Here is a 144,179-nt window from a genome sequence, read left to right as displayed (position 1 = left end):
CAACTCAAATATGTTTTCTTCATCCTCTCCCACGACCTTTGAGTGTCCACTGGAGACTCTCTCTGATTATGACTGCCTGCCCCTGTCCCTTTCTCATGTTCCTCTGACCTTCTACAGCTATTTCTTCTCTTGTCTTCTTTACCGGTTCCTTTTCCTCAACCCACCTTCCAAAATCTGTGTTCTCATCCCGTTCCCCCAATCTCCTCCTTTTTCTGTTTTTTTTTCTCTTAGCCATCCCTCACAAAATTTCAATGCTTTCAAAATTATTTCTCTGTAGTCCACCAGCAAGTTGACATCTATTACCTTATTTCTTCATCCTCACTTCTGGCAACCTATTTACTTAATCTGCTTTGAGACCATAAGAAAATCTCAAAGGCCAGATTCACAAAGTTGAACTTCTCAGATTCCTAGTTAAAATAACTTCTCCTTTTACAGTCCGTCTTTCCTCTAGTGGCTTGACCGTTTTCCCCACTCATGCACACTTGAAACTTCAGGGTTTCATTTTTTTAGTTCACACACCTTGCCTCCTGCCTATAGTCAGTTGGGAGGCCCTGTGGATTCTCCCACCACAATACTTCACACCCATCCCATATACTCCATTTCACTCTACTGCCACCATCCCCTGCCTGTTACACTGTGTCCATAGGTTTTGTCAACATTGGCATAAATATCTCACTTTTATTCAAATATTCTTTATAACATCTTTTCAAATCTCTTCTTAATTCTGTTTTTTTCCTTTGGAACATACAACTTAAACACATTAATCTTTTCTTAATTTCCAAGATCTCACAAAAGTGGATATAAAACTTTTAAATGGAACCATGATTGTTACCTCCTGGGGAAATATTTAATTGTGAAAATATTGAAGTAGTTTAGGGTTAAAGATAGCTTCACAGTATGAGAACTTTTATCAGACTGCATCTAACTTGAAAGCACTATCCCCTACATTCATTCATTTAGTCAGTCAATTGTTTATTCAGCAAATATTGAGTACTTCCTATGTTCCAGGCACTGTTTTAGGCGATGGGTACATAGTAATGAATAAAACAGACAACTAATAATGCTTATATGCTAGGAATAGTCGGGGAGTAGACAAAAAAATAAATAAGATAGGAGTTACCTACAATACCCTGTGTGCCACCACAGTACAACATAGATAGCAGAGTGCTGGGGCTCAAAATGACCTAGAGAAAAACAAGTCTGTCAGTAGCAGAAGGTATCAGATAGGCTGCACATTGAAAGAGAGCAAAACTTCTTTTATTTCAGCACTACACAATTTAGCACAGTAGAACGTGAGTTAAAGGAAGAGCTGGAGCTGTAGCAACAGCCAGGCTTGAAGTGCAAGCTTCGTGCAATTACAGAATGAAAGACTAGCAGTTCCCAGCTGTTGATATAAGTCTTGATATAGCATTAAAAATTACCAACTAGGACAAGGCCACATTTTACTGGACCAACTTGTTCTTTTTTACTTTGATCACACCTGTTTAATAATTCCCCCAATTTCTTAGTAAGTGTATTAGTTAGAGTTCTCCAGAGAAACAGAACCAATAGAATGTGTGTGTGTGTGTAAAGAGAGAAAGAGAGAGACTGACTGATTATGAGGAATCGGCGCACACAGTTATGGAGGCTGATAAGTCCCGAGATCTGCAGTTGGCAAAGCTGGAGACCCAGGGGAGCTGATGGTGTAGTGCCAGTTCAAGTATGAAGGCCTGACAACCAGGAAAGCCAATGATGTAGTTCCAGCCCAAAGACTGGAAAGAAACCAATGTCATAGCTCAAGGCAGTCAGACAGAAGGAGTTCCCCCTTATTTTCAGGAAGGTTAGCCTTTTGGTTCTATTCAACCTCTTCAACTGACTGCATGAGACCCACCCACATTAGGGAGGGAAATCTACTTTAATCAGTATGTCAATTCAAATGTTAATCTCACCTAAAAACACCCTCGCAGAAACATCCTGAATAACATTTGACTAAATTTCTGGATACCTCATGATGCAGTCAATTTGACACATAAAATTAACCATCACTGAGGAATGAGTGAACTATACCATATATATATTAATTACCTTTAATTAGTGTATAGAGTGTTTATATTATCTATGTAACCTATTACTAAACCTTGATATATACTATTAACAGTCAAAATGAAATACTTACTATTCTTTATTCATATTTTCCTCATCCTATTCTTTTTTACTATAATGTAACACTTCCTCACCATTTTACACATTCAAAATCCCTCCTACTCTTAGGGCGCAATTCAAATGTTATTTCACCCATGAAGTTTTTCCTACCCAAAATAGTCTATTTTATACAGGGCAATCGCTCTGTACTTTGCACATGCAGCACTGTCTCTTTGAATCAACCTCCTAATTTTGGATTTTCCAAGGTTCAATCACTGAGCACCTCCTCCTCTTTATACGCACTCATTTCTTTGGAAAGCCTGTCCAACCTCGTGACTTTTTTTTTTTTTTTTTGAGGAAGATTAGCCCTGAGCTAACATCTGCCACCAATCCTCCTCTTTTTGTTGAGGAAGACTGACCCTGAGCTAACATCTGTGTCCATCTTCCTCTACTTTATATGCAGGACACCTACCACAGCATGGCTTGCCAAGCAGTGCCATGTCCACACCTTGGATCCAAACCGGCAAACCCCAGGCCACCAAAGCAGAACGTGCACACTTAACCACTGCACCACCAGGCCAGCCCCCCAACCTTGTACTTTTAAATGCCACTTATTTGACAAGGACTCATAAATTGACTTATCCGACTGAGTCTTCTCTTCAGTGTTCCAGACCTATGTAACCAACTGCTGGAAAGTTTAACAGACTTTTCAAACGTGCCATGCCCAAAACTGAACTGATCATCCACCCAAAATTACTCTTTTCTATCCCAGCAGTAAGAACGCCATCCTTGCCGTTGCTCAGGCCAATAACTTGAAATAGTCTTTTTTCCCCCCCAGAAATTTTATTGAGATCATAATGGTCTATAACATTATGTAATTTGGGGTGTACATTATTATTCATCAATTTCTGAATAGATTTCATTGCTATCACCACCAGTAGTCTAATTTTTATCCATCACCATACATATACACCCCTTTACCCCTTTCACCGAATCTCCGAGCCCCTTCCCCTCTGGTAACTACTAATGTGTTCTCTTTATCCAAGTATTTGTTATCGTCCACATACGAGTGAAATCATGCAGTATTTGTCTTTCTCTGTCTAGCTTATTTCATTAACATCATATCCTCAGGGTCCATCCATGTTGTTGCAAATGGGACAATTTTGTCTTTTTTTATGGCTGAGTGCTATTCCATTGTATATGTATGCACATTTTCTTTATCTATTCATCCATAGAAGGGCACGTGCATTGATCCACATCTTGGCTATTGTGAATAATGCTGCAATGAACATAGGGGTGCCGAAATCTATTTGGATCATTGATTTCAAGTCCTTTGGCTAAATACCCAGTAGTAGGATGGCTGGATCATATGGCATTTCTATTTTGAATTTTTTGAGAAATCTCCTTACTGTTTTCCATAGTGGCTGCACCAGTTTGTATTCCTACCAGCAGTGTATGAAGCTTCCCTTTTCTCCACATCCTCTCCAATATTTGCTGGTTTTTGTCTTGGTAATTATAGCCATTCTAACTGGTATAAGGTGATATCTCATTGTAGTTTTGATTTGCATTTCCCTAATAAATAGTGATGTTGAACATCGTTTCACACGTCTTTTGGCCATCTGTATATCCTTCTTTGGAAAAATATCTGCCCATTTTCTGATCATGTTGTTTGCTTTTTGGTAGTTAAGTTGTATGAATTCTTTACGTATTTTTGAGAGCAACCCCTTATTGTATAAATGATTTGCAAATATTTTCTCCCAGTTGGTGGGTTGTCTTTTCATTTTGTTCATGATTGCCTTTGCTTTGCAGAAGCTTTTTAGTCTGATGCAGTCCCATTTGTTAACATTTTCTTTTGTTTCTCTTGCCTGAGTAGACACGGTACTTGAAAAGATGCAGGGACGGGCCGGTGGCATAGTGATTAAGTTCACGCACTCCACTTTGGCAGCCTGGGTTCACAGTTTGGTCCCGGGGGCAGACCTAGCACTGCTTGTCAAGCTATGCTGTGATGGCATCCCACATAAAATAGAGGAAGATTGGCACAGATGTTAGCTCAGTGACAATTTTCCTCAAGCAAAAAGAGAAAGATTGGCAGCAGATGTTAGCTCTGGGCCAATCTTCCTCCCACACACACACAAAAAGAAAAAATGCTGCTAAGACCAATGTCAAATAGTGTACTGCTTATATTTTCTTCTAAGAGTTTTATGGTTTAAGGTCTTACATTGAAGTCTTCAATCCATTTTGAGTTAATTTTTGTGTATGGTGAAAGATAATGGTCTACTTTCATTCTTCTGCATGTGACTGTCCAGTTTTCCCAACACTGTTTATTTAAGAGACTTTGCTTTCTCCATTGTATGTTCTTGGCTCCTTTGTCAAAGATTAACTGTCCATAGATGTATGGTTTTATTTCTGGGCTTTCAATTCTGTTCCATTGATTTCTGTGTCTGTTTTTGTGCCAGTGCCGTGCTGTTTTGGTTGCTATAGCTTTGCAGTATGTTTTGAAGTCAGGGATTGTGATGCCTCCAGCTTCGTTCTTTTTTATCAGGGTTGCTTTGGCTATTTGGGGTCTTTTGTCATTCCATATAAGTTTTAGGATTCTTTGTTCTATTTCTATGAAGAATGTCATTGGGATTCTGATCGAGATCATATTGAATCTGTAGATTCCTTTAGGTAGTATGGACATTTTAACTATGTTTATTCTTTCAACACTGAGCATGGAATATCTTTCCGTTTCTTCATGTCTTCTTCAATTTCCTTCAATAATGTCTTAAGTTTTCAGTGTGTAATCCTTCACTTCTTTGGTTAAGTTTCTTCCTAGATATTTTAGTCTCTTTGCTGTGAGTCTAAATGTGGTTGTATCCTTGATTTCTCTTTCTGCTAGTTCATTGTCAGTGTATAGAAATGCAACTGATTTTTTAAAATGGATTTTGTACCCTGCAGTTTTCATGTGGTTGTTCATTATTTCTAATAGTTTTCTGATGGATTCTTTAGGATTTTCCTTATATAGAATCACATCATCTGCAAACAGCAAGAATTTCACTGCTTCTTTTCCCATTTAGATTCCTTTTATTTCTTTTTCTTGCCTGATTGCTCTGGCCAAAACCTCCAGTACTATGTTGAATAGGAGTGATGAGAGAGGGCACCCTTGTCTTGTTCCTGTTCTCTGAGGGATGGATTTCAGTATTTCGCCATTAAGTATGATGTTGGCTGTGGGTTTGTCACATACTGCCTTTATTTTGTTGAGGCACTTTACTTCTATACCCATTTTATTTAGAGTTTTTATCATGAATGAGTGTTGGATCTTGTGAAATGCTTTCTCTGCATCCATTGAGATGATCATGTGATTATTAGTCCTCATTTTATTAATGTGGTCTATCACATTGATTGATTTGCAGATGTTGAACCATCCATGCATCCCTGGAATAAATCCCACTTGATTATGGGCTACGATCCCTTTAACGTATTGCTGTACTCAGTTTGCCAATATTTTATTGAGAATTTTTGCATCTATCTTCATCAGCAATATTGGCATGTAATTTTCCTTCTTTGTCTTGTCCTTGTTTGTTTTTGGGATCAGGGTGATGTTCACCTCACAGAATGAGTTAGGAAGCATTCCATCGTCTTCAATATTTTGAAATAGTTTGAGAAGGATAGATATTAAATCATCTTTGAATGTTTGGTAGACTTCTCCTTTGATTTCTTCATTGATCCAACAGTTGTTCAGTAACATGTTGTTTATAGTCTCCACATATTTTTGACTTTTCCAGTTCTTTTCTTGTAGCTGAGTTCTGGTTTCACAGCATTGTGGTCAGAAAAGATGGTTGAGATGATTTCAGTCTTAAATCTATTGTTTTGCTTGCCTTGTTTCCCAAGATATGGTCTATCTTTGAAAATGATCCATGTGCACTTGAGAAGAATGTGTATTCTGCTGTTTTTGGATGGAATTCTCTCTCTATGTCTATTAAGTCCATCTCATCAAATGTTTCATTTAAATCTACTATTTCCTTGTTGACTTTTTGTGTAGATGATCTGTCCATTGATGTAAGTAGGGTGTTGAGGTCCCCTACTGTTATTGTGTCAATGTTAACTTCTCCCTTTAGATCTGTTAATAACTGTTTTATGTACTTTGGTACCCCTGTGTTAGGTGCATATATATTATTAAGTGTTTTGTCTCCTTGGTGGAATGTCCCTTTTATCATTATATACTGCCTTGCTTTGTCTCTCATTGTCTTTTTTTTATCTTGAAGTCTACTTTGTCTGATATAAGCATAGCAACACTTACTTACTTTTGTTGGCCATTAGCTTGGAGTATTGTCTTCCGTCCATTCACTCTGAGCCTATGTTTGTCTTTAGAGCTGAGATGTGTTTCCTGAATACAGCATATTTTTAGGTCTTATTTTTTAATCCATTTATCTACTCTGTGTCTTTTGATTGTAAAATTCAATCCATTTACATTTAGAGTGATTATTGATATATGAGGGCTTAATACTGGCATTTTATTTCTTGTTTTCTTGTTGTTCTATGTTTCCACTGTTTCTCTTCCTTTGTATTTCTAACTGCCATTTCATTTGGGTGGTTTTCTGAGGAGGTTTTCTCAGTCTTCTCTCTTTTTGTGAATTTTGGCCCTGGTCTGATTTTTTGTTTAGTAGTTACTATGAGGTTTATATAAAAGATCTTGTAAATAAAATCGTCCATTTTCTCATAGCCTCTTATATCCATTAAGCTAAGGAGGTTCCATCCCTTTTCTCTTCCCCTCCTGAGTTATTGCTGTTACAAATTATTCTGTTTTTAATGTTGTGAGTTTGTGACTGAATTAAAGTGTTTATAGTTACTTTTGATGCTTTCTTTCCCTTTATCTTTTAAGTTATAATTGAGTATTTGCCGCCCTGTTCTGACAGAGAGCTGCAGTTTTCTGATTTTTTCTGTTAATTTATTGCCTTGCTCAAAGCTTTGTAGACCTTTGCCTTTTTATGTCCAGTGTGAGGGATTCTTCAATCATTTATTGTATAGGAAGTCTAGTAACAAAGATCTCCCTCAGCTTTTGTTTATCTGGGAAACCTTTTATTTCTCCATCATATTTGAAGAAAAGTTTTGCTGGATAGAGTATTCTTCGCTGAAAGTTTTTGTCCTTTAGTATTTTGAATATATCATTCTATTATCCCCCAGCCTTTAGGGTTTCTGCCAAGAAGTCCACTGAAGCCTGTTAGAGTTTTCTTTGCAGGTTATTTTCTCCTTCTTGCTGCCCTTAATAGTTTTTGTTTGTTGTTGGCTTTTGCCAGTTTTACTATTATATGCCTTGGAGAAGGTCTTTTAGCATTGATGTAATTAGGAATTTTATTAGCTTTGAGTAATTGTCAGTCTGATTCCTTCCCCAGGTTTGGGAAGTGCCCAGCTATTATTTCTTTGAACAAGCTCTCTGCTCCTTTCTCACTCTCTTCTCCTTCTGGAACATCTGTAATCCTTCTGTGGCTTTTCCTAATTGAGTCAGATATTTCTCAAAGAATTCCACCATTTTAAAAAAATCTTAGTTCTACCTCCTCCTCCACCTGTAGAATGTCTATATTTTTATCCTCTAAATCACTAATTCTTTCCTCCATAACGTTAGCTCTATTTCTTAAGGATTCTAGATTATTTTTTATTTCATTAATTGTGTTTTTCATATCCAGAATTTCTGCTTGATTTTTTTGGGGGGAGGGGGGTTGAGGAAGATTCACCCTGAACAAACATCCATTGCCAATCCTCCTTCTTTTTCTTTCTGCTTGAGGAAGATTAGCCCTGACCAAACATCAGTGCTGATCTCACTCTACTTTATATGTGGCAAGCCTCCACAGCATGGCTGATGAGTAGAGTAGGTCCACATCCAGGATCTGAACCCATGAACCCATGCTGCCAAAGCAGAGCACATGGAACTTTAACCACTTCGTCACAGGGCAGCTCCCTACTTGATTTGTTTATAGTTTCAATCCCTTCGGTGAACAGATTCATTTTATTCGTGAGCTCATTTTACTGTTTTTCTGTGTTCTCTTGTACATCATTGAGTTTCTCTATGACAGCTATTTTGAATTCTTTGTCATTTTGGTAGTTACTTTCTGTGCCTTCAGGCTTGGGTTCTGGAGAATTGTCATTTTCCTTCTGGTCTGATTTGCTGTTGCAGTTTCTCACAGAGATTGATGAACTAATCTTTTGTCAGGGCATTTCTGATAGTATTAGGTCACAGATTCCACTTGTTACTACTATGGGGAAGCAGGACTAGACTTTCTGGTCACACCCATCCTGCTGGAAGCTGGGGAGGGGTGGGTACTGTGGGTGCTTGCACCAGCCTGGAGAGTGTTCAGGCACTTGTATGAACTGTGCTTGGTGGGTGAGCCACTCCTTGGGGCCACAGGGACACAGTGGGCTCTCTCCTGCAGGGAAAGCGATCATGAGTGGGCTAAGGGTTGCCGCCGTCTCTTTCTACAGTCACCCTGGGGCATGTTTCAACATTCAGAGTGTTTGTGCCAGGCTGAAAAGTGTTTTGTGCATGTGCACAGAGCTACTAGGGGAGGGTGAGGAGTACTCACCTATCTCCACCACTTTCTGGAGGGCCAGCCAATCCAGCCTCAGATGTATAGCTGTGTATGTCTCTCAGGTGTCCTTCTGTGCTGTATGGGCTTCCTTTGTTGGTCAATGAATGTCCATTTAGCTGTAGTTCAAAAGGGGGAGAAATAAAAGGAACAGCTCACTCCACCATGTTGCTGATGCCACTCCCCTTGAAATAGTCTTTTATACATCTCTCTTTCTCTCACAAACCCTGTCCCATCCATCAGGAAATCCTTTTGGCTCTGCCTTAAGACTATATCCAGAGTCAAACCACTTCTCAATAATTCCATTGCTATCACCTGGTCTTATCCACCATTATTTCCTTGTGTGGATTTTTGCAACATCTCCCTAGCTTATCAGTAGGCTTTTATTCTTATCATTCGTGATACAGTAGGTGAAAGTCTGCAGAGACCTACATGAACCATCATTTCCATTACTTTTCTAACTTCATTGTTTACTCCTTTCTCCCTTGTTCATTCTACTCAAGCTTCGCTCATCTCTTTGTAATTCCTCACATATACCAGGCACACTTCATCATGGGGCATTTTCAGCCACTGGTTTATCTGTCTGGAACATTCTTTTTCAAGACAGTCTTGTGACTCACTTCCTCATCTCTATCAAGTCTTTACATAAATACCACCTTCTCCCTGAGGCCTCCTCTTACTACCCTTTTTAAAATTGCAACTCTCCCCACCCTACACTCTTGATCACCTCCACCTGTTCTATGTTTTTATCCACGGTAATTATTGCCTTCTAATCTGCAATTTGATTTACTTATATTATGTGTATTTGTCCACCTCTTCTCACTGAGACATAAGATCTACAATAACAGGTATTTTAATATGTTTTGGTCACAAATACATCTCAAGTGCCTAGATTGGTTTTGAATGAGTGATTCTTCCCCAATTTAAGCTATTTTATACTGCTTATTCATATTTATAACAAAAGATGGCTGCCTCTAGCTCTCTAGCTTAACCCTCCCTCAAAGAACATGTGACCCATTTCAGTTTCAAAGACTTTGGATTACCTAATATGAGCCATAAAATTTAAACTGCAAAATTTTTTATTCAAGCCTTTTTCTGACCGTTTAAATGACCCTCACTATAGGCCCTACTTCAGGAAACCTGCCTAGTTCAGCAGATATTGCCAATGGAGCAACCAAACTCATTTAAGCAAGTAATAAAAGAAATCTTGACTAGGTTGAAGAATTCATTCTAACTAATTAAATCGATTCCTTTGTCCCATTCATCAGTCATTCTCTTTAAATAGCTATGCCAATTTACTTTGTCTTACTATAAGATTTATAACCTTGCATGTTTATAGTAGAAAGAAATGGAAAGGCAAGGCTAAAAGAAAGTTTCAAGTCCAATAGGCAAAAAGTATATCATCTGCCCAATTTTCACCTGTATCAATGTAAAACCTTTAGGCAAGATGTCTCCAGTTATAGTTCTTAAAAAATCTCTATGGACTAAATTTTCACCCTTTTCCTATCCTAAATGGTCATTTTCATGTCATTTCCTCTGGTTGTCATAAACAGACCAGATCCCAGTTTTCTACATAAGCCCTGGGACAAAACATTATTTAACAAAAACTACAACAAATTTTTAAATTAAAGACAGAGATCCCGTCTCCTTGATATTTCTTTTTTCTTTTCCTTTATTTCTTCTAAATGAAAAATGATGTTTAACAGCTAGAGGCAGCAATAGAGAAAGCTTATGATCAATGTCACTGCTTATCTGGAGATTGAACTATCTCCCTGCCTTCTTTCTCCACTCCATCCCACTCCGATACAGTTTTAAAACACAACCATAAATTCTTTGACACTCCTCCCATTGATAGGTGGGATCCATGTCCCCTCCCCTTGAATCTGGGGAAGGTTATGTATGCTTTGACAAATACAATACGGTATTTGACTTCCAAAGCTGGGTCATAAAAAAATCTCTGGAATTTCCATCCTCTTTACTGTACCACTTGCTCTTGAAGCCCTGAGCAACCGTGTAACAAGTCTAACTGTTAGAAGACTGCCATGCTGGAGTGGAGTCTGGTAGATCCCCCAATCGACATTCTTAGCTAAGCCCATTCTTCTGTCATCCCAGTCTAGGTGACAGATACGTGAGTGAAGAATCTTGAAAGGAGATCCTCCAGCCCAAACTGTTGCAGTCTTTAGCCCTTTGAATCACTCCCTGTCACTGAATCACTCTACAAGTATAACAAAATGGTTGTAGCTTTGTACTAATAAGTTTTGCGGTAGTTTGTTACTCAGGAGTAGATAACTGGAACTCATCCCAAGGCAGTAGCTGTTTCTTTGGACTTCTGAACAACCTCTCCACTAACAAAACTTTTACAGCCAGTTATCATTTGTAAAGTAACTGATAAAATTCACAGTAACGCATTAATAGGTGATAACTCATTATAAACCAGTAAGCCTCCAACTTCCTAATTATGAAATCAAGGGTACATGCTTTGTAATCTCCTGGGTCCCTTTCACTTTTGGCCTTTAGGGCACTCATGAGCAGTGCCTTAACTTAAAACAATGATGCACCAATGGCGTACTTGTGGGGATACAATTTGATTTCAAAATATTTAGCTTTAGCTTAGAGTCTCTAAACTACATCACTAGTTGTCATCTTCATCAGTTTTATCTATGATTAACTTTAGTCTAGAGACTATGTGAATTCAACATATCTTAAGGAAGAGGTGGATGTTTATGCCTCTTCCTTAATTACTCTTAAATAAGGTGTGTGATTTCTGTGGATAAAAGATCCAGATACTTTCCCTTTTCACAATAATGGATAGACGCAGTTCTCTCAGTACCATGCTAATGTCATTAAATGGATAGAATATTAGACAGAGAAAAATTTCTGGTTATTTGCCTGGCAGGCAAAGAAAAATGTCTGGGAAGTTTCCTAAGGATCAGATTTACTCAAGCAGTATTTTGCCACAAGTATATTCTTTTGTTCATTCCTAGAAATTGCAGTATATTGCTGAATTTTTTTCCTTAAATAAGTAATTCTTGTCCATAGTTATTTTTTTGTTTAATTAAGTATTAGAAGCTGAGGAATTTCCTTCTAGATTTTTTCTCTCTCCCTCCTAATGGTAGATCAGCAATCCTTAGTAAAGAAACTAATGAATTCAGGTCATTAGGGTCTAAATGGAAAGAATGGCAGTTGATCAAGTTATGTTAACTGTTAAAGTTTAAATCTGTGCCTTTCTGAAAATCCAGACATAACCCTCACATCACGGATTGTATGCGTTGTTCCTTTGGAAGTGGAGAATGACGTTAGAATAACTAAGAAATTATTTTTGACTGAGGACATATTGAAAATTATCATTATCCAACTCTGGTGCTTTGACTAAAATGGAAAACACTTTTACTAAAGCACTGAGGCTCTCGTTAAGGAGCCTTAGCTTAGGAAAAGCGCAATTGTTGACCCTCTGCGCTTAAGGCATGTGCTGTTCCATGCAGATAGAGGCTTTTCTACCACATTCCTCTTGATGGTGCATAATGGGAGTTACATGTGCATATCAGGAGGAGAATAGACCTTAATTTGGAATATTAAGTAGCATAGGCACATAAAAAGCCTTCATTAAAATATTAAAAGTGTGCTAAACCCGTAAAAGCTAATAGATGTGTTCCTATGGGAGGAAAATTCCAACCTCAAGCTCCCTCCTTATCTCAATTTCTGACATTTGTTAATAAGAAAGAACATCAACTTAGAAAGTCACTTTTATCCAGTGGTTGCTAAAGTGCTCCTAGACCACCAAAGGATTAGCTCCTACTTTGCCTGTTGCAGAACACCACAGAAGGTTATGATAAACAATCATTGTATGCCTGAAACTACCAAATCAGACAGACTTAAGGATCATTTTGTCATCTTGAGCTAAATGGGGGGAAAAAAAGTGCTTACAATAACTATTTTCACCAAGACTTTGATAGCCTCATCAAGGTTTTGTTGTTATCGCTATGCCAATGGACAGAAAATGCTCATATTTTCAATGAACATTTAGGAAGCACCTACCATATGAAAATATCCAGAACCCAGGGCTTTTAGATTCGTATTTGACTTTGTAAAATATAAAAAAACAAACCGTCTAGAGATTAATTGTTATACATGAATCATTAAATAAATTTAATAATTTCTGTATTTAAAGAAAATTCATCTCAGAACACCTTTTTTTTAAATTCTTTTGAGGAAGATTAGCCCTGAGCTAACATCTGCCACCAATCCTCCTCTTTTTGCTGAGGAAGACTGGCCCTGAACTAACATCTGTGCCCATCTCCCTCTACTTTATATGTGGGACGCCTGCCACAGCGTGGCTTGACAAACAGTGGGTAGGTCTGCACCCGAGATCCGAACTGGCTAACCCTGGGCCACTGAAGTGGAATGTGCAAACTTAACCACTGCACCACCAGCCTGGCCCCTCAGAATGCTTTTTGAAATCTAACTTTAAAATAAACATTGCATTAGATACACAGGGTTCTTTTTCCCTCTTAAAATTTAGTGCCGTAAAGAAATTACTGTCATTTGCCAAGTAATGGGTGTCAGAAAAAGTAGTTGCAATAGTTATACATACCTAATCCTTAGATATTGTTATTTTTAATGATTTAAAAGTCCTAATTATATATCTTGGGATCTTCCATAGTGCCTGAAAATTGGCTGATCCATAGTAAGCATTCAAGGCCTTCTGTTTAATATACAAATATTTGAATTTGCTGATACTTTACTCTTGCTGAGAATATTTTAATATCATTGCAAGGATAAACATGGAGTGGAACAGTAAGAATTGTTTCTGTAGCAATTAGGCTATGAAGGAGTTTGTGGATGTACAGAACTGAGAAGAAAGCATATAGGAATTGGTAAACGAGTAATGGCTGCTAATTAGTGTATTAGTTTGCTGGGACTGCTATAACAAAATACCACAGAGTGATTGACTTAAACAACAGGAAGTTTTTCCCCACAGCCTTGGAGGATGAAAGCCCAAGATCAAGTATTGGTAGGGTTGTTGCATTCTGAGGCCTCTCTCCTTGGCTTGCAGCTGGTGGCCTTCTCACTGCATCCTCACACGGTCTTTCCTCTGTGCACAGGTACATTTATGGTATCTCTCCACGTGTCTAAATTTCCTTTTCTTACAAGGATGCTGTCAGATTGGATTAGGGCTTATGCTAAAGACATCATTTTCACTTAATCACCTCTTTAAGGACCTTGTCTGCAAATACAGTCAAAGTCTGAGGTACCAAGGGTTAGGGCTTTAATATTTGAATTTGGGGGAGGGGGACAATTCAGCCCGTAACAATTAGTTTCTTATCTCTAAGAACCCAGAGACTCACGATGTTAAAATAGGCATTTTGAAAAAACTGAGAGTCATATTTTGGAGGATACATTAGAAAAAGCCATTAAGGTCCTTGATTATCCAGAAAATATAATAAATTTGAAAAGGTATGAGTCAATTGTGTAATCAATAAAAGTAGACCTCGTATCAACTACATAATGATCAAATTAATGACATGGTTTTATGCTATAAGAATGAAGGGTCACTCTGCTGAAAACAGGTTCTTTTATAACCTACTTGGAAGAAGAAAACAGACAAGATATGAGCTTGAACAATAACCGATAGTTACATTCTGGAATCTTTCTCCCAAAAGATAGGTGTGGGGAGCTTGGGAGGAAAGGCAAAGTTAAATGCTAATTACTAGCCTAAGGCTTACCAACTCCTACAAACCATCAGGGCTTTCCTGATGACCTTAGTTCCTAATCCCTAGAATGACTACATTCCAGTTTGCCCAGGACTGTCCCAATTTATGCCTGTTATTTCTCAGTGTCAAGTCCAGTTAGTATCCTAATTCGCAAAAAGTATCCCAGTTTGGATGATATGATCACCCGCATATCACTATATCCCTTCCCCAAGAGCATGTGTAAACAAGACACCCTTAGCAAGTGTTGGAGATTCAAAAGAACTTTCTTCCATCCTCAATAGATGCTGCTTCCTACCTACATTTACACATCCAACTTATTTTCCTCTTGACCAGTGAGGAGAGGCTGACAGACCGGAAGTTCCATTTTATCCAGTATTTTATATATCGACAATATAACCTAGGTTCTGAAGAGAAAAGAGAAGAGTATCTGTAATATTTTTCAAATTTTCAATTTTAGTTTCAACAGGCATCAGGGTATTATGGAAAGAAGTCTGGGCCAGAGACAGTATCAGAATTTTGGCCCATACTTTGTCAAGAAATTCTGAGACTTTGTGCACGTCATTTAAACTATTTCAGTCTTCTTTTCCTCATTTATATCAAGGGAGGAGGGTGGACAGGAGAGTATAATATCCATCCTGCCCATTTCAGTGTTCAAAGGAATCAAATGAGATACTGACTCAAGGCTTTGAAATCCTTTAAGTATCATAAAATGATAGTTACTGTTACTCTTATCTTCAGAGAGAGAAACAGACAGCATAATAATTAAATAAGTTGATAAAATGGCTTGCCCATGACAGTAGTGATCCTCTCTAGAAGTCATATCTTCTCACTTCTAGAACACTACCCTTTCACACTACCATACTTGACACCATCAAGATTCATGAGGAACCTGGGGAAATGTGACAGGAGAAAAACTGAATTAGAGACTGTATGTGGCTGAACATACAGCTGAATTAAGAATGCATGATTGAGGAACCTAGAAGTTCGGACTGAAGGGAAAGGTGAGGTACAATAAGAACATGATGACACTTACAAGCTTCCCAGTCAGGTCTTCAATGAGCATTTGTGCATTGTTTGTGATATGTTGGGTCCTCTATGCTTTTTATACTTTGGTTGTAGGGGACAGAGAGCCAGAGAATGAGTGAAGGGAGGGAGAATGAGAAAGAAGAAAAGAAACAGTACAACACCACTGAGTAGGCGTTTAGCTTTTCACTTGCTCCATTTCTGACTTTTTGTTAAAAAAGGACATGGGAGAATACAGAAAAATAATGATATGAAACTATATCAATCGACATAGACCTGAATGTATGAAATGGTACCTTCACCTACAATATCCACTGTTTTTAATATGTGTGCACATTTTGTTTTGGGTTTTTTTTTTTTTTTTTTGAGAAAACAACATACAAAAATTTGTGGGTTTGTACCAGGAAAGAAGGAAGAAGGACCTGGCCACAGAATTCCAAAAAAATTGGCCAGAAAGCCCTATGAATAGCAGCAGAGCATTTTCTGATACAACGCTGGATGATGAGAGGATCGTGCAAAAGACCAGCGGGGTTCCACACTGCTGAACACAGGGTCGCTAGGAGTCGGAATGGACTTGTCAGCACTAACAACAAGAAACTAGGAAAAGCTGTTGCCTATGCCTAATCCTCAATTAGGGCAAAAATTTTTTAAATAAAAAATAATGCATGGTGAATATGGGAAAAAGAAAGTGCTTACCAACATACGTGTAAGCATAATACTCCCCACTTGGCACTATCCAGTATACTGTCATCTTATTCTTTATCTTTCTTGAAATTCCCAGCATCTCCATACCCATAATTTAGGCTATAAATTGCATCTTAGATTGAGGATATATCTAGCTGTGGGTGCTACATATGTGCTCTGGTTTCTAAACAGTCATGTTTATGCTCAGAGAGAATAAGGTCAACATGGTTGAGAAGACACTTGGTGTCAATCCTTGCAAGCATTGCAAATCATTTGAAGTGTTTCTTCAAAAAACACTCAAATCATAATCACTCTTGTGACTGAATGTGGTACTATGACTCTATGATCCTTTGACAGACAGTTTGTTTTGTTTTGTTTAAACAAAACTATCTCATAGTTTGTATTGAATCTGTTTGTTCTTTGATGGATCCAAAAGCATCAAAATTTGGCGAAGGTTCTCTCAGTGATGACTCTTGGCTATGACCATGTCTAGTTGAGGAAACTAGAGAATTAAGATTATTGTCAAGTCACTGTGACTCCCACAAATCTAATAACAAAGCAGTTTCAGCTTTTTTCTACTTATATCAGTTATCTGTTGCCACAATAATGCTGTGAATTGAATAAACAGAAAGCCTCAGTGACCTCCGGCACGAAACATTTATTTAGCTCACAGGTCTGCAGGTTTATGGTTTAGGCTGAGCTCAACCAGATAATTCTAGTCTCAGATGAGCTCACCTGCACATCTGAGGCTCTGCTGGCTGCCAGCTTGGAATTTATGCCTCTGGATTAACCGGGTTTTAGCTGGAGCAACTCAGCTGTGCTTTACGCATCTCTCACCTCCCTCCAGCAGGCCATGCTGGTTGTGTTCTCATGGCAGAGGCAGAGGCGTGAAAACAGAAATGTCACTGCACAAGTGAATTTTCAAGCCTCCTCATTCATCGCTCCTGCTAACTTCCCATTGGCCAAATCAAATTACAAGGCTGAACTTAGAATCATGGGGCAGAGAATAAACTCCACCTTTTAATAAGAGTAACTTTAAAGTCACATGGCAAAGGGATGTGAATGCAGAGAGGGATGAAGAATTGGGCTCTTTGTACAATTAGCGTACTTTTAGTCTTCCTCTTTGAATGTCTCCCTAGCACAGAAGGAGGCATGACTTATTTATTTCTAAGTCTTTAGACACCCTGTGAAATTAAGCTATCTTCTATACACACATTAACTAACTTCTAACATATTCTCTTGTGTAGATATATCAAAGGCCGTTCTTAGATAAATAACCTCACAGATCTTTGGAGCAGCTCTACATGGTCTCATTGATAATGAGACCTCTTCCTCCAGTTCACCTCCTCACCCACCCTGAACTCGATTTCACCTGCCTACATGGCTCTCAGATTTCTCAAACTGAACATTTTCATTACTGATTTCATCATTCTTCTCCACCACACCATTACTGACATATTTCTTCTCCTGTATTCCTTATTCTCTATGCTCTATAACTGATCCCACCATGCACTGGGTCAACGAAGCCACAAAAATAGCTCTCTTCCTGCCTACCTTACCCCTGCATTTTCAAACTTTCATCATGTCCTATAACTGCTACTTTAATATTTCTCTTATCTATCTTCTCTTTTCTATTCCTGCCACCTCAGTCTTAATTCATACCTCACCTTTTATGCCTGAACTCCAAAATTGTCTACTTGCCTTTCTATTGTATCCTGCCCCAAAAGAATCTTTCTAAAACAAATAGTTTCATAGGTATGTGCCAACTTAAACATCTTCAATGGCACCTCATGGCCAATAGGATATAAACTGTGAGTCCCTTTGTGATACAGCCCATTCTTACTTCTCCCTATCACTCAGTTGTCCTTGTAGTAATACTAATCTAGAATAATTTACTCTTGTTTTGACAAGCCTGACTGATTCTACTCATATACCACATTTGATCTGAATGAGGTATACACGCACATAAATACACACACGTACATAAACACACACACACAAACACACACACACACCAGTTGATGTAATGTAATCATTAAAGACACAGACTCTGGACTGAGGAAGAGCCAAGTCTGAATCCTGGCTACACTGCCAGGATGTAAATTTCAGCATGTGAAATAAACTCTTTAACACGGTCACTTTAACTGAATAATAATATATTTATTTGTGTAAAAATATAACAACACCAAGCTCCTAAGACTTTGATGGGGCATGATGAGAGCAGTAGGTTAAACACTTAGTTTGGCACATAGCATTTAATAAATTCTCAATCAGTGGAGGCCCTATATCTGTCAGATCTCGGTTCAGAAACTGTCTCCTGTCTGAAATCCCTCCTAAATGACTCAGAGTTCCTTTCACTCCGTCCTTTATACCCTCCCTACATTCTGTGTAGATCTTTATCATAACAGGTGTGGAGCTCATCAATGCACTTACTGGTATACATCTGTCTCCACCTTTTTTTATACTATTCTCCCCTTATATAGATAACTTCTTATGCATCTTTTCAACCCCAGATTCTAGCATGTAACAGATTTGATGTCTGAATGAGCTCAGAGACAGGTGGTAGGAAAAGAGTTGGGTTAAAAAGGAAACAATATAACACGTGTACCCAGGATGCATGTAATATAGTCTCCTGATATTAAATAATGCAGATTTAAGAAAATAGACTAAGCTTAAATCCTTCTCAATTCTATTAAACAATATTCCAGGAAATATGCCACTCTCTCCTTTTCAATCAGTAGTTTCTTCTTAGAGCTCTCTCCAGATGTATAAAAAGACTTTGGTTAGCCAGGCTTACAGAGTAACTGCCAGAGCCAGCTCTCCAGATGGTACTGAATTTGTCAATAATGACAGCATGGAAGTGTTGATGCTGTCCTTCATTTTCTTATACCTGATGAACCAAAAACATGAAAGAATGTCAACCCTACCCTGCTGTGGCCTGATTCTTTCAAATGCACAATTTACAATAGATGAGCCACCTGCTAAAATAAGAATATTCTTGCCTTGAGGAGTACTGGCCAATCATTAAAAATTTTGTTCTACCCTCAGACATAACCCTTTTGATCTCTCAAGGATATTGTTAACAATGAGGAAACACACATAAAAGAAGGTGAGAGATTTAAAATAAATTTTAATAGACAGTATACCATATTAATTATTTATTGACTTCAACAAATTGTGCACATTCATTTAAATGATATACATTCAAATACCATTCAGGGCCTCTGTGTAAGTGGTCAGACAGCAAGCAAAGCAGAAGAAAGGTAATGTTGTGGCTTCAGAATTTCACCTGTGTGAAGGGTCTTTTTCCTTCCTACCCTTCCTGTCACAAACTAGATACTCAGTTATAATATTTTAAAGTCAGAATATATCTGAGTACATCTGAGAATGATTAATAATGAACTTCAGAATGGAGTTTCTGGAGAGCTAACCATGATTCTGAGTTTTGTCCACACTCATTGTCTCCTGCTGCATGAAATACCAGAATGGTGTCTTGATGTGAGTGTTCTGAACTTACAAGGTCATACTAAAATTGACAACTACTATCCAATCCAAGTAGAGAAGGACCAAAGAGTAAAGGAATCTAAGAGACTCACAGAAACAAATAAATAAGCAAGAACTATGAGAAAGTAGATATCAAGAGTAAGCAGAAGCCAGGAGGTAAAAATAGAAAAGCAAGAAGTGGACTCAAATAAAATCAGAAAAATAAATGCAACAGCAGAGTGACTAGAAAAGGGAGCAATGAACCCTTGCCTCTGACAGAACAACTAAAACTTTCTGGGGGACACACAGAGAAATCCTCAAGGCGTGGATATTCGGTTGCTGAAGCAGTTTCTTGGGCTTTCCTTCTTCTCCTGTAAACCTACAAGGAAATCACATCATGAGTGGAGAACTGAATATGTTTCTTTCTTACCACCTAGAAGTATCTTAATAACAAAGTGAGAAAGCAGAAAGAAGAGACATGTGTTTGTGGTGGGAAGAATTTACAAGCCATTTTTTTCTGGAATCTAGCCAGGATCAAGGCTTTGAGCTCTTAACCCTCAGAATCATATTCATCTGTTGTGCCTCTTTCATCTTACTCAATACACTGTTAACTCTGATATTGCTCCATCACGGGTCAACATCCCCAAGCAGTACATAGCCTACTAGAAAAATGTTACATTAAAATAATATCAGCTCTTTCAGACATGCTAAAGTCCTCCTCTTGGTTCATTAATGTAAATCAAAAAAAAAGTATATTAAACCACTAGCCATAAAAAAGCAATATTCAAGCCAAAACGCAAATGAAAGAAGATGGTCTCTGTCTACCATACTTTCCCCAACCAGTATTTGCTCTTTAGTAACTCTCAGATTTCAACCAATTGATATTTCCTGCCTTGAAAACCTCCCATCATGGAATATAGAATGTTCAAAGAAGTGATTTTTCACTTCTCCCAGAATCGCCTTTTTGCTGGTTTGAGCAGATATTCATTCACCACCAACTATGCAGAGCATCACTTCCACAATATATTATTAGCCAAAGCAGTTATGGGGCCTGTTCAGATTCAAAGAGTAGACAAACAGACTTTACATTTTAACGAGAGAGTGGTAAAGTCACATCGCAGAATAGCATATAGGATGGGAGGTATGGTTGTGGCCATCTTTGGCCGATACAATCTGCCATTCTCCAAAATTAGAATGTAAGCACATTTTACAAAATATCTTCTCACCTTCTCTATTCCCATAGTGTTAGCATAATACTTGGAACAGAGTGGATATTTTTACACATTTTGTTTCATTTTCCAAGCAAGCTTTGAGATATTTCTAGTACCAACACACAGTACAAAAGGTAAAGTTTCTTTTTCCTCTTTTGGGTTAAATATAGACAAGAGGATGCCACCTATACAAAGAGGTTTAAATTTTTACCTGTAATGAAATTATTGTCTGCCTCGTTTTCCCTCATGGAAGAAGCAGCTTCCATTTTGGACACAGCAGCTTCTAAAAGCCCCACTTGGTAAATATATTTTCATTATTACATGACTAAATCTGATCTCTGGGTATGGAAAATGTATATTCTTAACCTGAGGTTGATTTGTCTTTCCCCAAAAGATGTAACTTTTTTATTTTAAATTTTAATTTAAAATAAAAAATCTATTTTTTTGAAAGGTCCATTAACATTTTCATGAGATAAGTTTGTGTTTGGGGGAAAAAACAAAAAACAAACAAACAAACAAAAACAGCCTTCAATACTCTAGATGAAGGACCTCCTTTCGATTGTTGCCAAGGAGACCTCATCCGAAGCTTCCCTCTGTGCTCGGCATGCATTGGCTCATATTCATCACTATTGACAGTCTCATATGTGTCACTGTCCAGCAAAAATCCTATCTGTTACTATTAAAAGCTACCCTTTGCCATATTGATTAATTGCTTATCTGAGCTCTACAGACAACAACCTCTGTTTGTCTCAGAAGCCTCATGTTAGTCAGAATGGTACCTCTAGCTCTTCACTTCCTGTCTTCACAACATTAAGTACACACAGCTCTGACCTTAGATATTTTCCCTGTACCTGTGTCTTAGCACTTAGACATCTCCCTATACCTTGTTGCAGTATTAACTCTCAGACAACTAAACTCTGCTCCGTCCATACCCTCCAGCGCTCTCTGGACGTTGGGTATGGATCCTCTACCTAACCTAAAAATGTCAGAAATGTCCTGAGCTAACGTGAAATGTCTCTAAACGACGTGCACTGAAGAAATTTTATAAAAACATACTCAAATACCCCACTTTCTACGTGGCTTAGCCCCATTTCCTGATAACAATAACACCAGTTAAATGGAACTGGCATAAAACTATTAGATGTGATATGGTACATCAGCTTTACAGCACTCACACTACACATGAGGAGAGAAAGGCAGAGCTTGTTCTCAGCTTAGCCACAAACTGCACTCAAACAAAGATTCAGATGTTATTGAAACTTCCTGGACAACCAGTGGGTTCAGCCCACTAGGAATTTATTTCATTGGCATCTCCACCTAGAAAATATTTTATCCTGAAGAACGAGCCATGTCAGCTCAACTTGAGAATGATGTTTCAAGTTAGAAGGAGGAGGCAGCTACGAACAGGTGCTTTATTCTTTCACCCAGTCTTAGCCTCACATCTGTATTCTGGGGAAATTGGCTTCAAGAAAAAATAAAAGATACTTTCAAAAAGTCTCCATGAGATATTGGGAGCATGAAGCTGCTACCCTCTGGGACACGTATCCAAACACATCACAAAGGTGAGCAAAAGGGCTTCTCTGTCCCTCAGCATAGAGAAGAATGGTCACACGGAGCTTCTTCAGCATCAATGGTAACTTTAGCTTTGCCACAGCAGAGCAGCCTCAGTTCAGGAGATCATGGACACAACTCAGTTTCAGTGATTATCATCAAGAGACCATCACAACATCAGCAGCCTTAAAGTTCCTTTGAAGGATTATGTGGGCACTATTTTGGTAGCACATATTATCTTAGAAATATGGAGCAAGAACCAGAGCAAAAAGCAGAAAAAAAGGTTACGCCAGAGGTCATAAATTAATTGGGAAAACCTTGAGAGGAGCTGCAGGTCCCACAATAAGAAATTGAGGGAAATAGAAAAAAAATACTATTTGCCATTTTTAAGGGATTTTTTTTCTGCATAGAAATAATCTAAAACAATAGGTGAATTAAGAAGTAGAATTCAGAAAAGCCCCAGCAATTTAGAGGGTAGATAAATATTTGGAATAGGACACAGTGCAAGCCAGGCTTGGCTCAGTTGGCTGTTCACATCCTGCCAAATAGCAATTGGGTCAAAGTCTAATCTTCCAATGTGATCAGGTAGAATGGATTGTGCGCCTACAACAGTGCCTAGAACAGCGGGGTGAATGGTTGCTGTTGGCCTCCCTACGCCCTCTCCTTTGTAATCTCTTCCCTGGCCACTTCTCTATCTTTCCTTATTTTGTTTATAGATATTAAGGATATGGGACAGGGCCATTGACCTGAGCCTTTACATAAAATACACCTCATATATACATATGGAATAGACAGAGAAAACATTTTTTTAAATACACTATGCATAAAATTAGAAGAAAAACTTCCCGTAGCACATTCAGCTCAAGTTGCTGTTTCTTATTTAGGATGCTATTATAGCTTCCTTGCTAGAATGTTGATTTCTAGAATTGTTCACTGTTAGCAATTCACCATAAAATTCCAGAAGTATGTCATACGAGATTTCATTGAAGATAAGAGTTAATCAGATTCTTTTAATTCTCTGCATACATTTTCTCAAAATAACACATACTATCCTTAAGAAAATGTGTTCTAAAATATGATCAAAGCAAAAATAACTTGTTCCCTATGGAAACACAAAGGCTTTAGCAAGTACCTTTCCAATTTATATAAACAGAGACAAATAGGTTAATTTTGTTTATTGTTTTTTTAATGGCTCTCAGCCAGGATCTCATTTACACAAACGTTTTATATGAAAACTCTCTTTTAAAAGGGTATTTCCTCAAGACAAAGGAATCTCATGGTAAAATTGGCATGAGTGTGTTATGTGAAATTGAATTATGTTAGCCAGCATTCTTCTAATTACCATTTTTTCATGGGCATCCATTTTTCAACAATAATATTAGAAAATAATTAATACCTTCAGGACAAGAACCTGAACTTTATGCAAACATAGATTAGAGAAGTCCAAATTATTTTTTAATGAGCTATATGTATTATGTCTCCCTATCTAGAGTTCATCTGGACCATGGCATTAAATCAGCCTTGAGTTAATTAAGTGGATTATAAGTATTCCTGGCTTCTGCCTTTATTAGTATGAATCTGCCAGCTCAGAGGCACTCAGCAAACATGGAAATACTTTATCAACACCCACTCCAAAACACCTTGAAATATTTCAATCCTGTCTATACTCTTGGGATAATTCTAGAAGCTCAAACCTATTGGACTCTTTTCAAAATCCATTAGTTTTCTATTTATATAAATATGAATTGCAGGGATAGAAGAGGCTTTCTTTGTAGATGTTGATTTATATTAATAAGAGCTATAGTCAAACAATTGCTCTCGAGCACATGCACCCGCGAAGGTACGATATCTCTTGCTGCAGATACTGGCTCAGGCATCAGCAGATTAAATGAACAGATTTGCTTCATATTTTAGTGTGCTAAATTGAATACCAGTCATAATGGAAATCTCAACATGCAAATGAAATCAGAAGAGCTTTTCTAATTTTCAGGAAGGGAATGAGAGAATCAATCTTTCAGTTAAAAAAAGAAGACCTGCAGATCATTCATTAATAGCTGATCACATTTGGGCAGCAGCCAAACTAATTTAACTTATACCTACTTGTGTTACGTTAGTAAGAAGAGCAAACCCTTTTGGAAATAACTCTATTAAAATCTACCCCAAATTTGAAAGAAACATCACTTGTGTGAAATACTCCTATGGAAAAAAACCACCGTGAATATCAACAGAAAAGCAATAGACATTCATTTTCTGCGAGGAACTCAGCAGGGAAAGAAAAAAGAGCAGAGTCAAGATGTATTTTCCGTGGATCTGGTTCACATTCTATCATACACCCGAAGGCCATATTTCCACAGCTGTGGCAAAACCCTTTATAGGAGAATGATTTGACATTTGAAAAGTCATCTTCCCAGTCTCTTCCATGTAATTCTGTGATGAAATAACAAACACAGGCACCTCGGAAAGGGGGTGGGATATCAAAAAGGCAATGGATTTTGGATTCAGACAAACTAGACTTTAAATACAAGCACTGCCATTCACTATGTGAATTACCTTGGAAAATCAGTTAACTTTTCTCAGCCTCAGTTCTTTCTACAGCAGAGGGAATTCACTCCCCAAACAGAACCATTGAAGGAAAAGGACTCAGCAGATTTTCTGGAAGATAATGGGTACTCAGTAATTATCCATTCACTTATCTCCCTTTCTGCAGGCATTATCACCACTCTCTCATTCTTTATTCTATCACCTGCTACTCAAAAACTTTAGATTCCATCATGTGACTTTTTTTATATTCTACTTTATCCCTAGGTGTTCACAAGTTTTGACTACACATCCTGTCTATCGAAGTCCTCAAGACTTTCTCTCCCCACCACCTCATTCCACTCCTCACCTAGGTCCAGGGGGAAAAAACAGAACAATGAGCAATGGAATCAGCATGGTTAGGCTTTTGTACTAGAAGGTGAAGCTTCTGTTGGAAAGAATAAAGGAATTTTAAAGATAGCCAGACCCAGGTAAAAATACTCTTGGCTCTATGAATCACTTTTCTCTTGAAATACTCTCCTTCTTAGAATGCCTTGTGGCTGGTAGCTTCTTTTCCCTATTGGAAGAGGAATTGTTCTCCACATCCACAACCCTAGAGGAAGATCCCAAGAGAAAGGAACTAAGGAGCAGGCTGCTAAGGCCAGACCATTGTTTAAGTCAAGGTAGTCCTCATGGTACAGATTGGGTACAGCTTTGTTCTCCAGAGAGTTGGATACATAAGCATTTCAAAGCCAAATGAGTAATTAATTCTTTTTCTTTTCATGAAATGATATATCTATGCACATGAGACTCAGGTTAAGATGGGCAAGGAGAGCTGCAACTGCTGTGTGAAACAGGGAGGAGATTCAGAGGTTCAAATCCTGTCCACAGACTATCACTATACCTCCACTGATTACATAAATGTAAGCCAGCTTTCTTGAGTTACATACAAAACACTTTACAATATTATAACATATAATTTTATTGCTTTACTAGAACCATAAAGATTTCATACCTCAAAAAAAATGGTCTTCTTTTCCAAAAATAAGTGCAAAATATCTAATTATATATTAAAGGAACTCTGTTAGATTATATAGCTAGATAATTATTTATGAATACTAATTTTTGATGGACCAGTGTGGTCGGCTGAATAACAGCCGCCAAAATATCATGTCCTAATCCCTGACCCCTGTAAATCCTTTTTTACATGGCAAAGGGAACTTGGAAGATGCGATTAAGTTAAAGATCCTAAATTAGGGAGATTATCTTGCTTTATCCAGATTGACTCTAAATGGAATCCAGCATGTTCATTTGAAGGAGGTAGAGGGAGTTTACTATAGAAGAGAAGATGGCATGTGAGCATGCTGCTGGCTTTGAAGATGGAGGAAGGGGCCATGGGCCAAGGAATCCAAGGGATGCATCTCCAGAAGCTAGGAAAGGCAAGGAGACAGATTCTTCCATAGAGCCTCCCTAGAGAGTATGACCTTGCTGATACTTTAGTTTTGGCCAAGCTTTTGGGGCCCATTTTGAACTTCTGGCCTCCAGAACTATAAGAGAATACAGTTCTGTTTTTTTAAGCCAAAAATTAGTGGTAATTTACTACAGTGTCGATAGGAAATTAGTACAGTCCGAGATGTCTAAGGAAATAGAAACTTACAGAGGATCAAATAATTTGGGAATGTGAACAAGAAATAAAGTTTTTCTCAAATTGTCCAAACCTACTTAGGTGCCTCCCACAGCACAGCACAATCCTGTCTCCTGTATTTCTCACATCCTCTGGAATTAAATTATTTAGTTGTCTCTTCTCCACAAAATAGAAAGCCCGTGCGAGCAAGGTCCCTGTCTGCCTTGTTCATCTCCGTATCCTTGCAGTCAAGCACAGTGACTGACAAGTAGCACAATCTGATAAACATTTGCTGAAAAGATGAATAAACGAATGAGAGAATGAAAGAATAAATTATTTAAGAATGGTGCCAAGCAGAGAGAAACAGGTGAGGTGACATGGGAAGAAAAGAGCATAACCTCAAACACTTACCAAATTGTTGGGCAGAGTAGTGTGAAAAAATCATCCCCTCTGATCCAGGGGATTGTTTCATATTTTTCTTGGTCACCTTTGCCAACTTTTAAGAAACAAAGCACAAAAAGAAAGTCGGAATGAAACCGAAGTTTTGTAAAATTCATAAACTTTTAAACAGCCCTTAAATAATCACAAAATGTAAGCATTTATAGTAAGCATAAACAATATATTTAACTCATTTTATAAGTTATATTTAAAATGTATTTTAGAGGCCGGCCCCAGGGCCAAGTGGTTGGGTTCACATGCTCCGCCCCGATGGCCCAGGGTTTCATGGGTTCGGATCCTGGGTGTGGACATGGCACCGCTCATCAGGACATGCTGAGGTGGCGTCCCACACAGCACAGCCAGAGGTACTCACAACGAGAATATACAGCTATGTACTGCGGGGCTTTGGGGAGAAGAAGAAGAAAAAAAAGATAAGAAGATTGGGAACAGATGTTAGCTCAGGTGCCAATCTTTAACAACAATAACAACAACAAAATAAAGTAAAAAATAGAATGCATTTCATTGTATTATATATCATATAGATATTATTGTTATACTGTTATACTGTGCTATTATATACTCTAAACAATGATCCTTAGTAACAAATTACATATACAGGGCTATTACCATTTTACAGAAGCCAAGAATCAATAGTGGAATTCAAGAGGAATTCTTATCTTTAGAGCTAAATCTTTCACACACCCCAAATGGGTCTATTTCCCTTCTCTACACAGGAAAGGCAGACAACGTTCACCAAAGTTTTACTCTCTTCAACAGCCAAATGCAACAATCAACTTTTCTTTAAAACATACTCGTACACATAGAAATATGAAAGCCTGCTTTGATAGCACTGGACAAGCTGTCTCATAGGCTTATGTGTCCAGTGACTTGCTTGTTACAAGTACTCATATTGCCCAGTCATGAGGGTTAGTTCTCTGTCTTAATCATTTTAATGTAACATCTGTGAAAACCTTATACTTATAAAAGTTTACTGTTACTATGTGTATTCAGGCATAGAAAATCTAATAGATATGTATCCCAAACAAAATATTTCCTCCACACGGAGCGTATATCCTGGGATCTTCTGCACCTGTTAATCTGAAAGCAAAATTTGGATCTGAAATTTTATTTTTTTTTATTTGAGCAGTTTTGTGCAGCTGTTCAAACTAGTATGCTAATATGAAAATCAAATATCATTTATTCAGAAGGGGAATTAACTTTTATAATAACACACATTTCAGAAATTCCCCATGTAGATAAATATTGTTTTTCCTCATATTTAGATTCTCTTTACAAAGATTTGTTCTGTGTCACTGAATTCTTCTTGTCTCTAGTTTGGGAGCTATATATGAATATGCAAATAAACTGGAGCGGCAGTCATTCATTGCAAACCAAGACTACTACCAATGCCATGAGCATCTTAAAGAACTTCTGCAAGTTAATATATAGTAATATATAGTATAGTGAAAGGCCAAAGAAAAGACCTGACTGGAGGTTAATGTTTATATTTACCATTACAAAAGATATAAATCCAAATGAAGAGATTGCTTACCTGTATATAGTATATAAAAATATGCCTGCCTCAGTGTAACCAAAGCTGAATTTGAAAATATTTCCAGCACAGAATTCAATTTCAAACATTTCCAATGAAATTCAAACAGCAATTAAGAAAAACATTAAAAAATGCAGTTCAAAAGCTTTCTAGTTCATCCTATTAATGCAGATTGGAGGGCGTTTTCTCTTCCTGTTTCCTAAGTTTGCTTGATTTTCCCATCACTACTAAAAAGGAAACATAAGTTTTGTCCTAATGTATACTACAAAGATTTTGTGAAAACAAATGAGATCATGTGTTTAAAAGTATTTCAAATGTTTTAAACAAAAGTTTCATGACTGTTTAGGGCAGTCATTACCACGATTCCCTGACTTTAAGATGCACATATTTTCATATTTTAACGTTCCTACATTTGTATGAAACTTAAATTCAGTGACATTTCACAACCACATTTTTTTTATTAGTGAAACATAATAACATCTAACAAATGATGGCATCTTAGATTGGTGAAATGTAGTAAATTATTTGGCATATAAGATAAAGCAAATATATATTTTAATTTAAATTTCATTTTATCATGCAGTATATAAAAACAATCATAAACTAGTGTTAAATATTAAGCAATCATAACGTAGCATTATGTATTAAGAAATGTATTAGGGGCCAGCCTGGTGGTGCAGTGGTTAAGTTCGTATGTTCTGCTTCGGTGGCCAAGGGTTTTCCGGTTCTGATCCTGGGTGCGGACATGGCACTGCTTGGCAAGCCATGCTGTGATAGGCGTCCCACATATAAAGTAGAGGAAGATGGGCACAGATGTTAGCTCAGGGCCAGTCTTCCTCAGCAAAAAGAGGAGGATTGGCAGCAGATGTTAGCTCAGGGCTAATCTTCCTCAAAAAAGAAATGTATTAAATAGGAGCCAGCCCAGTGGGGCAGTGGTTAAGTTCGCATGCTCCACTTCGGCAACCCAGGGTAGATGGATTCAGATTCTGGGTGCAGACCTACACACTGCTCATCAAGCCATGCTGTGGCGGCATCCCACATTCAAAATAGAAGAAGACCGGCACAGATGTTAGCTCAGCCGCAATCTTCCTCAAGTAAAAAGAGGGAGATTGGCAACAGATGCTAGCATTAAATAAATGTTAGATGCTTTTTTTGTGGAGTGTATTCACTTATGAGGAGAAAGTAATAGCACATAAATGTAAATGATCTGTCTGGCACTTATGTCCAGTCCTTAAATCTGAAAACATTTTCATAAATTAGAAATGGAAAAAACTATTCAGTACTTTCCTTTTGCTTCCTAAACAATTCTACAGATTAACACTGCCTCACAGGTCTAAAAATCGTACTGTAGATTAGTGTGCATCTAAGGAGAAATATATGGTGCTTATTTACAAAATACATATTTTTATAACACCAGTAAGTATGAAAAAAGGTAAGCAGGTGTCAACCTGTGTCAAAAGATTCTAGAGAATCATGGAAAGCTGGAACTTACACAAATCTATTCCTAAATCTCTCTGACAAAGTGCCTTATAGCCTCAATCCACCAGGTAAAGGCATTGCTGTTGAAATGCCATTATTATCAGAGATGGGTCATTCCTAAACTGCTATTGCCCATTAACACCTAGGATAAGATAACCTAAAAGATTGGTCAGCCATTAACAAATGACTCCCCCAAGGAGTTTTGATCAGGAGCAAGGAAATGTAGCCAAAATTGCAAAGATTCATATCACAGTCTAACTTCAACCAATCGGTCAAGTTAAGAAACATCAATGAGTGATGTCAATGAGAGGTGAGTGATGAGAGAGATCCAAGTACTGTAAGAGATAGGGTTCTGGGCTAAAGGGTAAAAACTGCCACAATCAAGATCTGGCCCTGAAAAGGGAAAAAAAAAATCACGGAGCAGTAACCTCGATTTAACAGTTATCTACTGGAATATTGTTGTATTAAGATCTTGCTTTTTAAAGATTAAACAGATGGCCAAATTCTTTTCTCACTCTAGTGCATCATGGAATAATGGCCTGGATTAGATTTTCATTGAGGTCATCCATCTTTACAGGAAGATAAATGAGAAAAAATAATTTAATTTTGAAAACTGTAGCACTTATAAAAGAAGAAAGTGAGTATTAAGAAACAGCGTTCTTCTTTCCTTTATGGGTAAGAGAAGAAATACAACAGGCCAATTTGGAGCTTGCAAAGAAATTATTAAAAAACGATCACTCTAATTTTGAACAAGGGCTCTACAGACATATTGGAGCTGCTGAATACTTTGCATGTGCAGCTCCGCCAGATTTTTGTGGTCTTTAGTCCTAGTCTGGCACTTCTAATGTTCACACAGACTGTTTCAAAATGAAATCTGCGAAACAAAGAAAGATCAAAGTACATTTAAATATGTGGGTGAAGCTGAAGGATCTGTGAGTAGAAAAGATCTCCAAGACAGAAACTGTGATGCTTAAAAGATTGCTACTGTTCACCAACAGAACCCAAACAAAGCATCATTTTGGTCCAGAAGATAAAGCTGAAGCTTTTTTGCAATTAGGTTTGGATTATGGACTTGCTAACTGATTGCTGACTTCCAGCTCTTAATGGTAACTGTTTCTAATCCATTTCTTGAAGAAGAATACCCCACATGACGCAAAGTCAAATTTATTAAGAGGTCAAATGTTAGAAATGGGTGGGACCTTAGATATCATTTAATAAAACAACCTCATGTTACAGATGTGAAAACTAAGGCTTAGAGGAGGAAACTGACTTGCCAAAGACTATACAATCTTTAATGCAAAAGGTGGAAACAGAGCCCCCATCTCCTTACTCACCATCAAGTGCTCTTTCCCCCAATATCCTGATGTTTTGCCCTTAAGGCATAACAAAAAGCAGCCGAATGTGAGGGAACAATTTACCATATATCATACTTGAGTTTTGGCAGCATCTCACTGTTTTTTAAAGCCACAGTTATCTGAGTTAGTAAAGATTGACAGTACTATTTCAGCAAAGTTTATTGTTCACATGAAACCATTACAAAGTCTAGTAAGAGAGAGAACAAATTTGATTTTGAAGTTGACTTTTTGTGCTTAGAGCATGTGATCGGGGAAAACGTTCTGACAGTTCAAGCTTACTCAAGCTTAATGACAGGTCTAAATTGGAGCTTGGAGATAAAGGAAATTCTTTAGTGATGCCTCAGTTGTCATTGATTGCTATGAGCAATTTTAAAGCTATTCAAGATGAGAATTGCCAGCTTGGTTTTGAAAGGGGAGAAAGTGGTACATAAGATTAGAGGCTGGTACAAATGCTATCTTGGTTTGAAAAGAGAGGACAGTTTTGTATCACATACATAGGTGACAATCGTGACTACATATAGACATTTATCAGCAGGAAATGACTCAATGGATGTTCAGAGTAGTGTAAGCACCAGCTGTGCTAAGGAAGATGAAAATGCAAGGCGGCTTGCCTTACAAGGATCATCAGCAGCAAGATGGCTGAAAAAAAATAAGCAGCTGCTAAAGCTAAGAGCTAATAAAAAATAATTAAAAAACCAGCTTCACAAATTATAGAATGTCTTCCAGCTACTTGATGAAAATCATTGAATTAAAAAGATATGGAGTCCATTTTGAGAAATTCAATTTCATCAACTGGAAACTGAAAGCATCTCCAATGCTACATATACACTGAAGCCTTCATGCCCCATTTGCACTACTCCTACTGAATCCCATAATAAGTTTCTACCTATTGAGTCCAAATAAATGGCAGCTATCAAATCTTCTATTTTTAACTGATCTTTAAAATCGCTTTATCTCTTGTATTTTATCCTTATAAAATATCCTAAATCCTTAAGACTATTAATTAATAGATGTGTTTTCTACCAAATAAGTTATAAGTAGCATTAATTTAAAAGTAGGAGCCAGAAATAGAGAAATTCAACAGTCATCAAAATATGCTTCTACAAAAAGTATTCTATCCAGAGGTAGGATAGATGACCCCAGAAAAAAAATATATAACCCCAATAGATATTTTCCTCTGAAACTCTCATCTCTTAACTGTTTGTCATTCCCTAAATAGACTGTCCATATTCACACTCAGGGTTTTTTTTAATGAAATTGTCCATCTATATGAAATGCCTTGTCCAATATTCTTTACCTAGTATATACAATGCATCCTCCAAGCTCTAACTCGAAGGATCACTTTAGTGATCAAAAATCTTGTCATAGAGAAATAAATACTCCTGCCTCTTCCACAGTATACACTTCCAGCATAGCAGTATCACATATCATTTATTTATTTGCCTGTTTCCTCCGCTATAGGATAGGGACGGCCCTGTAGTATATTATTTGTCTCTGTGTACATCCCAATATTTAATATATTGACTAACACATAACAAGTATGATAAAATACCTGTTGAATAAACAAATGAAAATGGACCTTATTGATAGGGTTGTATATTTCTTTGCTTCCTATGAAAATTACATCAGATATGAAATTTAGCTACAGACAACCCTGCCAGTGATTTCTTCTTTTACATATTTCACAAAAATTTATACTTTTACTCTAACAGTCCTATAGAAAAGTATTTCATTATGTCAGTTTCCCACTTGTTTATTGTTAATGAATAAAATTGCACAGAAATTGTATTATGTGTCTGCATGATGAGAAAGATAACGTTTCTCCCCTTATTTTACGGCAATATAGAAGAATTCAACAAAAAGGTTATTTTCTGTTGGCCCAGACTGAGATTGATAAACATGGAACTGGAAAGACGATGTAACAGACATTTCAGAATCCACCTTCTTTCAGAAGCTTCTGTGGGTGGGGGAGGAAAGGAAGCGCATCCCACAAATACCTGTGTGTAGACACACACATATTCACACCTTGTCATCACTGACATCCACACCTGTAGGATCATAGCCATCGAGACATCAGGAAATACAGCCACAGTCTCTCAGTATATCTTGCTGCCTGTCAAAGTATTTCCTTGCATAATTCTTTTACAGGAAATAAAAAATCCTCTATGTATTTATTTTTGCTATTTTAGTGGACCTGGGAAGAAAATTCCAGACGATCTTGGTAAAGTGAGCTGGCAAAATCCAATATAAATATACTAACAAACCAAAGCAAATATTTTCAATTGTAAATTATGCCACATCCAGGGAAATCGCATAGTCCACAGATGTTGCAAATTTACTAATAACACGTCCAATCCCAACAGTCTGGGTATCTTCAATTGTTTGTTTGTTTGTTTGTTTGTTTTACCAGAAACAATCCTACTGGCCAAGTGCCACTGTTTTCTCTCCTGAATTGAGGTCTGTAAAGTCTTGCATTACTTCCCAAGAAAGATACGACATTCCTGTTCATTTTCTCGATTTGCTGTAATAAGAGAGAAAAAAAGGTTCAATTAAATAACCTCCCATGTAGATGTTTGTTCTCCATTAAGGTGTATGTAATGATTATCTTGAGCCAGAGTAAAAATAGTTCTGATCTCCTCAGGAATGTATATAATCATATATATATATATATATATATATAAAATAGTCTAAAAATGAGATAGTTACACTTAATATGCCCTACCTTTTTTTCAAATAGACATTAAAATGATCTAACATGTTATCTGAAATTCTACTATAGGATATTTTACTAAAAAAAATCAATTTTCTGTAATGTTTGTTTATACTGTAAAATTACCAAGAAGCAAAACATTTCTAAGGTGACATTAGAACGCTGTAAGTCGCATCTGTGCAAAGATCAAAGATTTCTCTTTTTTACTAATCCTCTGAAATTATTTCAATCATGATATTGACATAATAGCAGTTATACCAAAATTGATAAAGTATGGCTGCAATTTGGATCTTGTAATAATAAAATTGCCCTGTGCCTTTCTGACATACAGGTAAATTATTACACAATCTTATGTTTCCCTCTAAAACATATAAATACATGTATTCTCATGTGAAAAAAAAGAAAAGCACATTCCATCATGTCAAAGTACACTCATATCTTTAAGATTCTTAAAGTTTTGCAAAACCAAAAGTCATCTGATTATTACACTTTCAGTGACCAGAACTATATAATCCTCAAACTTCTAAACAGTAATGTGCTTCTTTTTAAACCTAAAATAAATTAAATTAATTGACTAAGGTGTATAAACAGAGCAAGCTTATATCAAACCTACAAAATTTGAATTAACTGTAACCAAATTATAATCTGATACTAATTGGATTTTTAATTTCAATGACATTTAATCTTTAGTTCACATAACAGGTAGTGATAAAAATTCAGGTATATATGAAAGTATGGTTAAAGATATTGTTCTGAATGAAAGAATGCAATGCAAATAACAGTTATCAAGACACTTCTGTGAATGTCTTTTTATATAGCAAGCTGCTGAAGAAATTTCACTATATTATGAGAGCATTCTCTAAAGAATACATTGAATGGTGTTCTCTTTTATGAGATTCTGTAGTTTGTGATCTTTTACTGGATCACCAGTTTTGGTTCTTTTTGCTAGTGCTTCTGCCCCATTTTTTGCATCACTATGTAATAGATGGGGGCCCGGCCCGATGGCGTAGTGGTTAAGTTCACACACTCTGCTTCCATGGCCCAGAGTTCATAGGTTCGGATCCCTGGCGCAGTCCTAGCACTGCTCATCAAGTCACACTGTGGCAACACATAAAATAGAGGAATAATATTGGCACAGATGTTAGCTCAGTGACAATCTTCCTCGAGCAAAAAGAGGAAGGTTGGCAACAGACGTTAGCTCAGGGCCAATTTTCCTCACACACACACACACAAATATATATATCTATATAATAGACAAGAAGGTCTGATCACAAGCTCAGGTGTGCAAGAAATATAACTTTAATTTTCCATAACTTACTATTTTCTATATAGACGTTTTCCACCTGAGGTTACCCAGCGTTACCCAGTCTATTTTGGAGTTTTCCAGCTATTTCACGGTTTTCTATCATTTCAAGGCCTCAATACTATACATTGGCTTGCATCAATCCTCTGCAGAGTTTAAGAGTAATACAAGACTAGGGCTTGTGGGGAAGGCATTTAATCCTAGGTTGTTGTCATCTACTCGCTAAGATATACATCCCCTCACGAGTAAGCAGTAGAAGTAATGGTTAAGAATACAGGCAAGTGGCTTAATCTCTTGTGTTTTAGTTTCTTCCTCGGTAAAATGGAAATAACAAAGTCTACATAATAGTGTTGTTGCGAAGTACCTGTGAGCACATAGAAAATGCTTAGAATACTTGGCAACTGTCAAGTAAACAATAAATGTGAGCTATTGATAGTTATTATCCCACCCTGTAGTAAATCTTCAATCCGCTCAAGTTGCTAACAGGTTCCTAGTCCTAATTCCACATTGTCCACATTCATTTTCTGGTCCTAGCCACTTATATATATCCCACATTCTTGAATACAAGGCTTCTTGGATTGTGCTTTCTCTTAGCTATGTCTGTATCCTTCTTGGACACAGAAAACATTTGAAATTCTAAGATTGTCTCAGTCTGACCTTCCTAGACACATCAAGTATCCATTTCTACTCTGTTGTCTGTTGTCACATTTTGTTTGGTAAAGGAAAAAGGTTGAGACCAGGACCATTTTGGTAGTTTGGCTAGTGTGAAGAAAAGGATCAAGGCAAAGTCCCCTTTTTCAAACATGCACCCCCCAAATGACTCATCTACTCCCTTCATCTCCCTTCATGCTCTCCCACTTTGTTTGCCAAAAGGCAATGGAAATTTTATTTGATCTGAAAGGGAGGGAGGCAGGGAGGTAATTTTCTCTGAATAGATATTGCATTTTCTTTCAAATTTATTGTTTGTGGGATGAACTTTATGCCCTGAGTTTTTCGTGGCTTAAGTACCTGAAGGTCAAAAGTACCATGTTCCTATATCTCTAAAGAGGCTTCAGATGCTCAAAGTCTGTAATGACTCTTTTTTTCTTTTCTTTTGAAGACTGGCACCTGAGTTAACAACTGTTGCCAATCTTTTTTTTTTTTTTAAAAAGATTTCATTATCTTTCCTTTTTCTCCCCAAAGTCCCACAGTACGTAGTTGTATATTCTTAGTTGTGGGTCCTTCTAGTTGTAGCACGTGGGATGCCACCTCAGCATGGCTTGATGAGCGGTGCCATGTCTGCACCCAGGATTCGAACTGACGAAACACTGGGCTGCCTGCAGTGGAGCGCTCGAACTTCACCACTCAGCCACGGGGCTGGCCCCGATCTTCTTTTTTTTTCTGCTTTATGTCCCCAAATCCCCCCGGTACATAGCTGCATATCTTAGTTGGAGGTCCTTTCAGTTGTGGCATGTGTAATGACTCTTTTGAGGCAATGTCTCACAACCCTACATGGGACAAGGGGGAGTACATTTCCAGGTAGCGAAAACTCCTGGGGGAAACACAATATATTAAAATATTATCCTGCCAGATACAATATGAAAGTAACACTACTGCTCTTTTATTTGTGTTAAAGAAAATATGTAAGAATTAAGATATACTTTAACCCACTTCAAATCTCTATTTCAGGATATCTCTAACCAGTGACTGATTTTCAGAACTTATATAAACTCGAGGAGGCCATATGCTGTTATATAAAATACTTTCAAAACTCTTAAAGTTGTAAATATATAAAAAATGTGATTCAGTAAAAATAAAAATGAAGTCTCATTTCCAAACACTAAATTCTGTTTTTACAAAGGAAATATAAAAAGTCAATAAGCCACAGATTGTGTGTTATATTTGCTTTAATATATACATCGAAATCTATGAGAAAAACAAAATTGAAACCATGGTGGCTCTTCTTTAATAAGAATTATTCTAAGATTTTTAAGTAAAAATGGCTCAACTTTGGCAATATTAGGCCTGCAGAACCACAAGACTTTCATAATCAATGTTGCCCTATAACTCTTTAAATTATGATATACTTTAAGTATGTTAGCATATCTTCTAGAAGGGATATGAGAAAGATGCAATACTTTTAGCAATTAGTGTCAAACACTGAGAATGACAGCAAAACAAGGCAAAAGAATCTCTTTCTCTAAGGTAAAAATAAAACTTTAATGTAAGTTGTTTTTTTCCTCTATGTAGAAAAAAGGTTTTATGTGATTTTTTTTAAATTTGAAGTAAAGTCTAGCTTAAAACTATGGATATTTTTTTAATGCATGCCAGAAAGAAATGACAACCTGAATGCAAAAGAAAAAAATTTGGATTCAAAAACTATTTTAGAACCTTGTGTTGCAAGGACCATAAAACTGTTTGATTCAAAGTTTTGTTATAAAAATATAAGCTATATGAGGACATGAGCCTTGTCTAACATTTCCCCACTGTATCTTCACTTCTCAGAATATGGAATAGAATATGAAAATCAGTCCATAAATTCTTGTTGAATTAAAGAAAATGTATCATTTTATCCTCACTACATATTTGTTACAAACGAAACCTCATTTTCGCCTATTTCATAAACAGAGATGATGACTGATTTTTTTTCAAATAACACACAGCCATTTAGTCACAGACATGAAATGTTATCCAGTCCTAATTTAGTTGTATTCTTTCTTTGAGAGCAGAGCAAGATTTCTGAAGTTACTAAAGGCATATTTATGTCATTGAATGACTTGAAACTGTTCTTTTTATTCCATACAAACCTTGGAATTTTGCCATATTCAGAAATAATGATTTTTTTTGTTTTGCTTTAAATCTATGTATATTGAAGGACAACCATTATTTCTTCCTAAGCAGTTGTCCATCCGTCTATTCATCCATCCATCCTTTTCATCTTAATATCCCTCAGCACCAAAATAAGGATTCATACAAACAAAATAAAGCAGATAGAGTCGAAACCATTACGATAAATAGCCAAACTTTCTCTACTTTGTGCTTAAAAAGCACTACAACTTTGTCATGCCTTTAAACTTTTCATGGTATGAAATTACTATGTCACATTGGTTTAGCGGTAAGAGGACCAGCAAAGTCTCAACAATTTGACCATTTCCTATCCTCACACCACTCTACATGATTTTTCAAGCAATTCCCTTCTTACTTTATCAGGACAGTTTGATTAGGTAATTCCCTCAATCTACAATTGCAGGATTTCATTCATTCCTGGTAGAAGAGGGAAGCACTTTAAGAAGAATCAAGCCAAAGCAAAACTGATTTAGCAGTGAGCTCAAGATTGCGAAGGAAAGTAAAGCCATGTTGAATGAGAAAGAGTTAAAGGAATCAAAGGAAAATTCTAAGCACGAGGCAAGGTCATGGTCTCTAAACATTTGAAAGGTTGTAAGTTCCAAGAAGGACTATATTTGCACTAGGGATAGAACTAGCACTGTGGATGGAAGGTTAAGGGTACATGGCCCAGTTGAATATGAGGAAGTCAGAGCTATTCAAATACAGAATGGGTTACACAACTCAGCCCATGTGGAAATCTTCACCATTTTTTGTCACTGGACTTATCCAAGTGTAGGTTAGAAAACCACTTGGTGGGGTTGATGTAATCCGATTCAATCATTTCATTAAGATTTGGATTTCATGACCTTTAAAGTCCATTCCAACCCTGAGATTCATTGAAGTCCTGAAACCCACTCCACTGGGAGTGCTGCCTGCCAAATTAATCTTTGCATGAAAGGCAGAAAATGATGTCAATTGTTGCAGCTGCTGTGAGTCAGCTGGAAACTGCTCGACAAAGGCAAAGTTCAACCTAGTTACCAAACCCCGACTAATTTTAAATGATTTTAGCTTTCTTAGATGGTTCCAGAATTACACACTCAATTAATGCTGTTGATTTCAGCCAAGTCTCCACAAAAAGAAGTGGAATGTAAGGCAAATATTCAGATGAATCAAACCAAAGAAACTAGATCTTTCAGTTTGAATGCTATCTTCAGTGATCCTAAAAACTCAGACCAAAAAGATCTCACCATTCAGGACATACAGGGTTGAACTGGAAAGTAGGAGCTCCTGGTTCTAGTCCCTACCATATTTCACAACATTTGTAAGAAAAGAGGTCTCAGAGTCAGACAGATCTAAATTTGAATACTGGTTTAACCATTACCAGCTATGGGGCCTTGGGGGGAGATAGATATGTCTGAATCTCAATAGTCTCATCTATAGTAAGAACAAGAGCAACTCCTACTTATTGAGAGCCTGCTATGTGCCTGTCACTGTTCTAGAGCTTCAGAGGCATCCTTATAATTTTTGGAGAATTTCTATAAGATGGGCATTGTTATTCACATTTTGGAAATGAAGAAAATGAATTTTAAAGAGGTAAAGTAACTCCCCCAGGCCACATAATTGGCAGGATTTTTATCAAGTTGGACAGAACCTTTTTGCATTTCATGGTAAATTCTGGCCAATGTGATATAAAAAATGTGCTATAGCTCTTCCAAGAGGATTTCTTTGATGGTTGGGCCAGGCCCTTCCTGGGTCCTGCCTCCTTCTGCAGTCTAGAAGATGTCTGTGATGGCTAGAGCTCTAGTAACTGTCTGGGGCCACACCTAGGGATGAGGAAGTCAGGAACTGAAGAGAGTGTGGGTCCCTGATAATTTTGTGGAACCTCCATATCTATCTTAAGCAGTTCATAAATGAAGTTCTCTAACATGAGAGAGAAATACATTTCTCTCAGTTTAAACATTGTAGGACATTATTAATTTGAGTTTTAGTTAAATGTTGCTGTACCTGATCCTAAGTGATATATCACACATCCAAATAAATTCTGTGTCCGGGTCAGAGGCTCACACCGGGGCATAGTATGAGAGAGGTTTGATTAAACAAAGTGCGGAAGCTAGAAAGCCATATAGCAACTGAGAATCACTATAGGTTATTAAGTAGCAGAGCATGGCAAAATTTTGGACAGTGTAACTAAGACGTAGTATATATATAAAATAAGTTGGAGTTGAAGGCAAAACTTTGTGTTAATAAATTAGAATACTGACAAATCAATCCTTACTGTGATGATGCTCTAGAACCAGACAATAAATAATAAACCAGTCATAATTTCATACCGGAGGGCAAGAAGCTCATCCTTTGTGTAACCCATTCTTTAAATAATTGTGCCCTATTCTTCTATGTGTCATGATTGCTATTTATGATCAAGTCCTAAGGCTGATGGAAGACACAGTAATTAAAATGCATGATCCCTGCCCTCTAATGAAAAAGACTTAAAATTAAACAAATACACAGAAATGAATGCTGTGATGGAAATATGCACAAGATAACTTGGAAGCCCAGAGAAGCACTTCCTACATGGATTATGGGGAGGCATGACAATAAAGACTTGTGAAAAGACATGGCAGTTGACCTGAGTCCTCAGCAATACACAGGACTTAACCAGGCATGGAAAGAGCAGAGAGACACTCTAGACAGTGTAAACAGGATGTACAAATGTACAGAATCGACACCTTGGCAAATTTGGTCTGGTGAATGAAGTGGCATAGAGGGAGATGAGATTGGAGATATGAGGAAAGGTCCAGATACTGAAAGACTAATTACTTTGGCCAGAAGAGCTTATATTTTATCTTTAAAGCATCAGAGGTTTTTAATGAGCACTGAAATGATCAAGCATACTTTTCAAGATCACTCTGGCAAGAGTTTGCAGGACAGATTGGAGGTGACAAGACTAGTTGCAGGAAAACCAGTTTGAGGCTATTGATGTAACTGGATAAAAGGAATTCTGAGAAATAGACTGAAAGCAGTTGTATCGTAGATGTAATTGAAGGACACTTTGGAGGTATTTAAAAGAACTGAGAAGGGTCTCCTAGAAGCCATTTGGTTCCATTGTGAGAATTTCAGGGGTATATGAAAGCAGATCCCAGACTAACGTGAGCAGGTGACTAAATGAGCAATGCAGAAGTAGAGACGAGTGCAGGCTACATTATAGCTCCTTTTCCATCAAAGCCAAGTTTCTAGAATTGGAGCAAAATTTAAAAAGATGTTCCAAGAAGGAAAACAGGAGGGATGTGCTTTTTCCTAAAGAGGAAAGAACTGAGGACGTTTATATTCTCGTGGAGATGAGGGAATCCTGGAGGGATGTGAATAGGGCCAGCCTGATGGCACAGCGGTTAAGTTCTCACATTCAGCTTCAGCGGCCCCGGGTTCACCAGTTCGGATCCTAGGTATGGACCTACTCACTGCTTGTCAAGCCATGCTGTGGCAGGAGTCCCACATGTAAAGTAGAGGAAGATGGACATGGATGTGAGCTCAGGGCTAGTCTTCTTCAGCAAAAAGGGGAGAATTGGTGGTAGATGTTAGCTCAGGGCTAACCTTCCTCAAAAAAAAAAAAAAAAAAAGATGATGAGGGATGAGAATAATAATTAAGTAAAGACCATGAGGAGTTAGGTCACCCCTAGGTTGACGACAGCAAACCTTCAAACTCAACACACAAGAGTGAAGGTAGGAGGCAATTCATAAAGAAATTGCCAGTATTTTTCATAAAGGCAAACACTGACAACGCCGTCAGATCAACAGTAGGAAAATGAGGACAGACTGTGAGAGATTAACACCTGTAAAGAAAAGCCTCAGGATTAAACCCCAGAAATTAAGAATGGTGTCCTCAGGATGCAGTTGTTACAATGGTGAAGCTAGCACATTTTCCATCGTTGTATCCTCTGTGCCTCACACCGTAACAGCAGCAAGCAGTCACAAGTCACTCCTATTTGGATATCTGAGTGGAGAGTGTAACATGAGCCTCCTACCTTCTCCAATATGTGTCACCATCTTCTCAGTATACGTAAGTGTGGGCTTTCTCTGTGCTACTGTCCTTTTTTTTTCCCCCTGCTTTATCTCCCCAACCCCCCCCCCCCCCCCCGGTACATAGTTGTATATCTTAGTTGCAGGTCCTTCTAGTTGTGGGATGTGGGACACCGCCTCAACGTGGCCTGATGAGCGGTGCCATATGCGGGCCCGGGATCTGAACCCTGGGCCGCTGCAGCAGAGCGCGCGAACTTAACCACTTGGCCACGGAGCCGGCCCCTGTGCTACTTTCTATAATAAAAGTCTACAGCTTTCTGAAGGTGCTAGAGATGCAACAGAGGCTAGATTCTCTGAGGAAATGGTCATTTATTTATTGGCTCACTCAAAAATCGTTTAGTGGGCTCTACTATATACCAGGCGTGGTATTAGAACTGGAAATGCAAAAGTCAAGTCACAATGTTTGTTTTCTATCTAGAGCTTCCAAAGAAGACTCTAACCAGCCGTGAATGGGGAGTGTGAAATAGCTCCTCCAAGCCAACAGAAATTGAGCTGGATCTCACAATAGCATAAATTGTTTATAGCAGTGCTTCTTAAAGTTAAATGTGCACATACTTGAGGATCACGCCAAAATGCAGACAGCGATTCAGTAGGTCCAGGGTGGGGTACAAGAGTCTGCATTTGAACAAGCCCCCAGGTGATTCCAATTCTGCTGGTCCATGCCATACTTTGAGTATCAAGGAGTCACAGTAATTTAATATAGGTGATGTTAACTTGGACATGTATTTAGGAGTTTTGTTTCTAAAAGTGTTTTCTTCATAATGTTCAATCTTTTTGCTACAATCTTTTTCAGTGCCTTGGATTGTTTGTTCTCTGCTGCAATAGTTAATTGCTGTCTCAATTGGGAAGACTACATTTGGATATATTCTTCAAAATAAGATGTACCATAAATAACTGATGACCATCAGTATTCAAACATTTTTTAGTGTATTTTGACTCTAAATACTGTATAACTTAGTTCCTTCAAGAAAAATTCTCAATGATCTATTTTCTCATTATTAAAGCCTTATTTCATTAGGATTGGAGAGAGGACATAAATGCTTCCTTATTTTCTCCTGACAACTAAATTGTTCTACCTTTTCAGCATTTAATTGGAATGATCTCAATTATCATTGGAGTAATAACTTTGTTACTATCACTCTGTAAAAACTAGACTAGATAAAACTGAAGAAAACTCTTCTATATTTAAGGAATATATCTACAATTTCTGAAAACCATCAAGAAGCTTACAATTAGCACTCTAAAATTCTGCACACTGAACAAAACAAAACAAAGAAACAAACAAAACCAGGAGCCACTATTACAAACTCAACTACTGATACTCCATATGATAATCCTTAGACTGAAAATATTGGTATAAGAATCTGCTTAATTCTCTGCCCCTATAGCCCTCTAAATCTAAACTAGAATTACCAACCCACCCCTGAATATTCAGTTGCCTGACTCCCATCTTTTTAGAACAAGACCCAGTGAAGAAAGCCCTAGGTCAGTATTTAGCTTTAAACCCTCTTGACCGTTGGTTTGCCCTAATTTTAATAGCAGATTCGCTGGTTGCCGGGTGCCTTAGTCTTTATCAGATACTTCCGGACACTGAAGGGTTGAATTTCCTAACCCTTAATGTGAGTCTCCTCTGGATTAGATCCATAACATCTACTCCTAGATCATCAAAGTTGCAATCTCTTCTCTTCCCTGTAGACATTCTTGATTTGAACTTCAATTGAATTTTTGTCTAATCCTCACAATCTGCCGGCATTTTCCATCACAGACTAAATTTATCAGTTTACATTTATTTTTAATAAATACTAATGCCTGAATTATCCACATTCTGTTATAAATTATTTACTTAATACTATGGATATGCCTAGGTTTCTAATCTTGACCCTTCCAGCATATTCATTCCCCTTGTCACAAAATCTATCCCATCCCTCTGTCATTTCATTCCTGATTCTAAAACTAAGGTCCCTCCTTTTTCATTCCTGCAAAAAAAAATTTATTGAGCACCTACTATGTCGTAGGAACTATCCTATAAATAGGGATACAGAAGAAAGATTCCATCTGTGCAGAGCTTATTTTTAAAATACTATGATTCATTCTATCAGACATGCATATAAATTAAAACATCTTTGAACTTTATTCCAACTATATTTTATTCTTCATTTTGAAAAGTTCAAGAATAAATCATTTTAAATCCATCATTTGTTAGAAGTCTAATTATAATTTTCTAATATACAGTCTTAGATTTCTGTAAAATGAATGCGTTTAAAATCCTTATATGTTTATCTACCTATTTTACCTACAAAGAGAATAGTTTATAATCATCTTAGAATCCTAGATTGGAGTTTTTTAAAAGTATTCAAAAGTACGTAATTTAACATCCCTGCCCAAATAAGGAATATGTTGCACAGTGTCTGTGTACATCTTTTCTCATATGTTCAGGAATTGGGAGTTTCTTATTACACAAGGCAAGCTCACGTCGCTGCTTCTTTAATTGGTACCACTCCATGTTCAGAATTAACAAAGGAAAATATTGTCATAAGACAACTTTCAAATATTTGAATACGACCATCCTGTCTCTCCTTAATTCCTCTTCTCCAACTTGAAGAGCTCCAATTTGTGGCAGGGTTTACAGATCCTTCACCATCCTGATCCCTGTCCTCTGCATGCAAACCACTTGCAATCTTTCTCTAAAAAGTGTAGCTCGCTTAATAGAATGAGATAATCCAGATAGACCAACACAAAGCACCACAAAAACTCCTGAGACCTGGATAATCTAAAAGTGCAAAGGCGTCACATCTTGAGTTCATGCTGAACTCATGGAAACTAAATCTTTTTCTACATGAAGTACAAGCCAGATATCTCTATATCTTGAACTAAATAAACCAATTCTTTATGCTAAATAAACTAAACTATATTTGTCCTTGTTAATTTTTTATTGTTAGTTTCAACCGAATATTCCAGGTCTAGGGAGATTGAAACTTGACTCAATCAGCTATGTTATTAACTACCTCACCCAATTTTTTTCTGTCTGAAAATATGATAAGCTTGTCATATATGACTTCACCCAAATAACTGATAACATTACTCAATAGTATGAAGGCAGAAGACAGAGCCTTGTGGCACTCCCAGATGGCAGCAAGCCATTAATCTTTTTCTTTTCTATTTGTCCCCTTTGTAAGTATTTTCTTATGAAGCTAACGCATGTGTGCTATAAAATTTAAACAATACAGAAATGAATAAAGTAGAAACGGAAGTACTCTTATTGCAATCCTACTCTCCAGAAGTAACAACTGTTAATATTTTGGTACATATACATCTATCCAGATAGATCTATCTATCTCTAATTTTACATGTTTGTAATTTTTTTCAGAAGTGGGTGAACACAGTAAATATTGTTCTGCAACTTTTTTTTCATTTGAATTATCATTGACCTATATTTTACACACCCACACATTTCAAGCCACCTTATTCTCTTTAACAATTGCATTATTTGCCATCTTATATTTGTACCACAATTTGTTTAACTATTCTCTTTCTTATTATCCTACTTTACTTAAAGTTTTTGCTGTTATAAAATATATTACAATGTATATTTATTATAATGTACAAATTTGGAGAGCATTAATGAGAGAATTTCTGTACAATTCATTCCTTAAAGTATAATTGCTGGTAAAAAATTATGAACATTTTCAGATTTAAATAGATACTTGCCAAATTGTCCTCCAAAAAATGATGCTGAATTATACCTCAACTGATGTTAAATTACTATATCCACTTGCTTACATTTTTGTCCCAAAATGAGCATAATCAATCTTTCAATTTGTGTCACTGTGATAGGTAAAAGTTTATCTCAATTTATTTAGAGGTTTTGTGTTTATTAGTGAATTTGTGTTTTAATACTTGGCAGTCATTTAAATTTCTTCTTTAAGTTGTCAGATTCTGTCTTTCCATGTTTTCCTATTGGGTTGCCTTTTGTAACTGATTGAGCTCTTTGAATCACAGAAGTCTTACGTTTGTGACACATTTCCCCAATTTTCCATACTGTCTTGCTTCATTTTTGTTGTTGCTGTTGTCATATAGAATTTTTAATTGTCATATAGTTAAATTTTTAACTTTCAAAAGTCACTTCTGAGTTTCACATTACCCCTTGATAAGCCTCTCCTGCTACACAAGGATTAAGGAAAAACATTTTCTTCCAATAATTTATGATTTCACTGTATATAAGTAAATGTTTAACTAACTTGAAATTCGTGTTGGTGTAGCGAACTTAAAGAGCCATCTTCTTTGTTCTCAAATGCCTAGTTAGTTGCCACACTGTCATTTAATGAATATATTATTCTACACTAATTATGAGGTGAAACCTATATCTTTCTAAATCCCCATTTATACTTGGATCTATATCATGACTTTCTATTTCATTTGACTTGCAAGTATTATGCTGTTTTAAATACATTAGGAAGCAATATATATTTTTACTTTCTCTCTCTATTTTTAGGATTTCCTATAAATCATTAATAGTTACCAATTATTTATCAGTACCATTTTAGTAATAGTAATATTGGGTATTAATATTAGAAATTTTAAGGTAATATATTCTCATTAAAAGAAAAATAGAGAAAAGCAGAAGAATACTGGAAGGAAAACTAACAGTTAGTTTATGACCATTCTTCTAGCTTCCTAAATGTGTGAAGACTTGATCAAATTCTTTCAACAGTAATTCAAGGAACTTAAAGGAATACCAGATCTGACCAAGGCTACTCTCTACCGAACCAAGCAACTGTAGTTCATGGGAAAGAGTTATTATCAAATAATGTGTAACCACTATTGATGAGATGTCTACCACCGAAACTTGGAAACTAGATCCATAAATTTGAAGACCTCTGAGACTAGCTAGGCATAAAACTTAAAGGACTCCAGTGCTGATTAATTCTTTAAACTGAAATCGTTGGCACCATCCCAATCTCATCACTCATTACTGTGTGCATCCCAAGTGTAGACTGAGAAGATTCCAATACTAAAGGCATAAACACAAAAACACATGATGTTCCTTAACTCTCCTTTTCTTTCATTTGTAGCTCCACATTGGATATATAAAATGGATGAAGTCATTTATAAAATGAAAATCAAAATCTTTTCCTCTGCATATGATTTGGCTTCATTATAATGAATGGATATGAGATGTCATCTCTCCAAACAAGAAACCAAGGTAAAATTTGTACTTTTACAAAATAAAGTATCAAGTTTTCCCATAAAATCTATAATGTATGAATTCTTCCACTTAATTAAGTATAAAAAATACCTGTTATATAGCACTCCCCAGTGATCTCAAGCAACAGTTTTTCATTATCCAGGTATTGGCAAGCTCCTAAATGAAACTACTGATTTTTAAGAAAGGTAATATAAAGCTGTTCATCTCAAATCTAGATGACCATAGAATCCTTTAAGGACTTTTAAAACAACAAACAAAGAGACGTCTCAGGCTTGCCACTGGAGATTCTGATTTACTACGGGTAGCATGTGGCATTGAGTCAATGCTTTTAAAAAGTATTTCGAGTGATTTATGATAATTTTCTAAACCATATGTATGTTTTTCACCCATTTCTGCAGAATTTACAACATAGGCTTTTAAACCACCAACATTCAATTATCTGGGGAGATAATTTTAAATACGTATAACTGGGTTGCATTCCAGATACAGTGATTCAGAACATTGAGAAGGACCCGAGAATTCTCATTATTGCAAACTCACTAAGTTTCAGTCATACTAACTCTAATACTAAGAAGCATCATTGATACTAAACAGCATCATTGAAGTAGAAATGCAGAGATAGACTGATTACAGTAAAAGTCCTGGATTTTTATTTATTCTACACTTAGTTCAAGCAAAACAATATTATCCATCATCAAGGAAATCAATGCTGTTAATTATAACTTTATTGGTGCTGTGGTTTTGTTTCTATCTAATTTGAGGATTTGGTATGGATATATAATTTTCAAAGAACTAAAACTTAAGCCATTTATACTTAGTTGTTGATTTTAAAATATTTATATACAATTACAGTAAAATTAATCTAAGATGACGTTGAGAATTTATAAGAGATTGTTTTCCTTAAAAAGCAGTTTTTGATTGACAATCTAATCTTTGATTGTCGATTGACTATTTCTACAATGAAGCCACTAAGAAAACAGACATTTATCCAAGGAGTTAAAGTATCATCTGTCATTGCCTTCCAGGATGTGATGGTTAACTTTATGTGTCAACTTGGATGGGATACACGACCCAGATTTTTGGTCAAACACTAGTCTAGATGCTGCCTGAAGGTGAGAGTAACTTTTGAATAAGTAGACTTTTAGTAAAGCAGATTATCTTCCAACATATAGGTGAGCCTCAAATAATCAGTCAAAGGCCTTAAGAGAAAAAAGACTGACCTCCCCAGAGGAAGAGAGAATTCTGCTTGCAGTCTCCCTTTGGACTTGAGTTGCAACTTCAACTTTTCCCTGGGTCTCCAGGTTTCCAGACTACCTGACAGGTTTTGGCTTGTCAGTCTCAACAATCATATACGCCAATTCTTTATATATACGTATACGTTACAAAGTAATCAATTTATTGTTTTGGGGTTCGGGTTCCAGGTAAGATGAAGTAAGCACACCTCCCTGTCTCCTGAATACAGCTATAAGATCTGTACAGACAACATAGGACAGACTTTTCAGAACTCTAAAAAATGGATAACAACAGGCAGATCAGAGAACACAAGAATATTAATGCAACCAGATGCCAAGAAATGAGGACTGTGGTACGAACAGAACTCAAAGACAATGCAGAAATCTCTTTATTTCTTTCTCTGTTCTTTCATGCTCCAGCCCCAGGAAACCCATGGCAAAAGTAACAGTGGTAGCCACAGGAGCCCAAAAGAGTCAAAATTCTGAGGGAGGGGAACCTTCCTCTCCATTTTTTGGAGTGGTTCCAACTAGGTGGGGTCAGCCCTCACTACTTTTTTTCTTTCTGTCCTCACATCACTTGGTCCTGATTGTAGGCTCAGAAATGGAAGTGGGTGACAGAATAGAGTAATTAGAATACCAATGTTCTGGCCTGAGCACTAAAATGGAAACCCCCAGGGGACTGGAAAGTTCCAGGGTGATGACAGACAAGAAAGAACTCAAAGAAACAACCCAAAATGTTGACTATGAACTTCAGGGCTCATTCCCAGCTGCCAAAGTGTGGATCTGATCCTAATTAATATACCAAATGCTTTGAAAACTGGATTGATGGGAGACCACCATCCAGGTTCCAAACTGAGTACTGGGTGGTACAGCCAGAAAAAAATCCATAAAGCACTACAAAAGCTTCAAAAACTGAACTATTAGAAACACAGTCCACAGAAGACTAGGTGGAACTTGTTGCCTGAACATAAGCAAGTTGATTTTCTGCTAAAATGTAAGTATCAATACTCTGAATAGGATTAAACAAGACCCAGAGTCTCATAACATATTTAAAATGTTCAGGATACAATCCAAAATTGATTGGCATATGAAGAGCCAGGAAAACCTCAACTCATGTGGGAAAAAACATACAACAGATGCCAACATTGAGATAACACAGATGTTGGAATAATCTGACAAAGACTTTAAAGCAGCCACTACAAAATGCTTGAATTAGCAATCTTGAACACTCTTATAACAAATTTTAAAATAGAAAGCCTTGCAAAAGCAATACAAGATGTAAAGAAGAACCAAAAGGAAACTTTAGAAGTTTCAATAACTTCTAAAATGCCATAACTGGAGGAAAAAGCTCAGTGAATGGACTCAATAGCAGAATGAAGATGACAGATGAGAGTCAGTAAACTTGAAGATACATCGACAGAAGTTATTCAGTCTGAACAATACAGAGAAAAAAGTTTTAACAAAGGGCAGAGCCACAGAGAATATGGGACAGAAAAAAATGTTTTAACATCTGTGTCATCAGAGTTACAGAAAGAGAGAAGAAACTGCACAGCTGAAAACACATTTGAAGGTATAATAGCCAAAAAATATCTCAAGTTAAGCAAAAGCTCTCTCTAGATTCAAGAAGCTGAGTGAAACTAAAATAGGATAAACCTAAAGAAATCCATGTCCATATGTATTATAATCAAACCATTGTACACTAAAGACAAAAAAAATCTTGAAAACAGCCAGAGAAAACAGTGTATTACCTACAGGACAATGACTCAAATAATGGAGATTTCTCATCAGAAACTGTGCAGGCCAAAAGAAAATTGCACGTTTTTAAAGTTCTGAAAGAAAAGAACCGTCAGTCCAGAATTCTACATCCAGTGAAAATATCCTTCAGGAACAAAGGTGAAACAAAGATATTCTCAATTTATGTAGATATAGTGCATAAGCAAACTATAGCCTAAATTGGAGGCAATAAGGTAGCAAGATCTCCACGTTCCAATTGAAGTGGTAAAATACTGATTCTAAGTAAACTGTGAAAAGTTAAGTGTATTTTGTAATCACCAGAGCAACCACTAAAAAAAAAAATTGAGATATACAGTCAAAATCACAAAAGATAAATTAAAACAAATGCTAAAAACATGTTTAAATACCCCAAAAGAAGGCAAGAAAAATAAAATAGAGAATGAAAACCAGGAGGAACAAACATAAAACAAACAATAAAGTGAGAGACCTAAGTCCAAACATATCAAAATTCCCATTACATTTAAATGATCTAAACATGCAATTAAAAGACAGATTGTCAGAATGGACAAAAAAACACGACCCATCCATATGCTGTCTTTTAAAAACTCCCTTCAAATATAATAACATAGGAGGATTAAAAGTAAAAGAATGGGGCCAGCCCTGGTGGCCTAGTGGTTAAGTTTGGCACACTCCACTTTAATGACCTGGGTTTGGTTCCTGGGTGCAAACATACACTACTCATCTGTCAGTGGCCTTGCTGTGGTGGTGGCCCACATACAAAAAGAGGACAACTGGCAACAGACGTCAGCTCAGGGAAATCTTCCTCAGTAAAAAAAATAAATAAAGCAATAAATAAATAAAAGCAAAAGAATGGAAAAATATACTACCAAACACTAATCAAAGGTAGTTGGAGTGGCTAGCTTAAAATCAGACAAAGTAATCTTTACAGCAAAGAAATTTTCAGGAATAACAAGGGGCATTACATAGTGATAAAAGCTTGAGTTCACCAAGAAGATATACCAATCCTAAATGTTTATGCATCTAACAACAGAACTACAAGCAAAAACTGATGGAATTAAAAGAAGAAATAGATAAATCCACAATTATAGTTAGAGATTTCAACACTTCCCTCTCAGTGAAATATAGACAGAAATTCAGTAGGGATATAGAAGTTCTAAACAATGCCATCAACATATTGGGTCAAATTGACGTTTATAGAACCCTCCACCCAACAACAGCAGAATCCTTCTCAGTATCATCCTTATGATGATATCTTATATCTCATGATGATACCTCCTGGGTATCATATTTATCTCACTATACATCCTTCTCAGTATCTTTTTGTTGTTGCTCTTGAGGAAAATTGGCCCTGAGCTAACATCTGTTGCCAATCTTCCTCTGTTTGCTTGAGGAAGATTGTACCCAAGCTAACACCTGTACCAATCTTCCTCTATTTTGTGTGTGGGAACCGCCACAGCATGGCCTGATGAAGAGTGTGTAGGTCCACACTTGGGATCTGAACCCACAGATCCCAGGTCACCAAAGCAGAACATATGAACTTAACCACGACACCTCCAGGCAGGCCCCTCAGTATCATGTCATGACTTATCTTACATAGATGTTATAACTTCAGTCTGGCTGTATACCTCTCACACATGTTCTCTCCTGTTAGAGACTGAGGATTTCAGCTACACATTTCTCAACTGAGTGAGACCCCAGGGAGTGTCTTAGCTACCATTCTCCTCTAACTTAAACCACTTTCTTTCACTCCAGCTCACAAAACTTCTACATCTACTAGGAACATCCAGTACCAGATAAAGAAAAGGTGAGAGGAGCATATAGAAATAGATATTGTATTTTCCTCCATAATTTTATTTTAAATGCGTTTAATTTTAAAATATATTTCAGAACTGTATATAAAACATATAAGTAAATTACAAAAACAATGATAACTGTCGGATTTTACAAATAGAATCTTGTCAGTGTCTTAGAAGACTCCTGTGTGTCCCTCCTTAATTACCTTTCTCTCCCTCGTCACTAGAAATGACCATTATTCTGATTTTTATGTTTTGCTACTTATGAATCCCTAAATAATTGTTTTATTTTTCCAGATCCTCAATTGTATGAAATCATCATACAGAAACTATCATATTGCACCTATCCTTTTGGCTTTCTTCTTTCACTCAATATTACGTATATGTTCATCCATATTAGGAGATGTACCATAAAGTATCCTATTTTATGAATAGATCAAAATGTTAAAATTCTACTATTGACAGACATTTGTGTTGTTTCCAGTTGGGGGTTATAAAAAAGGCCACTATGAACACGTGATACACACATAAGGTTTTTTCTAGAGTATACAAATAGAAGTGGGATTGCTAAGTCATAGGATACACACATCTTTAATTTTCCTAGATAATGCCAAACCTGTTTTCCACAGTGGTTGCACCAGCTTTCAATCCACCAATATAGTGTGCACGTTCCCATTGCTTCACATTCTTGCCGACACTTGGTATTTCTGACAATTTAACTTCTGCTAATTTGATGCATATATTATAATAGCTCATTGTGATCTAAACTCACATCTTCCTGTTTATCAATAAGGTTGAGAATCTTTTTATATGTTTATTAGCTCTTTACACTTCTCTCCTGTCACTTAATACCGTTTAGAATTCTTTTGGAATTTTGGGTTCCACCCTCCCTCTTTCCCTAGCAGTTTGTCTGAGAATAAAACTTGTCATTGATGTTGGCTTTCAGATCTCTGTAGCCATTTAATATCACCTCCAAAAGTTCATGAAATAGTGGCATCCCTAAGAGGCACCAAGTGTTCCCCACCTCACCAACATATCTGTTTTCACACCACTATGCAAGTTCCTCCAGAACTAATGGAGAATCACATTCCAACTGAACACCACCTCATTCATTGCACCTCATTCCATTACGCCTTTAGTTCTGAAGAAGGCATTAGGATTTGAAGCACTCTGTAGAGTAAATGTCTTGGACATTGAAGGTCCATGGAAATAATTCATCAGCTACCCTCATCCCCTCATTTTAGAGAGGAAGGAATAAAGACTATGAAACGTAAACAGAACCAGATTTAGAATGTAGGATTATTTCTTTTAATGATCTCTTCCAAAATTCTAGATAAAAATAGAAAGATTGTTTCTGCAATTATGAAAATAACATATATTCATATAGGAAATTTAAACAATAAGAAATTATACAAAGAAGAAAATAAAATTCATCCAACTTCCCACAAACGAAAGTAACTACTGTGTATTTCCCTGAAATAAACAACTTGACATCTTTCTCTCTCTCTCTTACTCTGTCTCTTCCTCAGTCATTACTTGGCATTTATTTTATTTCTAACTCTTTATTGTAAACAATATTGTAATAAATATCCTTTGTGATATATAATCCCCACATTTATTTAATGTTTTCCTTATGGTAAATTCCTAGGAGACAATTGGTGTTAAAACACATTCTTATTTTAGTAGTTTACTCCCATCAACTTCCCTACAGGAAGTACCAATTTACCATAAGAGAGCTAGTTTCCTCAGGCCCTTACCTACATTGGATACTATCAATCTTTTTAACATTTGCCAATCCGACAAGAAAAAATGTGATAGATCATTGTTTTATGTGTATTTCCTTGAATACCAGTTATGTTGACATACCACAGTATGTGAAAATGTGTCTCTCCTGACATGCTTTAGCAGTCGGAATTAGACATGAGATACAACGCAGCCAATTAGTAACTTCTACCCAGGATAATGAACACTGGGGGAGCAACGTAAAAATAATGGGTCAGTTAGAGATTCTATGAAGCATGTACCAAGGAGTTGAGAGGCTAATAGCATGGCATAAAGGAAATGTTAAAAGATGTGGAGTCCAGCAGCATATCAGGTAATTGTCCAATGTCATCAGGGCCAGCAGTGTCACATGCCCAGTGACAACTATGACAATGGTGATAATCAACATGAAGTAAATACATACATCAAATACTTCCTGTAACAAGTCCTGGTTCTCATCCTTCTTGTTGATTATGTGAGCCACCTGATACTTTTATCATCATAAATTAAGCAGCATCAATTTTCATTTGCACCTCTCCTTCACGGTTAGCTCCACAATTTTCTTTCCTTCTACCTATTTCCAGACCTTCTACCATCTGATCATATAATTGTTACCTTTTTGAACTAAAACATAAAGCAATGAAAAAATCTTCACTGCTTTCTCATTAATTTGTATAACAAAATTTCAGGCATAATTTTCAGACAGATATTTGGTGAATTTGCTTTAGGAAATTATATTTAAACAAGTAAGAGATTAGGTCTAGACTCGCATATGCCTGGAGAATTCTAGATTTGCATTGCAATTTTATTTTCATTTTAAAAGGAAAAGTATGATTAACTAAAAAAGTAAATTTTTTACTTTCATAACCAGTTGATGAAGAAACATGGAAGCATTAGTTATAACATGTGCCACTCACCACTACACACACATGTTGAAAGCTGCAAGGGCATTGCTGTACTAGGAAGACAAGCATATAACTTTATTGAAAGTAAGTTGTTCTCAATAATATTATCAACTACCAAATGTCAGAAACTTTGAAGAAAGAAGAAAATGAGTGATTTTTCAATTAAAACCGCACATGAAGCAAAATAATTTGCAAGTTTAATTTGACACTTACAGACATCTGGAGAAACATTTGGTAAATTTAGAGACATTCCACTGGATGTTTTAGAACTCCTTACTACATATTTCTCCCATTAGACCCAAAGACAAATCATTATTTAAAACGACATCATTTTTCTCCCAGTAATTTAAACTAAAATCTAACTTTTAATAACATTTAACTGTACTTTACGTTTGTAATAGCCATTATCTCTTGGTATGTACAAAATTCCAGAAAGTTATATCAACTAGATATAAAGGCAAATTGGCTTTACTCATTAACATCCTAATTACCATGCCCAATTAACCTTGGGCTTATTTTCGTGATTTGCTTTGGCTAATGGAAGGTGAGTGGATGTGACATGTGACCGAGCAGAAGCTTTGAGGGTGTGAAAGGTTGGACGCACTAGCTCTCTTATTTATACCATGAGAACTGCATGGCCAAATAGGGACTGCTTCTTCTGCTTAAATCCCCAATTAAAAAAGACACATGGAAAAAGAGCAGAGTCGTCACTGACCAACAGTAGCCTGAAGCTAATGTGCAATGAGTGCAACCAATGTAACTTTTTGTTATAGCAATCGAATTTGAGAGATGTTTGTTATACATCATAACTTAATGCAAGCTGACCAATACACATGATACCAGTCCTCACTGTGATCCACCCTACCTCATCAGATCAGATAATTCTGTGTATTATGTATTACTTAAAAAACTAATAATAATGAGAGAGCAAGCTTCTTAATCCCAGAATTCCCAGCAGAATTCTGTTATTTATTGTAACTGGAACAACCTAAGTCATCTACTAGGCCTGAGTTAGGTTAGGAGTGTAGAACGAGGTACTTAGTTTAGCCTACATCCTCCACTCCTGGAGTCGAGGGTGCAAGCAGTTTCTCTAAAACCGCAAAGATCACTGAATGGAAATTGAGGGCTATTGGAAACTGAGAAGGGGAAATAGTCAGAAGACAGTTAACAAATATTTGTTCCACTATGAAATAAGATATTTTTTAGTGCTCCCTCATAAATAATATTGAAACTTTTAAAGAAAATGTATGCATAGTTTATATTCAAAGATATTTAAAACATGGACAGAAATATAAATTTAGATTACTGGTCATTAAATGACCATCTGTATTATGACTGCAGTAATTTCAATAAGAGTAAAGAGTAAAACTTCATAACGGCAGGATCATATATAGCATTCAAACAATATAAGTGAATTTGAGGATTAATTAAAAAAGGAAAATACTGATGAGTTTAAAAGATATTCCATTTTGGGGGGCCAGCCCTAGTGGTCTAGTGGTTAAATTCAGCACTTTCCACTTTGGTGGCCCAGCTGCAGTTTGGTTCCTGGGTGTGGACCTATACCACTCTGTTAGCAGCCATGCTGTGCCAGTGGCCCACATGCTAAAAAATAGAGGAAGATTGGCATGGATGTTAGGTCAAGACAGATCTTCCTTGGCCAAAAAAGGAAAAAAATGACATTCCTTTTTTATTTCCACTACACACTTACCTACTAAAGAGTTACATGATCAGTTTGAGAGAGAAATCACTGGAAAATATTCTTTACCCAGTCAGAAGGTTATGAAGGAAATCTAGATACTTGTATACATATTTGAGTCTGTGGTGCATTTCAAATTAACTAATAGACATAGCTAACAGAGAACATTTCATCACTTGTATCTTCAAAATATATATCGTCTTACCTCAAAATTAAATACACATCTGTCATGCAGTATGTCTATTTCACTTCGTTTATCAATATTAACCAGAACAAGAATGCATATGTCTTGTTCTATTCTTAAATTTACTAGAGATTTTTGACTATATTTAACTGTTCACATGAAAATGGATAAGAGCTGGCCCAGTGGCCGAGTGTTTAAGTTCGTGCGCTCCGCTGCAGGCAGCCCAGTGTTTCATTGGTTCGAATCCTGGGCGCAGACGTGGCACTGCTCATCAAGCCATGTTGAGGCAGTGTCCCACATGCCACAATTAGAAGGACCCACAACGAAGAATATGCAACTGTGTACCGGGGGGCTTTGGAGAGAAAAAGGAAAAAAATAAAATCTTTAAAAAAGAAAAAAAAAAAAGAAAATGGATAAGTATAAAAATCAGACAGGAGGGTAGCAAAGCATATTAGATAAAGTTAAGGAACTGAAGGTGCCTTAGGAATGGATAAATGCTAATTCAGATGAGGTGCCCTTAAGATTGGAGAGGGAGAGAAACGTAGGTGGTAGAAGAGTAGGTGCCTTACTCCCCTACAGGAATTAGAAGCTGAGAATAATCACTTTGATAGGAAGAATTTGAAAGTTACTTTTCTTTTATAATATGCCACATCAAACTCTTTCCCCTCTTTCTATAGGAGTTTATGAAAAATTTTCAGAAAAAAAAAATGGAGTCAAACCAATGACATTTAGTTGTTGTATATTCCTAAAAGCTTAGAATGGTGAAGAAATCTATAGGTAGAAAAACTGAAAGAAGAATGTCATTATCATAGCTTTTAAGGATATCTGTTTTTCTATCTTTATTACATAGGAGAAAACTGAAAAAGAATTTGATTGTGAAAATGACTTTCCATCCTTAAAAAACTGCCCTTCAATGAAATTATTAGTAAAACTGGGCCCAACTGCATCATCTCCTGTGAGCATACAGCTGCATCAACAAGGCTTTTTTTCTGTTTTGACAAAGCAAAAGAAACATTCTTAGGCATGAGGTGGCAAAGGGAGGGCAAGTAATTTTGTTGTAGTTTTTTTTTCCATTTCTGGATTAGGTGAACTCACAAAAATGAAATGACAGATGCAATAAGTAATATATGCCCATCATTGTTGATGCTGCTATAATGACTTTAAGAGGTTACCATGCTATATAATTAAGCTTGTAGTCACGCTTGCCTGAAGTCGGCTCTCATAACTGGAACTATAAGCAGGAATCAGAAATCTCTTGGCTTCCCTTCCCTTGTAAACATTGCTCCGTCTTTACCATCCTTCTCCTCCAGAAGCCTTCTTTTCTGGCCTCATTAAGAAAAGGATTTATGCAAGGCTTTACCTTCAGGCAGGTGGATTCTCACTTGAGACTAGGGCGGCTGCATTGCACAACTCCAAGGGTTAGAATTCGAAATGTAGCAAAAGCCAGGATGCAGATTTTTTGAATTTCCTAGATTTCCAGAAGGCACTATTCACATAGAAAACAATGTGAATGCTGCCCCTTGGGGTTGAGGGGCACACTGGTATTGCTTGGGGCATACTATATGATCCCCTCAAAACTTTGGGGCCCAAAGAAATACAGGGCCTGCAAAACCCTTGTTTCACCACCACCTCCTTCTAACATTACAAATAATAAAGTCTAGGATAAGGGCAGAAGTCACTGGCAAAATTCTACCTGCTAAATCTGACTCCTTTCTCTCTTTTACACTGTGGCTACTGCTTTGGGGAAACAGTTGATAAAGTTATATATGAACAAACTAACAAACAAAAAAACAGATCATTCTGCTTACGTACAATGGCAAATTGATAGATTATGTTAACCGTGTAAAGAGATCTTAGATAGTCAAAGAACTGGGAATTGTAGACTAGAAAATGACCACGTTGCTCTGTAGCTGCAATTTACAGATGAGAAAACTGAAGCCAAGATACGATCAGAGATCATAGACTAAGAGTCTAGGTGTCTAATCAGATTCACCCAGAAAAGCTCTTCTTCTATTTTATTTAAAAATGCTTCCATGTAAGAGGCATTCTTCACAAAGATTTCCATTTTCCAGCATGACACTGTCTTCTGCCCAAGCCAAAACACACCTACCTCATGAAAAGAAATTCTAAAGGACGCACTATAGGCAGAAGGACAGTGATCTCAGAAGCGAAGACCAAAGCAAGTGAAAATGAGCAAGGGCCATTTACAACAATGATAACATGTTTTGTGGTTAAAAACTAGAAGTAAAATACACAAAATCAACAACATGTAAGTCTGAAGATGGAGTGTTAAATGGAAATAAAATGTTCTACAGTTCTTATATCTTCTGAGAGGAGAACAAAAATGTTAAAATACATTTGGACATTAATGAATTAAGCATGCAAATTATTTCTAGGATAATCACTAAAAGGGTAGAAAAAGTATATTTCCAACTGAGTTTAGAGGAACTAAATTCTTTAGATGTTTCTTCTGCTATTTTCTTTCACATTTCTAAATAATTTGTTGCATGTTTATAGGGCTGCTGTTCACGCCATTTCCTCTTCTTTGTTCCCTATCTTCTCTCAACATAGTTGTATCATAGTTCTGAGCTAAATCCATATTCAGATTTAACATTATTATGACTATATAAATAATGTTAGTGCTGACTCAAGGTTACCAAAATTGCATTTCCTTTCTTAACTTTTTGTCTTTTTTCTGGAGTTAATAATGGCCTCATTTTTCTTTTGCATGGTTCTCTATTACTTATCGAAAATTCTTTACAAAATAATTGAAAGTAATTTGTTCTGGGGAGTGGGAATTGGAGATAGGAGCAAGGTTGAATTTCAAAATATTTGACAACCAATAACATATAGAAATCAATTAATCCAATGCTCTCTGTCCATAAACAACCAGCAAGGTCACACCGGAGTGTACCCACGGAACATCAGCCCTGGGGAGGGGAATCTGGAAGGAACTGGTGGACTAGATTGCTATTGCTTTGTTACAAGCCTTGGAGTACTATCTGACCTTTCAAATGGCATGTATGGGTTATACCAAACAAAAATGAAAATTAATTTAAAAAATAAATACCTTTGGTTATATTCAGTTCTTTAACCCTATTAGATCTATTTGAAGCTAAAGAATTTTATGTGACATATATGCACAAAATAAAATGCTAGGTAGTATTTGAAACAAAAGTCCAAAGGGGGAAAAATGTTTCTGCTGTTTAACAGGACTTCCCAACAACTGATGTGTTTATTTTATAACAAACAAATATTTTTGCCTCTGTTTAGAGCTAGAGGCTGAATAATACACATCAAATTCTTCTAGACAAAGTGAATTGAATTAAAGAAATGGGCAGTTTTCCTCTGGAGGAAACCATTAAGTAATTGCAGCCTATTAGGTGTTAATTTTCAACAGGTGTTGCTCAAACGTAACATAGTATCATCCTTGTATTTAATAAGGTCTCTGAGTTGAGAGTCCCTGTGCCAAATTTTATACCAATTCATTTAAATTGGATGGAGTTACTATGCCTTCCCCCAAACAAATAAAGATAGACATGCTATTTAGTATCTGTAAGGGGCACCACATTAATTATCTTTCTTAATTTCCCTCCAGAAATCATTTCTGTCAATAATACTGTTTCAACTGAGGTGAATGGGAGGCAAGGGTATTAGGTTTAAGTAGTAGACTGCTGACAAACTGGTTTGGGGACTATAGTGGAGATTAGATTATGAAGCTACTAAATAGAGGAAAACTGTCTTCCTCTTTGTGATGTACAGACAGAAAAAAGAGGCCACTAATCTTTCCTAACACTGAACTATTATTAGAAATATAGAGTATCTGTGAGTACAAGGACTCTTACAGGTTCTCAGCAAGATAGAGCTTTAGCATTTTTTTTTTTTAATGGATTATCAAAGGAAATTTTTCTTATTATCCTTTGGAATTTAAGGGCAAAGCTTTGAGGCAAGACACAGGAAGAAAAATTTAGAAATATAAAGGTACAGTTGGACATTGAAAACAATATGGAATTTGCTATAGAAAAATATGAAAACTGAATATCAAGCAAAAATTTAAAAAATAGCAATATATATGTGAGTTACAAAGTAATACAAAATTATTAGACATTAAATTAATTTATTCAATTAAATAAATACTTAAACGATGAAATGGAGATATAAAATGGTACGGTCCTGCCCTTATGATAAATGCAATTTAAAAGACAGACACATAAGCAAACAAGTTTTAAATAATCAAATAATTATTGGACTCTGTGGTTAATTTTGCCTGGGGCTGGATCAGGAATGACTTTAAGAAAAGGCAATTGGAAATATGTATAACCGACCGGTAAATTGAAACAAGAAGAAATGCAGATGGAACAGCAAGGAAGAATCAGAGTGCACAGCATATTGAAGGAGGCATAAATAGTGTGACTATTAGAATTCATGACAATCTTTGTCTAAAGAGAGCACATACTGAGGGAAAGTAACAGCACGAGTCTATTACATGTGTTGCTGTTTCCTGATATTTCTCGGACAATTAGATAAATAACCTGTCTATCGTTGTGCTCTACATTTTGTGAGGAGTCGTTCCTTGCACTCCAAATAGAAACCCTCTTTCCTAACTTGTACAGGAATATTCCTTCCCTAACCCTACCCTTGCAGCCTCCAACAGAATCTAATGCACCGTCTCTCAACAGAGGCACATGGTGTCAGAAGCACTTACAAATTTGGGCAGAAGTCTTTGTAAATTTTCTTCCTTTTTCTATCTTGTACTGACTTATACCATATTATCAAAATATGACATGAACCACGCAAGACTAAATTTTTAACTTAGTTCTTTTCCACCACATCAACAAAGAAATAATTATTGTCCTCAACTCATGAAAATGCTATTTCAGGGATTTTTAAGAACTACAGAAATTCGACCCATTAGAATAAACTGTGAGAGCATCCAGGTAATAGTTAGCACAGACAAAGACAGACTATACTTTGGGGCATAATTTTCGTCCCCTTAGAAAAAGTAGAACTTTTTCAAATGTATAAAAATATAATTAAAAGTTTGGCATAATACCTGTTTGTTAGTATGGCTCTGTCATCCTGCCTGACTTGACACAGTGCAGCCGATATTTACATCTTCACATCATCATTCTCCCGATGTTCTGTCTATGTTGCCAATAAACCCGAAATGTCAATAAAAGTTTTACGGAGTCTTTGGAGGTCCATATTTTGGCTATTGCTCAAACAAAGGAAATTCAGGTGACTCCCAACTTTTCAACTTTTGATAGCTGAATTTTCAGTCCTTGCTTTTGTTAACTTGTTCTCATAGTTAAGATCTCACAAATCTCATGTTTATAATTATATTGGCTATGATATTGTTAACACTCCTGATTCTGAATTATTCAAACTCTTCCTCCTTCAGCTCTTACATTCTAAGACTTTCAGAGGCATTCATGTTCATTAAATGTTTTCAATGTTAGTGACACCAAATTTGAATGCCAAGTATTTGACAGTCATCTGAAGGATCTTCTAAAATGACCATGTGTGGTTACTCTGGCTCTGAGGGAAAAATGCGCCAGCCCTGACTTTCCCTGTACTTGGAATTTCCAGGTATAGAAATACCAAGTGGACATGACTTGACAACCTTTAAATCAAAGGATATGCATACCTACACTTTCTGAATAAATTGTAAACACAAATATTTTAAACAAAATTTAAGAAAGTGAAACGTTTTAATATTTTAAATGTGGAATTAGGTCATCAACCTTACATCCAGATTTGTTTGTCAAACATCTGCCAAAATTTCCTAGATTATTGAAAAACTAATTTCATATAAGGCAAGTGATGAACATGTCAACATACATTAGTTTGTGAGCTGATTTTTATCCAAATTATTCCTTATTATAAATATTATCATTTTAAAAGTATAAGGAAAGGAGTACATGGTTACTGTTTGCATTGATTCATTGCCTGGATGTTTTCTCCAGCAAAGCAAAGAACAAAATAGACTTTGGAAAATAAATCATCTATTCATTACCAGATATCTATGGAAATAAATTTATATTTTAATATTTAAACAATCATGCTCTTGTCTGGAATCATATGAGAATTAGGAACTTAAAAACTCTTGCCAAGGGGGCGGGCCAGGTGGCACAGCGATTAAGTGAGCATGTTATGCTGCAGTGGCCCGGGGTTCGCTGGTTCAGATCCCGGGTGCGGACATGGCACCACTTGGCAAGAGATGCTGTGGTAGGTGCCCCACACATAAAATGGAGGAAGATGGGAATGGATGTTAGCTCATGGCCAGCCTTCTTCAACAAAAAGAGGAGGATTGGCAACAGATAGTTCTGGGCTAATCTTCCTCAAAAAAAAAAAAAATTTTGCCAAGATCTGATGGAAGCCCCATTAGGATAGCTAACGTCAGTCATGATACTTAGAAGCTTACAACAGAAAGGATTTACCTCCCCAGCCAAGGAGGATCATCAAAACTGTACAGCTCTCACCTTTCCTCTAAGCCATCCAAGGATAGTGTTAAGAAGGCTTGCCCACTCTCTCATCCACAGTCAATATAAAAGAAAATATGATACTCAAAGAACCTTTTTACTCACGTATTCTCAAGGACAACTTAATTGGTTTTCTTCTTAGAAAGAAACTAAACTCCACTTAGAATTGAACATTTTTTTTAAAGGAAAGCTGAAAAACAATTTAAAATTTTGAAATTTGTTTCCAGATGCCAAGGTTCAGGAAATCCCATGGTTGTAATTTTTCAAAGATGTAAAATATTAATAGAAAACAACTAGAAATAACTGATAGCATAACTAAACTGAATGGTCAAGGAGAAGATTGTGAAAGTAACTCAGGTTATAAAAGGTGTCACGGAATCCCGAAGTCCTAAGCTTTATTATAAGCAGACATTACCAATCAGATGGGAGGTTCAGGAACATTTTTATATGGTTATTTTACTGGAGTTTATAATGAAAGTGTCTGTTATGTTCTTCTATGTGAGCACAGGGAACATAATAAATAAAATAGACAGGCCCCATGCCCTCAAGAAAATTGCCATCCATGTTCCTCATCTTTTCCACATGGCAAGAGCTAAAAAACTTAGATACCTAAGACACCTCTACGCTACAACATTGTGACTGGCATTTTTATTTCCCAACACCAACGGAGTTATTTTCAATTAACAGGAAGAGGAAGGAGGGAAGAAGAGAGGAGAGGAAAAGACAAAAAGGAGAAGAGATAAGAGGGAAGAGGGAAAAGGAGGAGTAGGGAGGGGGCGGGAAGGGAGGTTAGCAGAGAGGAGAGGAGAGGAAAGGAGAAGAGAAGAGAATTTTACTTCTAAACAAGCAGTTACACTACCAACTTTCATGTGAAACTTGCAAAGTATGATATTCGCTTTTATTGAGTTTTTCCTACCAAACATCTCCCAAACATGATAAATTGCAAAAGGATTTGGCAAAAGAAATCTTCAAATTTGCTTTTTGTTGTTGTTGTTGTTTTAGGAAGATTAGCCCTGAGCTAACTGCCACCAATCCTCCTCTTTTTGCTGAGGAAGACTGGCCCTGAGCTAACATCCATGCCCATCTTCCTCTACTTTATACAAGGGACGCCTACCACAGCATGGCTTTTGCCAAGCGGTGCCATGTCCACACCCGGGATCTGAACCGGCGAACCCCAGGCCACTGAAGCAGAGCGTTCCCACTTAACTACCAGGCCAGCCCCATTTCAGATTTGTTTTTAAAGAGCTATCTTTATGAGTATAAAATATTGTCAAGCTGTTCCAATAAACGTTTACGTACAATTCAAAGTTTAAATACCTTGATAAACCTTTAACTGTAGCATTAAACAGGAAACCACCAACTTGTCTAACATTGTTCAACAGCTTTCAGAATTTTAATATTACATCTCTAGTAAAGATATTTTAGCAAAAATATTTGAATTCCTCTACAGAAGCAAAATGTGAAAGGAGAGTGTTACTTGAAATCCTCAATGGCTTTAGGCTAATTTTTACATATTTTTATGCTAATTAAAAACAAAACTCTTACACTGGTAACACAGGATTTTTCTTACTTAGAAACATATTTTTATTTTCCATTGTTATTAAATTATTTAAAAGTCACTTTGCTATAATTCTGCACAATATTTTATACATTTTTCTTTAACATGGACCCACGGGACAAATGATTAAAATTAAATCATAGAATGATTATAATTACTAGAACTGAAAAGGATCCCTGAACATGGAGCTAAATATTCTTTAGTTCATGAAGCACACAGGCAGCTGTAAAGAAATCAGTGATTCAAAATTTGTCAAAAGTCATTGTTGATATTGAAGCTTAGATATCACGACATGTCAAACTGCTGTCTTCTTGTCACAGCAAGTCCACCCAACTCTTCACTCCTCCCTCCGTTTCAGTACAGGACTTAATAAACAACATACAAAACACACAACGAACACATTAAAAAACCCCAACATTTTAGAGTCTAATTTAATGATTCCAGGGGAAATGTATACTGCTTTATTTAGGTTTTTGTTTCATATTAAGAGACAGACACAACCTGGCATTTGAAATATGATGTGCTCCAATTCATCTTACTCATAAAAACACAAATGGACACAGAAATGGTGTTACATACTCTGTATGTCTCCTAAAATTACTTCCACAGCATAAAGAAGTTACAAACATGGTTGACATAAAGAAACATCCACTTTCGTTTTTCTGATCAAGCTTTGCTTCTAGAAAAGTAAAGACCACATGAAATTGAGTGTTTGAGAATTAGGGCGGTATTCTGGACTGAAATGTTAGGCAACAAATGAAAAAGAGAACTAGGAACTTAGAGCCCATTCTCTCATTTCTTCTTCTTCTCCAGAGTCAACTGCTTTCTTTTCAACTGTTATTAGCTTACACCACTCACAACACACATTTTGGTCAGCCCTAAAGCTTGCAAATTATTTTGAAACATAAGAACTTAAAATTCATTGAAGTGATATATTTCTCATTCACTTCTGCACTGGTTCCCTTGATCTATAGTTTATTTTGCCCTCTGGTTGACACTATACATAGCTAAGAGTATTGTGTGATGTTCCGCCATTACTGTTCTTATACCGTTATTACTCTGGTTCCCTATAATAATCACAAAAATGTTCTTGCAAATTCACCAGCCTTTGAGTATGACATAAATTTATATTCTTGTTCAATAACCTCCAACAAAGTGTCAGCAGCTATTTATAAGAATCCCCTTAGTTATATTCAGTGATATTTCTGAGGTGTCTTTCTGTGCTCAAGGATATTTCTTCCCCTCCAGCCTCCCCACCAGGTAGCCCCACTGCTGCCATTGCTGCTGCTGACCTTCCTAAGACTGTGGCTCCTTTTCTCACTACTCTCCTCGATGGGGGATGACCACTATTACCACTACTCTGGCATCAAGGGTGAAGTCAGACATATCCCTTGGGTCATTCCATTCCAAGCCTGATATAAGCCCATCCCAGTTCCCTATAATTCAGCAAAGACCAAACTATATATTTAAGATATATATATTTTACTGAAAATTGGAGTAAAATGAAAGGTAAGTACAACAAAGAGAATTACTTATAAAGACTACAGGATGTCACTACTCTCAGAGTCAACAGGCTAAGCAGACTTCTTCAGCAGTCTTCACTAGGACTTCTCCCCATAAATCTCCAATGCTGTCACAATGAGTTAAGATTCAGCTTACTCCCAACACTGGGATTACTTTGTGTATGTCTGTAGTTCTAAGTTCAGAACAAAACAATCACAATGATACAAAAAAGAAGACTTATTTTCTTTTCCTTCAACAGTGTCTAAGTCTGTCTCCTTAGAGCTTATCCTTGTTTCAGAGACCCTCTTAGATGATAGACAGGGAGAATGTACATTCTTCTCAACCAAAGCCCTTCTATTTTTCAGATGAGTATACTCTTATTTGGCTTTGAGAAGTTCATCACACTGGAATACAAACTCTAACGTTAGCAAATTCTGTATTGTTCAGTCTTTAAAATATCACCAACCATGGAACATCAACAACCCAAACTGTATATGGCTACAGTTGAAAGATGAAATCAGTTCCATAGCCTTTTCTCCAGTGGGAGTAGGGGAACTTGCACATAAAACTATCAATACAGTCACAATTTCTATCAAGAAAAGCTACACTTAATCTCTTAGTCCATGACATCTGCATTCAGGTAACTTCAGCCTTCCCTAAGACTGTTGCTTTTCTCATGCAGAACTAAAAGGCTTATGTTGATAATCTGGCTGCCATATCCATGGAGGGCAAGTAGACGGGAGAATGATTAGTTTCATCTGGGGCGACTTATACACCAGGGTGCCCAGCACATGACATAGCTTTTAAAATTAACATTCTTAAACTAGTCTTCAGGACCATCCAAAAACTTCCAATCATGTAATTAATCAATATCTCACTATTTCTATATATGCTAGTTAAGGTAATCTTCATGATCCAACACAACTTGCTGATTTCCACGTTACTCCTTCTATTCGGAATCCTACCCTATCTTCTCTACAAGTCTATGTTCTTTTAGCATTCTTTAAAATTCAAGTCCAGCCAATCTTTGTCGGTTGCCTTCTCCGCACTTATCCCCCTTTCCTCTTCCTAATAGTTTCTTGTTTCCATTTGAGATACAGGTCTTTCCAAGGAATTTAATTTCTATTCCAATGGCAGTGATGGAGCATATGCATTCTATCCCTCTCTAGTCACGATAATTAGTTCAGAGATTCAGAGGTGCTCAGAGAATTCCAGACTTTATCTGAGGATAACACCCTCAGGAGAAAGAGATGAGTGTATAAAGTCTGGAATTCTGAAATCACTGTTTCGGTCACCAAAAGAGGGATGCTTGACTGTGATGCCAACACACTAAGGAGAGAAGAGCCAAAAGACTGCAAAGAAACGGAGCCTGACTCTGATGATATTATGTACCTCGGGATCAATCCTTTTCAAAAGCCAGATCTACCTTTGAATTCTGCAACACAAGCCAATAAATCTCCTTTATTTTATAAGCCAGTTGGACTTGAGTTTTCTATTACTTGCAATGGCAAGTATATTATCTACTTTACACAGTGTAAACCTCATCTTCTTCAAGAAGCCTTTCATTCTTGATCTCACCTGACTGTTTCTCTTCTACTTATCTTTTCCTCAGCTGTTAAGCAGCAGAATACTAAGGGAATCTGCAATAATCCACACTAATAGCAATTTAAATTACAGAAAATCTGTTTCGGTAGTTAAAATGTTCCTAATTAGATTACAAGCTTCTAAAGGCATAAAGAAAATCTTCTGTTGCACTTTTTTGCTTTCAAGAACCCCATACCGTCTTTCTCTCTAAAACACAAGTTTAGTAAATGTTGAATGCCAATAAATGCGGTCAACAGTGAAGATGGTACAATTCTGTTTTACAGACAGTGACTTAGTAACATATATCTCATGATTAACAGATTATCTAACACTCCCAAAATTTCACTTGAGAGAGATTGAATTTACCTGGTCACTTAGTCATTTCTTTCTTTAACTGATGTTAAGAGCGTAAATGTTTAGTATTTGATAGAGTTTCCTGCAACTCTACGTTCATCAATTTCATCATTTTGCCTCAATGTTTTAGTGACAGCTTTGCTTCAGTATGGAAGAGTAAAATGAAGAGTATAGGTCCTGGCTAAGCACCAAAAAAATCAACTCGTAATTTTACCTCCTATCTTCACAAATCGCAGTCACCCAGAAGGACAGTTGCAGTAAGACCAATGCAGTGCTTGAAGAAAATTGTATATACAATTGTCTGAAACTGGTATGCCAACTGCAATAGCAAAAAAGACCTGCTAAATTAGCTCAATATTTCAACAATTTTATTCCCTACGTAAATAAAACACAGGTGCCTGAGAATGCTAATCCACAGACCTAAAGTCCGTGGTAATAAAGTGTTCTTGTAAATTCCCTTAATATTCCTTCTTGAATTGTTGCAATCATTGAGTTGCTAAAGTTGTGTTTGAATACGATGATATTTGTTTCCTAGATCAGAAATCAAGTACACTGAAGTTTTGGAAAGCTTAAAATCCTTTGCTCTGCAAGCAATCAAATCTCTTTTAAAGACAAGGTTTTGCTCGGCAAAGATCTGAACAACTGCACTTAGCCTTTCAACACCGCTGTTTCCAGCACATGGCTTCCTGACAGAGTGTACTCCACCTCTGTGCATCACTGGTTTGTTTTGCTTCTGCCTCCTGTGCTAATTTCTATCACTAACAGCCTGAAAACTTGAGTAAAATACTCTGGAGTCTCCTGAGTGTTTATAAGTGATAGCAGATTAGTCCAGGATTTGATTCCAAATATCACAAGTTGATCATTTTGCTAGTGATAAAACTGTCCATTACACATTTACGTAATAGTGAATGTTTGTCATGAGGCATCACTTACTTTTCTGCAGAACATCAAATCCTCAATACAGACAATGAATGTAGTAGGAAAATTGTTTAAAAGTCAAAATAGGTTCTCAAATGCTGTATTGAGTTTATAATTTAGATTTATAAATTTCTCTTTCCAGATTTTATACTGGATTGAATCCCATAGCAATCCTCTTCTTTTCCTAAAGTCTCAATTCAAAAAATATTAATTGAGAGGCCAGCCCAGTGGCGTAGCAGTTAAGTTCGCCCTCTCTGCTTCAGTGGTCTGGGGTTTGCTGGTTCAGATCCTGGGCTCAGACATATGCACCGCTTATCAAGTCATGCTGTGGCAGGTGTCCCACTATAAAATAGAACAAGATGGGCATGGATGTTAGCTCAGGGCCAATCTTCCTCAGCAAAAAGAGGAGGATTTTCAACAGATGCTAGCTCAAGGCTAACCTTCTTCAAAAAAAAGTAATATATTAATTGAGTACCTACACTGTGCCATGACCTGAGCACAGCAATAAGGGGACAATGGTAAGCAATATAGCAGATCCAGGCTCTCGGGGAGCTTTCTGTCCAGTATGCAGTTCAGATATATAAAGAGAGTAATTTCAATGCAATTCGAGAAATGTATTGGAAGAGGAAACTCAGATGCTATGGAAGTGTGTGAAATGGGTAAGCATAGTACCTAGGTTTGGAAGAATCCCAGAAGACTTCCCAGGGAAATAATGTCTAAATTAAGAACTTAAAGTTGAGGAGGATTTAGGCAGATAAATTGAAGACAGTGATAGTGTTGGAAGAATACTGCAGGAGGAGAGAACAACATTGGTGAAGGACTGAAACAAGATCTTTAGGCAATGGTGATTTGATATTTCGCATAGTTCTGGATTAACAAAACCAACTGAGTACACAGAAATGCAAATGTTCTGACTTTTGAATTTCCAACATGGTACATACCATCATCTCAGTAGCTAGAGCACGCAGGGTCAGGGTCAGAGCCACAGATAAGCAAAATGGGCTGTTGGATTTAGGGCTCTCCCATTATTTCATTGCATAAATTATAGCTGTTTGTGTGGATTCTTTCAGTTAATAGTTCTAGTAGGTTAGCATCTAAAGAGAAAAAAATATGAATTAATTAACTTCCATTTGTCCCATATCAAAGGTTAAAATGCATTATTTGCATGGAACAGTCTCAGATAACCCTACTGTTACCCTATACTAGGTGTTCAGTGGGAGTGGGCAGGCCATTCAGGGAAAAGGGAAATGGAAGAAATTCATATTTAAGTACCTACTACATGCCACTGTATTTTATATTTGCAGTCTTATTTAATTCCAATGGGGAAGGTTTTATTATTCATATATATATGAGGATAGTGAAGCTTGTGATGTTTAAATTACTTGTTTAATTAAACACATAAAATCTGTTACATATACTAGAATTTTAAATCATTGGAACACCAATGATAAACTTGTGCAGCTATGTTAGTCCATTTGTTGTACAACCTTCACAATAAACCACGTAAATGAAGTTCTTATGATGGGGTCATTGATTAGGAAACTTGTGGTTCGAGTCTATATATTTTAGATGGAGGCTTGCACATAACGTCGATATAAAATTGTACCAGTGTGTACACTACCACAGTCCTCATGTGCCACACCCTGTACACACACGTGTATTTATCTGACACATGCTTTCTACACAGCAAACTGCCAATTGTAAAGTAAGTGAGCATACAGACTGTGAACTCACGACAGCGTTATATCATGGACTGTGCTTTTACTGAAAATCATTTCTACTTGTTTAACTCTAATGTTTATGACAAAAATAAGAGGCATTAAAAGGTGCTTTTTCTCAAACAACTAGCAAATTAATCCAATATCCATATGTTTTCCTTTCATCCCTCCTGCTTGAGAGGTCAATATTATTATCTGGTAAGTTCTTTATATACATGGTTCTATATTATGCACTAATATTTTCACTGATATACTTATTCTGTTTGCATATTTTGAATTTTTAATTTCAATGTTCCTTTGGTTGTTCTATTGTGATTATTTTTTAAAATATATATTATAATCATTTTGTCAAGTTTTACCCACAAAAAAATATTTGAATTTTGACTAAAATTACAAAGAATTTGTAAGTTGTTTAACTTTGGTGAAATGAAAAGTAATAAGGCATTAATGACTCTATTTATTATGGAATTCCTTCTGCAGTGTATTATAATTTTTCTCCTTGAAATAAAAATAAAGAAATAAAAAATCACATTGCCTACGGAAGTTTTAGGAAGTATAATGTTCTAACTCAAAATACGTCAAGGACCAATTTTACAAAGCAGTACAACTTAGCCAAAAAATAAAGTGGTTTGTATCATTGAACTTTTGCCCCATAAAGGAGTAAGGTAATTGAGTATTAATTAGAAACTTATTCCTCTGAATGGCAATATAAGATGGAGCTACCTTTTCTGGGGGAAGACACTTGCAGGCAGTTAGCCTTACTCTGATAAATATCTTTTCCTTAAATGCCTCATGTTAAAGAGAGGTTTTGATTGAACTAAGAAAGTAGGCTAGGAAGAATTAAGATTCCAGAAATTTACTACCACTCATGTTGCTACATTTAGCAAAGTTTTGTTTATAATACCTCTAAAAATAGTTTTGCATATATTTTCTTTGTTTTAATATAGAGATCCTGCAAAATTCTCCATGAAGTTTAATTCCAGTGATATCATAAATAGGATACATTCATCAAATTTGCTAATTGTTTCTTGTTGGCATATAGAAATGATACTGATTTCGTACATCGATTTTATGAAAAATCACTTCATCGAATTCATTTATTGGGTCCAATAGATTTTCAATTGATCCTCTTGGTTTTCTCAGGTAGATAACTTATTGTTAGCAAACTAATAATGATTTTGGCAACATTGATTCCAAAGTCTATACATTTTTTATCTCATTTTATAGCATTAGTTATCTCTTCAAAAAAGAAAAAAGAATGACAGTAGTGATTAGCTTTGTCTCCAGTACACCTTCTGCTGAAGTTATATCAGCACAGTTTCAGTTACATGGCAAGTCAAGACAATATTATTATGTAAAAATATTCCATGATCAAATAAGTCTGGAAAACATGTTAGTTTAAATTAGGCAAGACTCACTGGTGAAAAAACACTTAGAATTTATATATAATGCTTATTTTGAATCTCCTACAGTATATTGTGAGCTGTATTCCCAAATTATTTGACCAGTTTAGATCACTTATTTATCCCAAATTGTGAGCACATTAAAAACAGATACAAATTAATTTTATTTTCAAATAGTTAACCCTATCAAAATCGTAATTTTCTCCAGAGATTTGAGAAACCATTGTAATACAATATTTACATTTCTTGTCCAGTATTATGGAATTGTTGTTGTCTTTATCAAAGACGTTTTTCTTTATGTTTATTAGAGCCATTCTGGTTTGGGTTTATTTTAGTTGGCTTGTACATATTAATCTTTTATCAAGCCACCTTATGAGAACTCGCATTTACAATTCAGTGCCCCATGGATTGAAACTTTAGCCAAATAAAATGACCCAATTTACTTAATATCATTATAACTAATACAATTTCATGTTTTGTATTAAATATTTATTCGTTTAATGTATTTATATTTTTAACTATTTTGTTTTTTTAAGTATCTCTTGTAAACAGCATGTGGTCTTTTTAAAAGAAATTTGACTTAAACTGAAATTGACGTGTTTTAACAAGTAAACGCATCTCATTCATATTTATTATTATTTTATTTTATTTCAGCCAAGTTTTTCTAAATGGACTACTTTTTTTTCCACTTTTATATTATCCAGCGCTTTAGATGAAATATATCTTTTCAAAGTGTAATACTCAATTATCAGAATCAAGTATTAATTGCTACCTTTTGGAACCTGACTTTCTGACAATAAATTTCACATACTCAGCCCTAAGATTTTTGCCTTTGCATTTGGCTTTTTTACCAACTGTGCGTCTTTCTCGAGATTTGAATTATTATCTGTATACACACCATAAAATGAAATGACTACCTCATAATCTAAATATTTCTAAAAATAAATTACTATAACATATTATTCAATTACAAAAAGACCAAGAAGGAGTTGGAAGAAAAATGAAATAGAAGACAATAATCAAGTGTATATTCTATCTTGGTTTAATTAACAATGTTGTAGCTTTAGAATTATTTTAAATTATATTATTTATGTCAATTTCATGTTGAATTTGCATTTTCTTTGCGTTTTCCACCACATTCTCTCTTTCTTTCTCTCCTCATCTTCCTTTCTTCCTTCTTTTTCTCCTTCCTTCTCCTCTTCTTTCCCTCTGACACATCTTCTACTTCTCCACTCTGGCTCACCTTCTTCCGCCATACTTTCACATCCAATCTGAGACCACCCACACAGATATCTGGGCTACTTTAAGACTTTTCCTTAAATAAATGTATACTCGGAAGTAGCTATATTTCTATTTTAACCCTTTGACTAGTAGCCTCAGAGACTGATATTAGACTACCTCATGCAGCAGCTATATGAGTGACGGCGAGGGAATGGAAAGATGTTCTTTCATTCACCTGTCATCTGAGGAAATAGTACCATCATGGGGTGGAAAGAACCATGGCAATAGTCACAAGGCTTGAGTGATGTCCCTGACTTTGCCAAGAAATCTATACTAGGATGGAAACAAACAATTCCTTATTCTCACCATTGTAGCTCCAACACCTATCCAGTTCTAGTACAATTATAACGTTAAAATTGATAAAGTACAGTCTAAATTAGAACAATGACCAATACCACCACCAACATTCAACGTTATTTAATGGATTATTTGTTTTCCTTAAATAAAGTCAAGGTAGATATGACATGTATTGTTATGCTTCAGGTTATTGTATGTATGCCATGTGATGATTCCATTCTTCCTCCACTGTTTCTCGTCAGACTCTATGACACCTTTATTCTCTCAGAAGAGCATGGCCTTCATTTGATGAGGATGCATTATTTACATGCTGAGTCCACATGTGTTCTTTTCTCATTAGCCAGTGACAATTAAACTAGTACTGCATTTTTTTTATGATGTCAAATTAATGTTTAAATCTATTGAACAACTTAAGAAACTAAATTATTATTCATGAAAATGTCATTTAGTTGCAAATTTATTTTGCAAAACAATAATGTTTATAACAGATAAAATAATTTAAAAACAGTGTACAGCAGATTTTTGTTCTCATTTTGACATTAAGACATACCATCTTAATGGCAACTCTGCTCATTTTACCAGCACAATAATGTTAAACAGTGTTACTTTAGGTGATCACTTAACAACTATTAAATCATAAATATTTATGCAAATCCAGGAACTGAAATCATAATGCAGAATGTGATTACATTGACTTTTAAATTGTTATTAAAATAAAGCACACAAAATTTAAAATTTCTATAGAGTACTCAGGAACCATGAAATTGCATCTTCTGTCCACAGTTTGAGAAACAGTGCACTATACCACACTGAGGATTAAAGGAATGAAAGGCATAAATGATTTGATCTGAGAATGAACTAGAGATAGGCAGGTTATAGCTGAGATGTCAATGAACCAGACATCTGCTAGAAGTCTCATTTTGCTGGAAATTTCATCTCTCAGCTGTTTGATGAAGCAATGAGGGACTACTTCTCTGGACTTAACTTGGACGAAAAAGAACTGGTTCATGAAATTCAAGTGACAGGAACCTCAAGAGAAAGTCAACTTGTCATCTTAGTGCTTGAAATAGCCAAGAAAGGAAACACTCAGCATAGTCTGACAGGTACCTTAGACTTTAGAAAAGCAGATTGTAAAAATGTTAGAGAAGAGATCTCAGTGATTCCACAACCTTAGTCTTTTAAAAGGATTGGAGATCTTGAAAAACAAATTCTGATGAGAAAATTATAAATGGCTACCACAAGGTAGAAACAAAAAGGAAAGCTATATGAAGGAAATTAACATAGCTATGTACATTTCCCTGCATGCACTGTAACAGAAGGAAAGAGAAAGGATTATATTTTGAACATCTTTTATATGAAAACAAGATGCTAAATTGTTCACATAGAGGTGTTTCTATATCCATTTTACTGATGAGGAAACTAAGGCTCAAGGAAGTTAAGGAGAGTTCAGAAGTATAAAGTCAATTACAGAGTTATTAAGGTAACTAAAAATAATAAAAAGATCTGTCAGCCATGTGAAAAGCATTATTTAAAAAGAGAAATGGTTAATTCCACTACTTGATGCTGATCGTTTCATATTAACCAAAAATAGTCAATAAGCGTAACAGTTAATGCTCACATTCCCTGTAATGAAAATGTATCTTCATACTAGTAAGGATAAACCAAATGCAAATAAAAGACATTAGATGGTTATACCTATAACAAGAGGTAAATTTATATGTCCATGGATAGATAAATTACATTCTATATAAGCAAAAACGTCTGTCAATATGTTGGCCTGTCTTTGTCCCCTTCTCAACAATGTATGCATTACAAAAACCTCAGCCGATCCACTGGCAGCTAGTAACTAAGCAGATTCTCTTTCTTTAAGAACATAAACTAAGATACTCAGAAATAGTAACTAGTCAGATAAAGGTAAGCAGTAGAACTGAAGACTCATTTTAAGTTAGCCCAGGGGTAGCATTTTATCAATTCTGCGCCATCTGCACATTGATGTCACGGAGGAGCAAAGGCCATGAGTAGCCAAAGAATGCAAGTATTCTGAGCGCATCAAGACATAAGATATGCATATAGAGAAAAGCATAGATGAGAGACCAGGTGGCCCAAGAAAGAAAGGAAGTAGCCTCAGTTACTGTCTTTCCAATTCCAGGCCTCATGTGTCCAGCTGCCTTTAGTTTCTCAGCCTTGGATACCTAAAGGAGATACCATGTGTAATGAATATCTGCTGGGTTGTCTGTATAACACCTTTACTTCTGAAAACTCCGCTCTACCTCCTACCATCTACATGATTAACAAGGTAGTCATGTTCATGCAATATAACTCTACCCCGTGACAATACAAATTAATCCAGACATGGAAACCTTGATCAAGTGAAACAAAAACCCTTTCTTCATAGAATATGGAATAAGCAATTTCAGCCTAAAGTAGGCCACTTTCTGAAATAAAGAGGATATAAATTTGAGAGTTATTGGGAGTAGCCATTATGTACTTGTGAACTAGAAAACAGAAATATTTCGTGCCATGGAGAAGGAAGAAGAGAAGGAGGAGGAAAAGAAAAGGAAAAGAAAAGAGAGAGAAAAAAGGCGATGTGAAGAGGAAAATAGAGAGAACAGATGGAGAGAACTTTTGAGGTTCCCTTCAAATGGACTAATATATGGTCCATTTCTGAGATACAATTGCATCCCTACCCCTGGGTACCACAAGACAACCCTTATTCTGCATATAATTACATCACCAATATAAGAAGTATCTGGATGATGATGGTGACTGGGAAGAATTCTAGAAAGTGATATAGAGGTCAATATTTTTCTAATTTCCATGTAAAATTTTATGTACATACTGAAATTACACATCATGAAGCAGTCCGTCAATTCCCAGCAAAATTCCAAGACATGTAATTAGACAGATGGCTCATGAACACCTAGAAAAGGAAGTGGCAATCACCAATAGCCATTTTAAGTTCACTAAGAATAAATTATACCAAATTAATTAAATTATATAGACATATTAAATCTGCATTTCAATGAGGCATTTAATGCAGTGTTCTGCTGATGCCTTTTTGGAGAAGATAGATGTGGAGAGGATGTTTCTAAATTATGTAGATACGTGTTAGTTGAACAACTATTCTCAAATCACGGTGATTAAATGGTTCCATTTTGAACCTGTTGTGAGCCTTATTCACAATTTTGAGTTAAAAAAATAGACGCAGACATAGAAAAGAAGTGCATGAATTTGGAGAAAAAGCCAAATATTGAATGACAGCATCATGATAGAAAAATCAATATTTTTTCATTACAAGAGTTAAAATAATTGATCAAATTGGGAAAGGAGAAATTCTAGAAGAAGAAAATAAAGACTAATGCTTCCGTTTAAAAAGTAAACTTCCCAAGCGCAGCATAGGAAAGATTGTGAATAGGAAAGAAATAGCCATCTCCTTTGAGGAATGGGACTATACCTTATAGTTCCATATTCACAGCTTCCAACACAATTCCTGGAACAAAGCAGGTGTTAAAGTTAGTCAATTTTTTAATTAATGAGACATTTAATATGAGCCAACAAATATAGTGCACACGTATCATATTTATATAAAGACAATATGTAGCAAGGGAGTCAACAATATCCTTGTACCTTACATTGACAAGAACATAAGTGGAGCACTGTGTCTCCTTGGGAGCCATATATTAATTCAGTGGAATAGTGATAAATTGTAGTGGTTCTAGAATAAAGTAAACTAGATGGTAAAACAAAAAAAGGAAGATTTCAGTATTAGTCAAGGCTATATAGAGAAATAGAGCCAACAGGATGATCTATATCTACACGTATATGCATATCTACATCTATATCTACAGAGAGAGAGAGATTTTTAGAAATTGGCTCATGCAATCACACACTTGTGGAGACAGGCAAAATCTGCAGAGTAAGCTGGTGAACTGGAGACCCAGGGAACAGAGAATGTTGCAGTTCAGGTCTGATGGCAGTCTGCTGGCAGAATTCCCTCTTTCTTGGAAGTTAGTCTTTTTCTTAAGGCCTTCAGTTGATGGGATGAGGCCCACCCAGATTATGGAGCGCAACCCGCTTTACTCAAAGTCTACTGATTTAACTGTTAATCTCATTTCAAAACATCTTCAAACGACATCTAGATTAGTGTTTGACCAAATACCTGGGTACCATGCCCTAGCAAAGTTGACATAAAATAACCATCATAACTCCAGTGTCATATGATGAATGATTAAGAGGAAGAGAGATATTTAACTTGAATTAGAGAAAAATTAGGGGGATATATGGCATTTATTTTTAAATATTTCAGATTTTAAAATAAAGAGAGGATTAGACTCAGCCGTTATAAATCTCAAGTGTTATCTTAGGACACAAGATACAGATTACAAGTGAACCCAGAGAATAAAATTTTTAACAGCTAAACTATCTAATTTAGATGAGAAGTAGGATACACATAGAGAAAGAAATATGTGGCAAGGTCTCAATCCTTAAGGAAATTTACAGTTTAATTATGGAGACAAAAATGCAGATACAAAGTAAAACTAATTCATTCATTGAACAAATATTTATTAATTACATGTGACAGGTACTTTCCTATATTTTAGGAAATACAATAGCATGCAAGAAAATCCCCCTGCCCTCATGAACTTTATATGGTAGTGAAAATATACAGATAATAAATAAAATACATAGTTTTAATATATAGTGTGTTAAAAGCAATAACTTCTAGGGAGACCAAGGACTCTGGCTTCTGGTTTAAAAATCTATGTGTGATTTTTCCGGCCCAACTATAGGCAGTCACAAAGGTTCTACCTGGCTGGCCTCATGGGGGAACTCCCCTCCCCATCCCAGACTTGGAGCACAGCCAGTGCATTGTCATTTGAAGGGAGTCGCTGCCAAGGTCTCAGGCCTCTTGGCCAGTCATGCTCTTACGCATGTCTGCATTCCTAGCCCAGGCCCCTTCATTCCAAGGCTTCTTTATTGGGAGCCTTCAGCTAAGGCTGTCTCTGGGCTCCCCTACTCACATCTCCTTATGTGGGATGGAGGAGACTTCAAAGCCACTTTTCTCCACTCTGAAGTAGTACTCAGTACTCTTCCACTCCTAGTCCTTTACTCCCTCCCCTCATCCACCCCTTAGGTCCATAAAACTACGGGAGCCTTTTGTTCAGGGCTTCCTCAGCAAAGAGACTACCCTCACACACCTCTGCACTGATCTACCTGCCCCTTTCCATGGGGAAAATGGAATGGGAGGAGTCCATGTTTTCTCCAGTTTAACTTCTTGCTTATGATCTAGAAGTAAGTGATTGCAGGTCTGACTGTGACTTTATTTTGGCTTGTCTTAGGTAGCTACTCTGACATCTGACAAGTCAGCTCTCTCCAGACCAGCTGAGCTCCAGAAAGATATTCTTAGTCAGTCCCAGCTTCCATAACAGAATACCATAAACCAGAAGTCTTACACAACAAATATTTATTTCTCACTTTTCTGGAGGCTGGACATCTGACATCAGGGTGCCAGCATGGTCAGGTTTTTGGTAAAGGCCTTCTTCCTGATTTACTAATGGCCATCTTCTTGTCGTATCTTCACATGGCAGGGAGAAAAATCATCTCTCTCACGTCTCTTCCTAAAAGGGGACTAATCCCATTCATGAGGGTTCCACCCCCATGACCTAATTACGTCCCAAAGGCCCCACCTCCTAATACATTCACATTGGGAGTTAGGATTGCAGCATATAAATTTTGGAGGGCCATAACATTCAGTACATAATGGAGACAGAATAGAATAAGAAAGAAAGATAGGCAGGGACAAGAGAGGGAGTGCCATAATGTGGTCAGGGACCTAAGAAGGTAATACCTGAGTAAACACTCAAAGGATGTGAAGGAGAGAGCTTGGAGGCTATCTGGGGAAGAGCACTAAGGACAGGGGAAAGAGCAAAGACAAAAGCCCTGAGGAAGACACAAGTAGTGCTAGACAGCAGTCAGATGCTGAATAGCCAACCATAACGAGATAGAAGAAGTCTTGCTTCCTCAGTTCTTCCAGCCTCGTTAGAAAAAGGAATAGTTACTTAGAAGGCTGTGGAAGTGCTGTGACAGAAGAAATAGAGGTATCCTTTGGAGACACAAAGCAGAGATGCCTAAGGATCATGGAGTAGTCACAACAGACACCCCAGAAGAAACAATGGCCAATCAGAAACAAGAAGAACAAGAAACAAGAAGAGTCAGTCAGACAGGGTCCCACACAAAAACAAAAAAGTTAGTAATAGGTAGGGAAGTCATGTTGCACAACTCTAGGGGGCTCCACTCCCATCATAGTCTTGGTGTCACACAGTACACAGCTCTGAGGCCCTATATGAATGCCCTGAAATTAGAAGCTGAAAAGAACATGCTGGCTTTGGGGAAGCAAAAGCATTCAATAGAACTAGAGTACAGAGTGACTCAAGAAGTGAAATGGTGAAATCAAGAGGGAAGCAGAGAGTTATACAAATTTTTAAAAGTCATGGAAATATTTTAAACAAGAAATTAATATGACAAAAACTCTGTTATGATGTGAGAAGCGATTGTGGGACAGCAGGGAAAACCAGTTATGAGACTATTGTGAGAAATATTTTCTTGGCGTGGACAAGGGTCTTGAAAATAGGGTTGAAAAAAAGCAAGTAAAGAAAAGTAAAGGCAAAAAGGGTTGGGAGTTGATGGAATGTGGATGAGAGTGAGAAAAGTTAAGGATGAACCCAAGGTTTTAATTTGGACGCCTGGGACAATGGTGACACTTCTGACACAACTAGACACTGTACACAAGATGATCTCCTTAATTTGGACTTTATGCACTTGAAATGCCTGCAGGAAATCCAAGTAGAAAAGTAAATAGTATGAAATATAAATAGATATTCCACAAAAGATGGGTTCCCTGGGGGCCAGCCCAGTGGCGCAGCGGTTAAGTTCACACGTTCTGCTTCAGCGGCCTGGGGTTTGCAGGTTCAGATCCCGGGTGAGGACCTACGCGCTGCTTATCAAGCCATGCCGTGGCAGGTATCCCACATATAAAGTGGAGGAAAATGGACACGAATGTTAGCTCAGGGCCAGTCTTCCTCTGCAAAAAAGAGGAGGATTGGTGGCAGATGTTAGCTCAGGGCTAATCTTCCTTAAAAAAATTTTTAAAAAGATGGGTTCCTCTGTCAGATGTATCTGGGAAATACTATATACTTTATCCTGCTCTTGACGATCCCTTCAGTTACTTGTTCATTCAACCTACATTTCATAGTTCCTACTTTGTGCCATTAAACATGTTCCGCTCTGGAACACAGAAGTGATTAAGATGAACCTGGTCACTGACTTCAAAGAGCTTATAATCTATGAGGGATACCTGAATTAAACAAATAATTATTTAAATTATAATCAGAATTTTACAAATGAGCAGTACAAAGTTCCAGGACCGTGTACAACAGGGAGCCAAATCTAACCTGAGGAGCCCCCATGTCACTCTCACATTAATGTATTTAGATCGTACTGAAGTGAAACCTCTCAAAATTATTTACATAAGAATTTCCAAGAGATGTTAGATGTTTTTAAGCATGGAAATTGCTTTATTTCCCCTGAGAAATATCTATTCCGTGTAAAGAGCAAACTTTGGATTGTAGTTTGGAAAACTCTCAGGGAGAGAACAAGGGAAAATTTAACAAGGAGTTGAGACTTCATTGCCGGCATGTAGTTTTCCTTTTCTACAAAGAAAGAACAAGACCAAAGGTGTGGAGGCAGGACATACAAGGCAGTTTGGGGCACAGGAAGTAGAACACCCCGATAGGAAGAGCAGCAGGCCCAGCTAAAGCAATTCTGATCAGTTGGCCACTAAAAGAGAAACTCTAAGTTACTGGGCCTCAGTCAATTGACCACCCAACTTGCTTCCATTTCCTACCTCACATACTAAAAATGATAATATTCATTTTTCTCTTTTCCTCCCATTCTAGAGACACAGCAAGACTGTCATAGCCGTGTTTAATGAATGAAAGAATGAGTGAACTCTGATCTCTTTGGTGTGTGTAATGAATAAAATATTATTGGTTATTAATAATGAAATAGAGTTATTTAACATTTAACTGGCACAGATTGAGATTTCATTTCTGATGTCTGGAACTGTGCTTTGAGTCATCAAAGGACTTTAAATCAGTTGAATGTTCAGGCTGAATATATTTATATTATACTTTTTTCTTTTTTTGGTGCGAGTGTGAGTCAGGGATACTGGAACTAGAAATATGCCCTGGGAGGAAGCAGGATGTAGGGCACCCTCTCAGATCTTCCTCTCTCTGCTGCTCTTGTCGGCCCATCTACATTCTACTAAATTCTTGGTCAAAATTTTTACAAGACAATTTACATGGGAGCAATTTTAGATACCGACCATTCATGAATTCACTAAATAAGCTAGAGTAAGTCACTATAATTAGATAACATGCAATGATTAAAAATATACTGCATTTAATGGTGTACAAAGCTGTTAAAAATATGTGAACTAAAAAAGAAAATTTAGTATAAGCTCCCATTTTTGTGTAAAAATGCATCTGTGCAGATATATAAAGAGTGCTACTTTCTGATGATTAAAAAACAGGTTTTTCTGTTTTTTATAAATATATATTTTCAAATTTTTCTATTTATTGTTTTAATAAAATATTTGAAAAGTTAAGTCTCAAAGGCTTTTTAGATGAACATATATTTTGAGGTAATAAATATGAGTTTTTATTAGTAATAGCTGCGTTGGATTTACAAGTAAGTTTGAGTTTTATTCACGTTTAGCTTTGTGTTTACAGAAGCTGTTCTGACACTTGGTAAATATTCTGTCCAATAATCTTTCCACTGTTGCCTTTCCAAACCCCCTACTCCCCCTACTTTCACTATTCACTAGCAAAGAATGAACAGCAATGGCACCCGCTTGCTAAGTTTTGATGATTCAAGTAGCTAAGTTCATCAAGAATTATCTGCTGCAGGCTGCACATTCTGAAAGAAATGGTCTTGGTGAAGGATCTATCTAGGTGAAGACCCCTGATCATGAAGGCCAGTTTATACTTAAATATCGAGCGCTTTCTACAGGATCCTGAAAAGAGAGTTGTTGAAGAGAGGCTCTCTTGATGACTAACTCTACCTTTTTTGCAAAACTATACTTTGTTCTATGTAAAATAACTCCTGAATGGAAAAGTGGGACATTAAAGTGACAAACTGACTTTCATGAGTCTATGAAGTCTCAGCTTCATAGTAACACTACAGAAATTTTAATGAACACTGTCTAGGTACCAACAAGAAAGAGAGAAAGAAGGAATATGGGTGTTACTTATGTGGTAGGGGATGAACTGAATAATACAATTGGTAATGAAATTATTTCTGCTTTCGAAGTGTTTACAAAATAATAATGGAGATGGACAACCAATCCTGATGCAAGGTGGAATAAACTAATCTAACCCTTTGAGGATTAATGGGTTTTTGGTGGGAAGAAAGCAGGGAAAAAGCATTCCAAGTTCATCAAGACCAAAAGCATGAGGGCATGAAACTACATGGTATAATTATAAAAATGGTTAAAATTTAAGCTTAAAGGAAGACGACATTGGGAGGTGCTCCGAACAGGCAGACTGAAGTCAGTCGCAGCCTCAGTCTATGAACGCCATTTTAGGAAATCTGACTGTATTCTATAAGCCACAGACAGTCTAAGTTTTTTATTTACAAAGTGATACACCCTCTGACCCACGTTTTAAGAAGCTAATTCTGGAATGAGCATAAAAGGTGGAACAGTATACTGAAAGGATAAAGACAGAAACACCAACTGGAAAGCTACCGGAATTATTCTGGGTATGGTGTCACTGCCTGCCGTATGAGAGGGACAATGAAAATAAATGATAAACTGATGAAGCACCGTTGTGCAGGAAGAACAAACAGAACTTAGTAATTTATCAGTGGCTGGGGTGAGGGTAATGAAAGACACAAAGATAACTGAGGTTCTTCCTGTGAGTGACTTGAAAGACGAAGTACCAGGTCTACTGAATTGAGACTAATTTGGCTTTGAGATGTCCTGGAAATTCTTGGGATTTAGAGTTAGAATTTCAGGAAAAGCATGTCAACTGAACAGTTATCACCCAAAAGCCATGGCAGGATATTTCCCAGGAAAAATTTATGTTAATCAATAAAAAGACCTAGACCAGAAATATAGGAAAAGATTACATATTTGAGGGTTAATCAAAGGAAGCAGAAACAGCGATACTGACAAATAAGGAATGAGAAGAAAGATTATAAACTGCTTTAAAATCAAGAATAAGAAAACAATCTTTTTTACCTGTTTGATCAGAATGCAAGAAATACAATAAAACTAAGTAAGGAATAATGTCAGGGAACCAATGGAGCCAAAAGGTTAAAGAATGAACAGTAGCCAATAGTGGTCAAATATAGCAGAAAAATTGGGGAAGTTAAGGACTAAGAAGAATGACTAGAAATGGCAAACAGTACAATACTGATGACCTCTGAAACAGTAGTTTCAGAAAAGTGTGGAAGATAGAAGCCATAAAGAAATATTTTAGTAGGTGGTAAAGAAATGGAGACAGCCATTTAAAGCAGTTTTTCAAAAAACTTAATAAAGTTAAGAAGAGATATGAGGTAGCAATTTGGCAAAGAAGCTAGATCTGGAAAAGAGTTGTTTTATTCTGTTTACATTTGAAATATGGGAGATGATAGCATATGTTGACTGAAGAAAATCAAACGAAGATAAAGAAATTAGATATAAATTGAGTGATAAATTATGGGACAAGAATTATGGAACTGAGGATAATGATGAATTCAATCAATAACAACAATGAATTCAATCAAGGATTAAGGGACTAACCTTGGAAACTAGGAGCAATTTTTCTTTAAAGAAAGGACAAATATTTTGGAAGTCCAGAAATAAATCAGTTTATTGGGAGGGAAGGAAGTTGAGGGCAGTGTGTTGGCCTGTTGTACTACCAAAACATGGAGCAACCCTATGGCTTAAGGTGATAGGTAGATTTAATAATTTGAGATGCTATCAGTGGTTCACACAACAATTTTGAAATGTCAGAAAGCTTTGAGTGGAATATCATCTGACATAACTGGGTAGGTAAGGGTATAACTCACAGATCCAGAAGATAAATGGACCCCCAAGAAGAACTGCCACTGCAATTAGGTTTCCTTAGGCAACACCTTTTCATTAAACCAAGAAAGTGAATCTATTCAATGCCTGAAAAATCCAATTGCTACACATGACTCAGTGAGCTACGCAAAATCATGCCACTACTTTTACGTAAAGCTACTTTCACAGACACCAGCTACCTTAGAAAAAGATGGTGTCAGCGAGATGAGCAGCTAGGGACAATGCCACAATCTTTCTATTCAGAGTAGGGCACAACCAGCAAGACTGGGGTCATGATGCCTGGATTCAAAATCCAACTCTGCCACCGTGGGTGTGACCAGAGTCACAAGCATGTTACTTAACTTTCCACGCCTCTTTTTCTTCAATGAGACCTGTTTCTTGTGAGGATGGAATAGCTAGTGCATAATAAAAACCCGTAAAAATTAGTTGGCGCTTTCTTCCTCCTCCTTCTTCTCCCCTTTCTCCTCTTTCTCTGTCCCCTTCTCCTCATCCTCCTTTTTCTTCCACTTCACTACAATTGCTATTTAGCTCCTCAACAAATTTGTATTGAATATTCACTTAGTTCCGGATACTCTATTATGCCCTGAGTTTTACACTGATGAACAAAATAGACATGATTCCTGAGCTCTTTGAGCTTGAAAACTAGTTAAGAAGGCAAATGTTGAACAAATAAAAATATAAATAAATAAGCAATTACAAATTGTGATGATTTCATTGAAGGAAAATAGCAGGGAGCAAGAAAATAGAATGATATGAACAATTATTTCAATGTGGAGGTAATGGAAGGACTCTCTGAAGAAATGACAGTTAAGTGGAGATATAAACATCACCAAATTTTAAAGACAACAGATATTACTTAACTTTCCAAAAATAACCATCAAAATTTATTTATTCCAAGTCAATTCAACCAATTAACATTTTAAGTGCTTTACCACACATAATATACTTAGAATTTATGTGATGAAAAACAGAAAAATTGATGCTTGAAGTCTAAGATTGTTTCTATGGGAAAACAAGTTAATCAACTAAAAGGTAGTAAATTCCATTTAAAATGTCAACAAAATATTAAAACAGAGCTTTAAATGAGTGTTACATCTTTTAACTAAACTTAATCAAACTAGTTTGTGTAGAAGATACAATCTAAAGCTAAATTAACAAAATGTATAACCTTAAGGAAAAACGACTTTATATAAGAATCAAAAGGACAATAATTATAGTTAATTTGCATAATATCAGGCCTGTAGACATTGCCATAAAGTTGTCTGAAGTGTCAGGAAAAGGTTCTCAGCTCTTCCTCCTGATATAACATGGGAAGGGAATTATAATTAGCCTATAAGACCGATGAAAACATCAACACTAAAACATTCAAAGAGAGTCAATGGAAAAGACGGTGAGATCATACAGGTTTCAGAATTTGAGGTGAAGTAGAAACAGCAAAAGAAAGCAAGTTTTGGCAAAACTAGTCATGAAAATCAGTAAAATAAAAGAAGAAATATGAGTCAGATGGTTAAGTCAAGAGGATCAATTTCCTTTTCCTTAATCACACTGCCAAAATGCAGGAGTTGGGGAAAGCAAGGGAATAGCCATGCTTCAGACTCAGAGCTTCGAGCAGAAGAAGAATAGAAACTGTAGGACCTGACTGCTTGGCGCTTGTCTTCACTGCCATATGACTTGAAATACGCAAGTAAATGCCAAATTCACGGGCCTTGCCTGAAGGACTTGACATTCAGGAAAACCAGCGTACAAGTATATCAGATCTCTTGACAGTGATTTTGCTTTTATAAACCTTTTATTTTGATTTTCTAGCAGATAATATCATTCCGTTGAAAAGAGTAGAACAGCAAAATCTTGGTGAGTATGTTACAGCTAACAATTAAACCGAGGCCACTATCCACGGCAAAGAAAAATAAATGTAGGTAATTAATGAATCAGCTATGACTATGTCACTTATGAGTTATTATCATGTGTAGTTTAAGCAAGACACATATTGACTGCAAGAAGAGTATATAAAAATATTAAATATACTTGGTTCCCTACCATAAAAATAAAAATATATACAAAAGTATACTTGGGGAAACAAATCAAATATATTTAAAGAAAGGCACCATTTTTACTAATGAAGGTGGACATTAGCTTCAAAGTAAAAATGATTAGCTCAAACAACAAATGTGTGAAGTCGATGTACTGGAGATTTGCTCCTTTTCTTTAGCTTTTAATAAACATTAGCTTGAATTCCATATTCCTATGCGATGTGCACTTTTCTGTATTACAGCAATTATCAGTTAACTAGTGCCAGATAAATGAGTACTTTAGGAGTTTTTACCTCTACTGACCACCCTTCTTTGCACCTGCTTGTTTTAAAATCAAGACATCATTTCTTTGGAAAATCTTTAATTACAATTCATAGCTTTTAACAATTTCTACACACCCTATGAAAATTTCACTATGAGAACTTCAGTTGCTGAGTTTACTGTGGATGTTGTCATTGTAAACAATTTATAGGTTGTATTTTTGCTTTTGCTAAATGGTATGAGAAACAAAAAACCTAAAATATTTAATGGATGTAAACTCTTTCCTTTTGGACCTTATATAAACCATAAAAAATCAGGGGGGAGAAAGGATTCTCAGGGAAGCAAGACTAAATTCAAGACTATAATATTTGTATGTTGAAATTTAGTCCAGTGATATTACACACATACTGACTTCTCATTGAGATGAATATCAATAAATTGATTAACCTAAGAGATAAATATTGATTTTAGCAAGCCCAAGGTCTCCATTCATATCAGACAATTCTTCTTGATATTTCCTAGGAGGCAAAGTCAATAAATGAATTGTCATATTTATATTCTGACTAATTTCCCAAGTCTGCGGGAAAGTTAGGTTTTCCACGCTGAGGTGGAGAAGTGCTGACCAGTTTACGTCTATATTCCATGATTACTTACTAAAAATATCCAAACAGAATATCTCTCATATTTGTTGCTCTAACATCGGATTCATTTTTACATGAATATTATTTTAATTTAATGCTGTTCCTTATATTCAATATCTTTCCATTTACTGAATTTCTTTTTATTTGCCACCAAGATGGTCAGTATTCTTTGACATGAGGTCAGCACATATGGTCATTGAAGTTAGCCCAGAAAAAAAAAATTTATTTATTAGATGAAGTGTTCTGTTCTGATCATTTGGCAGTAATTAAAATAATCATACAGATGTTTGCATGAGCTGTTTTTAAATTTAAGTGAATAAAGTTTCTGGTATTCTATACGCAAGCATAAGATTTCTTTCTGTACTACAGATATTGCATTGTCCTCTCTCACCTAGGTTTTATGGTTTTGATTTAATCTAAAGAGGCTGACGGCAGCACTAGGTATATGCTTGAGTTTTAGACTGACATCAAGGTATCTGCTTAAAAATAAATTCAGAGTCCTGATGATGATAGCCTGAATTTTTGAGCCAGGAATGAATTACTATCAATGGCAAGACAGTATAGATAGTTAAACTAATGTGTATTTTGAACAGTGCCTCAAAGTATTGTTATCCCTTTGTTTCCACACTGAGTCTTGATTCCAATGAAGGCAACAGGGTATAGTTCTTCCTTTCTCAATCTCTTGGGAGAATGTGGTGATGCAATTGAAGATACAGAAAGCTACCATAAATACAGCATATCTTTCTTGAGTATGATTTTTACCAAATGATAGATATATACTTTGCAAGGGCTGCCATGGCAAAATACCACAGACTGGGTCGCATAAACAACAGAAACTTATTTCCTCACAATTCTGGAGGCTGGAAGTCTGAGAAAAGGTGTCAGCAAGGTTGGTTTCTTCTGACTGTCTCTGTCCTTGGTTTGCAGATGGCCAGTATCTTCTTCCAATATCTCCACATGGTCTTCCCTCTGTGTATCTCTCTGTGTCCTAACCTCCTCTTGCTATAAGGACATCAAGTCACATTAAATTAGAGCACACCTCAATGACCTCATTTAACCTAATTACCTCTTTAAAGACCTCTCCCCAAATACAGCCACATTCTGAGATACTGGAGATTACGACTTCAACATTTGAATTTTGCGGGGACACAATTCAGCCTATAACAGTAGGTAAGGAAAGTAATTGTTTTTATTTAAAATTAACATGGAAGTGTTATGGATAGAATACAAAATTTGCATGATTTAAAGACATACAAGTGACTCCAGACAATATTTGTTCAGACAGCGCTCCTGGAACTCCAAGGTATTGTGTTTTCTGCTCTGGAGATGTTTCAATGGAAATATTAAAGGAGCATTGGTAGTGATAAAATAATGAGATTTAAAATTAAACGATTCCTTTTTTAATTTTTTCTTTTTAAGATTGGCACCTGAGCTAACATCTGTTGCTAATCTTCTTTTTTCTCCCTCTCTTCTTCTTCTCCCCAAAGCCCTCCCAGTACAAAGTTGTATATTCTAGCTGTAGGTCCTTTTGGTTGTGCTATGTGGGATGCCACCTCAGCATGGCTTGATGAGCAGTGCCATGTCTGCACCCAGGATCTGAACCGACAAAACCCTGGGCCTCTGAAGCAGAGTGTGCGAACTTAACCACTCGGCCACTGGGCTGGCCCCCAAATTAAACAATTCTTTGTTCAAATCCTGACTTTACCACTTGACCATCTCATATTGTGACAAATTATTTGTGATATCTAAGCCTCAGTTTTTCCTCTTATAAATATGAATAATAATAATACCTAGATCATAGAAAGAGTATGATTGAGATAATATTGTAATAAATTAATTAAGTACTTATATAAACATTAGATTTCCTTTCAAGAGTACTTCTATGTCTTGATTTGAAAACAAAATCTTAAAATAGGACTTGACCTAAAAGATACTTAGAGGGAAGTTATATTTGATAAGATAGCAAAAATTGCAAGCATACAAGCACAGCATTTAAAGATAACTTGCTTCAAGGGGCTGGTCCGGTGGCAAGGTGGTTAAGTTCATGCATTCTGCTTCAGTAGCCCAGGGTTCACAGGTTTGGATCCTGGGCACGGATCTAGCACTGCTCATCAAGCCATGCTGTGGTGGCATCCCACATGAAATAGAGCAAGATTGGCAAAGTTGTAAGCTCAGGGCCAATCTTCCTCACACACACACACAAAAACTTGCTTCAAGACTACTTACAGATGTTAAATGTTATACAAAGATATTCAAATATGAAAACAAATACACTAAGGAACTTATGTATGATTACCTCTACATTATTTCAGGGAACTTCGGATCTTCTTTGCTTTTAATTTTTTGCAAATACACATGTAGTATAGATATATACATACACCTACATATGCATTTGATTCATATATGTGTATATATACATAAAAATTAAATATACCTTTAATATATATAAAAACATGAAAGTTTGGGAGCTGCTCTAATAAGTTATTATATGTATAATTATATGTAGTTATTTCCTAATAGTAAGTATAAGGACGAGAAGAGCTGACATTAAATTAAGCACTTACTGATTTAGTACATGGAAAGCCCTTAGAAGAGAGACTGATATCTAGTGATCAACAAATGAATGTTTGTGATTGGTAGTACTATTATGCATCAGTTACCATGCTAAGCAATGTATGTGTGCTATTTCATTTTATTATCTCAATATCCCCATAAGTGCTATTATTATCTGCATTTTACAGGTGAGGATGTTGGGATTCAGACAGGTAAACTCAGCTAGTTAATGCAAGAGCTATGTTCAAAGCAAGGTCTTTCTGACCTTAGAATCCAAACTCTTAACAACCATGCTATAATTCCTCTCCCACGTTTCCTCATTAGTGGTGATGGTAAACATTTCCCTGTTAGGTTTTGAACCATTTCTGCTTCAATCGTGCTTTCCCCTCCCTCTTCACTTAGTTAGGTGACCATCTGTATTCCAAAAGGTCCAACGCTTCCAAAGTATATTAAATAGTGGCGCCATAAACAAAGGGGACGCTGCACCTATTCCTCTTCTCCTTTCTATTTTCTTTTTGTTTAATTTTAATAAGAATTGTGTATTTCTGGGAGATATATGATCATATCTGCAAATTGAACCAACGAATTTGATTGCTTTCTCTTATCAAAATGGCACAAACCCGCATAGAAGGAAAGAGAAGGATCAAACAGTGAGAAAGATGACTGTCACGGATCTGCACCTCTGAAGGAAACAACGCAGATAAGTGATGATTTATATTATTTTCCTATGTCCCAATCCAATATACTTTCCAGAATAGCGAGGTGCTTAGTGAGCCTGAATAACTAATTGTACAGATCAAATATATTTCTAATGGGCCTCAAATTTCTGAGAAATTATTTGCGAGGATGTTTTACTATTGTTTGTGAAGTCAATATGCTGTCCTGAGTTCTGAATTCTGGCTACCGTTTTTCAATTTTTATTCCTCTCTTCTCATTTTCTGTTTAGTTATTCTGCCGGCTTTACTTCTGTATGCATGACTATTTCTGAATCTCAGATTTAAAAAGCAGATAACAGATTCCCTGAACCTTTTTTGAGAAGACATTAAGGAAAAGTAGGATGTCGGTTTAATATAATTTGTCACTGTTCACCCCAAATCCTCTCTGGTAGATTCCCATGAGGAAGCTGTCGTGCCACATTCATACATTTTTTCGTTTAATCTGCTCACCTAACCTTTAGAGAACTTAATTAGGTACTTCTAAAAATAATAGCATATACTTCATAGAAAGAGAATTTTCCATTAAAAGTTACCAAAACAAATGGATAAGAGCTTGCATAGTTGTAAAGAAAGACAAAGTGAGGATGTCAGCTAAAGGGAGATAAAAGATGGAAAGAAAATTACTGTGTCATCAAAAAGATAATGAAGTTTAAAAGAAATAAAAAAGATGAGACATTTTGTAGGACATATAAAACAGTCTGACTAGAGCCAATAAAAAAGAAAGAAACTTTGGTGAAGGAAATGTCACTAATTAGGTATTGTTAAAGCCGAAATGAACACTTTATTTTATGCTTTTATAGGCTAACAAATAAAAAATAGGTAGTTAAACAAGCAATATCTGTTTTTTCTACAGATCAGGGTAAAGATTGTGTCACATTATCTCTACAGGAATACAACCTAATCACGTGGCACGATGACACCATGAGGTGATGTGAAAATACATTTTGGAAAAGACCTTGAACTTGTGTGCCACGTACAGAAGGAAGCAAATGCACTTTTGAATCCCTGAAGAGAATGGAAAGGAAACTGCTAGAATATATGCCTTTGAAAGCAATCTGCAAAGAAACAAAAAAGCAATTCTATCCCAAACGCTCTAACCTCAGATTAGTCTCATTATCTGCTGCAGTTGAAAATAGTAATTATCATAAATATATCACCTTATATTTTCAAAATATAATCTTATACTTCAAATAAGTGTAATAACAGGTCATGATGAGATATCATTTGTCACAGTCAGACTGACAAAGGTGAAAATATCGCCAATTTCTAGTGTAGGCAAGGATGTGGGGGAAAAGGTACTCGAAGGCAGAGCTGGTGGTAGCCTGAAATGCGAACATCTTTGGGAAGAACAACATGACAACATGAGTGAAATTTAAATATAAATATCCTTTGACCCAACAATCCTATTCCTAGGAGTTCATTGTAAGTAGAGATTATAAAAAAGATGTAAAGATACAGTCACAGTATGTTGTCTAAAATAGCAAATAAAAAAGTTTCATCAGTCAAACAGAGATCGTTAAACGAGATAGTATCCTTTAACAATGGAGATGCCTTATCCATTGACATATCTCTCAAAGATATTTTTAAGAAAAATAAAACTATATATATACACACATGGATATCTTTTGTTTGTATATACATATAACATATGTGTTTGTAAGTGTATGTGTGAGAAATTTTGTTTTCTTTCTTCCTTTATTATATGTTTTAATATTATTTGCACTTTCTACAATGAGCATATATTTGCCTTTCTAAACAGATAAAGTAAAAAATAAAAAGAAATCAGGTATTGTATTGGATACACGGAATCAAGAAGCAGAGAGATGAAATGACATGCTCCAAGTCTCACGGTTAGTTAACAACAGAACGAGTGCTAAAGCTCAGGTTAACCTGCTGCCTCAGTCAGTACTCAGGCAATAGAAAGGTTTGAGTTTGTGTTCCATTAACATACATTAATATGCAGGATTACACTGAGCTATAAAACTCTTCCATTTGAGAAAATGGCTAAGAAAAAACAGTTGAAAAAGAGAGTAAAATAATCATAACATAAATCCTAGAGATCCTCACTAATCCAACTTTGCATATTTTTATATGATGATTGCCGAGTTCACTCTTCATGCCTATTATGTGAGCAAAACCTCACATAGCTGATTGCCAGCAGAGGAACCTCAAATAATGTAATATATTACGTAAATTTTCAACAAAAAGAAAAACATTATAGACCGCTAGAACATATAATTTTCTCCTGGAAGAGACCTTAGTTTCATCTTGTTCAAACTCCTCATTTTATCTTTTTTTTCTTTTTAAGGAAGATTAGCTCTGAGCTAACATCTGCTGCCAATCCTCCTCTTTTTGCTGAGGAAGACTGATCCTGAGCTAACATCCATGCCCATCTTCCTCCACTTTATATGTGGGATGCCTGCCACAGCAGGGCTTGACAAGCGGCGGGTAGGTCCATATCCAGGATCCGAACCTGCAAACCCCCAGATCGCCAAAGTGGGAATGTGCAAACTTAACCGCTGCACCACAGGGCCGGCCCCAACAAATTCCTCATTTTAAAGATGAAGTAACTGAGGCTCAAGTCCAATTTGCTCAAGCTCACAACTAAATAAAGCACCTTGTAAAATTGTAATTGTAATTGAAATGGCATTCAAAGTGTATAGAAAGCGTTACGTCTACTGTTCACGCATCTCATTCAAGGACAAATATTTATTAAGCACCAAAAGCAGGAACTTCAGCCTGCTACTGTTTATTGGTATCACTCTTTTCCTTTTGTAGACAGTCCCTTCTTATCTTTATACCTTCTCTGCCTCCATACCAGCAGCATAGAACACAAATATTCTGTCTGCCTACAGGAAAGCGACTGAAGTTCCAAATGCAGATACTGAATTTTGAAAGAAAATAGTGCATTAATGTCATATTCCCTCTAACACTTTTACCCGTGAGAATTTAGATGATCATGGCATCCCAGCCAAATATTATGACAATTACTTATATTAATAAAGTTGAAATTTATAATTAAATTAAACAAAACTAAAATAAAGTACTAGTAATGCAACCAGATATTTAGGCATAGTTGGGGCGAGAAAGGTAAAAGGAAATTTCTGTCTTCTCAGTTTTGCACTGCTGACGGCCCACTTACTCTAATTCTGCCCAGATGTCACAGAATTTAACTTCTTGATCTAGTGGGCTGAATACAAGAGGTTTCTATGCCAGGGTTGCACCTCACTTGGACATTTAGCCCAGGGCATCAGAAAGTCAGGCTAATGTTCACCTAATTAGTCGCAGGACGACCTCAGGAACAAACAAACAAACAAACCGATTAAGAAATGAAATAAATCATTTGCATCTCACCGGGAAGAGTAAAGAAGACTTTTAGAAGTCCTTCCAAAGTTACCTTGATCCATACACCAGGGAACGCCTGCGACTCAGTCTCCTGGTTTCTCTTGGAGGGAGTACTAGTTATTCCTTAAGGTGAATAACCCTCTTGGATCACGTCTTAGTCAGCTCAGGCTGCTGTAACAAAATGCCATAAACTGAGTGGCTTAAAGAAGAGATGTCTGTTTCTCACATTTCCGTAGGCTGCTAAGTCCAAGATCAAAGTACCGGCAGATTCATTTTCTGGTGAGAGAACTTTGCCTGGTTTACAGACAGCCATGTTCTCATTGTGTCCTCACACGGCAAAGAGAGAGCAAGCTCCGGTCTAGTCCCTTTCTTATAAGGACACTAATTCCATCATGGGGACCTTACACTCAAGACTTCATCTCTCTCTAATTACCTCCCAAAGGTACCACCACCAAATACCATCACATTGGAGAAAGGGCTACCACATAGGAATGTCGGGGGTGGACACAAACATTCAGTCTGTAACAGGTCACTGGTACACTCTAAACCGGATAGTACACACTGATCGGAGTATTTTCCTGGGGCACAAAACATTTTTGGCTTGGGGAGAGACTGGAAAGGAAAGCAGAGGATGCTTCCTCCCTCAGACCTGTGAGGACTAACAAGGCAACCAGTGCTCCCTTCCAAAGGAGACCTTACCTACGGGTGAATAATCACATAGTATAATTCAAGGCACAGCAAGAAGGCTTCTAAGTGACAATGTCTCCCCCACACCAATGCAAACAATTATTAGGTTGAAAGTAAACATTCCAGGAAAGGATAAGGGGGTGACGTATGGCATGGTTACCAAACACTTCAACTTAGGTTAATTATGATTACTCAGATTTCTCCCTCATTTTTAGCTAAACTTCCCTGAGAGATTTTTAATGAAAGGGACTGAGGAAAGAAAAGGTAATTTGGGATTGGAGGCGCTACATAGAAAGGAGGACATACGCATAGGGCATTGAGCAGCCAAAGGCAATGGGAAAGCATGTATGCGAAGAGAGAATTGCGGATGACCAGAAGGAAATAGAAAAGGAGACAGGTAGAAGGAAGGAGTGACCTTTTAGATTCTACTAACAACTAGCCCAGCCTTCTCCCTGTATTAAAGGAAGCGCAGCACCCACTGAACATCCGTCAAGAACCCAGCACCCAGGAACCTCGAGATGGATTGTAATGCAACAAAACCAGCAACAGAGAGACAAGGGAGAACTGGCTTGGTAATCAGGAGACCTCAAAATAATCTGGAAATTCTGGAAGGTCACGTTCCCTCTCTGGGGCCTATTTCCCAAGTTGCACTCTCTTAGGCAGGGTTTCTCAACCTTAACACTATGTACATTTTGAACCACATAATTCTTTGTTAGAGGGGCTGTCTTGTGCATTGTAGGATGTTTGTAAGCATTCTTGGCCTCTAGCCACTAGATACAGTAGCATTCTTACAGTTACGACAAGAAAAGATGTCTCCAAACATTGCCACATGCCTATGGAGAACAAAATCTCCTCCAGTTGAGAACCACTGCCCCGCTACTTGTAAATTTTTTCATTCTATAATTTTATGTGTTTAATATGTCAAAGTAATATAGAGAGAAGCAGTAAAGAGCACAGTGTCTGGACTCAGAGTACTTGGGGTGAAATCTCTTTACCACTTGGAAATTACTTTTGGCAACTTATTTAACTCATTTGTAAAATGAGAACAGCAATATCTATCTCAGAGTGTTCACGAGGCACTCAATGTATATCATCTACCAAGAATAGCATCTTGCTCATTGCATGCAATTTTATAAGTATAGGTCTTTTAATTATTATAGCCCTAATCCTTCACCTGGGACATTGTGCTGGTTCTGTGGTGACACAGAAAGGATTCTTTTGATTTGTTTCCCCAGGCTAACTGTACATATCAAATCTGAGTACACACATGTTATATGCATAGCTATCCTTTGCAGGAAATGGTGGCTAGATTTTCAGCACCACCAGAATAGGAACCAGATTGATGCATTCCTCTCTCTATCTTTAAGACCCCAGCATAAAACCTGGTATATAGCAGGCATTCAAGAAACACGTGCTGATGCGTAGATCAATTAATGGAAGAATGCTGCAACACACTGATAATTTCAAGTGTATTGCCTGAGATTCCAAAAAGCCTAAAAGTGGGTAAAGACATTTATTATATATCTGAAACTATCCTTTGTGCCAAAAGATAAAGAAATCATATATCAAAATATCATATCTCTGGGCTTGAGAATTTTACAGAATAGCATTACTCTGATATTAGAAAATAAACAATTCTTTAGCCATATTTCTTGCAATGCTGGGGAATCAATAAAAAGAATCAAAAATTAATTTGTCTGCCTCTGCAGCCTGCATTCCACTCTCCACTGATGACACTGGATGCTTAAACTTTAGTGGAGCTGTTTAAATTCATTCTTCCTCTCTCTCTCTCTCTCTCTGCCTCCCTCCCTCCCTCTCTCTCTCTCTCCCTCTCTGTTCATGCCAAACAGCTCTATGAAGGAAAACGAAAAACTGAGAGAAGAAACTTGTGAAATATAATTCTCCCAGCAATAAGGATTTTTATTGTCAATCTAAAAACAGCTGACACTGCCTGAAAGTAGGACCATAAAAATAAAATACAGCACAAATCTTCCATTTGCCTACACTTGAAGGAAATGAGAAGTTCTCACAATTGTTATGGCAGCTAATGTTACTATGTTTGGTAGTTTTCAACAAAGAAAAAAGGAGAAAAAAGATCTCTTGAGCCTTAGGATACCTCCTTGCTTTTCAAATTGAAACAGTTTAATTTAAGAAGCTATATATTGAAAATACATCTTCCTGATGAAAATGTGGTTCATCTTCTTCATAGTTCTCATTTGACAGCCCTCCTCTGCTAATTATAGGACCAGACAAGCAGCTCTTCCACTAAGACTGCTGGAGTCATTTCCTCTTCTACTTTCAAAACTAAAATTCTTCAAAGCCAAAACATTTTGACTCCTTCTTATATTGGTCTGCCCAAATATTCCAAATTTTACAATTCTTCCTGAGACTTCTACTCCTCCTATCTCTGGAGAAAACTTTCTTCCTACTTCCCTGAAAAATACATTCAACCAGGCATTAAGTGTCTCAATGTCCAGCTTAAAAATGCACTTGTATTTCAGATCTTCCCAGATCAGCTACGTCTTACGTCTACGTCCCCTTCCCAGGGACGGTGATCCATCAAGTCTTCTCTTTCCTACCCAAACCTGTATCCTCTTCTTCTCAATGGACTCTTTTCTTCAGAAGGCAAACCTGCTCAAAGTTTTCCAGTCATAAAAAACTACAACCCTGCATGTATCTCTAGCTTCCCTCTTGCTATCATTCTATTGGTGCATCCCTTTGGAGTTATCATCTTAAAACAGTAATTTGTGCTCTTCTGTGCGTCAGTTCCAACATGGTTCTACCTATTCTCACGCAGCCTCTGATCCCATTCAATAAAGCCATTCTTGGGAAGATCAGTAACAAATTCAAAACTTCCAAAATCTATATTCCTCATATGAAAAATGCAAAATGATTAATGTATGAGTATTATCAGGCATTCCCCCTCCCAGACCAAAGGTTTCTGGTTTTGCCCTTTCTGTTTCTCTTACCTTCCCTCTAAAGATGGTTCTCTCTTGCCAGAAGGGTTTCTTTGGGATTTTATGATGGAGAGTTTGGAAGAAAGGGGCAAGAGTTTAGGATAAAGGGCAAAGAGCTAGTGGAGGGAATTTGGGAGAACATCTTTTTTAAAGGGTGCCAAAAGATCAATCATACCGAGAGAAGTAGATGAGACAGAAAGTGAGAAAGTTAAGAAGTTTGAGTGTGGTTATAAATTCCCTCCATAGTATTAGACCAAAAAAGGGAAAACTAGGTTGTTTTGAAATAACTTTTCATACTACTTGAAAATCTGCTTTTTATTATGACATTTCTCAGAGAGTGGACAATTTTTACACTTAGTTTACCTGACCTCATCATTTTACATGGCTAATTAAACTCTTCTTGCAAGTCTATTTTCTTCACTCCTATTCACTTTCTTGGACCTCATTTTACATCTCTAGCACTTTTATTGATATCATGTAGGAGCTTCTCTTCTTTCCTATCTAAGGAAGCCCATGATTGGAGACTGATCTCAATTCTTTCCTCTCTCCACCAAAGCCATACCCTCCTTACACTGAGAAGATATTTGTTACAGGCTGAATTTTGTCCCCACAAAATTCGTATGCTAAAGTCCTAACCCCTACCTCAGAATGTGACTGTATTTGGAGATAGGGTCTTTAAAGAGATGGTTAAAACGAGGTCTATAGGGTGGGTCTTTTTTTCTTTTTGTTTTGAGGAAGTCTAGCCCTGAGCTAACTACTGCCAGTCCTCCTCTTTTTTTTCCTGAAGAAGCCTGGCCCTGAGCTAACATCCGTGCCCATCTTCCTCTACTTTATATAGGGGATACCTACCACAGCATGGTGTGCCAAGCAGTGCCATGTCTGCACCCGGGATCCCAACAGGCGAACCCTGGGCCGCCAAGAAGCGGAATGTGCGAACTTAATTGCTGCACCACCGAGCTGGCCCCTTTACGGGGAGTCTTAATCCAATCTTACCGGTGTCATAAGAAGAGGAAATTTAGACACAGAGAGACACCAGGAGCATGCAAGTAGAGAGGAAAGATCATGTGAAGATCTAACCAGGAGAAGGCCACCTGCAAGCCAAAAAAAGAGGCCTCAGAATGAAACCAAACCTGCTGACATTTTAATCTTGGACTTCTAGCCTCCAAACCGTGAGAGAATAAATGTCTGTAGTGTAAGCCCCTCAGTCTGCAGTATTTTGTTACAGCGGTCCTAGCAACACAATACTTGTTTGTTTTGGTATTAGATCAAATAAAGATTAAGTTCCTACTGAAATCTAGTTCTGACTCTATATTCGAAAGCAAAATTACAGAATATTAAAGCTGGAAATTTCTTAGAGATCGTTTAGTAGTTTTTCATTTTTGTAAGGGTCACCAGATTCGTCTGTAAAATTTATGAATGCCAGAGTCCCTTCTTCAACAGAGTGAACATGAGAACATATACACAACATTTGCATAAATTTTATTTTGTCTCATTAGGAACTGATTTTCTTCACATAGGCAGAATATTTTTTAAAAAACACTTTACGAATAATTTTTTCACTCTCACTTTTTATGAAAAAATTGTCACTTTTTGAAATAAAATAGAAATGAAGTGTATTGAGGAAATAAAAAGAAAACTAATCTGGCTCAATAGTAAATTTCAGCAAGAAATCTGATTTAAAAGTTTTAGTTTAGGGGCTGGCCCAGTGGTGCAGAGGTTAAGTGCTCACGTTCAGCTTCAGCGGCCCTGGGTTCGCTGGTTCAGATCCAAGTGTGGACCCACGCACTGCTCATCAAGCCATGCTGTGGCAGGCATCCCACATATAAAGTAGAGGAAGATGGGCACAAATGTTAGCTCAGGGCCAGTCTTCCTCAGTAAAAAGAGGAGGATTGGTAGCAGATGTTAGCTCAGAGCTAATCTTCCTCAAAAAAAAGTTTTAGTTTACTTTAACATAGCAGTATCTTGGATATTCAATAGATTTGTGACTTTGTTGTGGTTTGGGGGCAAGAGGTAGTGAAAAAAATGTAGCTCACTGTATAAGATGGCGTTGCCATATTACAGAGAATTAGAATAACCGTTATCATCTTTCCCAGTCAAGGATAGGATTGTGTGAAGGAACAAAACATTCTCTAAGACCCTTTGGAGAAATTCTAGTCACATCATTTCCTCCGGTCAATAAGGTCACCTTTGGCAAGTACGGCATCACTGGTCCTGTCTATTTCAGCAAGAAAATAAAATAAATCCATATTTCGATGTTAAGGTCATAGGAGCGGGGGTAACTTTCAGAAAAGTTTTTCAGTCCTTTGATACATACAAAGATTTCTGCCAATGGAAAAAGTGACAAGACTGTCACTCTTAACTCCAGGCTCCAGAAGCACTTCCCCTGGAACTAGAAAGTTCTTATATTTGTCAACAGCCATCTTCCTCTCGCAAGAAGAAACCTTGGCCAAAAGAGTTCCTTCTTTTCAACAGCATTCACAGGCAATGAAAGATCCTTAAATCAGAAGATTTGCCTTATTCATTGGACCAAAACATCTGCCAAGTGAGCCAATCCATAAATGCATTTCTCTCTCACAAGCTTTTCTGTGACTGGGCTTTCCTATTCTCACAAAGGAAGTGAAACTTCTGCTTAAAGTTTAGTCAAACACTTAAAACGGTGGTAAACTTCTCGACACTCAAAAACTTTATGCTATGCTTGAATCTGTGACAAAACTTCTTGAAAAGAGAATGATTAAAAAACCTGGCTCTGAGAAAATTGGTATCTTTCATAACAGTAAACAAAATTCTTTTCATGATTGCTGGCTGGGTCTCTGACACAAGTGCATCTTCGTGTCCAAAGCAACGAGAACTCATTACGATGTGACTTCTCCAAAGCAGGAAACCCAGATGGATAGTCAAGCCTGTTTATGCTTCATTGGGGCACAATAAACTGAGCTTTTTTTTTTCCCCAGTCAAAGGCTTTCTCAGTGAAGAAAATTCTTACCATTTTGAAAGTCTCTATGGCCACTGACGTTTCTAAAAGTGATTCAGAAATTAGAACATTCTTTTTGATAGTTTTAGTGTGCACATAAATCAAAGAAAAAAAAACAGGGTTTGTCAGCACAGAAAAATAACAGTGGTGTCACCTAGCTGCACACTGGAAGGAAAATGACACAGTCGTGAATTCCCCCTGCTTGAGGGTATTAGAAGAAATGTCAGCAAGTCTGATGTGTGTGATGTCATTTGTTAAAGAAATTGTTTCAATTTTCTTCTATGGCTTCAATCACAAAATAGCTCAATAATTTCCAGAGAATAAGATGGTGCCAAATGTCTCCAATTTTATGTGGCTTCTTGAGCTTAGCAATGTCGTAAGTGAAATTTTATCCATAGAAAACTACGTAAAACCACAAACTTCATCCCTGTGTCAAAGAATCATCAGGAAAGAATCATTAGGAAAGAGACAGCATGTGCTCAGTAACAGTCTCTTCTCGAACAGCATGCAGTATTGGCCATTTTTCCCTCATTGGCTCAGACTCCTGCGGTGATCAGTGGTAATGGTGGGACAGTGTCGTCCTTATGCCTGTCCACGTCATTTTGCCACTGCCCACACTGTATGTGATGGCTGCCAGTATATGCCAAGGTGTCTTCTTCCAATCTCAAGGGAAATAATATCTGCACCAATTGGGGTTTTGTCACTGCCAAACCTTCTGAAACTACTCCCCCGCTCACCGCAGAAGCTTCTGGCACAGCAAGCAAGCACCAAAAGCAATCCAGGGCAGGGTTGTGCTCTCTGCCAAAATGAATGAATTCCTTACATCTTTGCTTTAAGTTATACATGTGCTCTCATTATTCACCAGAGTGTTTAGTGGCTACAGTCTTTAGGCTTTACTTAAACATCTAGGACTCAAGATATGAGCACTTGGAGCTTGAGATTAGTAATGCATATGCCACAAACAAAATTTGGTCACATGTATGTGTCTCAGTCTCCACACATCTGTTCCTCTCTATAAAAGCTTTCGATATGCCTGCCTAGTCTTACGGGCGACACAGTTTAGACTCAAGCGAGAGGTCATGCTGTGTTGCTAACCTAGTTTGAAGTTTCTTTCCTAGTTGACTCCTTCCACTCACCGCTTACCATTTTCAGTTTAACACTATCAGGAAAATATTCTATGAACAGCTAGATTTTACTGAGCTTTAGACAAATGCTTCAGATATTTAAGCTGACACTAAATAACAGGAAATTAGGCCACCGTGTCTGCCATTCACATTCACACAAATACACACACACAACCACAAAAGTATTTGTTCTCACAACACCTATAATTAAACTACTCCACATTTTTTAATCACCTTAACCACAATCATTATGGAGACCTGCTCTACCTCCTAAGGCACTATTCAAGGAATGACACCACCATCTACTCAGTCAGGAAATTAAAATCCTAGGAGCCATCTTATATTCCTCCACCTCCCTCATTCTTCATACCCAACGGAGTATTTCAATTCTTTCTTTGAGGTTTCTTCCAAATCTATTCTCTTCTGTCTTTTACTTTCCATCCCTATCTTCATCACTGTTTGCCTGGATATCACAATGACCAGTTTGGTCTCTCCGCCTTTCTCATCATCTCCTTCTTTTCCATCTTCCACATTGTTGCCATAAATTTGCTAAAATCGGCAACTTCAGGTTTCTTCCCTTGGTCATCTTTATCCTTAGAACCTTGGACAGCACCCAGTACATAGTAGCAACATAACAATTGTTATCCTATAAGTAAATAAATTCCTCAAAAAGAAATGCTCAGCCAATACAGATTCTTTCATGAATAAACTTTTAATTCATTAGTCTTGTTTAGTAGACATCCCATTTTCCATTCCTCTACAACTTTCTGATATTAAGTTGCCAGAATCAGCTATAACTGCTCTTTTCTCTGTGAACTGGAAATACTTCTAATGCAACCAGAAGCTTCCAGTTTCCAAATTTGATATCTAAAGGAAAGTTTAAGTGTAGGGACTAGCCAGGAGATCCTCTCTGCTCTAGTATTGTGAAGGTAGCTCCTGAATAGGGACTGTGAGACACAAAAGATGGGAACTTGTTCAGAAAAAGAATCCACATTTAAAGAAAAAAATGAGATTTATACATTTCAAAAGAAGCTACTTTCTCCTGGCCCAATGCATTAATACAAAAAAAAAAAAAGACGGCAACTTGCACAGTACCATGATCTTCAAAATATGGGAAGCAGCTGCCATCCAGAATGGAGATGGAGCTCTAAGACAGCAAGGTCCTTTCATTCGTTAATGGTAGACAGTTTTGACCCAGCCAGAGGGAAGCATGGCAAGTCCATAGGAGACTTTTAGAGTGAGATGAGATAGGAACTATTGTACTCCTTATTTACTTTACTCTCATGACTCCTGTTGTGGTACAGTCCTGCATAGAAAGATAGGAACCCTATGTTCTTTCTGGTTCTACTGTCAGGGCATTACATTGTCTCTAGGAATGACAAATTAGAGTTCTTTTATCTTGGTCTATACATAAAACTTTGCTTCAGATTGTGTACTGCTAAATCAGACTTTGAAAACATTTTGTAACAGGTCATTTTTTAGCTAGTTGATCCAGAGTTGAGTAGCTGGTTGAATATCTAGAAGGTAGAAGTTACGCTAATAGCTGGAAGCTACTAGTATAAAAGAAAACTTATGCTCCCAGTTACTAGTATCCATTTGTATCCATTGATGAGCATAGAATTTTCACTTTATAACTGGAAAAAAATGGAGGAAATTTAACTGGAATCAGTGCATTAGGAGAGCAAAGGAGGATGAGAGAGGGGATGACATGGCATCTATCCCCAACTTATTCTTTGGAATTATTTTGGAACTTCTATGAACAGAGAGATTGAGGCAGAATATGACAATATTTTCAAGTGCAGAACACAAGTAAAGCTGCTTTGGACCCAGGTAACAGGGTGGGGCATAGAGTAGGGAAAGAAACCATTCCTTATATATATTAGTCAGGGTTCTCCAAAGTAATAGAAACAACAAGAGATACATATATATAGATATAGATATAGATATAGATATAGATATAGATATAGATATAGATATAGATATATAATGAAATTTATTATAAGGAATTGGCTCATTGGATTATAGAGGCTGAGAAGTCCCACAGTCTGCCATCTGGAAGTTGGAGAGACAGGAAAGCTGGTGGTGTAGTTCAAAGGCCTAAGAGCCAGAGAGCCAATGGTGTAGATTCCACCCTGGGTCTGAGGATCTGAGAACCAGGAGCATCAAGGGCAGGAGAAGATCAATGCCCCAGCTCAAGTGGTCAGGTATTCAAGTAGTAAATTTGACCTTCTTCTGCCTTTTTGTTCTATTCAGGCCCTCAATGGATTGGAGGAAGCTCACCCACATTGGGGACAATCTGCTTTACTCTAAGGCCACCAATTCAAATGTTAATCTCTTCCAGAAACACCCTCACAGACATACTCAGAAATAATGTTTAACCAGAAATCTGAGAATCTCGGGTCCCAGTGAAGCTGACACACAGAATTAACCATCACACCATACTTCACATGGAACCACGAAGTGCTCAGCTGTCCTGAGGACTAGAAGTACAATACTGAAACAGTATCTTTAGCCTTTACTCCAGTGCTCTGGTGCTCTTATGGTGGGTATCCACAGCAGTGAAATCACTATAAGCAACTCTGCAGAAATCAGAAGTGAACAAGTGAAAACTGAAGAAGCAGGAGCAGAGAACAAGGAGGACACGCTGTGTCGTGATGAATTCATCTGATAGATAGCTAGTTTGGGGCCTATGAGAGACTGCCTCTGAGGGAATCTCAGAAATAAACCGGAGACATTTTGAGGATGCTGTTTGCAGGCAGTCAATACAATGGGGATGCATCTCATTACACTTCAGGTATAAAAAGAAAGTGCTGTCTCTCCTTATGGTCACAAACTGTAAGGCCTAGAATATTTAGACTATTTATTGAGACAATATAAGCTCTTGATTTAGCATAGAGAAAGACAAGAATCAGAGAATCCCAGCCATAAACGTAAATTGGAGTGATTTAGAGAACAAGTAGGACATTGAAGCCAAACTCTTTACCCCAAAACAATTTGAATTTGGACTTTTTTAACATAAGGGCAATAAAGATAATATAAACGTATCGTGAACTAGTGATAGTGAGGAATGCAATTTATTGCTCATGAAGTTAAAGTAAAGAAAAATAATCGAAAAACAACTTGAAGCCCATTAGTAAAATTGGGGCATCATTGTTTGCTTACATATTATAGACTCATCCTTTCACAAATATAAGTATTGCCTCCATGTTAGGCATGAATTACATACAGATATACCAAATGAAGTTTATAATTATTTTAAGAATTCATGGTATGAATGTTAGACTTAAAATGAAAACAATGTACATGTTCAAGAAAATTGAAACAAGATTTTTAGCACCATTTACTGTTTGAACCTATTTTCCTCTACCTCTTTCTAAATATTATCATCAAAATGTGTCCTGTTTCCCCAGAAAGTTTCCGTAGTTACTTTGCCCCTTGAGCAGTTTAGCAACAGTCTGCATATGAAGTTTTGAACACTGTAGTAGGTTTCAGCACACAGAGAGATTAAGAAGTCAACGTGGGAAGACGTGAGGATCCTGGATACACAGTTTCTATCCACTGATGCCAGCAAAGTAGATCATTCTTCAATGATTCTAATCAAATTACACTGTTCCCCCACATCTTACAAAGTCCCTGCCCACCACCCGCCCCCCGCACACAAACACACCACCACAGCCACCGCCATTGCCTCCACATTGTCAAATGGCATGAGGAGATCTGTGCAGGAGAAAGCTGCACAAATTCTCTGAAAGGCACTATAGGGCTCCATGCATCTCATAGGTCACTTCAGGAGAATATTCTGGATAAGCCCCAATAACCTAAAATGGCCCTTGGAGCAGCAGCAAGTAGTTTTCCAGAGCTTGTACTTCCTGCCAGTGACTTGAGTCCAGTTTTGGAACATCTCCCAAGGGCTTAGAAACCTCTAAGAAAAAGCTCCTTGGCATTTCCCAGCTTTGCTTACAATGCATCAGTACGTACCTGGGTATCAATCCACTGTAAATTTGGGGGATACGTGTACACTTTCCACTGTGGTGGTCATTAAATGGGCCTTCATTTTGGTTACAGGTTTATTTGCTTCCAAGTTCTAGCCCTGAATAAATTATTGGTTTTATTAACCTATTATTTAGAACGAATATTTATATCTATGTATTAGTCAGGATTCCCACACCTGTACAACGCTGATATATTTCTAAGACCTAAGGATTAAATTCATGCTCATCCAGAATAAAGGCACACGATGCATTATGTTATTGTATAACATGATGCCATAGAGCAGGAAGAAAACTGGAGAGTTGGCATAATTTATTTGCTCTGCATTAGATCTAATACTATCAAAAAAGATGAGGCTTCATTTTTTCAAAAAATGTCAATTTCCCTGTCTTCACTTTTTTTAATTTAAAAAAAATTAAATTTACAGAAAAGTTGCAAGAACTGTCACATGTCCTTCACCCAGAAGCCCCGTTCAAGTTTCATCAACTGTCCCAGTAATATCTGCTGTGAAATGGTCCAACACAGGATCACACGTTGCCCCTAGCTGTCAGGTCTCTTCAGTCCCCTGCGGTCCAGGACGGCTGCTGTGGGCTGCTTCCCTAAGCAGTCACCGTCCTCCTGAGGGATCTTACCCCTGTGGTGTCATGCCCGTCGATTGTCTTCTTCCTCTGAACCAAGGCTTCACCCGGGGCACTCCCTTGCTCAAGCCCTGACAGCTCCTTCCGCAGCCACCTCCCTCACTCCGAGCAGCCTCATGAGTTTGGGCTGAATTATCTGCATTATATTGTCTTCCTTAAAGGTGTTGAGTTCTGCTTTGGCTGGCAGTTAAACTACTGGCAGATCTTCTTGATCCTACAGGGTTTGTTTCACGCTTTGTTAAAGAGGGTCCATTTCGGCTTTGTCGTTGACCTTGGAATGTGATCCTTACTTCATTCTCTAGTGGTTACTCCTAAAACGTGAACTTTCTGGAGTACCAGCTAAATGGATGAGGTGTTCATCAAGGCCTCTCTGCCCTGCCTGGTCCTGAACACTAACATCCCAGCACTGCATGACCTCCGGTACCTCCCTTCAGCTGTCAGCCCTGTAGCAGGCGCTGTCTGCTACGCCTCATGGTCTTGCCCTGCACAGGGGCAGCAATGTCTCCACCAAGACCCTCATGCAGACTTCTGGAGCTCCACTCCATCAAGCTCCTCTTCTGAAAAATTCCAGCCACTTGAGCAATCCCAACTCTGATCTCTATCTGCCCAGCTCAGTGACCCTGTGGTTCTGCGTAAGCTTCCCGTCCCTGCTCGGCAACACTGAAAGTGCTCCAGGCAGAAAGACACAGCGAACCTGGGGCACACCTCGCAGCTTTCCCTGCTTTCAAAGTTCTGCACTGCCTATAGTCCAGTCTCAGAAAATAGGTGCATTACATATTTTGTTCAGTTCTGTAGTTGTTTACAGCAGGAGAGTCATTCTGCCACCAGTTATTCTGTCATGGCTGGAACAGACATTGAGTCTGTTTTTAAAGTTAAAATTAATTTAACGCGTGAAAATACAGTCAGATACACTGAACATAAATTAAATTGAAGTGTACACGTTTGGAATTTTTTAAAGGGCCTTAGAAGGCAAAATGGATGAGAAAATGCTTTTAAAAGTATTAAGTGAATTTGAATGACTACAGCAATACTTTATTTAGCACAGCCACATAGTTATGATTCTTCATAGCACTGATCAGCCAGTATGACAGGTTTTCCTCTCATGTAAATAAATGCTTAGCTCCTTTACTGCACTTTCCTCCATTTTCATGGCATTTTCTAATCTCTTTATTTTGTTTACTCCACAAAGGTCCCTTTTAGTGCTATTATGCCTTATTATCTGAAGACGCTTTGATTATTTTACAAAGAATAAGCAATCATAGGTTACAGTGTGGGTTGCATTAAAATGCCAGTTTTACTGTGAGTCTAGCAAGTGAGTTCTCAGATTGAGGTAAATTATATGCCAGTCCTAGCGAAATCCACCATTAGAACAATTCTAAAGGATACAGAAACATAAAGTCATCAACCAATAAAGCCCTAATTGTATGTTGATTGATTTGAATAAATGATGTTGGGGATGCAATTCCATAGGGACCAAGCCAAGCTGACTGTGACAGCACTGATTCATTTAGCCCTGCTATTTCCTGGAATGCATTCACAGGGCTAAGCTTGGTACAACTGGACTATTATTCATGTATACCATACTCTGAAAAATATCATCTTCAATGTCTCTTAGACTTTTACTTCAAGTGTACTTAAGAGAGACATTACATCTTATGGGAATGATCACAATATTAAATTGTTACATACCTTATACAGATGATTTTTAAACATCATATGCCATGGTTGAAATGAATGATCTTGAGGTCTACCATTGGAAGAGAGTTCCAAGAACTGGAGAGTGATGACTGGGTGGTTGTCCTAATTTAGCAAGTAGTGAGACATGTACGTCCTCTTCCACAAATGTCACCTAAGATTTTCTTCCGTGCAAGAAGAAATCTCCATCTACAGCTCTGATTATCCACACGCTACAGAGAACAGAAAACATTATGGCAGGAAGCTCACTTTTCTCATATAGTCACTTAGGAGTCTCAACTAATTCCAAGGTTTCAGTAAGATGAAAGGGATCAAAACTACTGTTCCTTCAAGAGATACAGATATTACTAAACAATTTTCACTGAGACGTAGTTTGACACAGAAATCTTTGTCATTCAGCGGTGTAGAAGGTAAGCAACACGCAAACGAGTCTCCTCAGAGACTACGGAGGACATCTCAGTTGGGAATGACATTCAGTAGTATTCGATGAAAATCTGACTAGGATGACTTACCAAAATAGGGAATGGTCTTTCTCATGTAACCGAGGTACATAAAAAGGAAACCCAAGGTGGATTCAGCTGCTCCAGAAAGTATCCATGACTCGTAATAACGATGCTTATAAGAGAATTCCTGTGTTCTGTGAAGAGAAAAAACGTTTGTTTTTTTTTTAAGTGAAAGGATGTGTTTGCCAATCTGTAAAGCATTTAGAGAAGTGTTTAAAAACATGGATTAATGAGGGTTATATGAGTGTTCTGTGCAAGCTACTTTGACAACAGTGCTATTTCAGGAATGGACATGATAGCTCTTCTGTAACGCATTTAGAGAAGTGTTGAAAGACATTAATAATTAAAGAAGAAAAGTGTTCATGGCCCTAGGGTCTTTTCTCATATCAAAAGATGGCTACTCCACCTCCACAGATATCTGAGTTCTAGGCAGGAAGAAAGTGGAAAAATAAAGGGCAAAAGACAAAAGCCACCAAAGAAGCAAGGAGGCCTGTCCCTTTGATGCCACTTCCTCAGAAGCCTCTTCTCCCACACACAGAAACTTCTGAATGCATCTCATTGGCCAGAACTGTGTCACATCATCAACCCTAACAGCAAGCAAGGCTGAAAGATAAGTATTTAATCATGTTGGATTTGGTTATTAAGCGACGGGAGAGTAGCTATTGGGTAGGCAACTAGCAATGTCTGTCCTAGGGTCTTTTCGACATTTTTGCATTTCATTGGCTGTGTCTAATTTAATCTTATTTATCTCTGCAAGACCAATGGAAATCTTGAATTTTATTGACTCTCTATCTACTCCAAGTGAAATCTTGAATTGTATTGACTCCCTATCTACTTCAAGTTCCCAATGGGATATTACTCTGCCCCCTTACTTGGATATTAGAAAATGAAGATAAAGTAAGAGCTAAATATGTCACAAAACTTTATATTTAAATAAGTCTGGCAATTATTAATAATAAAAACAGGAGAGTACAAATTATTAATGATTTAATGATTATTAAAATAATACTATAGATTTTTTTAAACCATAGATTTTGTAGATTAGCCATAAGGCCATCTAAGCAAGGTAAGCATTAAGACAGTGGTTCAAAATTTATAGATGCCTTTTTTTTTATTTTTTGAGGAAGATGATCCCCAAGCTAACAGCCACCACTAATCCTCCTCTTTTCTTGCAGAGGAATATTGGCCCTGAGCTAACATCTGTGCCCATCTTCCTCTATTTCACATGTGACATGCCTGCCACTGCATGGCTTGATGAGGAGTGCGTAGGTCCATGCGTGGGATCTGAACCAGCAGACCCCGGACCGCCAAAGCAGAGAGCGGGTGAACTTAACTGCTACGCCACAGGCCAGCCCCTATATACACATATTGAACAGAGTAAAACCTTAGACATATGAGCAGAAGCAACAGTGGAATGAACACTATGTCTGTGAGCTCAATGTCACCATCCCAGGAATTAAAAACTCCATGACATAAACGATTAACAAGACTGCTCTGAAGGGAGCATGCCCAAGACTTTAACTAGACAAGAAGAAACCAACCTTGGCTGGATCCTCTGAGGAATCTCACCTGTGCTGCAGCAAATTATTTTTGGAAAGGATTCCTATGGGTGAGATAGACGAGAAATGCTGATTCCTGAGTTCATGGACGCCTACAGCTAACAGTTCAAGTTGATCAACAGCTATAGATCCTAGATTTTAAGCGACAGACACTGGATTATTATGCTACTCCTTTTTCTTACTCCACTGAGTGAAAAACAACTACTTGTCTAAGGTCTTTTTTCTGGGGAAATTTAAGTATTAAGCAACCAGGTAGCAAATTTTAAGCAATTAAAAATAAAATTACAGTTTGTGACATGATGGCACATGATGAGAAAAGTGTATTCTCAAAGAGTATCATCTAGCGCCATAAATCTATTGAAGTATTTCAGCTAAAGAGTTTGTTCAGGACAAGCATTGTTTAGGAATTCTTAAGGAAAACATTTGGAAATTGCATAAAAAATTATTCTTGTCCAATTAAATAATGTTAAATCTGGACAATCATTTGTCCAGATCCTAAAATGAATCCAAACACATCCAGAGGACTTTAAATGGGACAGGTGGCTAAAATACAATAGTCTACTCTGCCTTATTTTTTTAATCTTCAAGGGAGTCTACAGTGAGAGATAGGGAACCCTTGATTTATTAACCACATATTAAAAGCTATGATTTAGTCATAGATGGAAAATATAAAAGATGAAAACTGTCTGCAGAAGGATGAGACCAATGAGAATCAACTTAATTCTCACTTTGATAGAAAATCTAGGCAAAATCCTGGAAAAACTCTTGATTTTGAAGCACCAGATATCTCTGAAAGCCACAGTGAAGGGTGAGGCTGAAAACAAGAGGTTGGGTGGATAATTTGCTTCAGAAGTTTGAAACGAGATCTTCTCCATCTTTCAGAAACTGCTTCTCCCTCGCCTAGGGGGGAATACATCAGGTTAATGTACAGAGAGTCTGAACAATGGAGCTATGGACCTAGGGACATCAAGCAAAATTGCAGGCCAATGTGTGGCCATATTCAAAGTAAAGGAAATCATGAAATCCTGCATTCTAAACAAAGAGACCCCATCCTAGGGTCCCTTACTGACAGCCAGACAAACCCCCAGGAAGGGGAATGGAGGCTTTGTCTCTGAAAACTAATCATCCCAAGAGAAAAGACATATAAATCCTAACATTTAAAGATCCCCCAATATGAGAGTCTACTTCTCACCCAATAACCCTGTATTGTGGTACGTAATGACGAGCCTCAGCCACACATGCTGGTGAGAGTCTCCCCAAATTCTAGCCACATCAGAATTAACTCTGATGACGTCAAATGGCTTTTTGGTGCTGCAGTCTCACATTAAAACTATCAACTTGGTATCTTTAGATATTCAAGGAAAGCCTCTAACATGAAAAACAGACTAAAAACAGAGAAAGGACTAAAGAAACTTTAAGGAAGAAATAAATTTCAAAAGTATAAGCAATCAATGACATCAGAGAGAGCATAAAAATACTGAATCGAGAAATAATCTCAGGTGTTCAGCCCCATGGCTGAGTGGTTAAGTTCGCACACTTCACTTCAGTGGCCCGGGGTTGTCAGTTCGGATCCTGGGCGCAGACCTACACACCACTGATCAAGCCATGCTGTGGCGGCATCCCACACGGAAGAACTAGAATGGCCTAGAATGAGGATATACAGCTATGTCCTGGGGCTTTGGGGAGGAAAAAAAAGCATAGGAAGATTGGCAACAAATGTTAGCTCAGGGCCAATCTTCCTCACCAAAAAAAGCACACTTTAAAAAGAAAAAAAGAGAAAGAAAATCATATCAGGATGATACGAGAAAAGAAAATATGAGATCGATAAAATAAGAACTGCCAGAAATTACCACCTTTATAGCAGAAATTTTAAAAATTTAATAGAAGAGCTGGAAGGTAATGTCAAGCTAATCTCCTGGAAAATTAAACAAAAAGACAAAGAAATGGAAAATAAGAAAGAAATTATAAGAAAATCAGAAGACCATTTCAGGAGTTCCACAAAGAGAGAACAGATAAAACAAAGGGAAAAGAATTTTCAAAGAAACAATACAAGAAAATGATTTAGAACTGAAAAAACTAAGTGTCTGAGTTAAAAAATAAACAGTTAAGAAAGAAAAAACAATGAAAAAAGATTCATAAAGCACGATGTCATAAAATTTCAAAATAAAAGGATAGAGAAAGGATACTGAAAGCTTGTAGAGACAACAAGGTCATACACAAGGACTCACACTTCAGAATGAAATCACTCTCAGCAGCAGCAATACGAAAAATGGAAGACACTGGAGCAACACCTTCAAAATTCTAATGCAAATTTACTTCCGACTGATAATTCGTTACCTAGCCAAAATATCATATCAAATGGGAAGTCAAACTTGTCATGTTTAGCTACGTAAAGATGTAAGCTGTAAAAAAAAAGTTATGCAGATGTAAGAAGAGCTGTGTTTATTCACTTATCCATTCTTTTTTTTTTTTTTGCCTTTTCTATGCAGCTCAATGCATTTTTCTGCACAAAATTTATCTATATTTCCACTGTCTCAGAAGGAACAAATCTCCAATGCTTAACAGGCTTTAGGGAATACAATGGCAAGGGGAAGAGAGAGAGACAGACAGAGTTGAAATCAAAATTGCTAGTATGATAATTTCCCCGAACAAGATTTCTAAAATACCGTAGAAAAATAGAAGGAAAAAGGCATAGGCTCCAGGAAAATGCTGATGCAAACCAGGAATCAAGCAAAGGGAATCCTGTGTGATGGTAAATGAAAATCCTAGGATAACAGCTGTGCAGCAGGGCCAGAAAGCAACAGTCCAAACTGCAGCAAGAGGTTAGAAGGCTCCAGAAAGCACTTCTCAAAAAAGGATGGAGAAGGAGGACTGACATATTTAACAGGATAAAAGAAGTGTTCTTGACTCTGTTGGCCAGTATAGGGCTGAACGTGTACTAGGAAAGGAATAAAACAAAGAGATTGGCCCCCACAATTCTGGCCTCCTGGTACTTACACTTTTGTGTAATTCCCTCTCCTGGAGTTTGGGTGGGACTTGTAAACTGCTTCTTACCAACAGTGTATGGCAAAGAAGTTAGGATGTCACTCCTGTCATTACATTTTATAAGACTCTCTTATGCTAGGAATTTGATCTCCCTCTCCTGCTGGCCTCGAAGGAGCAACAGAAATAGAAATAAAAAACAGCAATGGAAAACATTAACCCTAGGGGAAAAAAAGTTGCACAAGAAAATAAATGTACAGTACACTATGTGGCTTAGCCATGAATAATATTTATGGGCATAATCATGTAAATTCTGACTGCCAACTCTACAAAAATTCTGAATTGAGAATGAGGGGAAAAGTATGGTAAAAGGAAGGTTTATAAGAAAACTCATTCTTCGTCTTCATGGTGGTAGTAATAGCAAAATCAATTTTTGCATTTCCATACACTGTGCCATTCTCAAGCACCAAGATACATTATTTCACACATTGATCAGCAGCTTTATTCACCAGCTTTCTGAGCAATCCTTCCTCCTGCCCTTTTCTCCGCCTTCTCATCCACCATCCCTGACACTATCTTAGCCATGCCAGTCCAGTTTGACTGTTCAGTTTGACTGTCACTCGCGTGACCCCTCCCATTTTTCTTAACTAAAAAGGCTGTGCATGGACATGCTGGGTGAAACCTTCTGAAAAGAACTAATCTCCCTAGTGAGAAGAAAAGGGTTTAGACCACAGGTAACACCAAGCCTCCTGGTTTATCTGAAAGAGAAATCAAAACGACTGCCTTTTACAGCCACTGGATAAGGCAGTGGGTTTTCCTTGAGGTAAAGACCTGCAAAGTTCCTCTCAGGGCAGCCAAACACAGTCGCAGCTGCTGAGGGTCTCCCCAAAATTCCAGCAGCATCAGAATTAACTCTGATGATGTCATTGAAGGCGGAGGGGAAGAGAGAGCTGACATCAAAGAAAGTCATAGGGACCCAGTGAACAGAGACACATTTTATAAAATATTTCTGAATTTTTGCATTTAAAGTGTTTTACTTTCACTGATTTAATTTTATTTTATGAAGTCTGAACACTTTATCAGTTTTATTTTTCATTTTCAAATGTGCCCAGAATTCATAGAATAAAATATTAAGCAAAATAAATATTGAAATGTTAGTATTGCCATTTTGCTTACGTAGTGTAATCAATACATAGCAGGGAGTCAAAAGATACTATCTAAAACTTTATAAGAAAGAAATAGCCACAGAAACACATTTCTATGGAGGTAAATACAAGAAGGATTTGAATATTACCTCTTTATTCTACAGAATATTGATGTCATATTTCTATATGATATAGACTCATATCGTTCTTTTAACATGCATTTTGAAGTTATAATAATTAGAACAATGTGATGTTGGCCTAGGAGTCAATAAACAGATTGATGCGCCACTGTAGAAACTCAAATCTTTTTACAAATAAAGTTTGTGATAAAGCAGACTTTTCAAAGGAGCTGGGAAAGAATTGGTTAAATGATTGGCATCCCGAGGTAGATACTCTTGTGCACAGATCATCACAGGCCTCATCTGCAAAACAAGACAACCCTCAGGATAGAAAATAAAATCGCATGTTTAGTAAATAGTGAGTACTGTTTTGGTGATCTTTAAATTCGCCATTGCATTTTTCGTGAAGACAGCCTGCTAATAACACAAACATAAAACTTTCATCTCCCTCGGAAAATATAGTCTCTCCTGCCTTGAAAAGAAAAATACAGACTTCTCCAAACCTCTTCCAGCAGCTGCGCTTTGAGTCAGAGGTAAGAGTTGAGGTCCCATCTCTGCAAACCAACTTTGGAGCTTTGGGTAAACAATATAACCTTTGAAGCTTAGCTTCTCTATTTTAAAAATGGGGAGAATAACTGCTCATGAAAACAGGCTATCTAATTTAATTTCATGGCAACCTTGTGTGGACCTGCTTTGAAAACAATAAAGCACCTAAATGAGCAATTAGTATTAGAGTGATTATTGCTTAAAAGGACAAATTCACATAAAACCCTTAGGAGGAAAAAAATATTCCCAAGATCTGGAAAATATGTAAGGTCACTGTCCTTAATTAGAGTATATTGCACTTTTTTGTAGCTCTATTTTAGAAATAACACATTCCAAGAATGAATTACTATATTTTCCTGCTACGAAGTACCTGAACTCAACAATAAGACGAAAAACCCAATTAAAAAAATAGGCAAAAGATCTGAACAGACACTTCACCAAAGAAGATATACAGATGGCAAATAAGCATATGAAAAGATGCTCAACATCATATGTCATTAAGGAATTGCAAATTAAAACAACAATGAGATATCACTACACACACCAAAATCAAAACACAACACCAAATGCTGGTAAGATGCAGAGTAACAGGAGCTCTGATTCACTGCTGGTGGGAATGCAAAATGGTCCAGCCACTTTGCAAGACAGCTTGGCAGTTTCTTACATAACTAAACATACTCTTACCACACAATCCAGCAGTTGTGTTCCTTGGTATTTACTGAAGAGTTGAAAATTCGTGTCCACACAAAAAGCTGCTCATGAATGTTTATAACAGCTTTATTCTTAATTGCCAAAACTTGGAAATAATCAAGATGACCTTCAGTAAGTGAATGGGTAAATAAACGGTGTTACATTCAGACAATAGAATATTATTCTGCACTAAAAAGAAATGAACTAAAGCCATGAAAAGATATGTAGGAAACCTAAATGCATATTACCCAGTGAAATCAGCCAACTGAAAAGGCTGTCTATTCTATGATTACAATTCTATGATATTCTGGAAAAGGCAGAACTGTGGAGACAGTGAAAGGATCAATAGTTGCCAGGGATTGGAAGGAAGGGAGGGGGGAATAGACAGAGCACAGAGGACTTTTAGGGCAATGAAACTACTCTGTAGGACTCTATAATGGAGAATATGTGTCATTATACATTTGCCCAAACCCATAGAATGTACAACACCAAGAGTGAACTCTAATGTAAACTATGGACTTTGTGTAATAATGATGTGTCAACGTAGGTTCATCAAACACAGCAAATGTACCCCTCTGGAGCAAGATTTTGATAGTGAGGGAGGCTGGGTATATGTCGGGGCAGGGGGTATACGGGAAATCTCTGCATCTTCTGCTCAATTTTTCTGTGAACCTAAAAGTGCTCTAAAAAGTAAAATCTATTTTTAAAAAATACCTGATTTCCAAACAAATATGTATAGTTTCATCTGCTAGAAGCACATTTAAATAATAAAAATTAAAATTGAGCTGTAACATAGGATAGATAGTTGGTGATTTTTTTAGGGTAGATAGCTTTTTAAATAACGCTATATTTAGAATCCTAAACACATTTTGTTTTTAATTTATTCTTTGCAATGTTCAATATTAAAATAAACAAATCCTTATATGAATGTTGGAGGCCATAGAAACCATTTGAATAGAGATCATTGGTTTTATGTATTTAAATTAGTTCAATTCCAAAAATTCCATAATAATGACCTTAAAGGAGTGAAATTTGGGATGCTATCAACATTATTACCTGTTGAAATTAATTTCTGAAAAGCACATATCTTAAAGTTAAGCCAACCAGTTCACTTAAGAGTTTAAATTAATTGCCAAATCTTGGAAAGTTGGAGAAACGTAGACACATTTCGTACCAAGGAAAAATCCCTTTAAATAGTATATTAGGGGCCAGCCCCAAGGCATGGTGGTTAAGTTCAGCATGCTCTGCTTTGGCGGCCTCGGTTGGTGGGTTTGGATTCCAGGTGTGGACCTATATCATTTGTCAGCCATACTGTGGTAGTGACCCACATATCAAGGAAGATTGGCACAGATGTTACCTCAGGGCTAATCTTCCTCAGCAATAAATAAATAAATAAACAGTATATTAGTTGGGACATTTTCAATTTCAAATGACAGAATCCCAACTCCAACTAGTCTAAGGAAAATAAAAGGAGTTGGGAGATTTATACAGTTTCCTGAACAGAACAGATGGAGATCCAGATACTGGATTAGGTCTCCGGCTTCCTTCTTCCTATGCCCCCAACCTTGCTGCCTTCTTTCTCCCTCCGTTTTTCTCTTACTCCTTCTTTTGCTCTCCCCATCTTTCTTTATCGCTGTTTTTTTCCTCCTCATTTTTTCCAATTGAGCATTTGATGCGTCTAAGTAGTGGGAGATGGGCATGGCCTGCGGTTGACTCCAGGTGCACAAATCCTGGGTTAGCAACACCAGAGGAAGGAGAGAGCATTTATTTGCCAGAGCCTCTACATAAAATCCTAATCAAGTAACCCGATTGACCCCAGCTAGCATCATGTGCCCATTTCTAGCCCACAATCTGTGGGGCCTCTATCATAACCTCATTCGAACAGAAGGGAAAGCGACCCCAAATGAAGAGAGCTGAGAAGGGAAAAAAAAAAGTGGGAAGGGAAATTAGGAAGACAACAGTTTGATTCATATATTTAATTTGGTTAATTTTGATTACTATATTCAATAGAAAAAAATGCTGTTTTAAAGACGAAAGTCCCAGAACTAAAATGATAGTTTTACTTGGAAATCCAGAAAGGAGTTATATTTTAGGATAATCTGGAATCTGATCATGAAGATGTAGAACAAGTTAGCCAATCAGATGATGCTCCGTACTTTAGGAAGAATTTTCTCGAAAACTAAATGTGGCTGATATTATCCTTTATTATTAACTATACTCTCCTATCAAGATGAGGTTCATTCTGCACCAGCCTGTTTAGGTTTAAAAAAAAAATTGTTTTTCACTTTTCAGGCTGTAAAGCTTTGACTGATTGGTTTCCAGGACAAATGACCATGGATTAGATTCCAAAGTATTAACAGTAAGTTGTATTAAAATGTTCTCCATAAAAATAAAATAAAACAAAATGGTTTTATCTTATTTCTGAGATGAAAGCTAATGTGAAATAGTAAATAATAATATTTAATATTTCATGGATAATTCAGGTTTTTAAAATCTTGTTTTCCACAATTGGATGTTTTGGAGGTGTGAAAGTTTGCCTAAATTAGTTAACATTCCTTGCCTTGTGTGACAATTCAAAACTCAACATTATGATAAATATTTGGACTTTAACAAAACCCTCATCTTTAGAGCAGCCATTTTCCGACTGAGTTCCCTGGAGTTTTTCTTTCATAGAAATGTTGATTGCAACAGGCTTCTTCTGATCGCGTCTGCTCTGTTCAACGAGATCCCAGGGAACAAGACAAGAGAAACTGTAAAGTAAAGTTAGCCTAAATTCAATTTCCCAAAGATTTGAAGACCAGTGCTCCTGAAAAATGCCTCCCAAATCCCAGTTCAGAACTCAGGAAAACAAGCTTGAAGACCTTGTTCCCTGTTCCATTTCCATATGCTTCCTCAGTAAAAGTGTAGCCTCAGATGGCTCAGTGGCATCTCAGGTTCCAACTATGCCACCTCTGGCCCAGCTCACAAATATCCATCAATCTCTTTCCCTTCTAATTTTCCTGCAGCTCATTAACCATTCACATATTTACATTGTAATTAGGTTTGGTAAACGGCTTGGTGGTGGGAGGAGACAGGAGATTTGAGAAGGCTAATGCTCCTCATTGTGTAGAGTCCTTTACAGTGCTTTTAGTCTCAATGGACTAAGACAGAAGACCAACTGCAACCAACTAGGGAGCACACACAGAGAGACTGACTTGACACGACTTGGCCATTCATAAACGGAATCAAATTCCACAGCTCTTGGGTCTGGGATTATAAATAACATCTGAAACGGGATTTTTCCAATATGAAAGACTATTTTGTCTCTAAGCCCTTAACCTTGACCTTGATCTCCTAGGCCCCCAGAGATTTGATTCATTTCTGGACACCTGATTGCCACTGTTAAATGCATTCTGTTCTCATCTGCCTGGTGGTTACCTGGATGCAACTCCTAGATCCTAGCCTGTGCCTGCATTTCTATATTTTGACTTTCTCTTTTTTTAATCTGACTTCAACCTAAAGATTTTCCTTGTATCTGTGTTTACTACTTTGATTCAGCACATTCTGGCTTCTGGTTTCTGTTCCCAGATATATCCCGTCTCTGGTGGGCTCTTGACTAAAACATCACTAATATTATAATGTGTTTGCCTTTCTTGAGGATATAGCAACTGATGGCAATAGGAAGAATATAGGGAGAAGGCATCTTTCAATTAAACATTCTCTGTAGAAAGTCCACAAATGATTCCAACGTAGCTAGACCTTCACGAGTTGGTTGTATAAAGAGGTTGATTAATTATACCTAATTATTCATTTGTTTATTATCTAAAACATTTCCATTTCTTTATTTTTTCTAGTATCTACCTTTTTACCATTTCACTAAATCAAAACATTAACATTTCTTACACCAATACCTAAAATGAGATTTAGAATTTTGGAGTTTCTGTGATTTGTGAACCACTGTCAAATCAAGAGTCAGTACTCTCTGGAGAAATATTTAACATCTAGACATGTCCAAAATATTTAAATATTTTGTCATTCTAAAATTGAGGTTTTCAGAGGTGCAACAAGGTGAAAATGTAACTTTTTCTGAAGAGTAGTGGGGGGGGATCAATTTATTGATGCCAGTAGCTAAAACATTTCTCTAAACTAATGTGATTTCCTTTTGGATAATTTGTACATTACATTATCCATTCACCCAAGTTCATCCATCATGTGTGTTATTGTTTCTGGGTGTTATTATGTGAAATAACTGCTTCAGTGGATACTTAAAATTCAGTAGAATAATAATCAAAACAATTTCATCCTTGGCCATTTTAGCATTTCACTGCGCTGACAAGAATATACAGCATTGTAAAAAACTGAGGATACCATTTACACTTATGTTTTAACCTTATATCTTAAATCTATTCTTGTATCTTGAATCAGTTATTTCTTATAATTTAAGTTACTTGAGTATGGCTGCTTTGTTAGGCAGGATTTTTTCCAAGCTTCCTTTTTCAGTTGCTTTCCAAAGGTGCAAAAATAATCCTGTCACAACAGAGAAGAAGAGCTTATAAAGATGCTTTAAAAACCTTATCACCAGGAAACAGTGCACAGTGTATTGTATAATATAGTGTCTTAAAATACTTCTGCTTACCTCCTCATTGATGCTGCTACAATATTTACATAACACTGCTAACTAATTCTTCATTATGTAGGTTATTTATCCTTTCTCTTGGAGACTGTCTTCCCAGCATATTTAATATCATCGAATTGAGGCATTGTTTTTATTGGTACCTACTCTTTAGCTGTGGTGTATCTCTTCTCCGTTCTGAGGCTGCATTGGTGGGTCAAGATTCATGTTTACTGCTCCTTGGGGTAAGAAATGAAAGAGTAGGAGGAGGTCCGGGGCAGGACAGAGTCTTGGCTAGCCATCAAGGCAAGTTGTTTATGTCTTCAGGATGGGTTATTTCAGAACCAGAAAAAAATAAAAAAGGAAAAAATAAAATAAAGGAGCTGTTTTGGTTCAGAGGAATAGTTGTCCTGGGAGCAAAAAGTAAAAGTGGAAACTAATATTTTAGAAAATACTCCAGCAGAAAGACATTTTTAGTGCAAGATATCTCAGAGGCTAGAGAAAATTATTTGAAGCATTAAATATTTCCAAGTCTTTCTGTGGTGAATACATTTTTAAACCCTAGGCTAGATGTTTTTGTTAACATTTCATGTTGAAGATTTGATTCAAATCAGAAAAGAAAATCATATTTCTGTGTGACCGAGGAGCACTCCAGGGCAAATAGCATGTAGCGCACTGGGCTCTACCTAGTTTCAACCCGAAGGTCAATGCAGATGGACAAGGTCTTTGAGTTCGCTCTTTAGCACTTCAACAGTCTGTTAAGCCTGGTTTCCCGTTAATCTTCTTGCACATGTGTCCACCATTATAGCACAGTGCTTCGGGCAGACATCACCTAGCTTCCAACACAGTTGTCGCTCCCACTCCACAAATAAGTCACCTCATCAAGTCGCAACCAACAGCATCTTGGCCAGTACCCACACCCTGATCTCCTGAAGCTTAAATACACTGCTTCCCAAATACATTCTTCCTCCAGCAGCTGGGAAAGGAAATCTAGAGGTCACTTCCAAGCTAGATTTTTCCATATGATTTCTACCAATTCCCCAAGCAACCCCAAAGGTAGGTATTTACAGTTATAGAGTTGCTGAACAGCCTTAGATTTGCTAGAAAGAAAAAAAAAAAATTCCAGGTTAACATTTTTTTCCCTCAGCTGAAACGATAAGCATCTAAAATTTTAGAGGTTCTATAAAGCTGTGGATTTTTCTTTATGTACTAAACCCGGCTGTGTATATATAAAGTGGCCATACATCTTCCTTCTCACCAAGTAAGACAATAAAATCAGGATCATTCTGTCAAATAAATGCGGTAGTCCTTCCAAAACTAAACTCATACTGTAATTTAATGAGCAAATTAGACCTCTTAATGTACCCAAATAACTAAATATAAAAACCAGGTGATAAGGCTTTGAATGTATCTTACTAGAGTATAAAAACCTTACTGTTTCTTACAAAAATAAAAAACAAACAAGTATTTATTGACTAACTAGTAGAAACCTGACATTGATCTGCGGACTTTTGCAGTTGCCTCTCAATGATGCTACGAGTTGGCTTTTATCATCCTCTCAGACTGAGAAAAACAGCCTCACGGAGAACAAATGACTTCACAAGGTTACTCAACTCATAAATGAGCTCCAACTCCGTTCTCCTAACTGCAGCCCCAGTGTTATTTCCACTACTTGATGCTGCAACTCTTCATTTGAAAATTTAATCATAAAGAATACTACATCATTAATCTACGAACATGTTTTCGTTCTACCCTGTAAAACTTGCTGAGTACAAAATGCTGTCCTCTGCTAAACTGCATAACCTTGGGCAGAGCTGGGGTAAGTTTTGATCTGTTGAAATAGATCTGATTAAAAACCTAAAGCAAAAATACAGGACTAAGAATTTGAAAAGCAAAAGTACGTTTTCAAGCTCATGGTAAGTTCTGTTTTCAGCAAGAATGTTTTTAGATGATTTCTACTGGGAATTTTTCGAATTACTTATTACAATAAAAATACTGGATTGTGCTCAGTAATGATACATAAGCATATTTTAAACAATTTTGAGAGAATGAACGTGATTTAAAACTCTTTTCACTAATTTCTGCTTGATAGAGAGGACTTAGATGCATTAAGGAGATTTAATGAACTTAAGGCTAAAACTTAGAACAGAGCACTTTCTTTAAAGCTGAATTTTAACTCTCCTACAACACTAGCTTAAGAGTACATTAATGAGCTTTAAAAAAATCTGAGTAGATTTAATGTCTTTGGGGTTTTATATTTTGTCTATTCCTACTGCAGAAGAGTGTGTTGTCTCATATGAAATTTTGTTAAACTGTAGATAAAAAGTCATTTTTACGATCCTGTAAATAGTGCTACATATTATACTAAGTGTGTTTAGTAGGCGTTAAATATTAATCTTGACTTAGTTCCACAATTTACCTGTAATACATTAGTTTAACTTCTGGACCAAAGAATGGTAGGCCAAAGATACTATTTCACAATGGGAGACAACTGAACGACTACTATTCTGTTACAAAGGAAGTTAATGACAGCTAATATTTCAGAGGTGCGGCCATTTCATATACAGTGTATTCATCTCTGGAGCTTTAGATTCTTATGTGATTTAAGTCATAATATAAATAAAAGTACATTTTGTCCTTCCTCTATGATCCCCAGTGAGCATTAGTTGTCATTTTCTCTATGTTAAGCAACTTACCCTTATTTACAAAGAAAGATCAAGGTAAAAATAGAGAAAAAAAGGCAAACTTCCTATAGTATTTTTTTAAATATAGGGTTAATCATTTTCAATATCTATCAATTATTCTAAATCAGCAGGTATTTTATTTAATCACCACCTCCTTTTATTTTTTTCATTCTGTTAACTTGCTTCTTGGCTACCTGAGCTGATGTAAGTTTCAGGCCTTCTGAACACATTGGTTTTTCACTTATTTTTAGTTTAAAAATCCTCTTCAGCATTTTTGTATGCTAGCAACTTGGTTCAGATAGAGCCTGTATTCCCTACATAATCCAATAAAAATAGCTTACGTGTGTTTAAAGTCCTTTATGCATCTTAATATTCTTACTGATACGTTTGATCCCCCAAGTCCACAAGAATATTTGAAAAGTTTATGTGACTTACCCAAGTGCCATTCACTTAACCGCAGGCGTGACTCTAGAACTCTGTATTTCCCAATGGGAAGAACCCCAGTAAAAACATATGTAGTGACATCTAGAGAAAACTAAACAAGTAGAGTAAATCCTTGGAAACTGTGGGAAGACAAAACATGCACAAATGGCTTGGAATTAAGAAACTTTCCCAAGGGTGACTGTTGCCTTCCAGGAAACAAATTCCTGAAGAGTTTAAAGGCTGCCCTACTCTCATGGACAAACCAGTCTCTAAATTTTCTAAGCCTTGACTTCTTACCTCTATAAAGGCAATAACAGCTGCTATATCTAAATCCTCTTCAGTGTGCCTCCATTTTTGTTAGTCCAGATCCTCCTGAGCAATGTGGAATTCTGTGTAGTTTTTCGATTTCGTTACTATGATATAAATATTGTCACTACACCATTTGGAATTTCATAGTCCCATTTCATTGGATAATGAACCAAATAAGTTCAATTTTAGAACTATAATCATAATCTGCATTATTGAAAAAGCACAAAATATGAAAAAAACAAAAACTTTCTAGTTGCTTTTATGATGGCGAAATTGTATTTCCATAGAGAATACAATTATTTTTTTCCTGAAGAAGATTCACCCTGAGCTAACATTCCTTACCATCTTCTATTTTTTAGTGTGTGGGTCACCAGCACAGCATGGCCACTGACAGAGCGATGTGGGTCAGTGCCCAGGAACCAAATCTGGGCCACCAAAGCAGAGTGTGCTAAACTTAACCACTAGGCCACTGGAGCTGGCCCAAGAATATAATCTCTTAAGTGAAGAAAACTTTGGATGAAGAGAGACATTCAGAAATAGATTGAAGTCACAGATTTTAAGGACAAAGCTACCTCTCTCTTTCTCTCATTTTCTCTTATTTTTCCATGACAACCTAGGAGCCCAGAATTAATGATCATAATTCACATTTCATAGCCACAATAATCATTGGACTGTGACAGGGACAAAAGGTTGTTGAATTCATCTATAAATGAGAACATGCACAAAAGAGAGAAGAAAGGGGTATAACGAACAACAAATATTTGAGTGGCTGAGAAGTATAAGAATGATTTTTTCAAAGGAGAATAACCAGAATCCAGCGAGATTTTAGCAAAAATGCTAAAGACACGCAAAATAGGGTTGCAACTTTCAGAGAAAATGAACATGTTGCTTCAGAGAAACATTTTTACAACACATGACAAAGAAAAAGTCACACCACTCAACTTTTATTTTATTTCCATCTTCTCTGTCAAGGATAGCAAAAATAATGTTGGTAAGAGGAAATTGAAGCCCAAGAACTGTGAGATTGTAAGAAAGCAATTCTTCCCCTAAATGACTTTACATCTTTTGTCCCAGATGAACTATATCCCAGGTTATAAAAGGAACTTTCAAGTAAAATTTCTATACCACTGAACTATTTCTTGAGGCATCATCATTAATCAGAAAGATAAGCAAAATACTAGAGAAGGGAAAAAACTGTTATAATTTTTTTTATTTAAAACTCAAAGGATTCCAGGGGCTGGCCCAATGGTCTAGTGGTTAAGTTTGAGTGCTCCACTTCAGCGGTCCAAGTCTTGTGGGATTAGGTCCCAGGCATGGACCTACATACCACTCATCAAGCCATGCTGTGATGGGGTCCCACATACAAAATAGAGGAAGGTTGACACAGATGTTAATTCAAGGCCAATCTTCCTCATCCAAAAAAAAAAAAAAAAACCCAAAACCAAAGGATTCTACGGGCCAGCCCTGTGGTGTACTGGTTAAGTTCAGCGCCCTCCACTTCAGTGGCCTGGGTACACAGGTTCAGATCCCAGGCACAGACCTACACCACTTGTCAGCCATGCTGTGGCAGTGACTCTCATACAAAACAGAGGACTGGCACAGATGTTAGCTCAGGGCAAATCTTCCTCACCAATAATAATAATAATAATACTCTGAGTGTAACTTTCTCCCAATTGAAGGGCATCATCAGATCCAAATGGGAAAGACAAAAGTTAGGCAAATGAGAAAGATTTCAATATCTTTGAAACTGTGTTAATCTAAAAGTAGTTTATGTTTCTCCAAAGGACATCAATTTGCTAGTAAAACAGAGGTCACAGAAACAACAGAAAAATAGCAACTGCTTTAGAGAAAAGACAAACATGCTCCCACACACACACACACACACACACACTCCATTGAATTAAGGAAACAAGGCTTCCTTTCTTTATCAGGAAATCGCCTCAAGATTCCCTTCGCTTCCTCTCCTCTGCTGGGCGTAGTGGAAGTCTCCTTCTATTGCAGGCTGCCTTCTTGATGTGTATTAGTGTAGTTCACCATCTATGCTGTAGAGGTCTTTATCTTCCTATTTTTATAACCAACCTGGTGGAGTTTAACTTTCCATTATTTACATCTTTAGGAAAGACTAAAACGTACTTTACTTTCTCTTTCACGGATATACCTAGTGAGCTTGACACACCAGCTCTCCAGATGTATATGGATAGTCCCAAATGCAATTTAAGCTGGCAGCCAGAAAACACAATGAGGGAGATATTCAAAGAAGAATCACTCAGCAGGCATCTGAAGATACTAGATAGGAATTCAGGAAAAACTATGCTTATGGACATAGATTTAAGAATCATCTGCATTAAAGGTATAACTGAAGAATCAGAAGAGATAGATTTAATGTGGGAGGGAGTGTAGAGAGACCAAGCGAAGGGTCAAGACTGAATCTTAGAAAATGCCAATGTGGCCTGGATTTGGGGACCTGTTTGAGCCTCTCTACAGCTCAGCTCTTACACATTTCCACAGGTCTCTACTAGCTCCCTGTGTTCTTCATTTCCTTCTCTTTGCAGAGGCTCCCACAGACTCAACCTTCTCCACTTGTAGTTTCCACCATCCTTCCAGCTCTTGGGATTCTGTTCGTGTCAGCTGTGGGGTAGCACAGTCTCCCCAACTTTCTTGACTTCCTTGGAAAATAAGTGTGCAGGCTCTTTATCTTTTCTCCTCAGGGTCTTCCTGGTGACCACTATAGTAAACCGCTAACATACAGAGAAATACACACAATTGTACACACATGCCATAGGCACACATAAGGGACATCAAAAAACAAAACAAAACAAGAAACACAACTGTAGTGTTTTTAATCTCTCTTTCAACAGAGGGAGGTAAATGAATGCCTGATTGTCTTCACTTAGCCCTCCGCTTTCCTATGTCCTGGAGATGAGAGTCAATGACACCTTCCTTCTTGCCTCGTCCGTTGTCTTAACCCCTCTTTAGGAGACACCATTTCAGAAGTTTTCTTATACTTAGCACAGTATTTTTCAAACTCTTTTACCCATGACCTAGAGTAAGAAATACATTTTACATCATTGCCCAGGAAACACATAGCTGAATGTGTGTGTATGTGTTTGAAATAATTCCTATCCGTACTGCAGCAAATGATATCATTTTCCATTCCTTTTTTTACTGTTGGTTACTACCTACTAAACTAATCTCAGAGCCATCTATTGAACCTAGAGTAGACCCATGTTTTGAAAAATTCTGAGCCAGATACAGCAGTCATGCTGGAAGATAAAATACACGGAGAATGAAAGGTGTTCCCTTTGTCTCAAGGGGGTCATTTGCATTTCCCTTGACCTCCTGGCAAGCCTCATTCACAAGTCTTCTGCCCTGCTTAGCATTTGCCCATATTTACTCAAATTTCAGCCATTTCCCATATTTACCCATACTGTGTCTATGGGGAAAGGGTTGAATCTCTGGCAAAAGATATTCCTAATGACAAGGGCACAGGATGGGGTCACAGGATAATAGCACTTCCTTCATTTCTTTTCTCAAATGTCACTTTCTCTTTGAGGTGTTCCGTGGTCACCCCATCCAAAATCCAAACTTCTATAATGTATACGTCTCATTCCCCTTCAATACTTGTTTTTCCTTAGCAGTTGACACTAATAGTCTATATATTTAAGATACTTACCTTATTTATTATCTGTCTCTCCACTGTAATATTAACTCTAGAGGGACTGATGCAAAGAGTAAGGGTGTTTTTTTGGAGAAAAACTTACCAACAGAGGAACAGCAAAGCAAACATTTTTCCTGAGCTCTCTTCATCCCAGGAGAAGAGTGTGTAGGCCAGAAGAGTGTGTGGCTAGACTGCATGCCCTATGGCAGACGTGCAGCTGAGAGGAAACTTACCCCTGCAGTGTGCCACACATTTATAGGGACAAAGAGAGAAAACAGCTTTGCATGTAAGAACGGAAACTTCTGATCAAGAAAGTAGCCTTCTAACCTTTTCTTAAAACCTATGAGGAGTAATTAAAGATTTTAAGGAAAAAGACATGATCAGGTTTGCCTTTTAGAAAGGATGCTTTATTACAGTGTGGAGAAGTTGGTCAGACTAACTAATACTAGCAGTTTCTCTTGTCACTCTCTCTACCTTCTGAGAAATTGGCTAAGGCCCTCTCTAGGTGAAGGACTGTGGCTGGTCAAGACCTCAATAAATCTTAGTTCAGGGAGAAACTTGGCTGCCTCAGCTGTAAAGAATCTGTGCTCAAGTGTTGCCCAACGCAGTCATTATGTGCAAAGCAGAGAGAACAGGGATTACAGTATGATGTTTTCTACTTTATTCCAATTTTTAAAATTATGCTGGATAAATCAAAAAAACCTCCTTTTCACCTTGTAAATCGAAGGAGCCTAATCAAAAATCTTTGCTAGCTGGTGTGATTTGTTCTTTACAAGATTGTAATAAAATATGCTTCCCCTCTACAAGGACTCTAAAGTATGAAAACATAGTTAAACCTTTTTCTTTTCTTATACGGATTAGGAATTTTCTTAGAACCTTGAATTTCTTGAATCTTCTCATTTCTGGATCAGCATTATTCAATACAGACATAATGTGAGACACAAGTTCCTCTGTAACTTAAAATTTCAGATGGTACACAAAAAAATAAAAAGAAGCAGGTGAAATTCATTTAATAATATATTTTATGCACCTTAATATATCTAAAATAGTGCCATTTCAACATGTAATCAGTATAAATAATTATTAAATGAAATATTTTGCATTATCTTTTTTTCATAATAGTCTTCAAAATCCAGTGTGCACTTTATACTTACAGTACATGTCAATTCAGAGGAGCCGCATGTCAAGTGCTCCATAGCCTCGTGTGGCTAGTGGTTACCATAGTGGACAGCACAGTTCTAGAACATTTTTGAAAGAAAACATTGACAAAATGAGGGCAGAGAAGGAATGTTTACTGAGTACCTACTGCCAGCCAGACCATACCAGTACTTTTACATTGATTTAAAATTTAATCCTCACAAAAGCAGGTGAGGTGGCTCTTACTATCTTCATATTTCAGATAAAAAACTGCTACTCAGAAGTTTAACAAACTTGTCAAAAGTCATCCAGCTAAGAAGTCTGTCTGGTCCCACGCTATCGTCTTCCACCCCCTCTTCTCTTTCTCAAAGCAGGCATCTTTACTAAATTTTTCATAATTAATAAATGTTTAAGCTATGTAAATATTATCAAATGTCTAAATTGCTAACTATTAAGGTATGGAAAGAAGAAACTGTCTTTATTTTCTTTACTATTTCAAAGGAGATGCATACACTGCCATCATATCACTAAAAAATGGAATTTTGGATCCACTGATTCGTATATTTCAAGACATGTTTTTCACATAGAGCAGAAATTTGGAATCTCTAAAATGATATCTAAAGCTGGAGCTTGTCAGCTTCTGTCATTTATCAAATCAGTCTTTTTACAAACTGAATTTCTTGGTCTTGATTGTGAAGGGCATATGAATATGACAGTGTCAAGGTCTGACATGACTCAAGAAAATATGTTTGTTCTGATTTGCTGTGCATGAAAAATATTAATCCCACAACATGTAGGCCTACATTTACAAACCATTGCAAATTGATGCTCTGCATATTTTGGTCACAGTTAATTCTGATATAGTTGAATGCGAAATTGGCCATGCAGTATTATGAAGATGAAAAAGTAATTGTTGTACGTATTTTGTTGTTTGAATTTGATACATAGTACTGGTTGAGAATCGTTTTACTTAGAAAATCTGCTACTGACTTAAAAAAACAGCTTTTAAGAGTTTATAAAATGTTTTTATGCTTTGTCTGATTGAAAGACAAGAAAATAATTTCTTTTAAATGTATAAAATTCCAGATACTATTATTGTGAAAAAATAGATTATAGAAAAGAAGCTACTTTTGAAGTAAAGATTGATTTAGTCCTACAGGAAAATAATGACACATGCATCATAATACACAGGTAAAGATAATTTCATAAAAATATTCTATCAAATAAGAAAAATGTTGTAAAGTTTTATCTATCTATGATTTCAGTAAAACTGAATGCAGTATGTATATAAAGTATACAGTGTATCTATATCAATATATATTATATAGGAAATTAAAATAAATAAAAACCAAAAAGAAAATCTTTACTTTTTGATAACTTAGTAAATCACTGACTAATGAATAATTCATATGCTCTTATTGATGGATCGGAAGTTCACTTTTTCTTGAAAACACTACCGCTTTTCTTTACTTTGGTTTCTTTTTAAAATTTTGATTATCTAAATATTTTTGATGCATCGAGACAAGGTTATCTGTAAACAACATGATTCAATAATGAGAATCCAGATTCAATCTGAGGACCTGGACTTGATACGGCTTTTGATTGTATACAGTTTTTGTCATGAAAATAAGACAATACAACACAGAATTGGACATAACTGTAAGTGTTTTGTCTAAAATCTGTGATTTTTCAAATCAAATCTTAACTGAACTCCAGCATAGAAGAGAATACGAAATGCATGTGTTAACTTTGGTATAACCATGCTTTGTAAGTTCAAATTTCAAATAGTTATTTATTGTAAAGTAATTAAATAAGAACAAGGATAGTGTTTCTATAATTTTTAAATTACAGTCGTGGGTGAATCATAATAGCCTCAACCTCAATATTCAATTAATTTCTAAATGTTACTTTGGTTTACATGTATGTGAAAATCTTGATTCACATAAAACATTGATTTCTGAATGCAATAGCTTTGAATGGCATGCCTTGCAATCTCATGACATACCTGATCATGAGTGATCCACAAACATGAAAGAGGATTCATAGGAAATTATTTCAAAGTTGAATTATTACTAGTTATAGTATAATAATGGTTAAGGGCATAAAGTTTGAAGGCTGAAAGATCTGAGATTAGAGTTCTGCCTCCTCCATTTAATTGCTATTTGACCTTGACCTCTTTAAACTTCTTTCTTGAGATTTAAATTAGAAATACTAATCATACCTGCTTCATAGGATACTAAGTGAGATGATATTTACAAATGGATTGGCTGAAATTATGACATATAATCAGAGCTGTATTAATTTTGAAAGAGCATGGATAAATGGGCTCAAATAGATTTAAATCTTTATAATGAAATATTCAGTTGTGCCATTTTTTTAAAATTTGGGTAACATGCAAATTCTTGTTAAATTTTCCCTCAAAATTTCAAAACAAGTTTCTTCTATGCCAAGTTACTTACAAAGTAATAAATGGTCTTATATTAACATACAATATAAAAACAAGCAAATGGGGAGCTCTAAAATATTTTTTCTCTTGTCCAGTTGAATTGTAAAGATTTCATGTATGTCAGCATATAAACTCATTAGTCGAGTAACTGTATGCACATTCTTGTATTCTCTTAGCTTTCTTTTCAGACAATGTACTAATTGTATTTTCCTGGCTGCCTGCTAATCTAATATAATTGTTGCAATATAATAGAATGTCATTTAATAAGTGCATTTTCAGCATCAGATTCAAATTGTGTTTGCATACATTTTCGATAACATTAAGCTGTTTCATTTATTCTGAAAGAATCTGAAAGCCTTATTTTTATGCTCACTTTGTTTTGTTTCAAATGATGTTGTAACTTGGCAGAGACTGTAGAACTCTTTTCAAAATTTCACTGCATAAATACACTGAGGGTTTGAGTAGTTTTTATTCCCATAAAAATGATCCCAAATGAAAATAACTTCTCTTCAACTTTCTTGTCTTTAAATGGCTAGTGATTTTCTAGAATTTCTGCCGTAACGTTTTATTTTTTTACGTTTCTGTTAATGTGAATGACATCAGCTATTATAGTCAATAATACATGCTACTTCATCTTAAAGCAGATCAATATCATCATCAGATTCTTTCCAAATTTTTTACCAATAATTTTAGCTTTGAGTAATTTAACGCTTTTGAAAAAAATAATAGTTATAAATTTAAAAGTTATGCAAGAACAAAACCTTATAATACTACTTTTATAAAAGCTCGTAGAAGAATCCAAAATTTAAAATAGGTGCTGAAACTATTTTAATACTCTGTGTATTAGTCAAGAGTTCTCCAGAAAAATGGAATCAATAGGTTGATAGGTAGGTAGATAGACAGATAGAGATAGAGTATAAGGAATTGGCTCACGTGAGCATGGAGAGTGACAAGTCCAACATCTGCAGGGAGAGTTGGCAAGCTTGAGACCCAGCAAAGCTGATAGTGTAGTTCCAGTCTGAAGGCAGGCAGGCTGGAGACCCCGGAAAAGCAGATGCTGCGGTTTGAGTCAGGCCTTCAACTGACTGAATGAGACCCGCTCGCAATATGGAGGGTGATATGCTTTACTCAATCTGCCCATTTAAATGTAATCTCATCCACAACTAACCTCACAGAAACACCCAGGATTTGTTTGATCATATATCCGAGCACCTTGTGGCCCAGTCAAGTTGACATATAAAATTAATCATCACACCATGTCATACACACAATTTGTTATGTCGTTATTTGCCACTCCATAACAAAATATTACCCTACGATCTGAGCCTGCACCAGTAGATATGCCTGAGACTCACCTGGCATTAAATTGAGTGCAAAAACCTATGCACATGCTATAATAGTGTTCTCCCTTTCACGGTTTACAATTCTTGGAATGCAGGGGTCTGAATCTTTTTCATACCAGTGTAGCATTAAATTATACTGCGATGAGTAAATGAAAAGTTTCAAACGTATGCAGAGAGATGACAGAACAAGCTTTTTCTGATATACGTAGAAAATGACTTAACCTGGCACAGGAAGTTAGCTGATGGTCTCTGATGTTTTAAATTCAGCACAGAACATCCTTGTTATTTTGTTCTGCTTTATTTTATAGTTAAAGTTATTTTCTATTAAATTTTTACCAACTTTTGCAGAATTGGAGTCCTTTTTGTACCAATCCCTGGCAGCCACTTTTTGCTCATATTTATGGGTCACAGATCATTACCTGAGAAAGTAGCGCTTTGAACATCAACTCTCTAAAATTCACTGTAAAATATCCATGAAACCATCTGGAAAGGAAGAATTTTTCATGCAATAATAAAGAACAAGCATATTCTAGATTCTGCCAGGAACTTAAACAATCCTCTGTCGATAGTTTGCTGTTAAAAATCAGTGCCTGTCTGGAATCCTCTCCTTTCTACCTATTTCTTGTTTTCCCTCCAGTAGTTGGGTTTCTGGATATATTTGGTAAGATCATTGTGTCAGTTCAACTATCGTACAGGAGCCCTCTCTGTCCACTAACTTTGCGGCTTTATACCCTGTATTGGCAAGTAAATTGCCTCTGGACATGTGCACATTTCATGTATTTTAAAAGCACATCAGCAGAAGCATTTGTCTTTGTGGTCCCAGCCCTTTCAGAAACCTTAGAACACAAATCATGTTCTTGTCTGCTCACCTTATTTTTGGCCTTTGATTCCTACCTACAACCTGAGTAAAATTCAATGCCACCTCCAACCTAGACGGCCTCATTGCATTTTACTTAGAAACAAATCAGTTTGACATCTAAACCCCGAACAAGGGTACTTAATCCCTAGGCACCTGTATATGTATGCAAAATTATATATGTGTGTGCCTGTATACACATTTTCCTGGATAGAGAGTCTACTATTCATTCAGTCGTGACTACGCTTTTCATCTCAAAGAAGTAAAGCCATTGATGCATTAGGAAGAACAAGTTTCACCAATGTCCTCTGCATTAGGGTTTCCCAGAGGAACAGACCCAGTATATACATACAGACAGAAAGTGAGTGAGAGAGAGATTTTAAGCAATTGACTCATGTGATTAAGGGGGCTAGCAAGTCTGAAATTTACAGGACTGGCTGTCAGACTGAAAATTCTGACAAGAGGTGATGTCGCTATCTTGATTTCAAAGAGTCTAGGAGCAGAATTCTTTCTTGAGGGATCTCAGTCTTTTCCTTTAAGGTCTTCAACTGATTGAATAAGGACCATCCACATTTTGAAGAGTGATCTGCTTTAATCAAAGTCTACTGATTTAAATATTAATCATATTCCAAAAATGCCTGCATGGCAACATTTAGACAGGTATTTGATCAAAAATTGGGTACTACAGCCAAGATAAGTCAACATGTAAAATTAACCATCACACCTTCTATACCCAAGGGCACCTTTCTGGGCACTCTCTCTTTTTTTTTTTTTTTTTTTTGAGGAAGATTAGCCCTGAGCTAACATCTGCTGCCAATCCTCCTCCTCTTTTTGCTGAGGAAGACTGGCCCTGAGCTAACATCCATGCCTATCTTCTTCTACTTTGTATGCGGGGTGCCTACCACAGCATGGCTTGCCAAGTGGTGCCATGTCTGCACCCGGGATCTGAACTGGCGAACTCCAGGCCGCTGAAGCAGAACATGCGAACTTAACCACTGTGCCACTGGGCCAGCCCGTCTGGGTACTCTCTTTTGATAGTAGTATCCTGACTCCCAATAAACATTCAATAAACGTTAGCTTTGTATTTGTATATTTCAGCCTGCTCTTCTGCTTCAGATCCGAGAGGGGCTACCTACCATATCTCGGCTAAAAGCAAAATGGATTACAATCTTTTTATCCTAACTATCCTCCAGAAGCTTGCCTGAATCTCTTTGTCTCTATTCAAAAAGGAAAGTATGTACTCCGTAAAACCAGTTCCCCAACATCCACAATAATGTCAATAAGACCAACTACTCAAGTTAAAGGACAAGTAAACAGACAAAAAAAAAAATTCCCATAATGAAAAAACCAGAAGTAGAAAGAGAAAACAAGAGAACTTAGAGGTAAATCTTTGCCTTTGCCCTCCAAGTTGCTAACTGATTTGCTTCCTGAAATAGGACAAAGTCAAAGAATCTTGAAGGCCCAGTTTTCCAAAAATTTATACTGCCTAAATTTAAACCCACTAATCACTGCTGTTTAGCAATGCTGTCTTGACTTTATTGTTCATTCCCCATGAAAAGAATTCTTAGGATCAGGAGGGAGGTTAGAGAGGAGAGAGATTGTAGTTGACACCATTTTTCCTTAAGATGAAAATATACTATCTTTGGAGGACCTGCCCTCCCTGGAGAAAATACCTGTTGTAGTAATAACTGTTATAGATAGGGGGACATCATATTCCTTGGAGATAGTGCACTGGCAAAAGTCTGAGACTGCTTCTATAGAAGAATCATAGAATTGTTCACACAGCCACGTGCTGTTTAATGACAGGGATACATTCTGAGAAATGAGTCGTTAGGTGATTTCATCACAGTGCGAACATCATAGAGTATACTTACACAAACCCAGACAGTATAGCCTACTACACACCTAGGCTATCTGGTACCAGTCTTATGGGAGCACTGTTGTGTATACGGTCCACTGATGACTGAAACGTCATTATGCAGTGCATGACTATAGTTGGAAAGGGTCTCAAAGTTCATGATGCTCTATCTCACACTTGAACAATGAAATCACAAGGCCCCAAACAGATTCAGCACCTTGCCATAGTTACCAGATATAACAGCTATTTCAAACCTTTTCCATGCTTTTCAAGCCGCTCTCCTCTCCCTTTCCTTGCCTCTTGAAAAATCACCCTACAGCCTTCAAATTAAAACTACTATCTTCATTCTACCTTAATTTAGCTCTCCCTTCATACTCATTTTTAATCTTCCCTTGCCCCTGAGGAAAAAACTGACCCCTTTCTTTATCAAAGCTAACCCAGTAAATGATCTTTGTCTTCCCTCCTCCTCTCCCCTTCTAGGACCTGAGATCTTCAACACGTGATCTGAGAACACCAGCACCCGAAACACATTTTGCTTATTTAAAGTTCTCTTTTCTGGTCTCCACGTTAATATTACTGGATCAGAATTTCTGGAATGAGGCCCAGACTATACATTTTTACCCAAATTGTCCAGGTGCTTCTTATGCATACCAAAGTTTGAGAAACACTGCTTTTGATAATCTCCATCAATAGTTGCCTCTTTCCCTAACAGATCCAGAAACTTCCCCTTAACTGGCTCTGAAATTTGGCTCCTATTCCTCAATATCATCTACAAATTTCACTTAGAGGTTACTTATAACCCCCTAAATGGCCTTTTCCCAGTACCTATCCTTCCTGACGTCTTTGTAGCATAAAAGAATAGTCATGTCATAAAGCATTGAACTTGTGAACCTTCAGTTATGCTCACTTGGCCAAAGACAAAGGAAAGAAAATGACAACATAAGCAGATGATTTATGTACCATTCCAGTCAATGACCTCTGCTTCAAACAGGCATCAGATGGGATACTTGAACCCACCACCATCCAGTAGGTCTCTCATACTGTGAGCTACTAGCTCACTGAGTGTGAGTCCAGTGTTGAAAACTCTGTGTTTTACATTCAACATGATCCCTACATAAAATTCAATTATGTCTTATGGATTGGGGAAGGAAGGAAGGAAGGAGAGAAGGAAAGAAGGAAGGAAAGAAGTATGCAATCCAATTTGGGGAAGAAAATAAAACTTGTGTTGAATTTTTATAGAAAACCTGTGTGTCAATATCTAATGTGGCACTTCTATAAAGGCTTTTGTAAAATAGTTTCAATTTCATGCCATTTTCAACTTATGTCATGAATAAAGAATCTAATCGTGAATAAGATGAGAATTCACTGTATAACTGACTATACTCTTTATTAAGCCACTTCTTTCCTTAGCCTCAACAAGAGACTCTCATCTGGCTTTTCTCTTATATCTCACTCTTCCTTCTTGGATCTCCCTAACTGGTTCCTTTCCCTAAAAATGAAGGCATTTTTAGCCCCTTCCTTCTCCCTCCTGCCGTTATTTTCTCTGGCTTCTTCCACTGATGGGTCCTAATAGTGGACAAGACCATCGTTTAGTTTCTGAATTAGGCCCAACCAAGGGCAGAAGTCTTCCAGCGGCACCAACTCCACCATTTAAGTAGATTTGAAACTGAGTCCTAGTTCCTAGTAATGGAACCTAGTGGCTCAGCCACAAATGTCAGGATCCTGTGTCGCTCCGCCAAGTTTCCTTGTTACCTTTCAGATACATTACTTCGGTACTTGGGGACAAACTGCTGGTGCCTATGTCACTTGGAAGTTACAGGAAGTCTCTGTATCCTCCTCTGCTGACCTTGTCAGTGGGCTGACTTGTTGGCCTATGCTCTCTGTTAAACATTATCAGCTTCTCTAATTTTAAGTTCTACCAAATAGTGAAGCTGAGGAACTGACCAAGTGGCTGATGAGATGGATCAATGCCTGGAGACAGAGTTCCAGTGGACCCAGTCGTGGAGACTATGGGAGCTGAAAGTAAAAGAAATGGAGAGACAGGGAACCCTATTTTGCAAAAGTTTATCCTCTCAGGCATTTTTTGTTTCATAACTACTATCCAATATTAGACTGAACTTTAATAGTAACTTTTACAATTTATGATATGCTCTGACTTTTATTCAGAAAAGACACACATTTCTATGTTTGAAAATGTCAAAGAATCACTATGAAATTAGTTCTAATCGGATCCTTGCCATTAGTGAAGTGTGAATTCAGCAGCATTCAGAGGAAATGGCTTTAGGAACATAAAAGTTAATCTATCATGCTAAAAGATCATTGAAAACACTATTTTATAAGCCAAATTGATGGCAGCTATATTAACCAAAATATATTTGCAAAGGAAATTTTTAAGAAGTATATCTTTATTTCCATTAGATGAAAGTGTGTGCATATCTCCACTCATATGAGCAGACAAAAGCACAGAATATTTGATACTTGGAAAGGACTTAATTACATAGTCTAGCACTTTCATTTTATAGACGAAGCTACCAAAGCCTAGCAAAGGCAGTCTAAATAACATGTCTAACATCAAGTTACTGACCTTACCAACTCTAGGGCTCTTCTCCAATGCTATTTCATTTATGCAACAACTGTCTATTGAACACCTTCTCTGTGTACTGAAGCAATGATAAATGGAAAGATCCTGTTCCCAAAATCCCACAATACAAAGGGAAAAGCAGACATGCCAATAACATAACCCAAATATCAACTGCCTCAGCATTGAGCTACCACACTTCCCTTAATATTTAAACGAACTCTCTTAAGCTCCTATCATGTATTTTTTGGAAACCATAGCTTTCTTTACCATCTATTGACTTCTCTGGAGGTTCATATTTCTCCTACTGAAATTCGCTCTAATTTCCTGTTTTTGATAAATTTGCACAGTCGTTTTATCTTTTGTGACCAAATCACTCTAACAGGGGAATAGAGATAATTTATCTCAGATTTCCCAAAGCACCCATAAATGTAAGACTTTAATATTTAACTTGGTTTCCTAAAAAGTCAGGTATAGTGAATGGGATTAAATCAGAGCTGTAGCTTTTAAGATCTTCTGGTTGTAAGCAATAAAAGAAAAAAAACTCAAACAATCCTAAACTATTCATTCATACAATAAACAGTTCTTGGTCCAGGCACTGGGGAATTAGCAGTGAAAAAACAGTCAAAAATCCCTGTTCCTGGGGAGATGAATTTTTCTTGGAGGAGTCAGATAATAGACAAGTTAAATAAACAGATATGGGTGTACAGTGATTATACTAGAAAGAAGGTTAGAGCAGAGAAGGGCATGAGGTATAGAGCATCTTTTAGATAGGGGAGTCAAGGGAAATCTCATTGAAAAGGTGCAGCTAAAGAAAAAGCTGAAGGAACTGAAGAAGTGAGCCATGGGGACATCTGGGAGATGGAGTTCTAGGCAGAGGGAACAGCAAGTGCAGAGACACTGAAACTGGCATGTTTGAAGAAAAAAAGGCTACCAGCATGTCCTCAGCAGACTGACAGACCAGGAAAGCAGTATAGAAGGCCTGGAAGATAACGGTGGTCTATATCAGAGAGAGCTATTTAGGCCAATCGAAAGACTTGGGCTTTTATTCATAGTGGAAGTGTATGACAATAGTGGCATGGTCTGACTTACAGTTACAGAGGATCTCTCTGTTTACTGAATAGAGAATAGGATGGCAGGAGTGAAAGCAGAGAGGCATTTGGGAGGCTATGGTTATAATTCAGTAGGATGATGTGGGTTTAGATTAAGGTAGTCGTAATGGAAACAATAAGTGGTGAGATTCTGAATATACTTTGATGGAAAAGCTGACAAAACTTGCTAATGGACTAGGTGTAAGAGAAATAGGAGAACAACTGGGAGGATAGAGGGGCTTTAGAGGAGGAAGAACTATTCTCCTTACCCTCTAGGTTCTTCTGGCTGGCCTAAGAATTAAACTGACATGAGACAGAATAACAGGAGAAAATCAGATAACGTTTAATAAGATGTATACATGGGAGAAACCCAGAAAATCCGAGTAACTTGCCCAAACAGCAGAAGCCACTACCTTAAACATCATCTTTAGCTGAGTACAAAGGAGGATGTTGGGGGTAGTGGTTTGGGATTTCAAAGAGGAGGAAGGCAACTTACATTTATCAAGCAAATGTTTGATAAACAAATGTGGACCATGCTTTGCAAAGACAATGAGAGATAGAGAGGACTTTGATTAAAAAGCCCTTGTTAGGTTCCTTCCTGTCTATCACATCTAGTTTATATTATACTATAGTTATCTCATGGTGTTAGCTCTTTCCTGGAACAGGCTTTCTATCTTAAATTCTTTTAGGTAGTTGGGGGAAGGTCAACGTTTCTTTCAGAGTCTTTTGTTCTTAAAAATAATCCAGCCAAAGAGACGCATTTTGGGGTGGCAAATTCTGATCCCTCATAGTGCCATTTAATAAAATTAGTAAGACTACAGAAGTCTACCTGGAAGGAGGAGGGTCAAGAATTTGGTTTTATTCAATAAATGAGATTCATGAGTCATCTAACTAGAAAGAACAGAGGTTTGGCAGGCTTCACATCAGTTTACAGATCATTTCATCTTAGTGATGCAATCAAGTCATAAAAAACTCAACATTTTCTTTTCATCTTTCCATCTCTGTTATTCATAGTCAGAGTCTTCCTAAGAATGGCTCCCCATGTGGTCAAAGGATAACTGACATTAAAATTAGAGCTATTTACCTTCACATGCAGTAGGATAGCAGGGCAATTCTCACAATCATAAGACAAAAAGTCTTGAGACTCTGCTGAATGGATCTTTCTTAACCCAACTCTTGTGACTCAGAAAATGTCAGGAAAAGAGTTGACTGGATTAAGCTTAGATTACTTTCAAACTAATCACCGTCTAAATGGTATTATGGGATTACCTGATTGTTTAGACCAATTTGCTATCACTGTTGGAGAAGGAAGAAAGGTTAATCCCACCCAAACCAAATGGCTGCTACATAATCAGGAAGAGTGGAATAGATGCTGTAAAGACAAGCGCAGTGCCCACCATAAATGTGCAGAAGAGCAAATGACTTAAAAATTAAATACTGGATGCAACTATTCTTACAAGTCCTTTGGCAATTCCTATCCTGGGGAAATCTCGCTGGCTGTTTTTTTTTTTTTAATTGAGGTTCCCCAACAGAAAAGGAGTTCCATATTGCCTAACCTCCTTTCTCTCAAAATCTTTCTCATATTTCCTCTTCATACTACTTCTCAGGCTCCCTAAACCTCTCTCCTCTGTGTTGCCACTAGAATATTCAAAATTCCTATCACTTGTCACTTTACTGTGCAGAGAAATTAACTTCAAGCCAGTTTTACATACATACAATTGTTTTGCATAGAAACAAACAGGTGGCCTGTTAAATGAAAGAATGTTCACTCCAGGTATGAACTCCTTAGCAGAACAGAAGAACCTACAGAGATTTTGAAATTTTGGTCTTTTCCCTTTAAACACATATAAATTTTTATTCTTCCTCTATCTAGCTCAGTAAGTGAGAGGAAACTACATGGATCTTTTTTAACAGATATGAATTACCTTTAGAAAACAGAAGCAGCAAGACAGCCCAGATTATGTGTGTTTATCTGAGAATTTGTTTATTGTTTTAAATAGACGTTTTTCCCTCTTTTACAATAATTATCCAGTGAATCAAGAATTCTAAATAAGCTATGTATAAAGTGCTATCATAGCTAAGTAGAATGTGCATCCAATTCTGCCCAGCATGGTGGTAAGAACAGGTATTAAGTATCTTATAGACAATAGTGAAGCTACTGACAGTTTCCAAGAGACAAAATTGTATCCTAGAAAGATAACTGGAATAGTTATGGAGGAGCAGTTGGGAGGACGATGACTAAATCTAGATGCCATGTGGTTGGTTGGGAAGCTACAGCTACAGCTTAGTAAAGACAGAACGAGGGACTGGCGCAAAGCAGTGACAGAAAGCTTGGAAAGAGGCCCCAGTTTAAAGATAATTATGAAGTTGAATTTTTATGTAACTTCTCTAATATTTCATACAAAACTCACAGTAGTATTATAGCAAACATATAGCATACATCTTTGGAAGCATAAAGATTAAGTGAATAATTTGTTATTTTTGTCACATCCTTTTGGATTTTGTTCTTTTACTAACATCTTTTTTACTTCTTCCATTAACACGAATTTTGCTTCTAGGAAATGGTCTTTTCCCACTAGATACAGTCCGGTTAGATCAATCAAGAGGCTCTGTTTGCCTCCATATTCTTCAGTTGAGACCAATAAGATGGATCCTCTCTGGAATTTGAGACAGTGGGGGCGGGGAAGAAGAAATGAAGATGGCCAACAGCAGTACCCGATGAGACTGTCTATTCGCTGTTGCTGTCAGGATTCCAAAAGTTGCCCTGAATCTTATCTTTTAGATTTTTCAGATTTCCTTTTAAGAAAGCTATCCTTATATCTCCCTATACCCTCCCAAGAAATTATTTTCTGCCTACATTAGCTAGGATGGGTTTCTATCCCTTACAACAAAAGCAACCTAAATAATGCAAAGGTATGATAAAAAACAAATGAGTCAACCACTCATAGGTGGAAGTTAGTATATTGATAAGGAGATCTGATCGGTGGTTACCAGGGAAAAGGGGGGGTGGGGGGAGGGCACAGAGGGGGAGGTGGTGTACCCACAACATGACTAACAAAAATGTACAACTGAAATCTCACAAGGTTGTAATCTATCATAACGTTAATAAAAAAAAAAAAAAAACACAAATGAGTCAAGACATAACAGGGTTAGGAACCCATGTCTCCTAATTCTCAGTCCAGTGGCTTTTGTACCATGACATGCTACTCTTAAGTACTGAACAAAAGAAAATGTTCTTCAGACAGAAGAAATATAGGATCTTATGGAAATGTATTCTTCAAGACTAGAATGAACAATAAGGAAGGATGTAGTAAGTGGTTGAGATCCCATGAGACAATGGCAAAGACCAAATTAAACATTACACATGCTAGTACTTTTTGATATTACAACCTACCTTGGCTATCTCTGGGGAGTCTATGAAAATACTGAGCAAATCTAACGCAGTCCTGGGGCATCTAGTAGTACACTGCACCACGTGCCAAGTTTTTGGACTTTATCAGCAAAACAATCTGGGAATTTCTGACCCCACATTGCTGCTGCTGCTACCACTGCTGCAAAATTCCATTTTGTGGTTTGTGGGTGAATTAAAGAAACTTAAATCAAGACTAAATTGGAGCTTTTGCAAATAATAAAACGCCTAGTTGGATAAATATAAAATCATCTTCTTGGTTCACTGAGTGTGCAAGAATAAAACTGAATGGAACCAGCGAGCTCCTTTCTGCTCAGTTTGCCCCCAAGTTTAGCTGATGATCAGACTCGTGTGATTGGGCCTTGATCTTTCTGGCTTCTGGCAATGAAGGAATTCTCTAATTTATCTGCTAAGTAGGGAATATGGCTCCCTCCAGTAGAAATCAAGCTGAAATTTACAATACAGGAACTATTGGAAGGGGGGAGGGAAGATGAATTCAAAGAGAAACAAACCAACAGACTGAAAAATCCTGAAAGCTGCCACACATCGGTGCTGAAAACATTGGCAGATTGCCAGAAATTATTTTGGCAGGAGATAGTCAAGTTTAGAAAAGCTAACTTTAGAATGAGGAAAGGCAGTTAACTGGAGAAAAAGCAACAATAAAAATGGATAAAGGGGAATAAATGTAAAGAAATAATCAGACTTGAATTCAAAAGGAGACACTGACAGTCTCTTTGTTTTAATGAGAAAAATACCAAAAACAAAAAAAAAAACTTTTACAGTTTCCAATCCTACTTGCTGAAGAATTACTGAAAATGAAAATCCATTGTAACTAAGCAACCACACTGACAATTTCTCTGATTTGGTATACTGTGGTCTAAACAACAATAAAATAACATTATTGGTAAATAAAGGGTAATTTCCTTGACCTTGACCAAACAGATCTGAAAACTACTGGTCGTATCCTCCCATTGGTCTATTCTCCAAAGCCTCATTGCAGGAGGTGACCTTTTTTTCATAAAGTCGTTTTATTTAGATTCCAAAGAAACTAAAGCAGAGAGAAGAAGCGGCCGCAAATTAATCCGTCCTAGCCTTCGCTCTCTTCCTACTTCCCGTGCATCACGGGGTTCCACGTCGAGGGGGGTAGGGGAGGAAGGTATCAGGTTCCTTGACGAGGGAGATAACGCTCAGAGGAGAGTCCTGACTTGGTGGGTGGGATTCTGCGGCTCCCAGGGCAGCTACCCGCACTGGGGGTCGGTGATCAGGGGTGGAGGATGGAGATGTACACGTCTTGTGACAAGTCGATAGTGGTCGGGAACGAAAGGCCAGCCGGGAGTAAGGGCAGTTGATAGAGAACTTGAGACGTGCATTGATGTAGCCCTCCCCGTAGTAGGTGTTGGAAGGCCCGAAGATGGCCACCTCCCAGTTGTACAGGTCACCTTTGTCCACCAGGGTTAACTGGAAACCCTCGACTGGCCTCTCCTGCAGCGCCTTGAGCTCCAGCAGCAGCGCCTTCTGAGAAGTGGGCGCTAGCAGTCCTGGCAGAAAACTGCTTATTTTGGCAACACGGGATGTCAGGACGGCAGATCAATATTTCTAGATGGGTTCTTTAAGGCTACAATTAATTTATTTGAAACATTTTTTTATTAACTGAGTTACAGAATAAGTAATTTGACAAGGAGATT

The 144,179-nt window shown here is 37.0% G+C and overlaps 2 long non-coding RNA genes across 3 annotated transcripts; both read right to left on the bottom strand.

Moving 5' to 3' along the window:
• Nucleotides 1-19,244: 19,244 nt before the first annotated feature.
• On the bottom strand, nucleotides 19,245-28,615 carry LOC138925123 (uncharacterized). The gene is made up of 3 exons (XR_011440903.1): nucleotides 28,476-28,615; nucleotides 26,897-27,326; nucleotides 19,245-19,961 (listed from the first exon to the last, which is right to left on the bottom strand). It is a non-coding gene; the product is annotated as an uncharacterized lncRNA (long non-coding RNA).
• Nucleotides 28,616-33,449: 4,834 nt separating this feature from the next.
• On the bottom strand, nucleotides 33,450-129,014 carry LOC111772490 (uncharacterized). 2 transcript variants are annotated; one of them, XR_011440908.1, is made up of 6 exons: nucleotides 128,931-128,998; nucleotides 109,080-109,204; nucleotides 108,562-108,779; nucleotides 70,074-70,226; nucleotides 69,148-69,474; nucleotides 33,450-33,830 (listed from the first exon to the last, which is right to left on the bottom strand). It is a non-coding gene; the product is annotated as an uncharacterized lncRNA (long non-coding RNA). The 2 variants fall into 2 exon arrangements; XR_011440905.1 differs by lacking the exon at nucleotides 33,450-33,830 and having other exon boundaries at nucleotides 64,776-69,474; nucleotides 128,931-129,014.
• Nucleotides 129,015-144,179: the final 15,165 nt, after the last annotated feature.

Source organism: Equus caballus, chromosome 1 (genome assembly GCF_041296265.1).
Source record: "Equus caballus isolate H_3958 breed thoroughbred chromosome 1, TB-T2T, whole genome shotgun sequence".
Lineage (NCBI taxonomy): Eukaryota > Metazoa > Chordata > Mammalia > Perissodactyla > Equidae > Equus > Equus caballus.
Note: the sequence above shows the minus strand (reverse complement) of the source record. Positions and strands in the feature narration are given on the sequence as shown.